The sequence below is a fragment of the Triplophysa rosa genome, linkage group LG18 (assembly GCF_024868665.1).
Source record: "Triplophysa rosa linkage group LG18, Trosa_1v2, whole genome shotgun sequence".
In the NCBI taxonomy this organism is placed as follows: domain Eukaryota; kingdom Metazoa; phylum Chordata; class Actinopteri; order Cypriniformes; family Nemacheilidae; genus Triplophysa; species Triplophysa rosa.
Window position 1 is genome coordinate 5,947,315 of NC_079907.1, and position 121,896 is coordinate 6,069,210.

At 37.6% G+C, this 121,896-nt stretch overlaps 3 protein-coding genes and 2 long non-coding RNA genes across 8 annotated transcripts; 2 read left to right on the forward strand and 3 right to left on the reverse strand.

Annotated features, from left to right (window-relative positions):
* The first annotated feature begins 19,733 nt into the window (after positions 1-19,733).
* LOC130569613 (uncharacterized) lies at positions 19,734-21,970 on the forward strand. Its single transcript, XR_008964859.1, has 3 exons — positions 19,734-19,835; positions 20,148-20,227; positions 21,860-21,970. It is a non-coding gene; the product is annotated as an uncharacterized LOC130569613 (long non-coding RNA).
* Positions 21,971-29,492: 7,522 nt separating this feature from the next.
* Positions 29,493-32,751, reverse strand: socs3b (suppressor of cytokine signaling 3b). Its single transcript, XM_057359340.1, is given in 2 exon segments — positions 29,493-31,713; positions 32,521-32,751. A coding segment is annotated over 1 exon segment (675 nt). The 5' UTR covers positions 31,540-31,713; positions 32,521-32,751; the 3' UTR covers positions 29,493-30,864.
* Positions 32,752-33,744: 993 nt separating this feature from the next.
* Positions 33,745-57,180, forward strand: LOC130569120 (CDP-diacylglycerol--glycerol-3-phosphate 3-phosphatidyltransferase, mitochondrial). The gene is made up of 11 exons (XM_057358527.1): positions 33,745-33,899; positions 35,298-35,499; positions 36,046-36,123; positions 36,981-37,077; positions 40,167-40,356; positions 40,620-40,798; positions 48,207-48,622; positions 49,447-49,522; positions 53,124-53,272; positions 54,093-54,257; positions 56,004-57,180. The coding sequence occupies exons 1-10, from the start codon at positions 33,784-33,786 to the stop codon at positions 54,210-54,212; spliced, it is 1,623 nt and encodes a 540-aa protein (XP_057214510.1). The 5' UTR covers positions 33,745-33,783; the 3' UTR covers positions 54,213-54,257; positions 56,004-57,180.
* Positions 57,181-58,945: 1,765 nt separating this feature from the next.
* Positions 58,946-62,400, reverse strand: LOC130569121 (uncharacterized). The gene is made up of 4 exons (XR_008964790.1): positions 61,050-62,400; positions 60,858-60,929; positions 60,403-60,557; positions 58,946-60,065 (listed from the first exon to the last, which is right to left on the reverse strand). It is a non-coding gene; the product is annotated as an uncharacterized LOC130569121 (long non-coding RNA).
* A 10,010-nt stretch (positions 62,401-72,410) lies between these two features.
* On the reverse strand, positions 72,411-121,473 carry cyth1b (cytohesin 1b). Of its 4 annotated transcripts, none has more exons than XM_057358426.1 (13): positions 121,352-121,473; positions 86,438-86,520; positions 81,426-81,490; positions 80,080-80,146; positions 79,556-79,674; positions 77,774-77,854; positions 77,565-77,677; positions 77,252-77,400; positions 77,040-77,152; positions 74,515-74,593; positions 74,323-74,394; positions 73,868-74,022; positions 72,411-73,530 (listed from the first exon to the last, which is right to left on the reverse strand). In XM_057358426.1, the coding sequence occupies exons 1-13, from the start codon at positions 121,368-121,370 to the stop codon at positions 73,452-73,454; spliced, it is 1,194 nt and encodes a 397-aa protein (XP_057214409.1). In that variant the 5' UTR covers positions 121,371-121,473; the 3' UTR covers positions 72,411-73,451. The 4 variants fall into 4 exon arrangements, with proteins under 4 accessions (XP_057214409.1, XP_057214407.1, XP_057214408.1 ...); XM_057358424.1 differs by lacking the exon at positions 121,352-121,473 and adding an exon at positions 113,146-113,646 and having other exon boundaries at positions 74,515-74,591; positions 77,041-77,152; XM_057358425.1 differs by lacking the exon at positions 121,352-121,473 and adding an exon at positions 98,550-98,776.
* Positions 121,474-121,896: the final 423 nt, after the last annotated feature.

Genomic DNA, 121,896 nt, shown 5'->3' on the forward strand with positions numbered 1-121,896 from the left:
TCTGCCGATTGTATTTTGGCTTCAAAAGAAACAAATCTTGATAGACAAAACGTGTAAACATCATAAACCTTTGTAAATCTCAGAGCTTATTTTTTGCGATCTTCCAAAAGGTTATGGGAAAAATGCATAGGCTTTCGGTCGAGGGAACCAGCACTTACTTCCGGGTTAGCCTGCAAAAATACGACATCACTGAGCCTCTCCATTCAGAGAGTCTAAATTGAATTTATTGCAATGCCTGCCTATGTGTGAATAAAAAATTAAGAATTAAATTTAAAAAATGTGTTTTTATTCTAAATTTAATACCAGATAAGCTCTGTATGTCTATAAATCTGAGCATACAGGTATATATAGCATGTTGGCATTATTAAAGGGATAGTTCACCCCAAAATGAATATTCTGTCATTATTTACTCACCCGTAGAACACAAAAGAAGATACCGAACACTGCCGGCACCCATTCACTTCTATTGTATGGACACAACAAAGCCATTGCAAGTGAATGGGTGCCAGTTAACAACTTAAACAAAATATCATCTTTGGTGTTCTGCGGAAAAAAGTCATACAGGTTTGAAATGACACGAGATTGAGTAAATGATGACAGAATTTTCATTTTGGGGTGAACTATCACGTTAAGCTTAAGGACTCTCATATTTTGCACGCCTTTATATACAGTACACATGTCTGCCAGTAAATCCTATTAACATACTCAGTTATTATGAACTGTGCATTTATAAATTTTTTTATCTGTCCTTCCTGGTAGGTGTGGAAACCTACAACAGGTATTCCAGTAAAAGCTGGAAGGATCACATGTCACAAAGTTGCTTTGTGAGTTTGCATTGAGTGTCTCATGTGTACAGGTGACTGTAATTCAGAATAATGTTATTTATTATTATTAGTTATATTGTTAACTATTATTACCATCAAAAGGGAAATGCTGCGCATTTTTAATTTTCTGGAATGGCTGTGTGTGTGTGTGTGTGTGTGTGTGTGTGTGTGTGTGTGTGCGCGTGTGTGTGTGTGTGTGCGTGTGTGTGCGTGTGCGTGTGCGTGCGCGTGCGCGTGCGCGTGCGTGTGCGATATGTTTGTTTGTGTGCACCGGCAGAAGGAGAGAGAGATAGTGAAAGTGAGTTTGTCATATCATCCGGTGTTACACCATCCACGATAAGAAAGTCTGGCGTTGCAGATGGACATCAGCTCTCTATTTCATCCTAAATTGTTGTCTCATCTGCATATTCCAGCGATGCAGGGATGCAGTTTATCTTGACGTGGTCCCAAATGCATCCTGTTTGTGAGAGAAGGATGCGTGCAGGAAGGATGGCAAACCTGCAGCGAAACACAATAGAACCAACATTTGAGACAAATCGCCTGTCAACCCGTATTTGCGCTCAGCTGAGAAGATGCAGCCGCTGCTCGTATGTGTGTGTGTGTGTGTGTGTGTGTGTGTATGCACACGCTGGCCCATATGTCTTAGAAATATGCCGTTCGGTTCTCAGCTGGGCCGTTTTTCTGACATTAAATTGGATTAGCTGTGAATGGAGGCAGAGACAGAGAAATATTGACTCCTTCTCGGAAAGGAGAGAGAGAGGGCAACGCCTTTCCAATAACCATAAACCCTGGGGCTGAAAATAGACCATACAAATGTGTACATCGCAAATGAGCTGCCGTTGTTTGCAGACGGAGGGTGGTGTTCTTCCACGCGCTCTTTCAAGGGTGCAATCCATCTCTCTTAAGTCAACACACTCTTGGTAATGAGCTCAATCAAAAGAGAATGCGGTAAATGAGGTGTTACTCTGATGGTTTGCCACCAGAGCGCAGTTTGCAGAATGCACATCTAATAAAATGTACTCCCCTGTTCGAATCGCTGTGTGTTAAGTGTGGCCTGAAGTCTGTATCGAGAAGTCATTAAGAAATTTTGAAGAAAGTCATAAACGCGTTTCCTAATTAGTAGGAAGGCGTTGCATAATGATGCATGTGCTCGAGAGGTCAGGTCTTCCTGTTAAACTCTTTAACAAGTCAAATGATGTGTTAAATGAGCACTGTTAGGTGTTCTGTACTTTGTAATGAAACAGCTGAAGTGTGTCAGTGCCATACTGCTAGCGTCACCAAATTAAAGCATAAAAATGCTAGTTTTCACAGCTTGACCTAACATTCAGTCCTTCGAAACGGATAGTCAAACTCAAGTCATCGGTTGAGTCAATTTTGCCACGCTGGTCGAATAAACATGTCCGGACAAACAGGGCAATGTTTTAAAAGCGCCACAGTGTTGACAGTTTTTAAAGCAATAAACCTTTGTATTGTTTTCTCGTAGTTATTAAGGTAGGACAGTTTTTTTAAATAAAAAATGACACACTTCAGCGTTAAAATCAGCTCTGATTTATTTGATATGTTAAAGGTGCTGTGTGTATTTTTTTATGAGGACCTATTGACAGAAATGCAATATAATATACATAACTATGTTTTCAGAGGTGTATAAAGACTTTACATAATGAAACGTTATGTTTTTATTACCTTAGAATGAGCTATTTCTATCTACATACACAACGGGTCCTCTTACATGGAATTCGCCATGTTGTTTCTACAGTAGCCCTGAACGGACAAACTGCTCTAGCGCATTTCGCAAATACGTCATCTCCTTCAGCAAAGAAGCGAAAACGTGATGACATCTTAGTTCTGTGTCAGCCACCATAGTGCTTTGAAAAGGAGGGGTGAGCGGTGGAGTGAGACATTGGTTGCAATTTCCAACCTCACCACTAGATGCTGCTAAATTTCAAACACTGGACCTTTAAAGATTTGGTGTTCCTATTTAGAATTGAAATCAAATTCTAATCTAATTTTTGTTTAGGTTAGATTTCTGCATTCTTAAATGTTTTCACATATGAAACTAGAACACCAGCATAAGTCTCGAAACGTGTTTATACTGCATATGTGTGTTTTCACTCCTGGTAACACTTAAAGATTTTTCTAGTGAACCACCCAGGGTCAACTTTCCAAAGACACCGAACATCCAACAGAGGCATCCTGATGCTTTTAGGACTTTTGTCATTAGTTCCTGAAGAGGAAGTCAAATCTCAAGGATTGTGGCAGTGCCAGCCTTTGTTTTTCTCTGGCTTTTACGGTTAAGACATTCTGTCGAGAAACTGGGACTGTGGCCCGCCTACAGTCATGTGACTTCTTGGTTAATGAATGTTTGTTGCACATGAGCACAATTTGATGCAACAGACTGGAGAATATGGCGTAAAGCTTCTCTAAATAACCATTAGTGATTGTGTATTTTGGGTTTCAAAACAAAACGCTTACAGTTTTGATCTGTGTGAAAAATGTTTTTTAATGGTAACGTTCAAAGACATGCTCTTTATAAAAAAGTAAATAAAGTTTGTAATCTACACTACAAAAAAACCATTACTTTAAGTTTATTTTTCCAATATTTTGCCTTGTTTTCCAGTAGAAATAGACACATCTGCATGAGAAACATAATCCATAACTGTTGGTGTAATGGGTGTAAAAATGGTACATCAGGTAAGAAAACTGACGTTGATTTTGCAGTTTGTTTAGACATTGTTATTCTTAAATGATACAACAAACACCAACCTTAAAAATATTGTTAGTAGTGTAAGCATTGTCATATTTTATTTTATTGAAGTCTTTAAGCAAATAAATGTGCTACTATTAACATGAGCTTGCAATATTATTTATGCTATTTCTGTGTTTTCGTTACATTCATATTTTCTCAAGGTTGTGCTGCAAAGTTAATTTTACTTCCCCAGAAATTCTCGGAAATTCAAGTTTGCCAATACAATGCTTGGCGTCTTTGAAACTCCCCGGAGTCTGGCACTGCTAAAACGGGCTTTATGGATTACTGGATTGTCAATGTTTACGTGATCTTGTTAATAGTCAAAAATCAAACTGACTTGGCATATTAGTGATTACCTTAAACGCTAATAAAATACAATGTGCTAAGTAAGCCACATATGTTATCTTAATGCATGTTTGTTTTTGGTTCTTAAACAGAGTTCAAATGTCTTTGACCAGTTCAGAGGGTTATTAGGCCGAACGTAATACAGTTCATCTACCATAATACGTGAATAAACATCCACTTCCTCTTTGTCAGAATTTCAGCAGTATTCTGTTTTTCTATACGTTTCATAATCGTCAGACTGTTTCTTCGGAATTGGGAAGTGAATAAAGCGCATTTCTGTGCACGAGCCCTTGTATCCGCCTGTGCAAATTCTTTTCACGATGCCTTTCATTCTACAAAACCTCAGTCTTGCATAATCCAAACAAGTTAAATGAAAAGCAGGTGAGCACAACATAGGTGAGTTAGCTGATCTGGTATAAGAGGTACCACAAAAGTGTGTGTTTTTTCAGAAAGCATTTTATGAATATTAAAGTTGACAGCCAGTCTCCTTATGTTTTGTCTTTGTTAAAATGATAGTTTCAGCAAATATAAATTTTAATATCACGTGTGTGCTTATGTGTTGTAGTTACGTGAAAATTGTATCATAGTTTCAACTATTACATCTTTATCATCAACCTCCTCGCAAAAGCATATTGTCTCTTGGTTATCGTTGCACACCTGAAACGTGTCAAAGCTTTCAACTCTATACAATGTGAAATCTCATCATGCAGATCTAGAGTTACCCCGCTGTTACTCCCATTTTTGTACTGTACGCTCCTTTATACCGGCATTCTCACCTTTCTCTCCTCATCTGTTCTTTGCCAAGAAATCCATCTTCAAATGTCCCTCTTTGACCTTATTCCTATTGACCTCCCCTATTTCTTTCTCCCTCCCCCCTTTTCTCGCTCTCCCCCTGTCTGGAAAGTCACATGGTTTCCCTGAAGTGGAGCACCATAAAGCGTGGAGCGCAGGGGGCTTACTGCCCTCATTTATTTTCATGCTCTGCTTGAGGAGTCTGTTCATTGGCAGAGACGGTGTCATGTGACTTTTCGTTTCTGCCTGAGGTAAATTTGTCAGGTGCATTTTTGTAGCACTAAGCCTTTGCATGAATGTAAATGAATTCTGTATCTTGGAGCAATGTTTTGCATTATATGGCCCCTACAGCTGTTATCTAAAGTATGTTGCAAGTAACTTAACAAGTGGATGAAAATTCATGTCTGCAGATTTGCAGCTTTTTTAATCTTTACATGGAAAAGTCTAAAAGTTCAATATGAACTTCTATGAACATCTTTTAAAACCTGTTCTTACAATTCATCAACAATTGTTATTTCTTTCTGTTTTCTCACGCATGCTTAGGATTAAGCTGATTTTTTTTTCAATTTTGCATTTTTGCAAAGCAGCTTTAAATACATATAGATAGTAGAAACAGAAGTACAGAAAAGCTGTGAAATTCCTGGTAAATAACTACACAGTAATACTTTTTTTACTATATTTGAATAGTCCACTTTAGATATTTTACAAATTGAAAATAAGGGGGAGTCCAGGGAGTGAATTTCAAGGGGGGGACTGAGTTCCACCTAAAAATGTAAAGGATTTCCATCTTTTATCCATGAAATATCCCCAAGTATGCACTATAAATTGCAATGAAAAGTCTTACTGTCAGTATACAGTAATAGCAGCTACAGCGAACCGCCCTTTGTCCATATAACAACAGATAGTCTGTATTCTGGGAATCAAAAGATACCCTTACAAAGGCAAATAAATTAAAAAAATATATATATATTACAAGAATTCTGTCTTTCCAAAAGGCTGTAATTTGGCCACAGAATTTCAGAGACCCGTTTTTTCTATTGTTAAGACTGTAATGGCCATCATTATGTTAACAAAGCCATTGAATAGCGTGAACCACTCCTGCTAATCGGTTCTCAGAAATATAGTAGGACTATTAGCTTCCCATGAGGTTACAATAAAAAATCTGCCGTATAATTATTCTTTTTACTTTCAACCTTGGAAACCCAAGTAACAAGTAAAAGTGAATTAAATTAACTGGAAAAATAAAGCATGATGTTATAAAGCATGTAAACACACTAGCAGGCTTGTGTTGCCTTCAGTATATCTTGTTGATAAGTATTGACAGGCCATAGGCTGTGGTTTATTGATGGGGTATCATTTCACAAACATGGAAGTCTTGGTTTTGGCTTATCCCTGTTTACGAATTTTCCGGCCAGTCGCTCCTCAGATGGAACTACATTGTGACTAGCAAACCAATGTGCTTAAGTAGCTTTTTTCCATCACACACTCACTTTTTCTTTCCCTCCCTCTTCTTTCTCTCTCTGCCTCGGTCTGGGTTCTGAGAGCGGTATTCCACTTTTATTCCAGGAATTCTAAAATATTCCGCATTGGGTAATGATGTTATTCCTTGATTCCTGCATTGCATTGTTAAATGATCCATTACAGAGTTCATCACATCATTTAAAAAGTCTAGTGCTATCAATCATTATATATTATAGACACTCTAGAGTTGTTTGGAAAGTTGTTATAAGTCACAGATGATAGTCTGGATACTCTGCTCTCAAATTCCTCTATAGCCTGTTTTGTTTTGTTTTATTCCCATAGTAAATGAGCTCTTAAAGAATCATAAGACAGGTAAATTTGTCGTAATGCTGTTCTGTATATTGTATCTGTGTCTGACATATGATGGATTAGGCTGTGTGATGAGTCTATGATAAGAAAAGAATGTTAAAACGTGTCAGACAACTTTCAGAATTATATGCAACAGCTCTGGCTGGGAAGTTGATGGCTGCGGGCCACACTTTAACTGCTTTACTGATTACCTGTTTAGTCACACCATTCCAATAGTAAGTTGCATAACAAAGTTGAATCATTTACTGTTTCTAAAGATCTTTAGGGACGTTGCATACTATAGTGTAAGGATGTGAGCTCCTTTACTGAAAGTGCAATTATATGTTCATACCTTATGACAGATAATTAAAAATCTAATTTACTAAATTATTTGAAGAAAAGTAATTTTTATTTACTTTGTTAAATTACATTTTAAGTTGATAATTACAAATAATGTTTGTAGCACAACTAGCGCTACAACACCACGGGGAATGCATGTACTGATTTAAAACCGTATAGCTTAAATGCACCGTAAATCAATAATGTGATTATTCAAAAAGTCTGCTAAAAGCTCACGTGAAAACCTCACAAATGCTTGCAAAAGTCATCAGTATGCCCATTAGAAACCTAAGACAAACTATTTATTTTAAGGCAAGCGCACAATAACCTTTGACCTCTTGTCACAACATGCACAAATATATAGATGCGGAAAAAATAAAGAGACCATTCCAAATTTTCATTTCAAATAAGCATTTCTAGATATATTGTGGCCATGGCCAGTGTTTTTTGTATTTTTGTTGTATGTACAAAAACTGAGGTCATCACATAAAAATGATGAACTTGTTTTCTTTGCAGTATTTGAGGTATAAAAATACAGAGCATTTTTTCTGTTATTTTGACCTGTAGCTCCAGTTTTCATTGTCTGCAAATAAATGCATATAGAAACAATATTTATATTTGACATTTGGTAAAAAATATTGTCATTTTACCTAAAAAATTATCATTTTACCTAAACACACCTATAAATAGGCTAGTTAATTTTAAAATCAGAAAAACTGTCTCTGAAATGGTCTCTTAATAGAGGATATAGAGTATTATGTAAGGGATAATCCACAGCTAGCCGTGCGTTAAAGGATTTTAATGCACGACGTGGAGGCCAAGTTGCCTCTTCGAAGTGCATTAAAATCCTTTAAAGCACGGCTAGCTGTGGATTATCCCGCTTATACCATGGTCATTTGCCAAGTTAAATCTTTTATTGATGTTTACAGTGAAATTTTAGAACAAACAGGTGAAAATTACAGTGATTTTGTCAGTTAAATTTCAAATGTAATCAAACTTACTGGAGCTACCTGTGCGTTAAAGGGTTTTAATGCACACCTTCCAGCCAATCAGAATCGAGTATTAAAAAAAAACATGGTATAAAAGTAAATATAGAGTAGTTTATAACTAATTTAGGATTCTTTAAACCATATTTGATATTGGTAGAACGCCACTTCTATATACCACTGCTGTGTGCCGCAATGTGCAGCAACTGCTAAATTTAACTATTTTCTCATTTTTCCATTTCTCTCTGCTTTAAGTCTCCCCAACCGGAAACTGCCCAGGGTTCTTCCAGTGAAACGCGGAAGTCACGCATTCGTAGAGCCCATTGTGATATAAAATTGTATCACAGTTCAGGGATATAAAGTTTTGCAAATGCCGCTCCATTGGTGGTTAGTAAAATATGAATGCTGCTGTCTTCACATGCTGTCTTATCATATGCATGCCATCAAAATGATGTTTTTAGGTGAGACCTGCTATGATGGCATTTTTGCCTTCAGGCTTAAGTTTAAAGATAACCACACATTCAGTTTCTTCAGAATCCCTAACATTCTGAGATAACTGAACGTTACGGAAAACACGTCGGCTGACTTGTAAGGTACGTTATGCAGCATTCAGACCATTCTTGTCCAGAAGATTCCGCAGAACACGCCATCAATAGCTCACAGTTTCAGAATCCAGTGGGATAACACATCATTCACGTTGTGACAAGAGAAACATTCAAACTGGCAAACAACATCAGATGTTCTTTTACAAGAATTGAAGGACGTTTGAAAGGATGTCTTGTTGTGGACGAGTGCGATTTGAAGTTGCAGAGCCAGTCAGGCAGACGCAGACGCTCAGAGGAGGAATGTGGCTGAAAAGCCTCTAGTTCCTGGAATGCCCCTGGCTTTATCAGGCTATAATGGAATTACCTCAGATCGGGCCCACAAAGAGGGGTTACTGGAACTGCTGAGGGCCCTTTTGTTTTGACAGCGCGGATATGATATTCATGCTTGCGGTGGTTGGACACGTGTGTGTGTGGTGCATGATGTTGTTTTCGTGTGTTCTGCACGTCGATATTGAAAGCATTTCTTTTTTGCTTTAGGCATTTGTCGTGGATGTCTTTCGTGAATTTGACTGAAGTGGTAAGATGGGACGTGCCAGCTACATATATTAACACAAATTAATATTGGCAGTTTTTTCCTCTCAAATGTAAATGCTAAAATAGACAGATTTTTCCCTTCCCGCTCTGTCCTGTTTTCATTGTAACCGTTTAATTTTACAAAAACATCTGCACATCATCAAAAAAAAAAAAAGAGTGTTCCTTAAAGAAACAATAGAACAATTCTCTCATTCAGTAAGTTACTCAAACTCGTGCCATCCCTGATGAATTACTTTTTTATTTTTTAGTTCACCCAAAAATAAACATTCTGTCATCATTTATTTACCCTCGTGTCATTTAAAACCTAAATATGACTCTTTCTGAGGTGAAACACAAAAGAGAAGAGAAATGTCGTAGTGGTGTACAGTGGATGTCAATGACACACTGACCAATGTTGTTTGGTTACCAACGTCCCTCAAAATATATTTTTTGTGTTCTACGGAAGAAAGGAATACATGCAGGTTTGAAATGACATGAGAGTGAATAAATGATGAAAAAAGTACAATTTTTAGGGTGAAGTATCCCTTTAAGAAAGGACACAGCAATTTACAGAAAGATATATAAAGAGCTTTGAGATGTTTTTTGTTTTGTTTATATGCTCAAACTCATTTCCTAGAAATGTCACACGGGCCCAGTAAATGACCCGTACTATATGTTTGCCAGTTCTTTCATATAAGTCCTCATAAATGGCAGAAGGGAGAACACATAGTTGTTGAGTAATTAATCGCTGTAATTCACAAATGTTTTTGACTTTTATGGCCGATGCTGTCAGAGAGAGTGAAATTCTGGCTGTTGGAAAATCTACAGAGAAATGTTCCCTGCCACAGCCGTCCACAAAGATGTTACAAATGATGGAACAGTTTGCCAAAACTGTGCAGTGCAGGGAAGTCATGAGTCATGATTCTTGGTGAGCTGTTTGGCGTGAGCCGAAGTGAAGGCTTTCCCCAAACATCTGAGATCTCCACGCACCTCGGTCAATGTGAGAGCAGTAATGTTGCTGTGGCGATTTTATTTGTATTGATTGCCGCTAATTCAAACTGTGAGCATCACTTAAGTCCAAGGACTAGCAGAATAAACACTGACTATCAAAGATGCGTCATCGTCGACCCAGAGGGAAGTGGGAAATCTTGACATTGCTCACAGATGAGCTTGAGCCCAGATTCCAGTCTTAGTCATTGGATGAGAAAAAAGTGGCTCATATGCGTTAAAGCGTTCCAGGTGCTGCTCGGGGTCCAGCATGCTGAGTGTTTTGTTTACTTCTGTTTGGAAACAAAAGTAAAGACGTTTCAATATGAATTGAACAGTGCGTCCGTTTAATATAAAGACATAAAGATTTAATAAAAGCAGACATAATTGTCCCACACAACAGGTTTTCCTTGTTCCGTGTTGTGCCTTTGTTTATCAGATTATAGGTTATAACTGCTTAGTTCAACTGAAACCAAAATTGGGAAATATTAGTAACAGCTTTCTTAATCATACTTCCATTCTCATTAATTATGAGAGATACAGTATAGAAGTGTGAATGTTTAAGAGAAGTCTGTTTAGTAGGTTCCTCTTTGCGATGATGAATCAATGATGGGTATCAGACTAACTAGAACATGTCTTGTTTGTGGTCAGAGGAAGGAGCTCTTACTAATGGGATGTATGCGTCACTTCTGTCATCAATGGAAAATTCCTCAATGAGTTAAAATCGTTTGAACATCTCACTACATCAGCTGTGTATTGCAGTCCACACATGCAGCTCTTCGATGTGATTTCATGAAGTAGGACATGTTCCTGGATCAACATCATTATTAGTCCAGGAGCAACATTACTATAAACAACTCAGATTGTAGTTTAGGGATAATGTAAGATTTAAAGGGATAGTCCACCCAAAAATGAAAATTCTGTCATCATTTACTCACCCTCAGATTGTTCCAAACCTGTAAAAATGTATTTGTTCTGTTGAACACAACGTAAGATATTTGGAAGAATGTCACTAATCAAACAGATCTCATCCCCCATTTACTGCCATAGTAGGGAACATAAATACTATGGGAGTCAATGGGGGATGAGACCTGTTTGTTTACTGTCAAATCTTCCTTTGTTTTTAGCAGAACAAAGAAATTTATACAGGTTTGGAACAATCTGAGAATGAGTAAATGATGACAGAATTTTCATTTTTGAATGAACTATCCCTTTAAGACTGAATTAGGGACTTAACCTATTATTTGCTTTTAGGGGTTAGTTATGGTTTGGGTCGGGTTTAGGGTTTTACTTTTTATGACAGAGATGTTATTCCTATCTTAAAAATAGCACAATAAATAGACGTTGGTAAAATCACAGCAACCTATCGCCACCTATTAAACAACAGTTTCAATTTTTTTAATAGTTCAATAGTTTAATTTGGGCCTTTAAATGGAAAAATTAAATGTTGTACCTTTTTGGGTACATTTTTTGTATTCTAAGGACCTTTTTGTACACTTAACTGTCATGGTTCTGCCACAAGACCAAGAAAGACATGACATGATGAGGCAGAACCATGACGGAACCCCAGAGAGAAGCATTTTGGCCCACTTGGCCTTCCACATGCTCTCTCCAGGTCTCATCTTTGTCCCCTTGAGGAGCGTCAGGTTGCCGCTCCTTAAAGAGGGGCTTCTGTCATGGTTCTGCCACAAAACCAAAAAAGACATGACTAGAAGAGGCAGAACCATGACAGAACCTCATGTTTCATGTGAAGGGAGGTAATTTTGGCCCTTATGGCTTGCCATACTCCCTCCGGTCTCATCTCTGTTATCGCCCTCTGGTCTCCTCATTATTGCTCGTTATTGTTTCATGCCCGTCAGCTGTTCCCTCTTGATTTGTTCCCTTATTTAATGCCCTTGTGTTTTCTGTCTTGTGTTGGTTCATTTTGCCTTGTCTGTCCATCGTCACCCTCCCGGTCTGTATTGCTGTGTTGTCCAGTTTAGTTAGTTGTAGTTTGTGTCTAGTATTGTATTTAGTCTTGTCTAGTTTAGTGTAGTTAGTCTATGTTCCTGTTACCTCTTGTTTATTCCCTTGCTGTTTTGTTGTGTTACCCCCACGTGGGTTTTTGTTTCATGTTTTGTTTGTTAACTCCTTACCTGCTGTCTGCACTTGGGTCCTCAGTCCATGTTTCCCCCAGCATTCATGACACTTAACTGTACCTTTAAATGTACTCAATGGGTCCTAAGGGTACAAACGTACAACATTTTATGTTTTGTATTCCTTAAGAGGTACAAAAAGGAACCCGTAAAGGGACAGTTCACCCAAGATGAAACATTCTGTCATCATTTACTTACCCTTGAGTTGTTCCAAATCTGTATAAATGTTTTCTGATGAACACAGAGAAAGATATTTGGAAGAATGCTTGTAACCAAACAGTTCTTGGCTACCATTGACTACTATAGTAGGAAAAATTACAATGATAGTCAAAAGTGCCCCAGAGCTGTTTGCTTTCCTACATTCTTCAAAATATCTTCTTTGTGTTCAACAGAACAAAGAAATGTATATGGATTTGGAACAACTTGAGCGTGAGTAATTGAAGACAGAATTTTCATTTTTTTGGTGAACTGCCCCTTTAAGAGTACCACCTCAGCAACAATAATGTACTTTTTTTTCTGACAGTGTATAAAAAGTTTTATGATGTAATGCTCTGTAGAAGAACCTTGAAATATCTATATGTTTAGAAAACCCACCAGTGTTGGGTGTAACTAGTTACTAAGTAATTAGTTACTGTAATTTAATTACTTTTCCCTTGAAAAAGTAAAGTAAGGGATTAGTCTTAATTTTTTCTGTAATTTAATTACAGTTACTTCTGATGTAATTAAACTAAATACTTAGTATAATATATGTGTGTGTGCAAGGAATGGACATCAAAATTCAAAGTCTAACGTTAAAATCCGTGCTTTAATGTATAATTCTCAAATTTGTAATACTTTGGTCAGTTAATAAGAGTACTTTATGTAGTTTTATATTATTATTTGAATGAATGAAAAGAGCTGTTTCATGTCTTTCTTTGAATCACTTAACAAATCAAGGTTGATATAGAAAGTAATTAGTAATAAGTAATTAAATACTTGTTGGAGAGAGTAATTTGTAAAGTAATCTAATTACACTATTGAATATTTAATTAGTAACTAGTAATTAATTACTTTTTCAGAGTAACTTGCCCAACACTGAAACCCACTGTATGTTAAAATGTCTAAACCACTGAAAACCTTTTATTTTTAAGAAAGTATGAACATTCATTTCTGTTTTGAAATAGATTGACACAAAACAATACAAACAGGGAAGGTTACCTGTATATGCAGTAGAAATATCACATACTGTAATATTCAATGTGCTTCATTATTTCTTTCAACTACATGAGCGATATTTATTCGAAATTTCGACAGCGCAGAGGAAGTGTGTATTGGTTAGTCACTGATGGTTGCCTCAGTTAGACAAATAACAGTAGCTGATTATTCTATCTTCAAAGCATCTGTTCTTTATTACTGCGCATCGGTCCACGTCAGATTCAGTTACTGTTATCTACTGCCGAGACTGAAAAAAAAGTGCCTGTTTTTTGTCCCAAATGGTTTCCTGGATGCAGCACTGCGTGCGATAAAATACAAAGCATATTTTACCAGCTGAACCAACCCCCCAACCCCCCCGAGTAAACATGCAGTCTTATTCCGGACAACAGCGAGGTGATTTCGTGGACAGCCGTGACCACAGACCCCATTTCAAAAGATTGCTGATGAAGTAACCATTACACATGACTGTTGGTCAGTAATAGAAATGACCACAGGGACCATACAAGTCTTTTCATGGGGTGAGAGGAATCTGAGGTCACTGGAGAGGAGATTGTGCAAATTAATAATCTAGAAAGGAAATAAATGCAAAGACAGTTGGCATTTTGTTCAGTAGATCATTTGTGATGTAGTTAAAAAAACATTTTGGCATAATCAGTTCAGTATTTCATATTGAAGTTAATACAGTGAGGTATGGAAATATTTGTATTTTCATTATTTTGGCAGATGCTCGATCAGAAGGAAAATGCAAACTTTAATATAATTTGTAAAAAAAATGTTATTACCTCACATCACAACGTTTTATTCATCTTTACCTGACAAAGACGATATATGTTTTTTGGGAACAAATGAAGAGTTTATTTCCAAAAAGAGAAATAGAAAGACTTTTTTTATTATGTTATCATGTTTTTATTGTGTTTTATTGTGTTAGTTAGCTGTATTGTTTTATTTATTATGGCTTAAATCACAACAAACCAACTGCAGTTTGATTGATATTAATTGAAATGCACAATATAAAAAAAATATATTTATAGTTATCGCTTTTTGGAAATAAACTCTTCAAATATACTGTAGCAGTGTGCCAGTCCTATTATGTTGAAGTCATACATTTTTTTTACAAATGTTGTAAAAGTGCAAAATCTTAAATATTTCATATTTGCTGTATTTTTTATATTTCAAAAATCACCCAGAAAATATTTTTTGAGGAACATTTTTTTACATTTTCAAAAACATGTTTGATATGTTAAGGAAAAAATATCTAGATTATATCAGTATAGCACCGACACACATCTTTAAACTGAACCTTGTTCAGACCAGTTTACACATGCACACACACAGTCATAGACTCGACACACATGTTTCACAAATCATTAACTCAGCTGAAATTCCTTAGTAGGAGATGTTTGATGGATTAAAGAGTAGGTCAGGATGAATGCTGGTGATGGAAATGAGTGTCGTGAGAGGACACATCTGTTCCTGAGAGTGACTCACATCTTCAGCGCTCGCTGCAAGCAGTCTCGAAGCCTTTTAAAGTGGACTGTGTGAGCTGTTTCTACCCTGGCATTCAAATGTTCCAAAACACTTGAGAACAAAACAGAAGACAATAAGTTCACAGCAGATTTTGTGTTTAGATGTGTTTTCTGTGTGTGCGAGTTATTTTAACACATCAGCTTTTAAAGTTTTATCATTACATCTCTAGGTCTTCATGGGTGGTCTGGTAAAACGTCACACATTTACTGTAAAGTGTCTGAGGTTTCTTTCTTTCTAGTGGATTTTGATAGGATCTTCACAAACCAATGTCTTTTAATGAAACATCAGTACAGTTCAAAACTCAGACCTCTGGACCACATGTGTGAGAATGAGTCAGAGTAAACCTTCACGTTTGCCATTGTTAACATCAACACTTTGAAGTCCCTCCCATTCCTCTTCTCCTCTCTTTACCTCATTCTGTTTCAGTTAATCATTTAATCCCTCCTTTCCTGCTCTCATTGAGTTCCCAGCTCACCTCTTAAAATGAGTCAAAGAATAAAAAGAGGCCAACCATTGAAAAAATGACGCACCTTGCAAGAATCTATCTTGACGTATTGCTGCTTAATGTAAAAAGATCCTGATTCTTGATCAGTGAGATTGAGCTGCCTGCTGGTGTTTTCAATTTTATTGCAGTGAACATTTTAATGCCATGGGAGAATGCAAATGAAAAATATTAAATGCCTGTGCCAACTATAAATAATCCATTTGTAAGTGTAAGTGTAAGTGTAAACATCATGGCTCTGTGGAGATACGAAAACATTGCTCTGTTTGTTTTAGCATCCCGACTAACCCCCTTTGTAATAATATTGGCTCAACCAATGGTATGTGGCGGGAATATCTTGTTTTCGGACAAATGGCAGACGGGATTGGGGGTGGAGTGTTCGAAGGCATTATTATTGCATTTTCCAAAATTAAACAGGCTCTTATCAGACACATCTGAAGACATTAATACAGCCATGTGTTTACAGTTTTTTGACATCTCTATTAACTAACAACTTAATGAGGAATTTCGAGTTTTGCTCTCTATAGCTGATACGTTGCTTAGCGCTCACAAATGTAGAAGTGTTGCAACATACATCACAACATGCTGCAATGCGGTAATTTTCCAGCAGCACGCTTTCAGGGAACATTGTGCCATTCGTGATTTTGAAAGAAACTGTTAAGTAAACAAAGTCATTTGGTTGCTCATATTTTACCGTGCGTTAAGAAATCTCAGCCTACGTGAAATATAACTCATTCGTCCCTGTTGCCCCAGCCCTGCCGTTGCCATGGCAACATCCATGTTGTTTTGGAGCGTTTGCATCCTTTCCTGGATAAATGGACTCACTGCTGTAAGATCCATGTTTTTCTTTGAAGAAGAAGAATTGTGCAGCTGTTATTGGCTGCCCTCGCCAAAGACATGCCAGTTTCTTTCCTCACCGTTGGAGATTTTCAAACCGTCTGGTCTGCACTATCGCTCGTTGTGGAATTTGGCACCGTGTAATGTTTATGCTGAGAGCACTTTATTGAACACACAGGTTCAATCTCTCCGAACTAAGTTTGAGAAAAGCAATTGCTAGCGTTCTATGATGGTGCCATACTGTTGGAGACTAACTAACTAAACGTAGTTACATTTCTTAAAAATGAAAGCTTTTGGCATGTCAGATTATTTTCCTTCATATGGTTCCAAACTCATGTGGTTTCCTTCTTTTGTGAAATCCAACGAAGAATGTTTGTGACCAAAAGCCTCATTTATCTTCACGTTCATTGTATTGGAAGGAGCAGCGCCTCTAACATTATTCTTTAGAAGTTTCTCCTATTGTATTACATACAGGTCGCACAGGTTTGGAACAATATAGGAGGAAATGAATATGACAGAAATATTACTTTGGGTGATCTTTTACTTCTTTCTACATTTTGTGTTAATAGCTGTTTAAAAGATTATCCAGTAACAAGCTATGTATCGTCATTTCTCTAAAAGGTACACTTTCACACTTTGTCTTTCGTATGAAGCTTTGAGAAGTCTGTTGAATCATATTTATCACAATCATTTTGCAAAATAATAATAATATTTAAAGGGATGGTTCACCCAAAAAAGAAAATTCTGCCATCATTTACTCATCCTCTTGTCATTTCAAACCATTATGACTTCCTTCCTTCCGCACAACACAAAAGAAGATATTGTGAAGAAAGTTGGTAATAACATGGCCCCCATTCACTTCTATTTTAAGGACACAAAACCAACGCAAGTGAATGGGGGCCAGTTAACAACATTATTCAAAATATCTTCTTTTGTGTTCTGCGGAAGAAAGAAAGTCATTTAGGTTTGATATGACATGAGGGTGAGTAAATGATGACAGAATTTTATTTTTGGGTGAAATATCACTTTAATTCACTCTCATGTCGTTCCAAACCTGCATGACTGTCTTTTTTTCTCCAGATCGAAGATATTTGAAGATATTTGAGAAAAGTTGGTGAACAAACAACATTGGCCCCACTTTCCTCAAAAAACGTTTATTTAATGTGTTCCACATCACGTTAGTAGCAAACCTTATTTTTAAAACTTTTAGTCCTGATTAACTTTGAAGTTATAGTTTTAAAGCATCTCCTACAATGGTTCCTAAACAGTGTAATGGAAGTTGACCTATAAGGACTCTTAAAGGAATTGTGGTGTTGTGACTGTGAGCGATGACAGGCCTAACTTTACCCAGCCAACAGTAATACGTAAAGTTACTGTCCTGTATATTGTGTGCTCTCTCCATTAAATTCTCTAGAGAATCTTTGTCAAATTCTATTGTCACTAAAAGGAGAAAAGAGTATTCTAGTAAGTATGCCATGGGTGTCCCTGAGGGCAGAATTTCACCGTATTTCTGGTAATTCAGACCAGTCAGATGTGTGTCATGCCAACAAACACACACACAAAAGCACACACAGAGAAATGCAGGATTGTGGGATTCTGTTTGACATGAGACGTAACCATGAAGACACACACAATGCTTTGGAAAACGGCCGCAATTTACCAGACCGAGTGAACACAATGAATCAGATCTCAGCTGATCTGATCTCATGCTGACCTCCTATCCCACAGGGAAAAATCAAAAACAGTTGTGGTCATATCAGCCCTCCAACATGTGGGAAAATGAGCAGATGAGGAATACCAGGTAAAGTTAGAGATCAGTGTTTCCAGGAACACATGGCACGAGTTGTGTTTTGATCTTGTTTATTGTGGATACTGGGGGTTAGGGTGAAGGAGTGAGGATGCAAAATATTGAGAGAATTAAAGCAAAAAAGTTGACTTTTTTATCACTAAATGGATTTGTGTTTTGTAAGATTTCCTTAACTTTCCTGGAGTAACACTTTACAACAAGGTTCGATTTGTTAGCATTAGTCAACATAAACTAACAATAAAAAATGCCTGCACAACATGAATTTGCTTATTCATCATGTTTAAAATAAACTATTGTATCAGTATGAAAGTACATTGAACTAACATGTAAAAACAATGAACAGCTGTATTTGTATTAGTTAACATTAAAAAAGATTTATAAATGCTGTAAACGTGTTGCTTGTTGTTAGTTCATGTTATTCATAATGTATTATCCAATGTATGTAACAGTCATCGGGCAAACTCACTTTATTAGCTGAGCAAATGTTGTCATGTCATACTGGTTAAACAATCAGAGATAGAGCTGTTTACAAATTGTTGGACAACCAACTTACCTAATGTTGTTTGTGCATATCTAGTAAAGTAAAGGCATTTTAATATTAGAAAAAAATTACAATTTATTCTTAAAAGTTAAAGGTCCAGTGTATGAAATTTAGCAACACCTAGTGGTGAGGTTGCGAATTGCAACCAACGGCTCCAAAACTGCTGCAAAATTCATGCATAGGTAACCCTTCAGTTTGACATGTTAAGGCTAATTCACACTGATCCGACAAATGCCAACAAACACTGTTATTATATTAAAGTAAACAAGTTTGTTGCCAGACCAGTGTGAATTAGTATTTAATGTTCTAAGATCTGTATTAATAAATAATAAACAAATAAACCTGCAGACTTTTAGGCAATAAGGAAACGATATATGATCGCCTAAAAATTAGAATCCTTTCATCATATACACCTCTCATGTCATTCCAAACCCGTATGACTTTCTTTCCTTTCCAGAACACAAAAGAAGATCATGAAAAGAACATTGTTAACCAAACAACATTGGCCCCATTGACTTGCATTGTATGGACACAAACAACTGTGACATTTCTGAAAATATATATTTTTTGTGTTGTACAGAAGAAAGAGTCATAAGGTTTTGAACGACATGTAGGTAAAAAAATAATGACAGAATTTTATTTGTGGGTGAACTATCCCTTTCCCAGGAGGCATTTCTTGCTTCCCCTCTTAATATCCTGTGATATCCCCCCAAAACTGCTAGGCTTTGTTCGTATGAGCATGTTTACTTCTACATGGAGAATAAGGTCTTGGCTGCTTTCTATTTTTGTGGCTACGGTATTCGGGAATAAATTCAGGAAGGAAGATACATTGTATAACGGCTGTTCCGTTTGCGTCAGAGCTGTAGACACTAGCAATCGCTTTTCCAGCGGCCGTTCAAAGAGTACAAAGAGAAGAGGAACAAGTATTGGCAAACAGCAAAAACTGGTGATTTCAATTACATGAAAAGTTTCACCGAAGAACAGATTTCTTTAAGACATGTCTTCACAAATACATTCATGATTCAGTGGTATTGAAATATACACTGTCATGTCCACGTTCATTTCTGGTAAAATAAGTCATTCATCTTTGTGTGCAATAACATGTTGGGCATGCCCTATAATTATAAAGATGCGTCAGAAACATGACGTGACTAAGCATTAATACAACTTGGCAGTTGCTCTGCTTTACCTCTTATATATTATTGAATATTTAAAGTCATGTCTTGTAGCTCTTTAAAACTCTGAGGAGGAGTATCGTGAAGTATGAACTTCAGAACTAACAACAAGTGACTTTTCCATTAAACCCTGCTATTTTTCCAGAGAAATCAATCAGACTGCGAACAGAAGTAACTCATAAATAATAAAATGTGCTTTTCTGTGGAATAGCGGAAATATTTAAATAGGCAATCTGCTCTTTCAGCATTCAGAATGAAAAGTGTGTGTGTGAAACCAATAATGCAGAATGCACACGTTTATGTTGAGCTCATAAACCTTTATACACCATAAAAACAATCCTCATGCTTTTACCCAAATCTAAATGACACCAGTTACCATAAAAATGTTTTTAGTTTTTAATCATATTTTTTTAGGGTGTGTGTTAACATGCTATTGCTTGAACATGCATGTCATAAGAGAGCTTTATGTTTTTACTGTTACAGTAGCAATCTGCCAATGGAACGTATTGATTTGACTCGATCGAGCGAAGCACCATCTACACAACGACTCGGATCTGCCTACAGTAAGTACATCCGACCATTAACGGTTTAGGGGATCTTAACCTGACATCCTCAACCCCTTGTTGTTTATGCACGTAGAAACAAAACAGAAGTAAAAACATCCTTTAAAATTGCTGTGTGTTTTGACTAGTTTATGTGGGTACATTTGATATGGTTAACAATGAAATTTTTATTAAATTATAAATATCTTTTTGTACAAATAGGGTCAACGTGAAAAATGTCAGATTCAGATTCAGAAAGTGACAAAAAGATAGTTGGGGTAAACAGTATGCCAGAATGCAGATATCATAAAGTTGTGACTTTATCGACCTCTGTACTTCTGTACATTAGTTCTGTAGTAGCGGTCTCAGATTAAATATTGTTGAATATAAAATAGACATTCTAATATACAGTATACTTTTATATACAAATATAAAATAGTTATGATTTTTTTTACAAAGCATGATGAAAGTATGCTAAAGGTAAAATGAGTCACATGAGCTCCTATGACTCCACTTAAGTTTAGTCAATTCCTTTATTCAACATTAGAAGCATGTTGAAGCATGTATTAGTTCTGGTCATTTTGTAACAGAATTGAATTTCTGTCACTGATGTACACCGGTGAAAATAAGTGACAGAAAAACGTGTTGATGTTACTAATGGAGTCTGTCAAATGTTTGATGTCACGCATTTCTCCATCATTTAGCATGAGAAAACAAAAAATTGTATATGCTATGCATACATACCATATGTGAGTTATAACTTTCATTACAGACAGATGTTAAGTGCATGAACTGCATTGTGAGGTGAACACTGGCCGTCTGCACGCTAGCAAGCGCTTTACTCATATTTGCACGAATGATGAGTCAAATCTGTTAAAACCCACCTTAACATCATAAGATACGATGTTGAATGAAAGCCACAGGAGTGTGGGTTTACTTTGATTTTTTTGCTAAGCTCTGTATAATATAATGTTAGTTCAGTAACGTCATTTCTGCAAAAATTCCAGGTTTGTTTATCCCTTAAAGGTACAGTTCACCCAAAAATAAAAATTCTGTCATAATTTACTCACCCTCGAGTTGTTCCAAATCTGTATAAATCTCTTTGCTCTGATGAACACAGAGAAAGATATTTGGAAGAATGCTTGTAACCAAACCGTTCTCGGCTACCATTGACTACTATAGTAGGAATAAATAAAATGGTAGTCAAAAGTGCACCAGAAATGTTTGCCTTCCTACATTCTTCAAAAGATCTTCTTTTGTCATCAAAATAAAGAAATGTTTAAAGCAATTTTTCCTACCATGGTAGTTAATGCATGGTAGTACAAGCATTCTTCCAAATATCTTTCTCTCTATTTAACAAAACAAATACATTTATACAGATTTGGAACAACCCGTGGGTGAGTAAATGAAGACAGAATTTTCATTTTTGAGTGAACTGTCCCTTTTAAGCAGGATTATGTTTATTAGGCAAGTATGAAAATGTGCACATTTCTAATGTAGTGCGTCTGACAAATCATACAATTGATAACTTTATGTATGACCTAAATTAGTCATTATCTTGGAAAGAAGTCATATAGAAATATGAATTTTAGCAGACTAACTGAAATAACATTATCAGCTCAAGCAAACCGTAATGTGGTTTCATATTTTCAGGAAATATGAGGATTCGAAGCAGGGCTGAAACCAAGTTTTCTCTTGAAAACGGTAAATGTGGGCTGTGGTCACTGTTATAGGAATGTCTTTGGTAAAAGAGAAGAGAAACACCGTATCGGATATCAGTTGGAATCGAAAGAACTATGCCGCCCTTGGAAAGCCAACGCGTGTGTTCCAGTAAACTGTCAAACCATCGCTGCAGGTCACGAGGTGAAATGGTAGAGAAAACACAGGATGGCAAAAAGCCAAGCTATCGGACTGACCCCGATGAAACTTTATTTCTTGTAAATCTCTCTCTTAAACCGTTCTCTATCTATTTCCCCTCTCTTTTCAACTCTCACACAAGCTAAAGTAATGCACGCGTCTGTTGAGAGATTCTCATTGCATTGGTGCGATTACTTCCAGTCAAAATACGCCTACACGTAACCTGCTCTCTGCACGAAAACATACCGATTCAGGCGATTGCGTGTGTGCTCGTGTGCATGAGGAGAGGTTTATTTACATTTGAGGAACATATACCAAACCTACAGGTGTTACCTTCGCTTTGTCCAAAAGAGCAGACAGGAAACCTCTTTCATTTCTTTGGTTTCCTGTCCTCAGATCTTTCGAGCGCTCTGCAGTCTCTCCTTTTCTTTGTTTTTTGCTGTCTATGTCATTTTGGTTGCTTGGCATTGTTTGAACTTTAATGCTTGGTCTGTTACTGTTCATGTTTACAATTCAAAACTAAAAAGCTACAGTTCATCATCATCATCATCACAGTGCTCTGAATTTCAGTTTCAATGATACATCCTTTCAGACGTATTAGACTCCACTAGAGTTATACAAGTTGTACTGTCACTTTAAAAAAGTGTTAGCCAGTGAGTTCCAGATGCGCTGGTTTCAGTGTCACCTGAAACCACCAGTACTAGTGACATGGAAGAATGAATTATTTTGGATTTCAAATGTTTGAGGTTTGAGTGACAAAAATAGCAGTCGATAAGGTTAAAATCTACAAATGTTACTTATGAAACTACTTAGGAATCATTCATGTGTTAAGTGGGCTGTTTGTGCCTCTGTGTACATTCATGAAAGATACAATTACTTTGGGTCAGTTTGATCTCCAATCAGGAAGCCTACATTGCCCAAAACAACAGAACATGTTTAATACTCAGATCACAGCTGGCTGCTGTATGTTTTTCAGCGGCCTGGATGGAGAATTTGTTTTAACAAACTTTTCTCTACAGGCATTTTAACTAAAATTCTTCCGTGAAAAGTGTTGTTTTGAACAAAACCAACCGACTATGATAAAACTACAACACGCAACATTGCATGTTGCAAAATTTAAAAAAAATCTGAAACAATTTGCACAAAAGAAAGACTAGTATTCTTATGAAGCATTCAATGAACCAAAGCAACAATATCAATAAGATATAAGTTTATTGCACAATATTCTAATTTATGCAAATAAGTTGTTTAAATCTGTATTACAATGCTTTATGGTGTAGACTTCCACTGCTAAGGTCTTTTCCACAATTCCAGTTTCCATGGTAACATTTAGTTCTCTGATTGGTGGATCTCTCTTTTTTACAGCTGTAGGATTTTGGCAATTAATCAGGATTTTTACAAATCAAATCACGCTCACTTGTGGCTTTTACAAAAGCACACTTCATCATTTTCAACAACCTCAGAGCTCATGGAAGGTCTTGAAACGTTTTAACATTATCACTAAAAATCAATCCTCTATTGAAAAAATAAATGGGATTCTGGAGCCCTATTGTTATGCTGCAAGCATAACCTGCATACCTGCTGCTTAAAAAGGCCTGCCATCTACCATAAATGGATGTTTGTTTGAAATTAACTTTTGATTTTCTATTTTTACAAACTATGCAACTAAAGTAATTTTATGTTCAATCAAACATCCACTCAATGCACCATAATGCAGTATTGTGCAATTTTTATGTGCACGGTTCACACGCAAGGTTAAAAGGGACCCTGACCCAAACAAAGCCAAATCTGAGGGGACGAAATAGGAAAGGGTGCAGGGAGAAAGACAGCAGTCAGGAGGGGGAAATGAGTTCTTACAGTAAAAGAACGTGTGAGTTTGTGCATGAGCTCCCGCTCTGCACCTCCCCTTCCTGTCTAAATGTGTCCTCTCTCTCTCTCTCTCTCTCTCTCTCTCTCTCTCTCTCTCTCTATCTCGCTTGCATTGAAGAGCAGTAAAGAATCAACTCAATTAAAGAGCCTCTTTCCTGGAAACTGGGCTCTGATGGCACTGAAGGTATGAAGGGAATGGGAACCATGTGTGTTAGATGGGGAGGGGAATAGTTGGATTTTGTTTCTTTGCAACTCTGTGTGCACGCGTGTGTGAGGGAACGAGACGAGAGCAGATGGAAATGAGGAGAGGGACGCGGCAGGCAGGAAGAAGAGTGCAGTCTTTGTGGTGACAAAAACACAAGCTCTCGGCCCAGTGGCATTCATGACTAGCTTGAAAATCAGGGTAGAGGAAAACTCACTTCTTTCTTACGATCGCTGCACAGTGACCTCTCTCTCTCTCTCTCTCTCTCTCTCTCTCTCTCTCTCTCTCTCTCTCTCTCTCTCTTCCTCTCCTCTCTCTCTCTCTCTCTTCTCTTCTCTCCTCTCTCTCTCTCTTCTCTCTCTCTCATCCCCTCTCTCTCTCTCTCTCTCTCTCTCTCTCTCTCTCTCTCTCTCTCTCTCTCTCTCTCTCTCTCTCTCTCTCAGGCATACTCAAGTAATTTCTCAAGCCATTAGCTGTTTGACCAGAAAGTCTCTGTTGTAAATCTGTCCCACGAGGCCTTTTTCATCCCTGCCTTCATTCTATGACCTCCCACAGGACCCTTCTCCAACAGGGAAAAATAGGTCCAATCAAAAGCCCTCTCAGTCAAGCAAGCCGCCCAACCGAGTTTACAGGTCCAACCAGCAACCTTTGTACAAAATGGACGGTTACCTAATCAAAACCTCAAGCCATCTTTCTGAGAAAGCAGTGCACTAAAAGCAGAAGAGAAAAAAACTTCAATGAAGGTCTTGATTTAATACTGAAATTATATCTTTTTAGTTATTTTAAGAAATATTTTCTTGGTCATACTAAAATGTATTTAGCAGTGTGATGATACTGTATTAAAATAAATATTTTATAGTAGGCTATAAACAAGACTTTCTGCACTTTAAGAATTGTCAAGTTTTTGGTGCACTTTAATTTGCACTTTAAGCCAAATTAGACAAAAATGTCTACAAAAAAAGTAAACATAAACATTTCCTCTGTTTTGCCAAAAAGGAAGCCCCGCCCTTAACCCTGTCTATTAGCTGAACAAATGCTGTTATGTCTGGCACCGTCAAGTTGCTTAAATTGCAACTGCGTTCTATGGTACGGAAATGACATAAGATCAATTGACCTGACAAACTAGTGTAAATCACATATGATATTAAGACATGTTTTAAAGGGTTCATCAAATATGCAATGCATGCAATTTCTGCTTTTTTAGTGAGGTGAATAAGTGCAAATACACCAATATTAAAGATACTTTCTAAATACACAGTACACTGAACGTTGTAATACCATACTGTGTGTCATTTAGTAAATTTATCTTGTTTTAAGTTTCAAGTTTTATTTGTCAAGTGCACACATGTCTATATGTACATTAACATGCTTGGTGTACGCCTCAGGCATTCTGCAGCAGTACCATATAATAAAATATATAAAGAATAAAAAAATAGTTGTTTTAAGGATGTTAAATATTTTTACTTGAACGTTTTACAAGACAAAGAGTTGATTTATAGAATAACAGAGCAGAATCAGCTATTTGGTTGCTGTGGTACTTTTATAGCCTACACTTTCTGTGAAATATGCAAATAACAAAACTTGACATTTGGAAAACTCGCACAGCGAATTTTAATAGTGCAAGGGTGTGTGAGCGTATGCTGTCTAGTGCACATGCCAAGATCGCCTGTTGCCAGTAGACCGGGACCTGCAGTTTTCCATGCTGATGATGTCATTGAAGTGCAAACCATAGGGCAACAAAAGTACTTCGGAAACACACAAAGATTTGACATCATTTGTTAAAGCGGAGGAAATAACAGGAGAAAGAAGGATAGATAGAAAAAAAAAGACGTAACTTTTACCAGAAGCACACTTTGTCTTTTAATGACAGGCAGCCCAATGTGTTTGTTTGCAGCTCATTTCTTACACAATGTTTTGATTCTGCTATAGACAGACATGATTACAGACTTTACAAAGATGTTGACAAAAGTGTGTTTCGCGTAAAGGACTATCCTCCTCTATCTTCGACACATGTAGCTATGTCTGTGTGCGCATACGCAGACGCACATTTGCAGAATCTTCCCTGGGCCCCTGCAGAGGCCAGGATGTATAAAAAATGGCCTCGCATTCTTTTCCTGTTAAGTCAACCACAATATGGAACTGACACACGAGAGAACTGGATGACTTCCCAGCACACACAACCCCTCCGGAGTCCCGTTACTTTCAGTCATTTAGTGAGACATACACAAGCACGAATGCACATGCATTCACTTATTATGTCCACGAGAATTACGAATAAATTATCTGTTGATCGTAATATTCTGTGTACTTATCGGGGTATCAAGATAGCCTGGCTTACGGTAAATGTACAAAATTCAGGGAAGTCGAAACATAAGCATATTTAGACACATGGAGAGCAAACTCAGGGGGCATCTTATGTATTCCTTCCCCAGCATTACAGTAAGCGAATCAGAAAAAAAAGATGTGGAGAGGTCACAGAGGTGATTTACTGTAAAGCCGGTATTGATAGCAGTTAAACATAAACATCCTGTGCATGAAGAAATGCAGCGGCTGTTATTCTGCATGCATGCTTTCTCATAGGTACAGGATAGCTGATTATAATGTTTGGCCATGTGATTTTTTATCGGAAAAAAACTAAATAAACACTGTTGTTTTGGGTGGAAGGTTGTCAGGAACTTTCTGAGCCCAGGGGCTTTGTGTTTGATGGGCGTTGCCCTGACCAAATGGGGCATGGACTCACTGACTGGAGCTTTGTTTTGAAAACACGAGGGAGGGAGGAAGGACCGAACGAGTGTGAAGAAAAGGCGGAGACTTCCCAAATACCGTAAAAAGAACATAGCGGGAGATACCACTTGGAGTGGAGTTATGAGAAGTGATTGTTCGACGGTCGCCTGTGGGCATGTTAACTGTTTAATGAAACTTTCTCGTAATCTAGGCAATCCACGGAGTAAATCTCTTTCTTTCTTGTACCTTGCACTGGCCCTTCTGCAGAAACACATGTGCTGACTCTCCCGTATGAATGTGAATGGAATTTACCCATAATTCTCAAGCACAACTAGAGTAAAAGAGACTTTGATAAGCTTATCTTCAGGAAATGGACACGTGTGTCAACATGAAATGCTGATAACAGCCGTTACACTTGATAAATAATCTCGGAGTACTTTTGCACTTATAGATTTGCATTCGTCTTGAACTCAGAACGGATAGGCTTTTCATGCAAAACAGTATGTGAATTGAAAAATGTAGATGAAATGTTTGATTAGTGAATAAGGACTACTAAATTTTAATGTTTGATATCTATTTGCTTTTATTTATTAGATGCATGTATTTTCATAGTTTATTTAGCTGTTATTTTTACAGTTAGTCAAAATGTTATTTCAAAATCGGCAGAAATGACCACACCTCTGCAGTCCAACAAGTATTTTAACTACACTCTTAAAAATAAAGGTGCTTAAAAGGTTCTTCACAGCGATGCCATGGAAGAACCATTTATGGTTCCATAAAGAACCATTCCATCAAATGTTCTTTTAGGAACCATCTCTTTCTTACCTTTTAATAATCTGAAGAACCTTTTTCACCACAAAGAACCTTTTGTGCAACAGAGAGGTACTTTAGATGTTAAAGGTTCTTTATAGAACCGTTTAGACAAAAAAGGTTCTTCTCTGGCATCGTGAAGCACCTTTATTTTTAAGAGTGCATATAATGACAAGCATAATAATTATTTAATTAAAGGGCTGAACTGTATCATGAAGAAAACAGCAGAGTATTTTTAAGTGGTGTTGGAGCTTTTGTCTTGCTAAGATTTAAAAGTCTGCACTGTCAGAAATCATACGGCCAGGCCCTATTGGGTTTGCTCAGGAAGTTTATCAAGGCTTATTGATTTGTTTTTCACTTAGGCATTTAATGGTTTGTGAGTTACTACTTTTACAATGTGTTAATTACCGTCTAATATGAGAACAGTGAACTGATAAAAGCCTTTACTTAAATGGAGAGTAGAGAAAATTAATTATAGGGGTTAATTCATTAATTAAGTGGAATAGCGCAGGTCGCCTGAAGTGCATAAACTGCAAAAATCTCACTTTATTCTCACTACATACACTTGAACTTTTCTGCTGCAAGAAATTAAAACGTGAAGACAATGTCTTAAACGTTTACTCGAACTGACTCTGTTTCAATCCCAGCACTATGGGGCTCACCGGATCGGGCTATCAGAAACTTTGTTGGGCAGTTCTTCAGTGTCTGCAATCCCAGATGAAAAATGCACTACATGTACTTATTTTCACATACTATTAATATACAAAAAAGTTTTAGTACTTCTTATGCTCAAATTAATATCTAAGCGTTCTCAATCATGCTATTGTGAGACACCATGACTAGAAGTACAAAAAATGATATTTTTAGTGTATTAAGTACAAAATTAATGTGTGACAGTAGAGAGCACTTTAAGTACTTTATAGAAGTGTACTTAAATAAAGTGTACTAAAGTGCACTTTTTACCTGGGATGTGTGTGCTAGTGTTAAATATGTGCGTGTTACTACATATATCGTTTTTGAAAAATAAGATTATGTCAATTTAAAGCATAAATCAAAACAAATGAAAAGCTGGTTGTATTTTGTGGGCCCTAAGGAAAACTTTTAGAGCATCTGCATCACACACGGCCATGTTCCAAACTTGTGTAGAGTTCTTTTGTTAACATAGAAGGTCTATAACTCTCTAGAATCTGTGTAACACAAAAGTACATCTTAGTACTTTTGTACACAGTACAAAAGTACATAGATGGGTACTTTCATTGCATCTCTTCTTGCTAGCCCCTAAAATATAAAATGAGATGTCTTTTGTGTTCTACAGATTACTGAAAAATTACAGGCATTTGAAACTGCACTAGGATGAGTGAATAAAGAGTGAATTTTCATTTTGAGTGATCTATCCCTTTATCTTAAAACTGACTTTGTGAAATACATATTAGTGATCAGAATTGGTTGTTTTATGTTTACTTCCCGCTCATAAAACTGAAATGATTTACCTGTAAGGAATGAGGGATAACCACGAGTAATAGATACAGAATACACTGTGAAAAGAGATGTAGAGAGCGAGGCAGATGGTTTAATGTTGATCAACAGAGAATGCACTCAGACACATCCTGTACACACACACACCTCAAGGTAAGCCTCAGGCCTGTTTTTATGAAAACAAGAGCAGTTGTGGTATTTGCATCGGCGTATATGCGCGTGTGTAGGCAGAAATGCTTTCTACAGCAAATGCCACATTGAAATCTTGCTTATTTCAATCCTGAGGCCTGAGAGAACCTTTGCCTTCTGACATCACATTTTCTCAAGAACGCGAGGCACTCGGTGGAATGCATTTTGTAAAAATAGTGCTCTTTAATATAAATTATGGAAATAGTTTATAAATATAAATATGTGCAAAGTTTCTTGCTGCATTTTCTATTTTAATGCCTTTGTTTTTCTGATCTTCAAGCTTGCACTGGCGGTCATCAGACCAGATCTTAAGACGAGACATCTTTATAAAAGACAGAGTAAAACACATGCTGTCCCGTTGGTGGCCACACATGTAAACATCTTGATTTGACAAAATATGAAAAAAGACAATCTACAAGTTGAACCATAAGCCCTTCCATAGACTCATAATACATTCAGTGAATAGCAGATTTTAGTCCTGCTAGCCAAACAAACACTGTGTCATTGTTATTGAACAAGAATGGCGAAGCCTGACTGTTTTTTTATGCGCACAAAGCACGAATGCCTCTCCGTGTGATCGGAGAAGCATAGTTCTTCATGCCAGACGCCACAGTAAATCAGCTGAAGGTTTGTCATACTGTGCTTGTATTTGTTTCACAGTATGTGAAAGTCAATTCATGTATATGTTTACATTTCATCGTAATTTAGCCATGTTCACTTTTCCTAGCACAAAATGAAACTACTGTTTGCATTGGTTCCCGTCAAAAACAAAGTAACAACAGTCCACTGAGCCGTCCTCAGGGGCCGTCTTCTCCAGAGGGGGCTGAGAGAGGTCAGAGGCCAAAAGCGTCCAAGAAACAAGCCTCTCGTCTGGTTTATCTGTTCTTTAGTCCTCTTCTTGATGCTGCACAGTCCACAGAGCAGACGCAGCAGTGTCAGCTGTGAGCGGTAAGTAGCCACCCCGTTTGCGCCCCCACGCCCACTTATGAGGCAATTACACTTGGCAAGAAGCAGTGGAAATGTGTGCGTCATCGCAAACAACCGGCTCTTGCTCAAACACGGAGGGCTGGAGCTTTCCTTCCAGGAGAAAGTCAAAAACGTCAAGCTGGATAAAACAGATGGCGAGAGCATCTCCCGATCGATGGGCGAGGAGCTGGATCGTAGCCACAGCAGCACACTTAACTCCTGTACTGATCAACTATCACTTGTGTTTATCTTCAGCAGTTTGTCTTTGAGACTGGCCACTAGAAAATTGAGGCTCATCCTGTCAATAGCAGCTGAGATGTCAGATCCTGGCAGCAGCCCAAATGACCAGGAGTACGTATCTCACGCTGTCCTTCAAATGGCAGCCACCTGCCAAAGTTCACAATCCAGAGGTCGAAGGCACAGCTGGCCTGCAATACTGACAGACACAGAGGTCTGGAGCGAAAAATCTCCAATCACGCAATTCCACTGAACTGTGAGCATTTATTGGCACACACATCTTCTGCCCGTGTGGCTCTTTCCATCTAAAACACATCTGGAGCTCTAGCTAGATAGGGGCATCGTACTCCTGAAGGAACTCTTGGAGTGTCTGAGGCAGCTGGTCCCGTTTGGTGGACACGTCTATATGGCCGTTTAAAGTCTTGCGACACAGGTGCTGCAAACTGGACATGCTGGAGGCCAGTGGACGCAATAGTTCCAGAGGGATCTTCTCTCCACCAGAGTAAATGAAGTACGCACTCCCATCCGCTGACCTGCCACCGTCCGCATCGCTGCTCCCCTTAGCATGGACCATGGATGAGGTCCCCGTCCCTTTTGAAGATGGCATGTAATGATGGATGAGTTTCAGGACGCAATCGAAACGCGGCACCGCCTGCTCGCTCCGCGGGTCGGTCTGCAGGAAGAAAGAGCGGGAATCGCACTGGATGCGCAGGTTTTTGGTGCCGGTGGCCGTTTTGACACTGAGAGTGAAGAAGTGGTGGTTGTCTGAGCTATCGCGCACCAGGAAGGTACCCGGGGGCTCTCAGCTCAGAAGCGAGCTGGCCTCCTTCCCGCTCACCGTGCTCCAGTAGAAGCCACTCTCTTGAAGTTTGCGCACGGCCGCGAGCACCATCTGATACTGCGCCTCTGAACTGAAGGTCTTGTACCGGTGGGGGGGCAGGCACATGCCGCCTTCAAAGGGGCTGCTGCTCATGACGCTGTCAAACCTGCTGTGCGTTACCATGGCGCTCTGCCCACCCCCTGTACCGCCCGGCAAGCACTGGTGCTTAGGGTCCAGGGCCGAAGGGCCGTCCCAGCCGGGGTGCTCATACACCGGAGAGCACCAACACAACGCCCAGAGTTCTGACGCCTCTTCCACATTCAGAACAAGTGATGTCTCGGTGGGTATGCGAGGTAGCTAAAAGAAGGAGAAACGAAAATGTCAGCATGTATCGAACAACAGATTCGGGTGCCTGCAGACTACCGACATCCGCTACATCAGGCCTCATTCATAGTATTAACAACTGGTCACATGTGTTGAATATCAGCCCAACCCCTCCGAAACATCACATGCACCTTTTCACAAAAATAAAACCTAAGTATATTCTAAAAGCCCTATTGGTAAAGCATTGCGTTACGTCATGGGTTTGAATCACAGGGAATACATGATAAAGGTACATTGAATGCACAGTAAACTGCCTTGGATAAAATCGTCTGCCAAATGCATAAATGTAACCGTTTCAATGATGCAATTTTCCTGTTTTGAGATGAATTAACTAGATGGCAATCGAAGCCGTATTTTTAGTTCAAGTAAACCCGATATTCACTCGGTCTATTAGAAAGCGGGTTATGAATGAGGTCCTCCAGTTCGTTGTGAATAACCCAATTCCTCATTCATGACACACGGGCTCTGGCTCCTGTTACACTGTAAATACCCCTTCACTCTTTCTTACTGGAATAGATCAACTTATTCAGGTTACATCGAGGCCGTTTTAGTTCGACTGGTACACAAATGTAAGTGTAAAACCCAAGCGGACTTTAAACAATAGAAGAGTAGAACACGAAATAGCAGTTTAGTTTAGTTTGACGTGGATACAATGTAGCGCCGCATTTAACGCGACTATAATGTTTAAGTCGATATACAAGTGAAACGGTCCACAGACACACAAATGAGGTTTTTAGAAATTTAGATGAGGAAAAAAACAAGCAAAACCTTTGTATTTACCTTCACAGGGTTATCCGACTCAATCTTGGAGTTTTCCTAAAACATAGCTCCCTTTGTGAGTCCCATGCAAATGTTTATACAAAATGTGCCTTCTTTAAAAGGGATAAAGATCAGTTTCATGTCAGTTGTTTAACAGTTGATCGGTGATCAGCTGTATTAAAGTCTATCAGAGGTAGTGAAGGTATCCTACTCCTTGTTGCATGGAGTTGAAGTACCGAGTACCGACTAATATTTCTTTAAGGCTCCTCCCATCGGTGTTCCAGTAAAGCAACCACACACACACACACAGACACGCAAGTGGCGGATTGCCAATAAATAATCAGCGTGACCCTTTTTTACGGGATTTCTCCCCCCTCCCTTCCCTGTTCACACAAGGTGAAAAAATTGCATTGCCCTTGCGGATAGAAATGCGGTCGGTGTGTTATGACTGACCACACATGTTGCATATTATGCTGTTTTATTCACACTCAATTTGATTTATTCATTTGATTGATTGGTTTTGCAGAGCCGGAGTATAATGTAATTTACGGTCATCCTCACGGGTGCATGACGGAACATTCAGTTTTCAGGAAAAGGGGTTTTGCAGAACATTTTGCACTCATTTAACTCAAGTTAAACGGTATACACATTCAAATAAAACACACAGTCTAGTACAATACAGTACAGTACAGTGCAGTACAATATAGGCTACTATATATAATAAACTGTATAAAAAATTGAATATATAGACTCATGTTGGTACTCTATTTACTGGATTTGTTCCACACGCCATCTATAGGAAAAGGGCAGTAAACAACATTAACTCCTGTGGACATCATTGGGGTATTTTTTTTACTAATCATCGTCTGTCAGCTTTGGATAGTTTTAAAGTGAGAGAATGTATTGTACACATTCATAAGTGTAATGGCAATGTTTAAATACAGTATAAGTACTTAAAATAGTAATTAACTATTACTGTACAAATGACATTGTGACGTTGCATAAATAAAGAGGATAAGTTCAGTGAGTTCAAAATGGCAAAATTAGCAAAAAGGGCGGTATTGATGAAGAAATTATAAAAATAAAATAACAAGAAAATATGAGAGGAATCCATTAAAATTGTACACAAATTTACCATTTACAGTATAGTTCTAACACAAAAGTATTGAAGCGTGAATAATGGTGTATTGCAATCTCTATACACCGAAACGCCTACAGTAGTGTTGAGGGTAAGGAGAGGGAGTGTTTAGATAAAGTTTCTATATTCAAAATTCCCGTGAAAACATGGCGGCGCCCATCACATGGAAAAGACTTGTGTTGTCCGTGTACACTCCTGCATTTTCCTGGGTTTTTACGAGGATTTCAGACCGTTTCTTCAGGACTCATGATCGGAGGAGAGGGTTAGTAATGGCGATGTTCCGCACAGTTTCGTCCCATAAATACAACCGATAGAAATTCAGTAATGTTAAAGTCATGAGACTTTCACTAGCATTAGCTTGTGGTTGTGTGAAGGGGAAACGTTGCATTAATGTGTGAAATTGCAGTTATGAAACCATTAACAAATACTTACGTGCTGTAAATGTTAGGTAAACGATCGCCAGTTCACTTCCCCTAGATGTTCAAAGGCTTGTTTTCGATAGACACCTTCATCATTTATTTATTTATTTATGAGTGACATCTGTCAAATAAACCGAGACAAACAAGAAAATCAGACAGACCATGTCAGGACATGCTTTCTTAATAGAACCTGGGTTATACATCTGAGGTGTGTCACCTAAGCAATATTCTATAATACACTATATTCTCCATTTAGTCAGTGATAATGGAAATTTCAATCACCAAATGACTTTTAAATGTTTTGTTTTATAGATCTAAAGAGTACGTGCACATAGGGCAGGAGAGAAACAACACGTGACAGAATGATACAGAAAGTCTCCTATTATTGTCAAAAATGTTTAATTCATCATTTTATTGTGGAAATTTACTTTGCTTTTTATCTAATTGTCAAGAGTAATTTTAAGACATGCATTGAACTACTTTGCAACGCGGCCATGACTTTGATAATTTCCATCTGTACAGTTTATGCAATTGTGGTTGGCGCTTTGTCATTCTTTTCATACAAAGCCCATATGTTAGTGTAGTTTTGACATCTGTTGATCTGTTTGAGATATGGCAGTAACTTACTTGTATAGCGATTGGCCTCAACATTGTTTTACACTCGGTCATAGAGGCGCCTTATTTATTCTGTTTTATCTGGATTAATGTGAGATCTACTGTAGTGTGTGTGTGGTGAGACTGGATTGGATGAAGAAAAACACTGACTGGGTTGTAGAGAACTCGCCATGACCTTGGGGTTTGGCAGTAGATCTGAGTAAAGTGTTGCAGGGTTTCAGACTTCATGCTGTGTCATACAGACTATATTACTGCCTTTGTGTCTTGTACTGTTGCCTTTGGAGCTGGACATTACACCAGTTAGTGTAAAACCCAAGACAGTTGACTTGGTGGACATGTAGGGACTAATGAGATCTGCTTTGTTAGCTCTTAGTATTCCTTGTTATTTTACTTACTGTTTGCATGAGGTGACAAACTAATGCAGAGAAAGATGAGAATAATAGGAGATCTCAAAGAATGCATTGGCTTTTTTGAGCCAAGCGGAAAGGAAAAAGCAATAATCGTTATCACAGTTCAACCACCAGATGTTAATTCACAAACATGGAAACAAAATAACACAAAAAGCTCTGCCAGTTTCAGTTTTGGATACATATTAAAGGGTTTTCTCTCTTCCTGTCATCTTGTAGGTCTGCTGTGCTACTCTTGGCCCCTCTGCTGGCAGAGGCTGACCCGGCCCCCCTGGCCTCCTCCAGACCGCCTGGCTTCACTGGGGTCGAGGGCCTTTACTCTCGGTTCCACTGGATGGCTGATCACGTACCCGCGTTTAGGGTCCCTGGCGGCCACATCCGCATCCTCCACTCACCTGATGAGTTTTATCAGACTATGAAGGTACACATGCATGTATTCATGTTTTATTGACATAGCAGGTAGCACATTGCAACACTCGTGTGTGTGAGTTGATGTTTGCAAAACCAACATTGCAACTTGTTATAGAATTCATTTACAGTATGGACTATATAGTATTCACACAGCATGTGATTTTTTTTATACAAAGCATCAAACGTGCCTAATCCACAATCAGATTTATATTGTATTACAATGTTGAGTATTTTGTTTTACATAATATGCAGATGTTATTGCTGTGATGTTAGAATTAAACTTGGTTTACGTCCATAAAGTTCCAATGTAATGAGATATAGTGCCAAGTACATTATAATACCATAAGTCATATACCTTTACTATAATGCATAATTACTCATTGCCTCCTTTGAGTCTAAAGGAGTCTGAAGCTTCCAATGTTAAGTAGTCCTGATGTTAATACTATATAATTGCCTGTTATTGGTTTGCCTTGTGTTTTTATTGTTTTAATGCCACTTATAATAAGATGTAACTTAATATCTCTCATTAAGTTTGTCGTTCTCTTTGTTTGCCCAGGCTCGGATCAGAACAGCCAAGAGTCGTGTGGTCATGGCTTCCCTCTACCTTGGCACAGGGCCTCTAGAACAAGATCTCGTATGTTGCCTACATTTGTACATTTTTACTGTAACTGAGAACACAAAAAAACAACCTATGAAGAAAAACTGACTGTGGTCATAGTGAGATTTTTACACGGGGAGGATGGCTGGATGTTTAGCATGTCTCAACTGTTTCGATGTAAAGGAGAACTTCACACATTAGATGAACAAAAAGGTCATCATTTCTTTAAAGGGGCTTAAGAACTGAAGTATGAAGACCAGTCATAAGTCATATCTTCCAGAAGCTCCTGTTTCTAGAAGAATGAATAAATCAGATTTGTTAGTAGTGCTTGCTGAAGATGGTTTAAAAAACTGTCTATCTAGGTCATATCTAGAGTCATATCTAGGGACCCAGAATATCATAGAAACCACATAATGGTGCCTGAGCAACCACCCACAACACCATTTCATTAGTTTTGGCATGGATAAGCACGATTCTAAGCATTTTCTGCTGAAAGTGTAAAAAAAAACCATTTGTTAAGTGTGTTGTGTACAGTAACATAAGCTCAGTAGTCAAGTCTACAGAAAGTTGACATTTCCTTGTTCTCGTCAACATGCTAAACCAGCCGGACAAGACATGAGCTTTCCAAGCCGTCTAAAAATAAAAAGGAAAGAGAAGTAAAAGGAAAAAGGAAGCAACGCTGATTTAAAAGAATGTGTTTACACTTTCACACACGTCATTTAAACCTGTCAGTCTGTCTTATCTGCGCATCTGCTTATAATGGTATTTGACCTTATGTCAGGACTCAGGTGTACTGTAATATCTACAAATTACACCTGACATACATAGTATAGATGATAGCCTGTTGGTGTAACATTAGTCCGTTTCCAATAACCGTCTAATTTCCTGTGTAGGTTGATTGCATGGAAGAGGCATTAGAGCGTTCGCAAGGAAAAGATGCACCTGAACTCAACGTGGATTTTCTGCTGGATTATACTAGAGGTTCAAGAGGTCTGTCTCTCTCTCTCTCTCTCTCTCTCTCTCTCTCTCTCTCTNTAGTGCCAAGTACATTATAATACCATAAGTCATATACCTTTACTATAATGCATAATTACTCATTGCCTCCTTTGAGTCTAAAGGAGTCTGAAGCTTCCAATGTTAAGTAGTCCTGATGTTAATAATATATAATTGCCTGTTATTGGTTTGCCTTGTGTTTTTATTGTTTTAATGCCACTTATAATAAGATGTAACTTAATATCTCTCATTAAGTTTGTCGTTCTCTTTGTTTGCCCAGGCTCGGATCAGAACAGCCAAGAGTCGTGTGGTCATGGCTTCCCTCTACCTTGGCACAGGGCCTCTAGAACAAGATCTCGTATGTTGCCTACATTTGTACATTTTTACTGTAACTGAGAACACAAAAAAACAACCTATGAAGAAAAACTGACTGTGGTCATAGTGAGATTTTTACACGGGGAGGATGGCTGGATGTTTAGCATGTCTCAACTGTTTCGATGTAAAGGAGAACTTCACACATTAGATGAACAAAAAGGTCATCATTTCTTTAAAGGGGCTTAAGAACTGAAGTATGAAGACCAGTCATAAGTCATATCTTCCAGAAGCTCCTGTTTCTAGAAGAATGAATAAATCAGATTTGTTAGTAGTGCTTGCTGAAGATGGTTTAAAAAACTGTCTATCTAGGTCATATCTAGAGTCATATCTAGGGACCCAGAATATCATAGAAACCACATAATGGTGCCTGAGCAACCACCCACAACACCATTTCATTAGTTTTGGCATGGATAAGCACGATTCTAAGCATTTTCTGCTGAAAGTGTAAAAAAAAACATTTGTTAAGTGTGTTGTGTACAGTAACATAAGCTCAGTAGTCAAGTCTACAGAAAGTTGACATTTCCTTGTTCTCGTCAACATGCTAAACCAGCCGGACAAGACATGAGCTTTCCAAGCCGTCTAAAAATAAAAAGGAAAGAGAAGTAAAAGGAAAAAGGAAGCAACGCTGATTTAAAAGAATGTGTTTACACTTTCACACACGTCATTTAAACCTGTCAGTCTGTCTTATCTGCGCATCTGCTTATAATGGTATTTGACCTTATGTCAGGACTCAGGTGTACTGTAATATCTACAAATTACACCTGACATACATAGTATAGATGATAGCCTGTTGGTGTAACATTAGTCCGTTTCCAATAACCGTCTAATTTCCTGTGTAGGTTGATTGCATGGAAGAGGCATTAGAGCGTTCGCAAGGAAAAGATGCACCTGAACTCAACGTGGATTTTCTGCTGGATTATACTAGAGGTTCAAGAGGTCTGTCTCTCTCTCTCTCTCTCTCTCTCTCTCTCTCTCTCTCTCTCAATCAGGCTACGTCCACTGATAAATCCAGACAAGGTGGATACCTAGATGGCCACCACCCTAAAGGGATAATCCACCCAAAAATGAAAATTCTGTCATGAATTACCCCTCCCCCAGTTTGTACAAACCTGTATAATTTTATTTGTTCTGTTGAACACAAAGATATTTGGAAAAATTTTAGCAAATGACATTTCTGGGACATCATTGACTACCATAGTAGGAAAAATTTGGTGCCCTAGAATTGTTTGCTTTGCTAAATTCTTCAGAATATTTAATTTTGTGTTCAACAGAACAAAAAAATTATACAATAAAATTTTTACCTACTATGGTAGTCAATGATGTCCCAGAAATGTCAGTTACTAACATTTTTCCAAAAATCTATCTTTGTGGTCAACAGCACAAAGAAATTTATACAGGTTTGGAACAACTCAACGGTGAGTTAATGATGACAGAATTTTCATTTTTGGGTGGAGTATCCCTTTAAAGGGTTGTTTTAAAAAAATCACACAAAGTAGGCCAATCTAAACTATGTCGATATGTGGTTTTAAATCTGATAATAATGAGGAGATCTTATTATTTTTTAACACTCTCTGTTTGTTACCTGGCATCACTGCGTGACTGACGCAAAATACCGTAACTGACACTGAACTTCATCTGAGGTTAAGATCGAATGCAACATTGATTATTCTGCATTTAATAAAGCTTAGAAAACGTCATCATTTTGATGACATTTTAGTGACACTATTGGAAGGATGGAATGCCTCTGGGAAAATCCCAGCTAGTTCTGTTACCCTCTTTGAACAGTGACTAACATGCTTAAGTCTAGTCTTTAAAGGAACAGTTCACCCAAAAATAAAAATTCTGTTCTTCATTTACTCACCCTCAAGTTGTTCCGAATCGGTATACATTTCTTTGTTCTGATGAACACAGAGGTAGATATTTGGAAGAATGCTTGTAACCAAACATTTCTTGGCCACCATTGACTACCATAGTAGGAAAATTGTCTTTGTAAATGTATTTTTTCTGTTGAACACAAAAGAAGATATTTTGAAGAATGATGGAAAGCAAATAATTCTGGGGCACTTTTGACTACCATTGCAATTTGTCTTATTTGTATTGTAGTCAATGGTGGCCAAGAACTGTTTGGTTACAAGCTTTCTTCCGAATATCTTTCTTATTGTTCATTAGAACAAAGACATTTATACAGATTTGGAACAACTGGAGGATGAATAAATGATGACAGAATTTTTATTTTTGGTGAACTGTCCCTTTAATATTTAATATGACAACACGAACAGCCTTGTGTAAAATTACCAGTTTTGGTAATTGTAGAATAGCATGCAGACTTCCCTGTTTTTTTCTTTTACATTAATAATTTCTTAACAGGAATTATTAGTCATTCCATTGACTGACTTAACCATGCGATAGGACTCACCCAATGTCGTAAGAGTTCATAATCTAATATCTTATGGTAACACAGGCATCATATTCCAGCACAGACGTCCTTTATTTGATTAATTCAGTTCCTGCTTGTTCTTATGAAAGAGACTCTGAACTTTTATTAGTGAAATAATTTACTACAGTAGATCTTTTATTAGCTGTACTGTAGACCTGTGATGTCGATTGTTTGATGACAATCATAAAGCTTCTTATTCTGGCAAAGAACAGCCCACTTAAATAGCAAGACACCGACAGTTCAGTCATTTACGTATTTTTTATTGCACATGCAGGTAAACACAATTCCCGCACAGTGTTGTTGCCGCTACTCCAGCGGTTCCCAGAGCAGATGAGAGTGTCCCTTTATCACACACCCGACCTGCGGGGTCTTCTGCGCCTTCTGGTGCCTGAACGCTTCAACGAGACCATCGGGGTGCAGCACATCAAGGCTTATCTTTTCGACAACAGTCTCATCATCAGCGGGTGTGTAGGCACTTTCACTTTCAGGCAGTTTCATGTGCAAAATGCCGTGACAAAAATGATGGTGCAGATAAAGCACACGTACACAAATGTGATGCATTGTGACCAGCTAACAAAAATATGCTTGCAATGTAAATGCAAACATTTCCAATGATCAGCATGTTTCGTAGCAAAATTTCCAAAAGCTTTTCCGTGTTTTATTGTCTCATGCAAACATGGAAATGTATGTGTTGGCCCACTCTTGAGTGTGATATCATCTCATACAGGGCCAATTTGAGCGATTCGTACTTTACCAACCGTCAAGACCGTTATGTGCTTCTGGAGGACTGTGGAGAGGTGGCGGATTTCTTTGCTGAGCTTGTGGGAGCTGTGGGTGACGTTTCTCTGCAGCTTCGACCTGACAACAGCGTGGACACGATGGAGGGGATGGTGCATCCCTATAAAGGCGAGTTATAAGGATAGTAACCTTGAATGAAAGCTACATTCTTAAAAGGGATAGTTCACCCCAAAAATGAAAATTCTGCCATCGTTTACTCACCTTGTCATTTTAAACCTGCTTGACTTTAAGTCTTCTCCAGAACACAAAAGAAGATAATTTGAAGAATGTTCGTAAGCAAACCACGGCATACCCATTGACTGGTTTTGTGTCCATACAATAGAAGGGAATGGGTACTGCCGTTGTTCGGTTAACAACATTCTTCAAAATATCTTCTTTTGTGGTTTGCAGGAGATAGAAAGTCATACAGGTTTGAAATGAAAAAAGGGTGAGTAAATGATGACAGGGTTTTAATTTTGGGGTGAACTATCCCTTTAACCCCTTATACAATGCATTCAAGCACCATTTGGATGGTATTCATTAGGGTTTCGATCGTTGTAGTTTTTTATTTACATGGGCGGGTCTGTTGTTTGAATGTAGGTCAGGAAGGTCTGGATGAATTGTGAAACTCATAAAAAATGATGTCATTTAATTATAATGGTATGTGTATAACTGAAGGCTGTAATAAATTTGGGTGAGGATCATTCTTAAGGCTGCTACTGCAATGGCCGTACTGAGGTGTTTCTAGAAATGAAATAGACTCTCCTTGTTGATTTAATTGTGTTTTATGTCGAACGGGAAGAAAGCAATACTATTATTGTACTTATTATTGTAATACTATTCTACTTAAAGGTGGCAAAAAATTAAATACAATTACAAGGTGTGCTGGGTGGTACAAAGTGAAAATGAGCTGAAGTCACGTATTTAGGTCAAACCAACAAGACGGTTTAAAGATGTTTTAGGAAGATTTGTAAGGTGACCTTGACTGTTATGAAAGGCGCCTATAAAAGAAATGAAATCAAACTAAAAAGTGTGTGAAAGGAGGAAAAAACAGTTACTTCATGACATTTATTTTTATGGATACATTTCTCAATGAACGTCAGTGTTACACAAAGAAAAGCATACTGAGGAGAACTAGAACAAAAACAGGAATACAATCTATATAAAACACAAACTAAGGGAAAAGTATAGAAGTATAGTCCTCTCAAAATAAAGATTTATATCACGAGTCCGACTCTCTAACCATTAGGCCACGACTGCCCACATCGTTGATGCATACTCAGTTCCCCCGGTCCCGTATGGCATAACATTACAACACATTACCATTAAATCAACGCAACCATAGGCACCAACCCGTTGGCTAAGGCTGTTCTAGCCCCGCTGGCACTGTTAATGCATGCTCAGTGCCCCCGGTCCAATATGGCATAACATTACAACACATGAAGAATTATGATGGTAAGTTTAACACTCATTTCCTTGTAATACTGGCATTGTGGTGACATATTTTTATTCCGTATTTCTGAAGGTTAGAGACCTAATGCATAAAACTTTAAATAGATTTAATGCAAGTAGAAAATCTCCCATACCGATGGTTACAATATCTTTTTGATTATGCATATAATAATCCTTATATAATTTTCATATGCGTATAAAAGATGTTTTAATGCAAGTTATTAAAGTTCATCTTACGACATAAAAATCTCATGCTTAATACTTTATAAATTGATTAACTTTATACGTGTTAAATACGTTATATATTTTATTTGAAATGTGGCATATTAAAGTGACAGTTCACCCAAAAATAAACATTCTGTCTTTATTTACTCACCCTCAAGTTGTTCCAAATCTGTATACAATTCTTTGTTCTGATAAACGCAGTGATATTTGGAAGAATGCTTGTAACCAAACAGTTCTTGGCCGCCATTGACTACCATAGTAGGAAAAATGACAATGGTAGTCAGAAGTGCCACAGAACTGTTTGCTTTCCTACATGCTTAAAAATATCTTCTTTTGTGTTCAACAGAACAAAGAAATGTATAAAGCAATTTTTCCTACAATGGTAGTCAATGGTGGCCAAGAACTGTTTGGTTACAAGCATTCTTCCAAATATCTTTCTCTCTGTTCATCAGAACAAAAAAGTTTATACAGATTTAGAACAACTCAAGGGTGAGTAAATGAAGATATTTTTGGGTGAACTGTTAATTAATTAATGAAATGAAGTTTTAAATTGTGAATAGTTTAAAGTAGTAAAAAATTTTTACACAAAGAGTGTGCATACATTATCTGAATTTGCAGGAACTAGATTACATTATCTACATGTTTTGCACGTACGTAGCATTTTCACATGTTATTTTGAAACCGAACTGCGGCTGCGACCGGTGTAACTTACAGTCTAGTTGGTCCCCAGGCTCAGCGGAGACCTCGGAGCGAGTGAATGAGTGATTGCGCTCATTCAGGCCGTATCCGTAACCCAAGCGCCACGGCTGTGAAGCGAGCGCTGTCCGATGACGTAATCGTGGTGGAGCGAAGCCACAGTTTGTCACAGATCCCAGTAATGCAATGATGTCACCTTGCTGGTGGTAAGTGATCTGCGCAGAGAGGGAGGAAAGCAGAGATGCAGGAGGATGATAAGTTCGGGAAGGAGCTATTTGGACCTTGCTACAGTTTGTCAAGACAATAAGGTCAACGGGAAATGATGGACTGATGGCCAAAAACAAGAATAGTTAACTATGACGGTAAAAGGAGGAACATTTCAGACCGTAGAAAAAAACTAAGGCCGAAAGCATGGGAACTCGAGTCAAGGTGACATTTCTTTACGCAGTCTATGAATAAGTAGTTAGAGATGTTGGGAGTGAAGAGGTCATGATGGTTGACTAGTCAACTAGACAATTAGGGGCAGTTTCCCGGACAGGGATTAGACTAGTCCTAGACTAAAATAAATGCTAGAGCTGTCCAAACCGAAAACAACTTGCCATATCTCAAAATACATCATTGCTTTTGTGTTGTCTCAAAATGCAAACAAGTAATGTTTGTAGTGAGGCATGTTTGGTAAAAGTACTTACATTCCCTGATTAAACTAAGGCCTAGTCCTGATTTAAGATTATCCCCATCTCTTTTTGTTTTTTAAATAATCATTTTTTCATGCTTAAAGGTCAAGTGTATGTAATTTAGGGCATCTAGCGGTGAGGTTGCGAATTGTAACCAACAGCTCACTCCACCCCGCCCACATTCCTTTCCAAGCACTACTGTTGCTGACACAGAACTAAGATGTCTTCACGTTTTCGCTTCTTTGCTGAAGGAGATAATGTTTGTACGAAACGCGCTCAGTAGAGCAGTTTGTCCGTTTAGGGCTACTGTAGAAACAACATGGCGAATTCCATGCAAGGGGTCCAGCGGTGTATGTAGATAGAAATAGCTCATTATAAGGTAATAAAAGCGTAATGCTTCATTATGTAAGGTCTTTAGACATCTCTGATGACATAGTTATGTGTATTATATTGCATTTCTGTCAATAGGTCCTCCAAAAAATTACACGTTGGACCTTTTAACCAGCTTGTTTTAAAGGCTACGTTCACACTGCCACCAAAATCCGATTTTGTTTGCTCATATGTGACCCAGATGTGTTTACTTCATACCAGTGTGAACAGGACAAATCACATGGAATCCAATCTTTTTAAATCTGATCTGAGCCACTTGCATATGTAGTCCTAAAGTGGATGCAGGTCTGATGTTTTGCAATGCGACCTCAGTCTGAACGGTTTTATCGGAATTCATGAGACTTCTGCATCGTTGTAGATCGACATGCGTCACAATTCTGCACTGATTTAAAGCTTCACGTACCATTCTGTTGACGGAAGTGCACCGTCAGTTCGGTTGCCAAACATTAAAGCTACAGTTTGTAAAAACCGCAGCTAGAGGGCGCATGATCAAAACAACAACAATGCCGTAGCTTGATGACGCTGTGAAGGAGCGTGGAATGATGGGATCTGTTGTTTCAACTCCACCGCTGATGGTCATCAATCAGACAGGAACAAGAAATCATGTTAGCGGATGAGGTACAGTTTTATAAATGTTGCAAATAATTGTGGTCCATAAATAAGTGACTGCTTGAAACAAGTTAGTGGCTTGCTAGACGCTAGACACTACTTCTGCATTTGTCCACGACACTGTTGTCATGCGGATTCTACATCAGTAAAGGCGGTAACAAAGGGGAACGCTGATATGACGCCATTGACAGGCGACTGCACAGTCCAACGTCACTGTTTAGAATGGCGATTTTCTCACGATTTACAAGTAGTTGGAAACATTTGAGATATTGTAAGTGCTCAGCAGAACAAAATATATAACACTAGCCTAGTGGTTTTGGGATATTTTGGATTAGCAAAATTGTTACAAACCGCACCTTTAACCATCAGATTATAAACATAAGCCCTTGGACTGTCTACACCGCACGCAAGCCGCACCATGCAACAAAAGACTATAGAATCCCATTATAATATGGAATTTTGCCACTGGATGACAAACCTCTTATGGTTTCTATTGTCTTTTCTCGCTTTGCATCCACCACTCGCGTGCGTGTTGACATGATTTAAAAGCATTAGCTATAGGTGTGTTCTAATCCATTCTCGATGTGCAGACCGGCAATTCCGTTTATAACCATGACGAGTTCACACTGGAATCTGATATTGGCCACCTTCAAAAAAATTTGTGTGAACAGCCGAACAAAAAATGAGCATTAAGGCTGGCAGTGTGAACGTAGTCTGTGAACTCACACCCAAACATTTACTTGTACACCCTTACAGTATGTCATTTCAAACCTATTTGACTTTCTTTCTTTTGTGAAATGCTGAAGATACTTTAAGAAAGCCTCATCTTCCAGTCTCAAGAATTACCATTGAGAAGTTCATCCGCTGAGTCTGCAGTAATGTCCTGCCTCTGTATCTCCAGTAATCGGATCCCACGGTCTGTCGGGAAGAGCCGCTGAACCTTGTGGCCCTGTTAACTGGATGCGTTTGGACCTCTGAGGCCCAGAGGCTCGGGGTGGCTGGCTCCGCGTCCATGGGGAAAGCCCCTGCATCCCGCTTCAAAGAGCAGTTTGTTTGTTCATCGCTGACCACACATATTTGTGGCGACGTTTGCTCTTCCTATATTTTGCATTTCATAAACGATGTTCAGAGCGGCCTCATCCATCCCGACAATCTCGCTGTTAACCAAATAAGCAGCGAGATCATAGAACAGCAGGTTTCTGCCATACATTACCAACATGCAGCTTTTTGCCCTGAAGCTAATTCATTATTTACAGATTATCTCTCTTGCTATGACTCACCGTGGCACATTATGTCTAGCAGAGGCGCCAGGGTTTGACAGAGCGCCTTTCCAGACGGTCAGCAGTTATTGACCTGTGTCTCTGAGGTTTTGATCATGCATTTGCAGGATTTCGCACGAGCGAATACTTGATAGAATGGATCGGATTGGAGAGGACCGGATGACGTGTCATTTTGCGCCAGCAAGGAGTGTAATCGTTGGCATAAGTGTGAATGCGCACGGCCTGTTAGGATCCTGACGGTTTCTCAGAATCGCTCTGCTGGCAGATATTTAGGCTTTTGATTGATGCAGATGTTTGTAAGGCTCTGTTCCAAATCTAGTGAGCTGCCTTACTGTCTGCTGTCTGAATAGACGGCATTTGAAGGGAAGGGCATTGTAATGAATATCCAGGATATGTTCGCAGTGATTTTACTGGCAATATAAAATTGAGGGACATTGTAAAAATGTGTGCTATGAACTTTTCAGTTGCACTTTAATTTACTGTATGTGCACTTACAATACTTACAAAGTGCACTGGAGTTGGTAAGGATGATTTATTGATTCATTGTGAATCACTTCAAACTATTTTAATGAACCAATTCACTCTAATAATTCACAGATTTGTGACAAGTTTATGCATATTGTGTTTATGCATTCAGTAATAGATTACAAGATAAATGATAACACTTTACAATAAGGTTGTATTTGTTAACATTAATTAATGCATTGGCTAACATGAACTAACAATGAGCAATACATCTGTCATCATTTACTCACCCTCAAGTTGTTCCAAATCTGTATACATTTCTTTGTTCTGATGAACACAGAGAAAGAAATTTGGAAGAATGCTTGTAACCAAACAGTTCTTGGACACCATTGACTACCATAGTAGGAAAAATGACAATGGTCATACAAAGTGCCCCAGAACTGTTTGCTTTCCTACATTCTACAAAACATCTTCTTTTGTGTTCAACAAGACAAAGAAATCTTTCCTACTATGGTAGTCAATGGTGGCCAAGAACTGTTTGGTTATGAGCATTCTTCCGAATATCTTTTTCCGATCTTTCTCATCAGATCACAGAAATGTATACAGATTTGGAACAACTTGAGGGTGAGTAAATGAAGACAGAATTTTTGGGTGAACTGTTCCTTTAATCTTAGTTAATGTTAAAGGTGCAGTTTGTAACAATTTTGTGGTAAAATTTCCAAAAACCACTAGGCTAGTGTTATATATTTTGTTCAGCTGAGTACTTACAATATCTCAAGTGTTTCCAACTACTTGTAAATCGTGAGAAAATCGCCATTCTAAACAGTGACACAGGACTGTGCAGTCGCCTGTCAATGGCGTCATATCAGCGTTCCCCTTTGTTACCGCCTTCACTGATGTAGAATCCGCATGACAACAGTGTCGTGGACAAATACAGAAGTAGTGTCTAGCGTCTAGCAAGCCACTAGCTTGTTTCAAGCAGTCACTTATTTATGGACCACAATTATTCGCAACATTTATAAAACTGTACCTCATCCGCTAACATGATTTCTCGTTCCCGTCTGATTGATGACCATCAGCGGTGGCGTTGAAACAACAGATCCCATCATTCCACGCTCCTTCACAGCGTCATCAAACTACGGCATTGTTGTTGTTTTGATCGTTTTTACAAACTGCACCTTTAATTTCAGCATTTACTAGTATATTTTAAAATGAAACGTTGAAACTGTTAACATTAGTTGATGCACCATGAACTTTCATTGACTAATATTAACAAAGATTAATAAATGCTGAAAAACGATATTGTTCAGTGTTAGTTTATGTCAACTAATGCATTTGCTAAAGGTATCAAATACAACCTTATTACCAAATAAATTGTATACTTTGAATTGTTAATTTAAAATAAATAGTAATTTCAATAAATTACTTCAAATAATCTAATTTAAATTTTCTTTGTTTAACTAGTGAAAACCAGTGCTAAAATCGCTGAGCTTGTCGCAGTGCATTATGGGATTGTCTTTTCCTGTAAAGATAGATGATGCTGCCTAAGAATTTGGCTGAAGGGAGTTATTTTAGTAGGCTGCGTAATCCCATCAGGAATGTAATTAGTTTCGGGAGTGCACATGCAATGCCTTAAAATGCTGCCTATGTAGGCAACTCGCTATATTTTGGAACAGAGCCCAAATATATCCAATGCTTGATAACAATAGTTGCACATTGTTCTCAAATGGTCTTTTGGTCCAACAGGTAATCGAGCCGATTTCTCAGCATCAGCACAGAGACGGATCATGGAAGTGGTCAACGCTGCCCGTGTCCGGCAGAACATGCTAGAGTCAGAATGCTCGGAAAATGCGGACTGTGGTGAGACTGTGCCAAATGACACCTGGATCTTTCCTCTCTTGCAAATGAAGCCTCTGGGGATTTACCTGGATGAGCAGGTAACAAAACGACTGCTTACAGAGGCAGGCGGAGACTCTGCAGTCTACCTGACGTCAGGTTACTTCAACCTGACAAAGACCTACATGCGTCTGGTGCTGGGTGCTGCCACAGACTACAGGATCCTTATGGCCTCGCCAGAAGTTAATGGGTTCTTTGGGGCCAGAGGAGTGGCAGGTGCAATTCCCGAGGCCTACATTCACATTGCTAGACAGTTCTACAATAAGGTGTGCATTTCTTTGCAATTTGGCACTTCTTTAGAGGGCTGGGCCATATGACTGTAAAGTGGAGTCGGGGCAAGTTGTCACAAACGTTATATACTGTTTAACTATAAAACTTTAAACTATAAGGTTTTGGGTAAAAGGACCATTACACAAATCTGTGGCTATGTAGGTAGATGATGACTAAAAATAACCCTACTCTGTGAAATATCCAGTAAAAAAACAAGTGTGACAACTAGCCTCGGTCTGTTTTAGCTTAAGTATTTCTATTGCGTGATACATCTGTACAGATATGTGACACATCTCAAAAATCTGCTTGATGGGAACTTTGTCACGGGTTTGTGCAAATTATCGCGTGTGTGCATTATTGGCTGTTTTGCAATAGCTCTTTCAAGTATCTTTAGAATGAGTTACTGTTCCAAGTCTTATGGGAGATCTGGTGTTATATAATGTCAAGCAGCTGTTTTGGCTCTGATGCCAAATTCATTATTCATTTGTAAAAAAGAACCTTTGTTATTAATAAACATTTAATAATAAAATCAGATTTCAATTGAATCTTTAAGTTTTCCACAGTATCGGATAGTAAGCATTATTACAGTGCAAGGTTATAAATATGTAAAATATGTAAAAATCAATTATAAGATAAATGATTAAAATCACAATATAAGATATATACCATATAGCACAATATAGATTTTTTGTTCCAAATATTAGTGGCCTTTTCCATATTAACTTGTTTTTTATTGAGGTTTGCAAGCATTCAGTCTACCACCTTTGCCTGCGGTCTTGTTGGTTTAATGGTGCAACACTCAGCAGTCTCTCCATTTCAGGTGTGTCAGCTTGGTCAGCAGAGCCGCGTCCGCTTGCACGAATACCATCGTGCCGACTGGACCTTTCACGCTAAAGGTAGTTGTTTACATTCTCTTATTTTTTTCGTAAAGTGGCAGGTTCCCAATCCATTCCCAAAACTTGGGTGTAACAGGAAAGCTCATAATTTAATGCACGAAGCAGGTTTCCCAGCACCTCTGATTGAATAGCTTCTGAGTTCTTCCTGGACAGCGTCAGGACACAGAGACTGCCAGACATGCGTGATGTTTTCTCTGTAAACCAGAGGTGGGCTTTGGCAAATGTTTTTGGCTGTTGTTGAACGTCAGGCTATTTCAGCTGTACTCATTGAAACCATTAACATAAATATTCAAGTTGAGAGATATTCCTGGCAGAGAATGCATTTATCAGTAAATGTAATAGGGAATTTTTTACAGATCATTTAAATCAATCTTAGGCGAGAGTTTGCATTGGCCTGCCGTTTTGATGTTGGTAGAGAAATAAGGCTCTATTGAATATTTTTGTGTGTCGACTTTATATATATATTTGATATATTCTGTATATGGCAACCTCATGGGTTCGATATCCAGGAAATGCATGAGTTGATAAATATGCAGCAACGGGGAAAAAAATAAGAGACCATTTCTAACTAGCAACTACTAACAATATTTCTACCAAATTTCAAGTAAATATATTGTTTGCATTTATTTGCAGAAAATGAACAGAAATATGCTCTGTATTTCTTAGAGCTCAAATACTGCAAAGAAAACAAGTTCATATTCACTTTTAAGCAATGCAACAGTAATATTTACAGTATATGTGTTTAGAATTTTTTTTTTTTTAATTCATAACCTTGATTTTATCACAGTTTTCATGTGTCTTGTCATTCTGTCTTTCACATTGCTGATGGATGACTTTGTCACTCCTGAGAAATTTAACAGACACTGAATTGGAATGGCCACAATACATCTCAACATGCTGATTAAATGAAAATTTGGAATGGTCTCTTATTTTTTTCCTGCAGCTGTGCATTTTAAACTGCACTATTGCATAAATAATGTCATACCTTAGGAACTGAATGGGTTAACTGCACAAACCAAGAGATAGATTCTGATTCATCGACGGTCTTATTAAAAATGCATTCATTGACTGTAAATTAGATTTGATTGTTCATACAGCATTAACAGCGTGTCCTCGTATAGCTTTCTGTTATGAAACCTGGAAGGACAGAATGAAATAACGGCAACGCAGCGAAAGAACTTCAGGAAGCTTGACACACCTGCGTCAATGGAATTCAATTTGACGCTCGTGTTGAGAAGTTCAGTTTATTAGATAAGGGCTTGTCATGCCGTCATTTCTTGTAACAGCTGAGCAGAAGTGGGAGCAGACAGGGTGCAGAGGTCCCCCGAAGCTGAGCTACGAGAAGAATCAATGACCATTAGCTGGAGTTCTGACACTGGCATTCGCCCTACAGGAGGCCTACGGACCTTTGGCGAGAGAGAGAGAGAGAGAGAGAGAGAGAGAACGCAACAGTGCACTCAGTTAAACCTCTTTTACACTGACGAGGTGCTGCTTCTGAAGACTGATTTGATGTCCACATTTCTACACTGTCAGACAAATGGTCAAAAAGCTGTCAATGGGATGATACCCTTCAAAAGGGTCCAAATATGTACCATCTAGGTGTAAATGTTTGGTACCCAAATGTATTGAGGTACTAATATTTGCACTCTTATGCCAGACTGGACTTTGAGCAAAATTCGTTCGGACAGTGCTACGAAAGTGGGCTGGAGCGATTCCTCAGTCTTTTACATTTCTGTACCAAGAGGTCACGCTGTGACGTTTTGATCTTCTATTGGTCTCACGCACTCAGTTGACACGAATTCGTAGGTCAGAGTTCACCAAACCTGAAATACGAAATATCTTCGGACGGGCTTCCGTTTCCAGTCTGACGCATTCGTATGCGTATGAATGGAAGTCAATGGAACGAAAAGTCAAGTGTGACCGTGGCTTTAAGGTGCAAAGGTGTATGTTTTGAAAGGGTACCGCGCCAGTGACATCCTGGGTGCATTTTTTGGATCTATTTTTCTGACAGTTCTGTTTCTGACAATTTTATCCAAAGTGAGTTACTGTGCATTCAAGTTATACATTTTTTCAGCATGTGGGCAATTCCGTGGAAATTTAATTAACATGAAAAAAAATCTAGATTTTACCAGAATTTTCTTCATAATAATAAGTCAGATGTCAATATTAGGTGGTTTAAATACCCATGTGAAGTCTCTTGTTTTTAAAGCATAGTTTTGCTTTGATGTGAAAGGTCACATCCATAACGGTCCATATTTCTCATAAATTGGCACATGGAAATTAAAATAATCACTTTTTTGTGGTCTATGAAGAGCCATCCCTTCTCCATTTGTTGGATATTATTGCTTCTGGTTTGTATATTTTAATTTTCAGAAATAGTACAATGTAGTCTTTTTGTCACATCCATATCACATGAATTTTTCTCTCTTTCAAAATAGAAAACCTGTGCTTAGACTGATATTTTTTTCTATTGTCTGGAGTCAGGGGTTCAGTAAAATCATCAGGGGTTCAGTAAAATCATTAGGGGTTCAGTAAAATATAAACAGATGATTCAATATATTGAACATATGATTCAATATAAATACATTCTCTGAGAATTTGTGTTTCAAGTTTTGACCGAAAATGTCCCATCCATAATGCTGGAATTGCCCATGTGTGCGAATCAAACCCATGACTTTTACGCTTCTAATTGGTGATTGTTTTGAAGATCGGTGGACAGTCTAATGACTCATGACAAACAAGAAACCCTTAAACAACTATGACTAAACATAAAAACTGTCATTGATTGTTTAGGTAACATCATACAGTATTAAGAATCAGGGGCGTAAACTTTTGCCCTGGGCTATTTTTAGAAACTCTGTTATTATTCTTTATTGTGAACTTTATGTTAACATTTCTTTAGTGAAATAACTTGCTCAGGGCAGGACTAAATTAAAAATTTCAAAAATCCTCTTATTTTTCCAAAAGTTTCAGCTTTTTCCAGATTCTGCAAGGGGTGTGTAAACTTTTGAGCACAACTGTACACTATAAGTTAATGATGGTTTTGCGTGCACGAGGAAGTCCCCAGGAATTATGTTTTGGAGTATTCCTGGCAGTTGTGTTACCTGATTCAAAACTTCAGTCAACAAGATCACTACCTCAGGCCTGGGTGGCTTCTCTTGTCAGTTATTAAAAGTGGTTGCATGTTTATTAATAGAACATGAGTTCGGTTATTGTAAAAAATAAGTTGTTGTTTTATGAGTATGGTGAACCAGTGATGCGGAACTGCTTTAAAACTATTTAGGGTGTTGCTTGTAAGTGACACTTTTAACAGACGCTACACCTTTTTAAACTCGTATAACAATGTCACCTGAGCTGAAACAGCGGAATTGGAACGCAGCAGTTTGCTGACGCCTTTGGTTACATCATGACATCACAGGATTCAAAAATGAGTGATAAGAAAATAAAGGTTTTCCTTGAAATGATGTCCTTTTCTTTGCTGGCGTATAGTATTATTTTGAATACTAGAAGTCATTTGAAGCCAGTTTCCAGTATTATGTAGTGTTTCTGTGATAATCATCCTGATCAAATATTTAAAATGTTCTCATTTCTTATTTCCTAGGGTTGTGGTATTATATCGGAAGAAGAGACCGCCCGTGTCTCACTCTTATTGGCTCCCCAAATTTCGGGTATCGCTCTGTGCACAGAGATCTGGAGGCTCAGATTGCCATAGTAACGGAGAATGAGGAACTTCAGGTCCAGCTGCAACAGGTTTGACATCATCTGTGGTTCCAGTTAATGACGAATTATGATTTCGAAATAATTTGGTTTTTGTATTTTGATTCGGTCTCTTGATTCCTGGTCAGTTGGAGCATTCAGTGGTTAAAATAAAATATTTCATTGGATGATAAAACCCCATCTGCTCTATATTGGGGTCCTGATCACCCTGTCGGGGTTCATCTTTAAATAATGAATGCAGACTGTACATTATTACTGTACATGAATACTTAACAATTTAATAAATGCACATGAAATATTGATTTATTTAATTAGGTGAGAAGAAAAAGACTGCAGTCATTTGGGACGCGTGAATTGGTGTAGAAAATTAGGCGTCTAGAAAACTAGTTAATTATACTATTTAGCAGTCATGGTACGAACATATTTTCCGCATGATGTCACAACGGACCAAACAAAGTCAAGTATTTCACTAATAGGCGTGTAATAATATGTGATATTCAAAAGGGACTCTTTGTCCTTTTCATACCTTCAATTGAATTACATGTAAAGATTAAATTGAAGCCATTTATCTTTACCGCTTGTTCTGGGAACTTTTATATAGGTCACAATAAAGTCTGAATAACTGAGAATGTGATTCATTTTTATAGTTTTATACTGCGAGATTCCGATAATCCACCCTTATCAGGTGGTGAAAGATCAGATCAGGTAATATTAGAACTACAGAAACCTTTACAGAACTAACAGAATGTGAGGTGACGTAACATACATCTACAGTACATCACATAGACAGATATGTATTTTAACATGTTTCAAAACTCTGCACACGTGAAATCTTGTTTTCTGTTTTCTTTAGGAACAGGAGATGTTGTATCAAAGATCTACAGAAGTTTCAAGGTCAACGTTTAATCAGCCTGACCGATATGTTAAGTTATGGGTTAAACTGGTTACTCCACTTATCAAAAACTTCTTCTGAGAGACTGGAGGACGGGGTTGACACATCTCTCACTATCTGAGGAAGGTTGGTTGCTGCAATACCTCTAAAACTACTTGTAATCCTTTGCTGTAGAAAACCAGACATTCTACAGTTAAGGTTAAGTGAAAGCTTACACGGATGACATTTTTTGTTTTCTAGCCCTCATGTTGTTCTAAACATGCCATTTCTTATTTTGTTGAAAGTCGATGGTGACCAGAGTCAACAAAGCATCATAAAAAATGATCCTCAAATTCAACTAAAAATTCCTTTGAACTTCATAATAAACGAAATTGAATGAAATGTGGGTGAGAAAATGATTAGACTTTTTATATTTGGGTTATTATTTCCTTGGTAATGGGGTTGATGCTATTATGTCCGTTTTAGTTCTGTGAAGCATAAATGAGCTTTTTACATGAAGCGCTTTCAGGGTCGAAGCCTGAAACAAAAAAATCAGCATTCAGCATTTTATTCCAATTCTGAACGGATGACTTGGCGCTCTTGCGCTTAGTATAGTCAGACTTTCCCCGAAGATGGCTATGCAAACCTCAGTCCATCAGACAGCGGGTTCTTAAGAATTCACATTGTCACTCCAGTGGTTCCTGCATCCCAAATCCTCATCACACAACCCAATGTGGAGTTAGCATGGCCAGACCACAGCATAATCCTAACCACTGAGATGTTCGGCACAGACTGCTCAGAAGATTACAGCTGCACTGCCTGTGACCTCCACAAACCCTTCAGAACTAACATCTGGAGTCTGTAACGCACGTTTTTCTCTTTGCTTCTACGATTCGTCCACTTTACTTCATGTGATTGCTAACATGCTCTGTATCTCTCATGCTAAATGTCTGGATTTGTATATTTCTTATTTATTTATTTATACAGTATTATTGTTTGAAGAGGTTATTTGCAAAAACAGAAAAATCATGTTTTTATTGTGCATTCCAATGAATATCAATTAAACTTGAGTTAAATAAAGCTAACTGACACAATAAAACACAACAAAAACATAACTTAATAAAATCATGATTAAAAAAAAAACGGATTTATTTGTTTTTGGAAATAAACTCATCATTTTTTTATTTTTCCCTTTACGCTTTTAGATCAAACTGGGAAAATGTGTAAATATGCAAAACAAACAAACAAATAAGTAAAACTTATATAAAAGGTATTTGCCATAAATGTCACCTGGCAAGAAAAAAGTAACGTTTTTGTTGTGTTTGCATCACTCGTCGTGTGATTTTAGTTTCTTCCTATATTATCTTTTTGGAATCTGAGAAATCCCCATTTCCGATCGTTTCAATCGAGGTAATTAGGATTTGGGAAAATTATCAATGTAAAAAGAAACCTACATAACACGAGTTGCTAACTAAAAGAAATGCTTTCTACCACAACAGCAAATTATGGCAATCCAACATTGTAAACAAACAGTTCAACTTTCAATGAAAGATCATTTTACTTTCTTCTGTAAGTGCTCGGTCTGCCCCCTTGTGATTATTCAAGTACACTACAATGGGAACCATTGAATTCTTATTATATTTTGCCTCAATGTTTGGCAGAGAAAAATGAATTGTACCATATTTGCAAGCTCCACTTATATCCTCTACAGACAATGTGGAAAAAAGTATTTTTCATCAAATATAAATATATAAAGTATACTGTAGAAAGGTTTTTGATTTTGATGATGTATGTTTAAAATCTGACTAAATATAAATTTAATACAAATTAGGATTTACCGCCTATTATCTGTATGCTGAAAGGCATCCATTCATCTTTTTTGTGTGTTCGCAGATTAATGGTCCAGATGAAGGCGAGCCCACGCTTGTGTATTTTACAGTATACACAGCCGTTTGTAAATATTCACAGTTTACTGGCAGTCTACGAGGATGGATTGAAAAGCATGCCTGGCCTTGCAGCTATCAGCTCATTGAGTCTATTAGCGACCATTTGACTTTTCAACTTCTTTGTCACTCATGTCAAGCAACATACATGAGCTGCTCAGTAGAATATTTACTGCAGGGTCATGTGACTGACATGTATTTACAAACAGTATGGCAGATATGAACCCTTGGTTTGATGTGCAGTGCATCTAATGTAAGTGATCATAACATTTATTGTACCTGTTTTACTTAATTTAACATTTTGGTGTCTTGTCACTGGACTAATCTTTAATCTGTTCTACAAAACCCCAACCCGTAATAGTTTTTTTTAACCTTGTTATCTTTTGTTGGGAATATCAGACGTTACTTCATATGAAAGACACAGTAAGTGAGAATAAAGTTCATCTCAGGGGGCTCTGAAGTGCACATGAACACACATTTCAGCAAGTTCACCTTTAGTTACCTCATTCTTATTTAAAATATTAATATTTTCTGAGATTTCATTTTTTCCCTGGTTATGGACAGACCATCTGCCTTGACTCTCCATTCCTTATAAAGCTTGTCTTTATAACTGCACATTTGCTCCCCTGGAGGATTTTGTTTTATATTAAAATGAGCAATCAGATTTCATGAATTATTACTGGAACTTGGATTTTAAAAGATTCAGATCCTGACCAGACTTTTCCCTTAAAACAAAATGCCTGCAATGTACTAGAGAACCTCTGAATTCAGTTGTAGCATTTTCATGACTGTGTTACGTTGCCCTTAGCTGGAATATGTCTTATTTCAACATCACTTCCAGAGCTTGTTTGAAAAAGTTGAGGTGCTGTGTTGGTTTTAAATGAATGACAAATGATAAGAAAGAAAGCCTTAAAGGTATAAAACAGATGTGTTAAAAACAACACATTTTGTGATCAGTTAATGACAACACTTTCATGTGGTACAAACAATGTGTTAAAATGAATGCATCCATTTTAAGAGTGTATGTGTTATTACGCACAAGTCTCCTACCAAACTGAAAAAATACTCTGTACTTTGTTTATTTTGCCAATGTAATGTACAAATGTTTTTAAGAATAAAAAGTCTAACATGTGGCTGAGTAAATTTATGTCACATGGGAATGTGTGGATGTACTGTATGTTGTTTAAACGAATTCACTTGTTTTTGGTCAAGTTAGAACGAACCATATCTGACATGACAAAGTTGCACTTATGTGTTAAATTAAAATCAACACATAGCGTGTTAAAATCTAATCAACACATAACATGTTAAAATATAATCAATACTACAATCAACACATAACATAGTTAAAATATAATTTCTATACACATAATGCTGCTTAAAATATAATCAATCTACATCAATGATATGTTTTTTTAAATTAAAATTACAACATACATAAATCGATGTTAAAATATAATCAATCAACATATCAACACATAATGTGTTAAAATATTAATTCAATCTACACAATGTTTTTTTATTAAAATCAACACATAATGTGTTAAAATATAAATGCAACACATCATGTGTTATAAAATATAATCAATCTACACAATGTTTTTTTAATTAAAATCAACACAAAATGTGTTAAAATATAATCAACACATAGAAATCCCACAGTAGTGTTAATACAACAAGGTATATATCAATTAAAGTTTTTAAAAAATGTAATATCCACATTAAGGCTAGCTCCCAGACTAAAAGGAATTTTGAGCTGTCTTAACTGAAAATATCTTGCCCTGACATATCTTAAAATATGTAAGTGCCATTGTTTTGTCTCAAGATGCAAATCGGTTATGTTGTTTCTAAGGCATTTTCATAAAAGCGACTTCGGCTAAGTCTTGTCTATGAACCGGGCCTGTGTGTTGATTTTGTGTTGATTGATTATATTTTAACACATTTTGTGTTGATTATATTTTAACACATTATGGCCCGGTTTCACAGACAAGGCTTAAGACTAGTCCCAGACTAAAATGAATGTGTGACCTGTCTTAACTGAATATAACTTGCCCAGGAATATCTTAAACTATATCAGTGCCATTGTTTTGTCTCAAGATGCACACCAGTAACGTATTCTTCCAAGGCATTTTCATAAAAGTGACATAAATAGCTTAATTCAACTAAGGCATAGTCCTGGCTTAAGCTAAGCCGTGTCTGTGAAACCGGGCCATAATGTGTTAAAATATAATCATAATCAACACAATGTTTTTTTATTAAAATCAACACAAAATGTGTTAAAATATAATCAACACAAAATGTGTTAAAATATAATCTACACAATGTTTTATTACAATCAACACAAAATGTGTTAAATTAAAACCAACACAAAATGTGTTAAATTAAAACCAACACAAAATGTGTTAAATTGTCATGTCATTCCAAACCTGTATGACTTTCTTTTCAGAACACAACAGAAGATATTTTGAAGAACATTGGTAGCCAAACAACAAAGCCATGCATTTGATATTCAGGGAGTGATGTGATATAGAAGAAGAATGCACTGTTAATTGCTTTGTTGAATGTCTTTTAAAAGCATAAATATACGTTTAAGCAGTGACTCAACATTTTTAAGAGGACTTTTAAAAAGCATCCCATGAACTAGAAAATGAACATAAAACTCCAATTAGTGACTCATGTCACATGGCATTTAAAACTGCACGGATGAGCTTCTGATTCTGCAGCAAACTCCCAAGAAATATACTTGGAAACCACACCCAGATTCAACATCCCAGGCAATATTACACAAGAAACCACAAATTAACGAAACATTGAGGGATAAAATGAAAAACAGAATTTAGTTTGCCTGTTATGAGTAGGAAATATCACAACATTTAATATTTAGCAGCTCAATAAGCTTAAGATATCAACTTTATTTTAAGCACAAGATTACACAGCAATGGAGAAATAAACTTAACAGGCAAAAACCTTTTCTTTACTCCATACTTTTGCACAAAGTATATTTTGACATTAAAAAATAAAAACAAACTATATGTTTAAATATGTACAGCATTGATACATTAGTAATTGAGAGACTTAAATTATCAGTGCATATAAGAAAAAAGTGTGTGTGTTTTGTTTTGTTTGGGGGGGGCTTACATATACATTAATTTAAGAAATACATTTAAAGGTGGCAAAATACAAAACCTAAGAAAAATAAACGTTTAAATCAGTAGTTCGATTCTGTAACAGCGTTTACATTGTTTCATAAATATGAAGCATACTAAAGATATTTTTTCAATTTTCACAGTCTTTCAAGGCCACCTATGAGATAAGTGAAGAGCGGTACAGAACTACTCTTAAATAACTGTTTAAGCCAAATAAACAGAACCAAAATTAAACTATAATTTTCAATTCATGGATCAGAAAAACACTCATTACAGCGGTGTTAATTATCACACGGGAGTGGGACAAAATGACAAACTTTGGCAAATTTAAAAACAAAAAAATAAATGTACAAACACGATGCCGTCAGACAGTCTCTAACAAACCAGGGACCAAGCCTTCCCAGAAATTTACATAGCAGTGTAAAAATAGGTGCACATGAAGCATTTGTATATGTATCAAAGCACAAAGAGAAACAGTCGTGTCTGCAGCAAGCTTATAAAAGGTTAATGAGATGCCACATTCACTCAGACCTGCTGATTTGTGATGATGTGCACGAGTATTCTTTCCATGTGCAGTTCTTGAAAGCATTAAACGTATAATTGTAACGCAACTTCGCAGAATACTTGCTCTGATAAACTTCAAAACTCAAGGTCATTCCTGAGAAAAACGGTCCGATCCAACGTTATGGCTTTCGCGTTTCATTTGCCCTTTTCCTTCTTCAGGTCCATGTACAAAGATCCTGTTCATGGCCTTGAATATCCATGTTCAAATACAGTATAAGAGGTCCTACTGTCTCTTCAAAGATGAGGCTTTCTTTTTCCGGGCAGCAAGCATTTCATAGAAAGGATCTCTGCTTATGGCAGCCCTGAAAAACACAGAAAAAGTACACGTGTTATAGCTCAAAAAATGCAGCATGTTTAGATCATTAAAAAACATTTAGCTGAATCTAGGGCTCCAATTATTATGATAATCAATATATCTGTTAATTACTGAATGTAATTATTGCGTGTCTGATGATGAAACGATTAATCAGATATTCTACAAACAAAGCGAAATATGTTCTATACATTCGTTGCAAAGAGTATTAGGTCACAAAGTGTTGAGGTCACAAAATAACGTGAAAAGCATCTAGAAAGTACAACATTAAACAAATCCTCAGATTTTTGGAATCTTTAGAAATGTCTGGCTGTGTAAGAACCTACTTGATGCTGTTCATCCACTCCTCCTTCTCCTCTGTGGTCGGGGCTGAGATGCGGTAGAAGGTGTGATTTCCCTCCACAACCCGTCCGTCTGCTTCGGTTTTACACGCTTTTATGACCTGATCCTTGTTGTCAGGGATGAAGAGTTCAAAGCAATTCTGGGCAAAGAGAAAATGAAGAGGTTTATACGGAGTCAAATCACTCCAAGTACTGTTATGACGTCAAGCTTTCATGGTTAAAGACATTTTTGAAAAAACAGCAGGAATGTCATCGCAACTATAAACTCCCAGAAGGGATTTTTTCATGGAAACTATCAGGTACATTTCCAGAAAAGCACCACCACTACAAATAATAAAACGCAGTCATTCATGTCAATCTCACTACTTCATCACTGGATCACTGGCCTTGTAAGAAATTCATGAGAGCATAAGATGAAGATGAGAGGAAAGAGATCTTACTGGCTTCTTGGAGTCCTCCACTTCCCTAATACTGAGATTTTCCAGAGGAATGATCCCTCTTGGCTCTTTATCCTTTTAACAGAGCAAATCAAACACGTTACGGTGGTAAACACAAAAGATGGCTTATATTTGACATAGTGCCGGCATGAAATCCATTCATCCATTTAACATCACCAAAACAGGTTAACATACCGTGGTGTACTCAAAGTAATAGAGACAGTTGTCCGTCAAAATGAACCATCTCCTCTTCCACGTTTTCACACGTCCCCCTGTGGGTCAGATACAAGCATACTGATGATGTCATTGTTTAGAAAGCGTATTGGTAACTCTGATGAATTTGGAGAGCAGAGACACGTTTGCAAGATGAAGACTGATGCAGAGCAGCAGACAGACACATGTACGCTCACATTAGCAGATGGATGGCACAAAATTCGTCTCACCTAAACACACCCCATTAGCATACATGTTAAGAAACCCACTGAATCAGATGTTAGTGAGTACATTAGTAAGAAAATAAAGTGTTTCTGTAGCTCAGCTGGTAGAGAATGGCACTAGCAACGACAATGTCATAGAGAAGGCACATAATGATAAACTGTATGGCTTTGATGTGCTTTAAAGTGATCGTTCACCCAGAAATGAAAATGTCAAACTTGTGAGCACAAAAGATGATATTTTGAAGAATGTTGTTAACTGACACCCATTGACTTGCATTGGTTTTGTGTTCATACAATAGAGGAGAATGGGGAGCGATATTGTTCAGCTACCAACATTCTTCAAAATATCTTCTTTTGTGTTCTGCAGAAGGTTTGAAATGAGGGTAAATAAATTATGACCGAATTTCATTTTAGGGTGAACTATCCCTTTAAGTCGTTTCGTAAGTTTCCAAATGATTCTTTTTCGTCGTCTTCGTGGTAAGAGCAAAAGTAACAAGAGAACAAAAACATTTTGTAAAAAATTAGTGTTCTTCACCGATAAATAAATATCTATGTCAATCTTTTATTGCCTAGAAAACAAAATGCAAGTTATCAAATAGCTTTAAAAAAAAAAACTCATCTCACAAACAATTTTGCTTACATTAAGGTTTCCACTCTTCCAGTTTTCTTGCTTATTTGTTTTATTAAGTTCTATCAAAATGTACAAATCAATAAGCGAGCACATTTGCGTCCATAGCATGTGAAGACTGGAGAGCTGCATTACTTCAACTGATCACACGGGTGCAGCAGAGACCAATGAAACATCCCAAGTTTAACTAACACCGTCGACTCCATGGCAACGCAGAAAGCGGACCGTAAGTGTCTCACAAACATCACAAGCCCATTGTGAGCGCAGCACAACAACGCAGCAAATGTCAAACCAGTTCAAATGAACAAACAATGACTCAGACGTAAAACCATTTTCATTTTTATGAAATGAAATATCTGTTAAATGAAACAAAGAAAAGGTGCAAATGAAGAAAGCACAAAGCAACTGGAAGCATACAGCAGCTTAATAGACTAGCTAAAGAAAACCAGTGTACATACCTCCTGAAGAAACACAAACGTCAAACCAAACAAACAAACGTGGAAGAAAGAAAACAAAAGGAAATTAAATATCAAAACAAAGGCTGTGGTAAAATACTTGTGTGTCTGTGTGAGTGCATGAGGCTGGTCTAAAGCTTTAAAGATCTGTGATGTGAGCAGCATGTGGATACATAAGAAGGTTTGTGTCAGCCATTTTACATTAGCTTTGGGATATGAGACTATTGGGTTTCACACTGCATGACAGCAGCGATAAATGGGTAGTTGGCGAATAAATCGTACATGTGTCCTATGGTGTGACAGCAAAATAAAATAAAAAAAACAGTTTATTTGTAATATTACATTGTTGTATATAATTCATATTTATATTTATCATATAAAACAGCTTAAGAGAGATTTATTTTCATTGTTTTTTTCTACATTTTGCCGTCACACCATAGAACAAATTTGCATATTAGTCTGTCAACTACCCATATACAGTTAGGCTCTATTGACAACATCTATGAAATGCTTGTAATTACCACAAAATGATGACTTTACGTCTTAAAAATGAAAGTCTGTACAGTAATGCACTTACAATATATCAGGACTGTCAAACGATTAATCGCATTCAAAATAAACGTTTGCGTTTACATAATATATGTCTGTGTACTGTGCATATTCATTTGCATTTACAAACATACACATGCATACATAGATTGAAGAAAAATGTAAAAATGAATAAACATTTATATATATTTTTAATTATTGGTCAATATAAATAAATACATGTAAATATTTCCTAAATATGTATACGTGTATGTGTTTATAAATACTGTACACAATTAATATAACATATAGCCTATATATAGACATACAGTATATTATGTAAACACAAACTTTTATTCTGGATGTGATTAATCGCGATTAATCGCTTGACAGCCCTACAATAAGTATTTATAGGGCATGCAAAAAAAAATGCTAGTTATGTCAGCAAAAAATGGTAATGGCATGTTTTCCATAATAGAAGAAAGCAGATGACGTGAAACTATCCCAGAGCATAGTACGATTTTTTTTCCAGTGTGCTCTTAAGTTTCTTTACAGTGGTTTATACTCATTAATAAAACCTTTAAATTCAACACTTATTATAATAATATCAGAGCCACATTTAGGGCTCAATGCCTTTTCAATATCCACTTCGACATCAGATACGTGAACTACTCCGCCAGTTTATAAGGCAGCCACCCTTCGGGTCCGGGGTTGAACAGAAGACGTTGTGTCGTGAGGTTTTCCGTACGTCTTCGGTATCTTGAAGGGCTCATTTTTTTTTTGTACATCTTGGCGGGTTCTTCATCCATCTTAATGGGTATTGTTTGTATACGATCAGGCGTGTACATCGTGTAATATTGGGGCGTATATTAATCCTTGAGACGTTGTTGCTTAGTCGCTCAGTCCGTGATATTCTCGTGTCGTGGAACGTTGGTTTGTGCAATTCATGATGATGTTTGTGCGTACCGTACTCTATGTGTTCTCTATCCATTTGATGCTCCAGTTATACTGTTTTGACCTTTGACTCTGCGGGTTTCGGCAATCTCCATCATCTTGCCTGTCATGCCTATGATTCGCTGTGTGCTTGTCCTTCACCGGTTTGGGTTGTGCCGGCTTTGTGTTCAACAGTGATGTATTGGAAGGGTACTAACACGTTCTGTCCAGACATGAAGAGCGATGAACAGCAAACACAAGCAAATGTTCAAGAATGTGCAAAAAGTGCATGAAACCATTCTTGTTTTGACATCCAGACTCTCATCACTTACATTTTGGACTGTCCAAAAAACTGCATACGAATCAGTAATTCATCAATACATATGTGGTATCAGACTACATACCTGTGGTAAAACCCATATTGCATTGACAGTACGCTGGGCGAAGGGCTTCCATCATATCGGTGAATCTTTCTGAGCTTCGCCGCGTACCGAAAGACTCCAAGAAACTGTCTGGATGTTGCATAGGACAGTTAGATCAGGTATTGACTTCATCGATCTGGTGTTGTATCAATTAATTCTGATGAAATCTATATACCCTCTATTTCACTGAGAAGGATGCACCAGAGGATTGAGGTTCTGTAAATTCGTGAAGCTCCTACAAAGGGATGAATGACCTGAAGTATTGAAGTCTGTCCTGGATAAAGCACATGTGAATTTCATTTGGTGTCAGGCTCAAAAAATGTGGTATAGTTTTGGTGCATTAAAGATAGAGCGACATAAGTCACCAACAAGTAGATGGGTAGTGTAAGTACGTGCATTTGTACAAACTACGGGTCGTTGTGGCCGACGTGAAAGTAGCTGGTTATCGAAATGCACTTTGTTAACGGCTTATAACTGCCGCTCGATTTGCCAATCTAGAATCAAGGACCAGAACTGACCGTTTTCTAATGTAAATTTAACCACTGCAAGGTAATACTGCTGCTCTTGTTCTGTGGTCTAAGAATAGCATGTATAAAAGATTTAAATGAAATTTGTGCAGATTTGGCTGCTGTCAATACCAGAAAATTGTGCAAAACAAGAAAACAATCGAGTGAAATCGATACGGTACTGCAAATACACCATAGCAAGCAATAACACCGACAGTACTGTACGTGTCACTGAATAACACGTCTACCATTGCGAAAACTTGTACAGTTCACGGCGTGAACTGGGAATTACGGCTGTGATCCTCATCCCAGACGTCTCAGATGGGCATTAAATCTCATGGGGGGATTAGCACCGGGATTACGGATCGTGTGTAACTGGCCTTTTCTTCAGTGAGAAAATGGGGCATGTCAATATCATCAATGATCTGTGAATGCATTAACCCACTTTGGGGGTCCGTCCATTAAGCTCTGCACTCCTACGCTCTTTCATCCAGTCTGGCTGTGCCGTAGCAACACTTCAGTGTGTGTGTGTGTGAGCTCAGGATTCCCTATTGATTTTCCTCAGGTGACACGGAGGATAATGTGCTTGCATTTATGTGGGTGTGCATTTGGAGTGTAGCGGTATTGACTGGTGTAAGGAATTACACATGAAAACATACAAGAGAGTCTTAAAGTCTTAAAATTTGGTTATTTTAAGAAAAACTGATANCATCCCTTCTCCATTTGTTGGATATTATTGCTTCTGGTTTGTATATTTTAATTTTCAGAAATAGTACAATGTAGTCTTTTTGTCACATCCATATCACATGAATTTTTCTCTCTTTCAAAATAGAAAACCTGTGCTTAGACTGATATTTTTTTCTATTGTCTGGAGTCAGGGGTTCAGTAAAATCATCAGGGGTTCAGTAAAATCATTAGGGGTTCAGTAAAATATAAACAGATGATTCAATATATTGAACATATGATTCAATATAAATACATTCTCTGAGAATTTGTGTTTCAAGTTTTGACCGAAAATGTCCCATCCATAATGCTGGAATTGCCCATGTGTGCGAATCAAACCCATGACTTTTACGCTTCTAATTGGTGATTGTTTTGAAGATCGGTGGACAGTCTAATGACTCATGACAAACAAGAAACCCTTAAACAACTATGACTAAACATAAAAACTGTCATTGATTGTTTAGGTAACATCATACAGTATTAAGAATCAGGGGCGTAAACTTTTGCCCTGGGCTATTTTTAGAAACTCTGTTATTATTCTTTAGTGTGAACTTTATGTTAACATTTCTTTAGTGAAATAACTTGCTCAGGGCAGGACTAAATAAAAAATTTCAAAAATCCTCTTATTTTTCCAAAAGTTTCAGCTTTTTCCAGATTCTGCAAGGGGTGTGTAAACTTTTGAGCACAACTGTACACCTATAAGTTAATGATGGTTTTGCGTGCACGAGGAAGTCCCCAGGAATTATGTTTTGGAGTATTCCTGGCAGTTGTGTTACCTGATTCAAAACTTCAGTCAACAAGATCACTACCTCAGGCCTGGGTGGCTTCTCTTGTCAGTTATTAAAAGTGGTTGCATGTTTATTAATAGAACATGAGTTAGGTTATTGTAAAAAATAAGTTGTTGTTTTATGAGTATGGTGAACCAGTGATGCGGAACTGCTTTAAAACTATTTAGGGTGTTGCTTGTAAGTGACACTTTTAACAGACGCTACACCTTTTTAAACTCGTATAACAATGTCACCTGAGCTGAAACAGCGGAATTGGAACGCAGCAGTTTGCTGACGCCTTTGGTTACATCATGACATCACAGGATACAAAAATGAGTGATAAGAAAATAAAGGTTTTCCTTGAAATGATGTCCTTTTCTTTGCTGGCATATAGTATTATTTTGAATACTAGAAGTCATTTGAAGCCAGTTTCCAGTATTATGTAGTGTTTCTGTGATAATCATCCTGATCAAATATTTAAAATGTTCTCATTTCTTATTTCCTAGGGTTGTGGTATTATGTCGGAAGAAGAGACCGCCCGTGTCTCACTCTTATTGGCTCCCCAAATTTCGGGTATCGCTCTGTGCACAGAGATCTGGAGGCTCAGATTGCCATAGTAACGGAGAATGAGGAACTTCAGGTCCAGCTGCAACAGGTTTGACATCATCTGTGGTTCCAGTTAATGACGAATTATGATTTCGAAATAATTTGGTTTTTGTATTTTGATTCGGTCTCTTGATTCCTGGTCAGTTGGAGCATTCAGTGGTTAAAATAAAATATTTCATTGGATGATAAAACCCCATCTGCTCTATATTGGGGTCCTGATCACCCTGTCGGGGTTCATCTTTAAATAATGAATGCAGACTGTACATTATTACTGTACATGAATACTTAACAATTTAATAAATGCACATGAAATATTGATTTATTTAATTAGGTGAGAAGAAAAAGACTGCAGTCATTTGGGACGCGTGAATTGGTGTAGAAAATTAGGCGTCTAGAAAACTAGTTAATTATACTATTTAGCAGTCATGGTACGAACATATTTTCCGCATGATGTCACAACGGACCAAACAAAGTCAAGTATTTCACTAATAGGCGTGTAATAATATGTGATATTCAAAAGGGACTCTTTGTCCTTTTCATACCTTCAATTGAATTACATGTAAAGATTAAATTGAAGCCATTTATCTTTACCGCTTGTTCTGGGAACTTTTATATAGGTCACAATAAAGTCTGAATAACTGAGAATGTGATTCATTTTTATAGTTTTATACTGCGAGATTCCGATAATCCACCCTTATCAGGTGGTGAAAGATCAGATCAGGTAATATTAGAACTACAGAAACCTTTACAGAACTAACAGAATGTGAGGTGACGTAACATACATCTACAGTACATCACATAGACAGATATGTATTTTAACATGTTTCAAAACTCTGCACACGTGAAATCTTGTTTTCTGTTTTCTTTAGGAACAGGAGATGTTGTATCAAAGATCTACAGAAGTTTCAAGGTCAACGTTTAATCAGCCTGACCGATATGTTAAGTTATGGGTTAAACTGGTTACTCCACTTATCAAAAACTTCTTCTGAGAGACTGGAGGACGGGGTTGACACATCTCTCACTATCTGAGGAAGGTTGGTTGCTGCAATACCTCTAAAACTACTTGTAATCCTTTGCTGTAGAAAACCAGACATTCTACAGTTAAGGTTAAGTGAAAGCTTACACGGATGACATTTTTTGTTTTCTAGCCCTCATGTTGTTCTAAACATGCCATTTCTTATTTTGTTGAAAGTCGATGGTGACCAGAGTCAACAAAGCATCATAAAAAATGATCCTCAAATTCAACTAAAAATTCCTTTGAACTTCATAATAAACGAAATTGAATGAAATGTGGGTGAGAAAATGATTAGACTTTTTATATTTGGGTTATTATTTCCTTGGTAATGGGGTTGATGCTATTATGTCCGTTTTAGTTCTGTGAAGCATAAATGAGCTTTTTACATGAAGCGCTTTCAGGGTCGAAGCCTGAAACAAAAAAATCAGCATTCAGCATTTTATTCCAATTCTGAACGGATGACTTGGCGCTCTTGCGCTTAGTATAGTCAGACTTTCCCCGAAGATGGCTATGCAAACCTCAGTCCATCAGACAGCGGGTTCTTAAGAATTCACATTGTCACTCCAGTGGTTCCTGCATCCCAAATCCTCATCACACAACCCAATGTGGAGTTAGCATGGCCAGACCACAGCATAATCCTAACCACTGAGATGTTCGGCACAGACTGCTCAGCAGATTACAGCCGCACTGCCTGTGACCTCCACAAACCCTTCAGAACTAACATCTGGAGTCTGTAACGCACGTTTTTCTCTTTGCTTCTACGATTCGTCCACTTTACTTCATGTGATTGCTAACATGCTCTGTATCTCTCATGCTAAATGTCTGGATTTGTATATTTCTTATTTATTTATTTATACAGTATTATTGTTTGAAGAGGTTATTTGCAAAAACAGAAAAAATCATGTTTTTATTGTGCATTCCAATGAATATCAATTAAACTTGAGTTAAATAAAGCTAACTGACACAATAAAACACAACAAAAACATAACTTAATAAAATCATGATTTAAAAAAAACGGATTTATTTGTTTTTGGAAATAAACTCATCATTTTTTTATTTTTCCCTTTACGCTTTTAGATCAAACTGGGCAATTGTGTAAATATGCAAAACAAACAAACAAATAAGTAAAACTTATATAAAAGGCATTTGCCATAAATGTCACCTGGCAAGAAAAAAGTAACGTTTTTGTTGTGTTTGCATCACTCATCGTGTGATTTTAGTTTCTTCCTATATTATCTTTTTGGAATCTGAGAAATCCCCATTTCCGATCGTTTCAATCGAGGTAATTAGGATTTGGGAAAATTATCAATGTAAAAAGAAACCTACATAACACGAGTTGCTAACTAAAAGAAATGCTTTCTACCACAACAGCAAATTATGGCAATCCAACATTGTAAACAAACAGTTCAACTTTCAATGAAAGATAATTTTACTTTCTTCTGTAAGTGCTCGGTCTGCCCCCTTGTGATTATTCAAGTACACTACAATGGGAACCATTGAATTCTTATTATATTTTGCCTCAATGTTTGGCAGAGAAAAATGAATTGTACCATATTTGCAAGCTCCACTTATATCCTCTACAGACAATGTGGAAAAAAGTATTTTTCATCAAATATAAATATATAAAGTATACTGTAGAAAGGTTTTTGATTTTGATGATGTATGTTTAAAATCTGACTAAATATAAATTTAATACAAATTAGGATTTACCGCCTATTATCTGTATGCTGAAAGGCATCCATTCATCTTTTTTGTGTGTTCGCAGATTAATGGTCCAGATGAAGGCGAGCCCACGCTTGTGTATTTTACAGTATACACAGCCGTTTGTAAATATTCACAGTTTACTGGCAGTCTACGAGGATGGATTGAAAAGCATGCCTGGCCTTGCAGCTATCAGCTCATTGAGTCTATTAGCGACCATTTGACTTTTCAACTTCTTTGTCACTCATGTCAAGCAACATACATGAGCTGCTCAGTAGAATATTTACTGCAGGGTCATGTGACTGACATGTATTTACAAACAGTATGGCAGATATGAACCCTTGGTTTGATGTGCAGTGCATCTAATGTAAGTGATCATAACATTTATTGTACCTGTTTTACTTAATTTAACATTTTGTTTGGTGTCTTGTCACTGGACTAATCTTTAATCTGTTCTACAAAACCCCAACCCGTAATAGTTTTTTTTAACCTTGTTATCTTTTGTTGGGAATATCAGACGTTACTTCATATGAAAGACACAGTAAGTGAGAATAAAGTTCATCTCAGGGGGCTCTGAAGTGCACATGAACACACATTTCAGCAAGTTCACCTTTAGTTACCTCATTCTTATTTAAAATATTAATATTTTCTGAGATTTCATTTTTTCCCTGGTTATGGACAGACCATCTGCCTTGACTCTCCATTCCTTATAAAGCTTGTCTTTATAACTGCACATTTGCTCCCCTGGAGGATTTTGTTTTATATTAAAATGAGCAATCAGATTTCATGAATTATTACTGGAACTTGGATTTTAAAAGATTCAGATCCTGACCAGACTTTTCCCTTAAAACAAAATGCCTGCAATGTACTAGAGAACCTCTGAATTCAGTTGTAGCATTTTCATGACTGTGTTACGTTGCCCTTAGCTGGAATATGTCTTATTTCAACATCACTTCCAGAGCTTGTTTGAAAAAGTTGAGGTGCTGTGTTGGTTTTAAATAAGAATGACAAATGATAAGAAAGAAAGCCTTAAAGGTATAAAACAGATGTGTTAAAAACAACACATTTTGTGATCAGTTAATGACAACACTTTCATGTGGTACAAACAATGTGTTAAAATGAATGCATCCATTTTAAGAGTGTATGTGTTATTACGCACAAGTCTCCTACCAAACTGAAAAAATACTCTGTACTTTAAGGTTTATTTTGCCAATGTAATGTACAAATGTTTTTAAGAATAAAAAGTCTAACATGTGGCTGAGTAAATTTATGTCACATGGGAATGTGTGGATGTACTGTATGTTGTTTAAACGAATTCACTTGTTTTTGGTCAAGTTAGAACAAACCATATCTGACATGACAAAGTTGCACTTATGTGTTAAATTAAAATCAACACATAGCGTGTTAAAATCTAATCAACACATAACATGTTAAAATATAATCAACACAATCAACACATAACATGTTAAAATATAATCAACACATAATGTGTTAAAATATAATCAATCTACACAATGTTTTTTTATTAAAATCAACACATAATGTGTTAAAATATAATCAACACATCATGTGTTAAAATATAATCAATCTACACAATGTTTTTTTATTAAAATCAACACAAAATGTGTTAAAATATAATCAACACATAGCCCCGGTTTCACAGACAAGGCTTAAGGCTAGTCCCAGACTAAAAGGAATTTTGAGCTGTCTTAACTGAAAATATCTTGCCCTGACATATCTTAAAATATGTAAGTGCCATTGTTTTGTCTCAAGATGCAAATCGGTTATGTTGTTTCTAAGGCATTTTCATAAAAGCGACTTCGGCTAAGTCTTGTCTATGAACCGGGCCTGTGTGTTGATTTTGTGTTGATTGATTATATTTTAACACATTTTGTGTTGATTATATTTTAACACATTATGGCCCGGTTTCACAGACAAGGCTTAAGACTAGTCCCAGACTAAAATGAATGTGTGACCTGTCTTAACTGAATATAACTTGCCCAGGAATATCTTAAACTATATCAGTGCCATTGTTTTGTCTCAAGATGCACACCAGTAACGTATTCTTCCAAGGCATTTTCATAAAAGTGACATAAATAGCTTAATTCAACTAAGGCATAGTCCTGGCTTAAGCTAAGCCGTGTCTGTGAAACCGGGCCATAATGTGTTAAAATATAATCATAATCAACACAATGTTTTTTTATTAAAATCAACACAAAATGTGTTAAAATATAATCAACACAAAATGTGTTAAAATATAATCTACACAATGTTTTATTACAATCAACACAAAATGTGTTAAATTAAAACCAACACAAAATGTGTTAAATTAAAACCAACACAAAATGTGTTAAATTGTCATGTCATTCCAAACCTGTATGACTTTCTTTTCAGAACACAACAGAAGATATTTTGAAGAACATTGGTAGCCAAACAACAAAGCCATGCATTTGATATTCAGGGAGTGATGTGATATAGAAGAAGAATGCACTGTTAATTGCTTTGTTGAATGTCTTTTAAAAGCATAAATATACGTTTAAGCAGTGACTTTTTTAAGAGGACTTTTAAAAAGCATCCCATGAACTAGAAAATGAACATAAAACTCCAATTAGTGACTCATGTCACATGGCATTTAAAACTGCACGGATGAGCTTCTGATTCTGCAGCAAACTCCCAAGAAATATACTTGGAAACCACACCCAGATTCAACATCCCAGGCAATATTACACAAGAAACCACAAATTAACGAAACATTGAGGGATAAAATGAAAAACAGAATTTAGTTTGCCTGTTATGAGTAGGAAATATCACAACATTTAATATTTAGCAGCTCAATAAGCTTAAGATATCAACTTTATTTTAAGCACAAGATTACACAGCAATGGAGAAATAAACTTAACAGGCAAAAACCTTTTCTTTACTCCATACTTTTGCACAAAGTATATTTTGACATTAAAAAATAAAAACAAACTATATGTTTAAATATGTACAGCATTGATACATTAGTAATTGAGAGACTTAAATTATCAGTGCATATAAGAAAAAAGTGTGTGTGTTTTGTTTTGTTTGGGGGGGGCTTACATATACATTAATTTAAGAAATACATTTAAAGGTGGCAAAATACAAAACCTAAGAAAAATAAACGTTTAAATCAGTAGTTCGATTCTGTAACAGCGTTTACATTGTTTCATAAATATGAAGCATACTAAAGATATTTTTTCAATTTTCACAGTCTTTCAAGGCCACCTATGAGATAAGTGAAGAGCGGTACAGCACTACTCTTAAATAACTGTTTAAGCCAAATAAACAGCACCAAAATTAAACTATAATTTTCAATTCATGGATCAGAAAAACACTCATTACAGCGGTGTTAATTATCACACGGGAGTGGGACAAAATGACAAACTTTGGCAAATTTAAAAACAAAAAAATAAATGTACAAACACGATGCCGTCAGACAGTCTCTAACAAACCAGGGACCAAGCCTTCCCAGAAATTTACATAGCAGTGTAAAAATAGGTGCACATGAAGCATTTGTATATGTATCAAAGCACAAAGAGAAACAGTCGTGTCTGCAGCAAGCTTATAAAAGGTTAATGAGATGCCACATTCACTCAGACCTGCTGATTTGTGATGATGTGCACGAGTATTCTTTCCATGTGCAGTTCTTGAAAGCATTAAACGTATAATTGTAACGCAACTTCGCAGAATACTTGCTCTGATAAACTTCAAAACTCAAGGTCATTCCTGAGAAAAACGGTCCGATCCAACGTTATGGCTTTCGCGTTTCATTTGCCCTTTTCCTTCTTCAGGTCCATGTACAAAGATCCTGTTCATGGCCTTGAATATCCATGTTCAAATACAGTATAAGAGGTCCTACTGTCTCTTCAAAGATGAGGCTTTCTTTTTCCGGGCAGCAAGCATTTCATAGAAAGGATCTCTGCTTATGGCAGCCCTGAAAAACACAGAAAAAGTACACGTGTTATAGCTCAAAAAATGCAGCATGTTTAGATCATTAAAAAACATTTAGCTGAATCTAGGGCTCCAATTATTATGATAATCAATATATCTGTTAATTACTGAATGTAATTATTGCGTGTCTGATGATGAAACGATTAATCAGATCTTCTTCAAACAATGCGAAATATGTTCTATACATTCGTTGCAAAGAGTATTAGGTCACAAAGTGTTGAGGTCACAAAATAACGTGAAAAGCATCTAGAAAGTACAACATTAAACAAATCCTCAGATTTTTGGAATCTTTAGAAATGTCTGGCTGTGTAAGAACCTACTTGATGCTGTTCATCCACTCCTCCTTCTCCTCTGTGGTCGGGGCTGAGATGCGGTAGAAGGTGTGATTTCCCTCCACAACCCGTCCGTCTGCTTCGGTTTTACACGCTTTTATGACCTGATCCTTGTTGTCAGGGATGAAGAGTTCAAAGCAATTCTGGGCAAAGAGAAAATGAAGAGGTTTATACGGAGTCAAATCACTCCAAGTACTGTTATGACGTCAAGCTTTCATGGTTAAAGACATTTTTGAAAAAACAGCAGGAATGTCATCGCAACTATAAACTCCCAGAAGGGATTTTTTCATGGAAACTATCAGGTACATTTCCAGAAAAGCACCACCACTACAAATAATAAAACGCAGTCATTCATGTCAATCTCACTACTTCATCACTGGATCACTGGCCTTGTAAGAAATTCATGAGAGCATAAGATGAAGATGAGAGGAAAGAGATCTTACTGGCTTCTTGGAGTCCTCCACTTCCCTAATACTGAGATTTTCCAGAGGAATGATCCCTCTTGGCTCTTTATCCTTTTAACAGAGCAAATCAAACACGTTACGGTGGTAAACACAAAAGATGGCTTATATTTGACATAGTGCCGGCATGAAATCCATTCATCCATTTAACATCACCAAAACAGGTTAACATACCGTGGTGTACTCAAAGTAATAGAGACAGTTGTCCGTCAAAATGAACCATCTCCTCTTCCACGTTTTCACACGTCCCCCTGTGGGTCAGATACAAGCATACTGATGATGTCATTGTTTAGAAAGCGTATTGGTAACTCTGATGAATTTGGAGAGCAGAGACACGTTTGCAAGATGAAGACTGATGCAGAGCAGCAGACAGACACATGTACGCTCACATTAGCAGATGGATGGCACAAAATTCGTCTCACCTAAACACACCCCATTAGCATACATGTTAAGAAACCCACTGAATCAGATGTTAGTGAGTACATTAGTAAGAAAATAAAGTGTTTCTGTAGCTCAGCTGGTAGAGAATGGCACTAGCAACGACAATGTCATAGAGAAGGCACATAATGATAAACTGTATGGCTTTGATGTGCTTTAAAGTGATCGTTCACCCAGAAATGAAAATGTCAAACTTGTGAGCACAAAAGATGATATTTTGAAGAATGTTGTTAACTGACACCCATTGACTTGCATTGGTTTTGTGTTCATACAATAGAGGAGAATGGGGAGCGATATTGTTCAGCTACCAACATTCTTCAAAATATCTTCTTTTGTGTTCTGCAGAAGGTTTGAAATGAGGGTGAATAAATTATGACCGAATTTCATTTTAGGGTGAACTATCCCTTTAAGTCGTTTCGTAAGTTTCCAAATGATTCTTTTTCGTCGTCTTCGTGGTAAGAGCAAAAGTAACAAGAGAACAAAAACATTTTGTAAAAAATTAGTGTTCTTCACCGATAAATAAATATCTATGTCAATCTTTTATTGCCTAGAAAACAAAATGCAAGTTATCAAATAGCTTTAAAAAAAAAAACTCATCTCACAAACAATTTTGCTTACATTAAGGTTTCCACTCTTCCAGTTTTCTTGCTTATTTGTTTTATTAAGTTCTATCAAAATGTACAAATCAATAAGCGAGCACATTTGCGTCCATAGCATGTGAAGACTGGAGAGCTGCATTACTTCAACTGATCACACGGGTGCAGCAGAGACCAATGAAACATCCCAAGTTTAACTAACACCGTCGACTCCATGGCAACGCAGAAAGCGGACCGTAAGTGTCTCACAAACATCACAAGCCCATTGTGAGCGCAGCACAACAACGCAGCAAATGTCAAACCAGTTCAAATGAACAAACAATGACTCAGACGTAAAACCATTTTCATTTTTATGAAATGAAATATCTGTTAAATGAAACAAAGAAAAGGTGCAAATGAAGAAAGCACAAAGCAACTGGAAGCATACAGCAGCTTAATAGACTAGCTAAAGAAAACCAGTGTACATACCTCCTGAAGAAACACAAACGTCAAACCAAACAAACAAACGTGGAAGAAAGAAAACAAAAGGAAATTAAATATCAAAACAAAGGCTGTGGTAAAATACTTGTGTGTCTGTGTGAGTGCATGAGGCTGGTCTAAAGCTTTAAAGATCTGTGATGTGAGCAGCATGTGGATACATAAGAAGGTTTGTGTCAGCCATTTTACATTAGCTTTGGGATATGAGACTATTGGGTTTCACACTGCATGACAGCAGCGATAAATGGGTAGTTGGCGAATAAATCGTACATGTGTCCTATGGTGTGACAGCAAAATAAAATAAAAAAAACAGTTTATTTGTAATATTACATTGTTGTATATAATTCATATTTATATTTATCATATAAAACAGCTTAAGAGAGATTTATTTTCATTGTTTTTTTCTACATTTTGCCGTCACACCATAGAACAAATTTGCATATTAGTCTGTCAACTACCCATATACAGTTAGGCTCTATTGACAACATCTATGAAATGCTTGTAATTACCACAAAATGATGACTTTACGTCTTAAAAATGAAAGTCTGTACAGTAATGCACTTACAATATATCAGGACTGTCAAACGATTAATCGCATTCAAAATAAACGTTTGCGTTTACATAATATATGTCTGTGTACTGTGCATATTCATTTGCATTTACAAACATACACATGCATACATAGATTGAAGAAAAATGTAAAAATGAATAAACATTTATATATATTTTTAATTATTGGTCAATATAAATAAATACATGTAAATATTTCCTAAATATGTATACGTGTATGTGTTTATAAATACTGTACACAATTAATATAACATATAGCCTATATATAGACATACAGTATATTATGTAAACACAAACTTTTATTCTGGATGTGATTAATCGCGATTAATCGCTTGACAGCCCTACAATAAGTATTTATAGGGCATGCAAAAAAAAATGCTAGTTATGTCAGCAAAAAATGGTAATGGCATGTTTTCCATAATAGAAGAAAGCAGATGACGTGAAACTATCCCAGAGCATAGTACGATTTTTTTTCCAGTGTGCTCTTAAGTTTCTTTACAGTGGTTTATACTCATTAATAAAACCTTTAAATTCAACACTTATTATAATAATATCAGAGCCACATTTAGGGCTCAATGCCTTTTCAATATCCACCAATCAGATACGTGAACTCACTCACCCAGTTTAAGCAGCCAACCCTCGCGGTCCGGGTTGAAGAACGTGTGCGTGAGGTCATTTCCGTCGTCTTCGGGTATCTTGAAGGGCTCATTTTTAATGCTTTCATACAAATTCTGCGGGGTAAATGAACATTTCATCATCTAATGCAACATGTGTTTTGATACATTCAAGTGTCCCAGTGTATCTGTTTTTGATCCGTTTTAGATACTGACCCTGAGCAGGTCTTCCGGCAGATCTCCCCCATCATTGATGCCCCTGTTCATGCCTATGAATCTCTCCGCTGATGGCTTGTCCTTCACGTTTGGGTTGTGCAGGCTTGTGTTCAACATGATGATTGCGAAGGAAAGTACGTAACACGTATCTGTCCAGAAATGAGAGCGATGAACCAACAGCAACAAATGTTCAAAGAATGTGCATAAAAGTGCATGAATACCACTTCTTGTACACCAACTCTCACAATTACATTTTGGACTGTACCAAGAATCATAAAAGTTCACTGCAATACAAGTTATTCAACATACATACCTGTGGACTGAAAGACGCCAGGATTGCATTGACAGTAACGCTGGGCGAAGGCTTCCATCATACGATCGATCTTCTGAGCTTCGCCCGGTAACCGAAAACTCCAAAGAAACTGTCTGGATGTTGCATACGGACAATTAAACAGTATTAGATCAGTCTGGTGTTGTATCACATTAAATTCTGATGAAATCTATGAAACCACATCTATTCACCTGAGGGCCTGCACCAGGTTGAGGTCTGTAAATTCGTGAAGCTCCACAAAGGCATGAAGAACCTGAATATTGAAGTCGTCCCTGGAATAAAGACAACATTGAATTCATTTGTGTCAGCTCAAAAAATGTGGTATAATGTGCATTAAAATAAAGCAATAAGTCCCAACAAGCAGTGGGTTAAAGTGCATTTGATAACAACTACGGGTGTTGTGGCACGACGTGAAGTAGCTGTTATAAAATGCACTTGTAACGGCTTATAACTCCGCTCGACCAATCAGAATCAAGGACCAGAACTGACCGTTTTCTAATGTAAATTTAACCACTGCAAGGTAATACTGCTGCTCTTGTTCTGTGGTCTAAGAATAGCATGTATAAAAGATTTAAATGAAATTTGTGCAGATTTGGCTGCTGTCAATACCAGAAAATTGTGCAAAACAAGAAAACAATCGAGTGAAATCGATACGGTACTGCAAATACACCATAGCAAGCAATAACACCGACAGTACTGTACGTGTCACTGAATAACACGTCTACCATTGCGAAAACTTGTACAGTTCACGGCGTGAACTGGGAATTACGGCTGTGATCCTCATCCCAGACGTCTCAGATGGGCATTAAATCTCATGGGGGGATTAGCACCGGGTTTACGGATCGTGTGTAACTGGCCTTTTCTTCAGTGAGAAAATGGGGCATGTCAATATCATCAATGATCTGTGAATGCATTAACCCACTTTGGGGGTCCGTCCATTAAGCTCTGCACTCCTACGCTCTTTCATCCAGTCTGGCTGTGCCGGAGCAACACTTCAGTGTGTGTGTGTGTGAGCTCAGGATTCCCTATTGATTTTCCTCAGGTGACACGGAGGATAATGTGCTTGCATTTATGTGGGTGTGCATTTGGAGTGTAGCGGTATTGACTGGTGTAAGGAATTACACATGAAAACATACAAGAGAGTCTTAAAGTCTTAAAATTTGGTTATTTTAAGAAAAACTGATATGAAACGTATATGTCTGATTGAAATGAAACAAAACACAGCACGCCCAAAATTCTTTTAAGCCCAAATATTTGTATCTGTGAAACTCAAAATGAGACTTTTTTTTTAAAGAACTGTCATGCATGTTTCCATCCACAACAATGCATTCAAATGTATGCAAGGCTTCAAGACTTCAGAAAAATATAACCCACAAGTATTACTGACTTCTTTTATGTTGTTTTGTCCTTTCTGGAGCTTAACAGATGCAGTCACTATGAAAACTGCTATATGGAAAAGAAGTGTATGAAGAAAAAAATAAAATCACTTTTCATTTTTTACAGGAAAAAAGGATACAGTTTAGAAAAACAAAGTATGCAAGTAAATCATGACACAACTTTTACTTTTGGGTGAACTATTCCTTTAATATTGCTGCAATGGTGCAGGGAGGAAAATATATCCACCATACTGCATACATATACCTTCCGTTGCCTCGATAGGTCCCCGATGGCCTGGCACGGACATTGAATTTCAGTCCATCAATAAATGTGTAAGCCGACCCTTAATGCTAAACCCAAAGCTTTCATACGGACACAAGTCATCCTCATACAGTAATGGCTTTCGGCGAACACAAGCTTATCATCGATGATGTCATCCTCCCTTGAGCTCTGATTCTAGATATAGCAAAATCCCAAATATGTTTAACTTCCACTTCAACTACCATCTAATCTTACTGGTTAGCGGTTAATAATAGATTCACGGGCGCTGGTTTTGGGTCACATAAAATCAAAGCATCCCTATTCCTGTCATTTACCTTTCACCCAGATAATCTCCGATGGCTGTCTTGTTGAGGCCCTCACCCTTGTAAAGAAATTGGGCAATATCTTCACAAGTGTTCTTCAGCAATTCGTTTTCTATGAGGAACCGAATCCCCTGCGAGAGAAAAAAGTAAAGATACAGCAAATAAAAAAAACTTTATGTACAGCATTACCAGATCCTGCTTTCACCGTATTTCTGCCTATATTTTCACATGCATTTTGTTCAAGTAGAGTCCTTAAAAGCCTAGATTCTCTGCTCTACTCTCTTCCCGCTATCTGAACTTTAACCCGTGTGTCTGGATCTGTAATTTTAATTTGTCGTGGTTGCGTGATGCTTAACAATACTTGAATGCTTATAATACTGTGTGCACCCACACAAGATCAAAGGTGTAAAAATGCAAAATGAGAACCCATTTTCTGTAATAGGAGTCACTTCAATACAACCACAGCGGAAAATAGCTCAAAGAGAGAAAATGTCAGAAATGGTTTTATGGACCCTACAAAATAAAAGCTCGCTTACCTTTTTGGGATCCATATTAAATTTCTTGCGGCCCATGGCCATCTGCTTACTCCGCTGCATATTTACTCTGTGAACAAGATGAGGGATTCATTTCATTTCTTTATTCGTTTGATAGTCGCTTCGAATAAATCACACATTCCACATTTGTGGGCAGTATGTTGAACCCGTCAGTGTTGCAAGCATCATACGCAGAAGATGACAAGCATTTCTGCGATCTCAGAATACAACTGAAGCAAGAAAAGGAGGCTGACATCACATACGGTTTGCACAACTTAAATTCCTGTCAGAGCTTCTGTGATGACATCATTACGCATGTCATCAGCTAAATGTGCTCGAGGACGGTGATGTGACATGTCATGTTAAAGGCCACAGCCAGTAAAGAGTCACCCACCGGTGTGCGTTCCACAGAAGCTGTATGACATCATTACCCAATGTGGAGGAATAGATGGGGGGAGGAACAGTGATGACAAAAGAATTTCATAAAAGGGAAGTAATGACATAGAACGAAAATGGCTTTTTTAGATTCAAATGGCCCTCAGAGCGGCCATCCTGTGAAGTGTTCTGCGGGCCCAGTGGACTCATGTAAAATGGATGAACCTCATAGGTTGATTCAGTTTGATGTATATGCTGAAAGTAATTCTGTTTGGTCTGAGAATACGGGTCACTGCAGTCAGTATCAGACTGAATTAAAAGACAGCGTTTCATTTATTCATAATGGTTTTGAATCACTTTATGCAAGTAACAGTTCAAGACGAGACCTGACCCACATGGACGGTTAAGACATTCCCCAAAATTCTTCACACGTCTCAATTTACCCAAATTACACCCCCTTTTACCAAAACAGCTGTACATAATTCACCAGTCTCCCATCCCGCAGGGGGCACTGTCATTAATATTTAAACGGGATGGGAAAGACTGAGTACTGTGTGTGTGTGTAATTCCTCTGTCTGTGCTTAGAAGTAATGGAGAACATGCTTTTGTGTATCGTGTGCGAGCACAGCAGCAAACCAATACAACAGATGAAGTTGGACATCATACTTTTAACACGAAACTGTATTCACTAATCTAACTTTGGTGAGTATAATACATTTAAAAGAATATTCCGTACAAAACTAGATTTCATACACTGGAATCGAGTGCAATGTGAAAGACGGGCTTGAGGGAGGCAGACTGGGATGCGAGTTCGTCTGAATAGCAGTAGTTTGTGTGGTCTAGGTGACATCAGAGGAAAATATATTTTGTTTCCAGAATTTCGAAGGCACGCTTTATAAATTTGGAATAATATACAGTGATAAATCATTCACAGTACAACCATAGCAATGTTGTTATAATAATAATCATCATACCTTTCTTGAGTGGAGCCAAGACTATCGATTTCATTTGTGACCTTCGCTATCTCATCCTTGAGCCGCTGAAAAACATAAAAAGGACAAAAACAAAAGAGTTCATCACAAGGAGAGCTGAAGGTGGAGCTGCCCTCTGCAGAGCACCTTGAAGTCAGTGATGGAAAGCCCTGAATCTAACACAATCAACACACAGAGCATCATAAATATCTAATATGATTATCAAGAGGATGAAACATTCAATCACGGCCCAGCGTGGCACCTGCATCAAATATCAAGATGAAGTGGAATTTGGGAAGGGGAGGAGGGGGAGGGAAGAGGAGCGGATATGAAAGATGAGGAAGAAAAAAGAAGAGAGAAGCTGAGAGAGTGAAAGAGAGGGAGAGACGGGCATTATGCGCGTGTCGTGACGAAATTAAAATTCACTGTGATTTTAAAGGCACTTGTGGAGAAATCTCAGTAAAGATGGGTGGCATTAAATGAACTACAACAAGGAAAAATAAATCTGGAAAAGAAACAACTGAATTGTAAATCACACAGAAGCTGTGGCACAACAGAAAATACATTAGTCTAAACTTTTCAGGATGTTAATATGTTGGTCTAATATAGTTATCTTTATACTGTAGCAGTGTGTGCATTTTTGTGTGAGGTTTATTATGCATAATGCATTTGCACAATGCATGAACAAGGTTATTATAGTTGACTAAAATATTAAAACATTACTGTTAATTCAAATCAAATCAAATCCCAGCCTAAGAATAAAACGAACGTAAATAAATGGAAATGAGAAATGGCTTACATAAGTTTGAGGCAGTAAAATTAATGACCGAAAATAAATAAAAACTCAAACTCAAAAAATGTTAATTTTCTTTCTTTTTAAATGTAATTTTTATAGCAATACAAAAATTTTTTTGAAAGGCAATAACAAAGTGAGACCAAAATTAAGAACAAAAAATACACATGTGAAATCTAACTCAAAATTTTAACTACAAAAAAAACTATTATCAAAACTATAATGACTTTGTGCATATATAAAAAGGTTGTTTGTTCCATTTAGGGAAATCTTAAGTTGTGACCTCTCTGTGAGGCTATACAGCCATACTGGAAGCATGTATAGTCATTGTGTGTCATAACAACACTGCCTGCAATCCATCTTTCTGAAGCAGCTCGGGCACAGATCAATACGACTCATATTGCCAATCCTCCAAAGCACGCGCACGAACACAATGCATGCTGCATTATCAATACGTCCCTCTTATTATGTCACCTGAAAAGGTCAAACAAGTTCCCCTTTAACACCTGACCTTCCTCCGCTATACATTTTCCCTGTGTGTCAATGACCGCACAGATTCACCCTAGGATCGCAGAATAGTCATAAAGGCTTGACCCGGACAAGTGCTCTCGGAGCTCCAGAAAGCAGTGGGTTAAAAAGATCAATGAGCTATAGTGAGGCTAATCCCAGAGGTCTGAGAATCTGGAGATGGAGAAACCCGTGATATTTTAAAAAGTACACCACAACAAAGTGCTTTATATCGTCAATCTTATAAAAGCAGAACATGTGCAAGTGCTTGAAAGCTTTTCACAAGCATTTTGGCCCATCGTGGTGACATTAAACTGTGGTTTGTTTTTACATGTCAGTCAGAAAGCCAAAATGGGCAGGTCTTGCCAATAAATAAGGTACAACGCTTACCAGACTCCTAGGTGATGGTCAAAGGTCTTTCTTTCTGAAACCAGATACAAACTGAAGCGAAAAAGAAACAAGGGCACCATAAATAAAGAGACACGGACTAGATCTCTTTGATATTTCAATAATTTCTCCTAGACATCAATAAGATTAAATGGAGAGCAAATAGAAATGTCTTCTGCGTCTCAGATATTCTCCCGAAAAATTATTTTCTGTAAGTCATACAGGTTTGAAATGACACGAGGGCGAGTAAATTATGACAGGAATTGTATTTTTGGGTGAACTATGCCCTTTAAGTTGATACGTCAAGGAAACACAAATGAGAAGTCCATCACTCCGTTAAATCTCCTGGGCTATGAAAGAGCAACCTCAGAGCAAAAAACCAGATAGAAACTTTCTCCGAAAGGCTGCGAGTGACAAACATCTGCTACAACAAAGATGGAACAAAGCAGTCATGATAATGATGACGTTCAAATAGAGCGTTGCTAGGTGATACCCGCCATATAAAGGTAACATGTAAACAAGCACAAGTTGTCAGCCCACACCTTTCCATTTGTTCTGTCCTTATGCAACGCATTATAACGTCCGTCTCCTGGCAACACATAGAATTTCCAAGCTGGAAAGAAAAGTTTACGGAGGTTGTCAATCATTCTAATAACTATAACTATAAATAGCACTTTGTTTCCATTAGACAAACATTACATGCCCAACTGACCAATCGCGCCATCAGTATTAAGAAAGGGACATGCATCCATGTGCTTAATAAATCAATCTAATATCAACTGTAGGTTTTATGAAATCATTGGGACGCATCTTGTATTTCTCAGAACTCCATGGCTGCAAATAGTGAACATTTGCCCAGATCTTTTCATGTTATCAGATGAGTGACCTCATATGGATGGACGGGATGGTGCTATCATACACTCAGCATCCATCAACTACACCGAATCCCAATTGGAATGACAGCGGTGCCTTCGATAACAAGAGAAGCCTTCAGGGCCCGCTGCACGTAGGGGTGAACACGACAGACATAGAAAACTGATCCAAACGCCCGGACGCTGCTGGTTCAGAGAGCGCAAACAAAAGCCATTTAGTTCAGACAGCCAAGTGTCGATTTTCAAACTAACCAGTTTTTGTAGCAGAATTTGAAGCATGTTGGGAAGTGGCAGATGATTACTTATACACGAGGACTAAAGTTCTGTCTAGTCTCTTTCACTTGAAAGGAATAACATTAGCGCATAGCTGACCTGGTTCGGCTAAGACTGCGATTAGCATGTGGGGGTGTGAGGAAAAGTGGGATGAGCAACTGGGGCGTTTTTTTTGTAGTCAAGTTTAAAAGTTCGGGAAGCAAGAACTAAACATGAATTTACATTTTTACACAAAGGTACAACTTTTTTTAAATGTATTGGCAAATGCACAAATTAACATGACCCAACATTAATAAACGCTGTGGAAGTATTATTCATTGCCAGCTACAAGTCCAATGTGTCATTTTTCGGAGGATCTACTAACAGAAATGCAATATAATATACACAACTATGTCTTCAGAGGTGTATAAAGACATTACATAATGTAGTGTTATGTTTTCTTCCTGCCCTTAATAGGCAGCATCACATTGTGCGAGGGTCTTTCAGAGACATGGTGGTCTCCTTAAAGAAGCTAATCTGATCCTCTGATCATGACCCCACCACCCATCACAACCTACATCCATGTGTAGGAGGGGCAGAGGTCTTATAATGCTTCCGTGTTATTTTTAACCCATGGTTGGGTCAAATATAATGAATTTTTGGGTTAATTTTAACCCAACGGTTGCGTTTGAATCTTTTTTTGACCCAACCATGGGTTGATAATAACCCAGCATTTTTTAGAGTGCGGATGCTGAGCACAGAAAAATAAAGATTAATAAAAATTAATTAAACCTCCTGTAAAGTGAAATATGATAAAAGGAACTGAATGCATTCAAATCATTTTGAGATGAATCCCAGTTTAAAATTATGTGCAGACTACAGGGAAATAAGAGGAATACTCCTGGGGTATATTTGGCCTAGAAAGGTTGTTCTACATTAGGATGGCTGCCATGATCACATGGCCAGCTAAATAATACTAAATGTGCGTTGGTATGCATCCTATAAGTGCTGTCAATTACAGAATAAATGAATCAAGGGTGACAAATACACCTGCATGGTATTTTGACAATGGCATAGCCAAAAATTCAGATTCAGACTGCAATTAAATTTAGCCAGCAAAACTTAAACAACCAAACCACATTGTGCACATTTAAACATTATGTTGTCAATTTAAAACCGTTAAGAGCCATAAATAACCTCATGAACGCATCACAAATGACTTTTTAAACTTTTTAAAACACAAATAAATGGCTTAATGGCTTTATGCCAGCAAAATTTCACATGCTGTTCAAGGACAGAAAATGGCAATAGATTGAGACAGGACTGGCAGTTAGTGCCACAGAGTAATGCCAATAAACTTCATTTGGAGTTTTACTAGATTCGGTAGATCTAGATTTACTAGATTAGTCATTTGAGCGATGGAGGGCACTGTGTTTGGCAAAAAGGGGCTTTAAAGGCGGGGTGTCCAATTTCTCTTAGCCGTTGTTGATTTTCAAATCACCAAAACAAACACACACCTACCCCCATCTTTCGCTTTCGTCAGCGCTCGGCTAATGTCCGTCCTGTGCACTGTGCACCTTACTGCTGAATGGCTACAAGGTTGTTTTGGTACTCAGTTGTCTAAAGCGTAATTCGGAAATCGGTTACCCCGTCTTTAATGGTTGACATTCCAATTGCGTAATATAATTAGCATAAGTGAATTTGCTGGACCTGTTTCAAAAGATCGCACATCCCTCATGAACCAGTGGTTACGGTGTCCGTCCAGGGTTGGGACAGCCCATCAATCCTGTACACAATCAATCCTTTACGCAAAAACTATACAGCCAAGGTCACACAACCGGTCGCAAAGAAACCACCAAACCCTGTCCAGTCCCATTCCCAACAGATTCTGTTCATCACAGCTGCCGTGCATAGATAAGCATCATATTGATTTGGTGAAATTAATTAGTTTAATAAGACATCTGGAAGACAATAAAGAGCCAGTCTACCAGATCCACCCAAACATGAGCAACGCCCAAAGCATTGGGTTACAAAAATGACAACGCAACACAAACAGCAGTTTTCACAGGGTCACATATAGTTTTATATAAACCATCACACTACACAAAAAAAGTGACAAAAAAATGACACAGAAGTCTAGTCTTATTGATTGTGGATTTGTGTTTAATTATTGTGTACACATGCAATGTCATCTGAAGTGTTACCTGTATGTCTTCCAGAAGCTCCTGTTTGCGTCTCCTGATGTTCTCCAGCTCTTGCTTCTCCTCTGGCGTCAGGTCGTCCGGGACTTTGTTTGGAAACAAACAAAAGCAAACAATGAGTATATATACGTAAACAAACGTGAATGTAAACAAATAAAAAATATGCAAACAGTCAAGTTGTAGTGTCTTGACCAAACACTTTTGTTTAGCAAAAACATTTCTAAGCGGGTACATGAGGGAACAAATCCTTTTTAAAAGAAACAACATCAGAAAAAACTGAAGTTGAAAGCAAGGAATGGAACAAACATTAGACAGCAATCAAAAGGTAGAGGAGACGGTAAGACTGGAAGTAAATTGTCCAAGGCAATGAACTGCCTTTGAGAGCCAAACTGACTCGGCAATCAATAGTCAGAAAAACACATCAGAGTTGTTTATGCGGCCCTCTGATCGAGAGATTCGGGAGGCGTTTAAAGGGGTCATATGACGCGAATACATGTTTTTCTGTGTCTTTGGTGTGTTATAAGTTGCCCATCCATGTATTAGACACGTAAAATTGCAAAAATTAAAGTGTCGGGAAAAAAAATGCATTCTATCTAAAAGCGAATGCTCACCCAGACCTGCCTGAAACGCCTCGTGTAACCACACCCCCACAAATCTACGTCAGTTCGTGGTATGATTTAACTAAGACCGCCCAAATGTAAACGCAAGTAAGGTGGGCGTACCTGTCAGTACAATTGCTTTGGAAGCTGATGTTCCAAATATGGTAAGAGGCGTTACATTTCTGTCACACGCTTGCAGTATTCGACCAATCACTACGCGCTGGTTAACTGGCCAATCATAGCACGATGAGCGATGAGCGTTGTAAAAAATCTGCGCGCTTCAGAGAGGCGGGGCAAAGAGGAGATACAAACATGCACGGTATGTGGAAAATACAGCGTTTTTTTAACCTTAAATCGTGTATACACAGATGCATTACATCTAAAACAAATGATCATATTCATTTAAGCCGTGTCATATGACCCCTTTAAGTTCAAAGAGTAAAGTTGTTTATTTCATAAAATGCTTCATCTTAGTTTGTCTCTCTCAGCCATTTCCAAGAATTTAAAGTGCCAGGCGATAGGATGACGTCACCCAAACTATCGCATGGTGGTGTCTAGTTGTGGTGTCAACTAAATGTACATATCGTCGCTGTCGGGCGGAATCCTCGTATCTCCAAAACCATTATTTTTCAGGAAGTTAAAAAAACTGCATATTTTTGAGTTATTAAACATTGTATCGTTAAAGTTGGTATTATACCATATATTGCTATCATATACTGTTGTGTACCAACATCAACACAACATTTCCCCAAAACCATGTTTAATCGGAGATACAAGGTTTATAACTTGGGAGCAGAGAGATACGAGATTACGCTGTCATTGATAAGAACGGTATGGACACAGACGTCGCTGCTGCCAGCAGTGTTCATCAAAGTCTGCGGTCGCGTTGAGCCTTTTGACAAGAGACGAGGCTTTAAGAGCTAATGAAAGATAACGACTGTGGTTACATACATCTTCCTAAACTCTATTTTAAAGGTTTAAGAACTATAAGTGATGTAATACAAAAAACGATGAGCTGACTAGGCTGTCTAATATGCGGAAATTAGCCGAATCTGCTCGCAAACTTACTTCGTGGCTCACGGGCTTCCTTCTGCACCGAAGCATTACAGCTATCGATTTTTAACAAAACAGGCCTACTCAAATGTATCTAACCTAACTATTTTCACTCGTTATTGTCTAAAAAAACTTTAAATCAGGAGACATAATGCCGAGAGGCTCCAGCGGAGTGAAGAAGAGGTGGAGTTACGAGACTTCTCAGACAGTTGAAGTGTCCAATGGAGTTAAGAGATTTGCTCTCAAGCTATTTTCAACACTTTAGATTGGTTAATAATTTGTAAAAATAACAGACCCACATGGGGACTGACCAATAACATCGATTTGTGAAAAAATATGAAATTGACCAAATATGGACATAGGAGGTTTCCGCCCGACAGCGACGATATGCAACAAATATCTCAATTAAATAAGCAAATTACTCTTTTTTTGGAAGGTCTCACTCTCAGTTAGAAAATAATTTTACTTTACAACATGTTATTTTCATGACATGAATTAATTAACAAGTCTCAGATTATTCCCAACCATCAGCAAAACAAGTTTCACAGAAGCACCCGTCCACCTCAACAGTTCTGAAGTGCTCTGTAAAAATCTGACGCAGGAGTTTGCTGATCACAAATAATTTATAAGGACCTTGCATCCATAAACCCAAAGACTCCAATTCAGCTTTAGTGTTTTGTTCAAGAACGCTGAGGTCTGTTCAATACCGGGCTCAGTTCCAATAACCCCAGTATATTTCTTGCTCGGCTGGCAGTAAAAGAGTTTGCTTTCAATCTTTGTGCACTGGATTATAAATATGGGTATAGTATTATTTATAAATAAGATATAAAGCATATAATCAATCTATTATGTGTTTTAGAAGGCATTCATTTTGTGCGTTACACAGAAAAGCCACAGGTTATTAGTGAAGAATGACAAAATATTCATTTTCAGTAATAAATTAATTACTTTAAATATATTTAAATGTATTAATCTTCACTAATAAATAAGGCACTTAAAGTCCATCCTGCTGTCTTTGTTAGTCATATGATCAGTTCTCATCTCAGAATAAAAACAGAGACACTAAGCCATATGATATGATGACCCTCACCTCTCATGTGACCTCAAATTCTTTCCCGGTGGCCGGCGTTACAGCCTGACCTTGCACACACCCCCACAGACCCCCCAACTAGTGACCTGTGATGATCTGAAAAACTAATTGAATCCTGGTTCCATTCACACAGAAAGGTGAGGTCGCCACGGGCATCTCCTGCTGTAACCATAGCAACGGATCACAAACCATCAAAGCTCCGGACATCAAGGCACCATTAGCTGATGAAAACATCACCACTTTGATCAAAACACGTCCTCCCTCTAATCCACTTGCATGCTCATTTAGTAACGTTTTTGTTTAGTCACCATCTGCAAGCTCATTGGTTGGCTGAATTTTGTAGATTTACCCACACAATCTTGTATATCTGGGCCTACTGTGATATACAGTAGGTTTTGTGCTGTCCAGCTAAATTCATCATCACATCAAAAGCATAACCACGTTTCGAATCAAGTACTCGTCACCATGGAAACGCACTGCATGTACTTCAGGAGAAATTCTCCAGCTGGGACGTTTGACAGACAAGCTGTGAGCAAAAATCCCATCCAAAAAGCCAACGCTTCCCCCATTTTACATGAAACTGGTACAGTATTCTCCAGCAGAAATCTATTAGTCTCACCTCATGTAACGCAGGAATCTACACACAGTACACGTGTTCACAGAGAACATGTCACACGAGAGCAAAAGGTCGATCAGGTGGGGAGGAGTGAGCGTGGGATAAATGGAGCTCTAATACGCAGGGTAATTTCAAAGAGAGCGATATGAGATGATACAATCATAAACTTTCAAAAATCTATCACGTAGACTGCAACAGTAGCATGCAGCATATAACAGCAACATAGTAATAATTTACATTTAAGAAGAGCAATTTAATCTATAATGTATTTGGTCATCCTTAAAAAGAATATAAATATACATCTACGGAGATGTTTTTTCTAGTGGTGCAACGGATCACAAAACTCACGGTTCGGATCATTTTTCGGATCAGCTAATGTAAATGCTCATCATAGTTTTATCATTATATATTATAATAATAAATTACAATAACTTGTTTTTGCAATCAATAAAATGCTCAAAAATATATAACCTTATATAAGAGGTTTAAGAATTGTATTTTAAAAAATAAATAAATAAAATAAAGGTGTGAAAGTAGGCCTACCCGGAAGATAACAGATTAATTAACATCATGATTTAAAAAATGACCGCATGTATAGCAACGAAATATGATATAAACGTGCATTTCGAGTAAACAGCTGACAACTGGATCTCTAGAGATCAGATTGTAAATGTGACAGGTGTTATGAGGTGGCGACCATGAAGTATCTCGACCGACTTTCTCTGGTCTTCTTAAATGCATTACTCAATCGTGAGTGGGTGGCGCATCAAAATTGTGAAGTGGTGCTTGGTTGGACGCGTGGATCGCGTCATTTGCGCTTTGACTCAACACAACTTTGCTGCTTGTGCAGCAGTTTAAATTAAGATGTATGTGAGAATGCGCTTTAATATTGTACTCATCCAGATACTGGAGAGAGAGAGAGCGCTAAAACTGGAGACAGAGTGAGAGCGCATCTTTTACTCTATGATGAATAAACTTACAGTTCATCCGCGGGTCACATGTGTTCCGAACCGTAGAGCACGATCCGTACGGATCCGTCCGTTTCACCACTAGTTTTTTCTAAAGTATATCATTTAAAGGGGCACCAGACAAATATTCAAGTTTAACTAGTGTGTTATTTGACTACTCCAAGTATTCTGGTCAGTCATACAGAAGGTCCACTGTTGACTCGAGAATTATGCGTCTCTCTAGCCAGAATTTCAGAATTTCTTGAATGACTTCTGGTATGACGAACCGAACACACATCATTTGAGCAGAGGACAGTCAACACTAAAGTTTATGACCGACCAGCAGCAATACTGCTTAAAGCAACAGCGTCACAGACCGTCTTGGTAAAATCTTAAAATGCTTTGTTTTCTAGATAAAGTTAGAAGTCACAGCCAGCGTTTTAGCAGCAGGGACAAACCCTGAAGCAAATGAAAGGTTAAACAGTCATGAGGGTCTCAATAACTGTCCTGTTTGGCTGTTCCAGAGACTAAAGAGCCATCCATGAAGCAGGGACAAAAGCATGTTTATTGACAATGTTAACCATAGAGACTCAAAGTAGTCGGGGGCCACTGACTAAAATTAGTGATTCGTTTCATATGTCATGTGGTAGACAACAAATTGGACAAATGTACCCCCAGAAACATGGTAACAAAACTAAAACTCAGACTGTGTTAACTTTCTTGCTTTGATTAACATGGTTGCCATTCAGACAAAAATGAGCCAAATGTGTTTCATGTGACAAATTATTGGCTGCCAAAAGTGTGAAACCATTGTTTAGAAATGAATATTGCAAGTTCTTTGGTTTGTTAACAGTAAATTATAAATGTATATAAAATAATTATTGTTACGTATTTGTGTTAATGTAGGGCTGGGACGATATATCGTGTAATGTTTATGCTCAGTTTCTCAATGAATTCCGGTTAAATGCTGCCACATCCGAAAGCCAGAGGGCGCTCTCGCGCAGAAACTCTGAATATGGGACACAGAAGAAGAACGATTTACACACACACACACACACACACACACATAAGGTGCATCCCAAATCGTGCACTTATGCACTAGTCTACGGCATTTTGTAGTATACACTCACCTAAAGGATTATTAGGAACACCATACTAATACGGTGTTTGACCCCCTTTCGCCTTCAGAACTGCCTTAATTCTACGTGGCATTGATTCAACAAGGTGCTGAAGCATTCTTTAGAAATGTTGGCCCATATTGATAGGATAGCATCTTGCAGTTGATGGAGATTTGTGGGATGCACATCCAGGGCACGAAGCTCCCGTTCCACCACATCCCAAAGATGTTCTATCGGGTTGAGATCTGGTGACTGTGGGGGCCATTCTAGTACAGTGAACTCATTGTCATGTTCAAGAAACCAATTTGAAATGATTCGAGCTTTGTGACATGGTGCATTATCCTGCTGGAAGTAGCCATTAGAGGATGGGTACATGGTGGTCATAAAGGGATGGACATGGTCAGAAACAATGCTCAGGTAGGCCGTGGCATTTAAACGATGCCCAATTGGCACTAAGGGGCCTAAAGTGTGCCAAGAAAACATCCCCCACACCATTACACCACCACCACCAGCCTGCACAGTGGTAACAAGGCATGATGGATCCATGTTCTCATTCTGTTTACGCCAAATTCTGACTCTACCATTTGAATGTCTCAACAGAAATCGAGACTCATCAGACCAGGCAACATTTTTCCAGTCTTCAACTGTCCAATTTTGGTGAGCTCGTGCAAATTGTAGCCTCTTTTTCCTATTTGTAGTGGAGATGAGTGGTACCCGGTGGGGTCTTCTGCTGTTGTAGCCCATCTGCCTCAAGGTTGTGCGTGTTGTGGCTTCACAAATGCTTTGCTGCATACCTCGGTTGTAACGAGTGGTTATTTCAGTCAAAGTTGCTCTTCTATCAGCTTGAATCAGTCGGCCCATTCTCCTCTGACCTCTAGCATCAACAAGGCATTTTCGCCCACAGGACTGCCGCATACTGGATGTTTTTCCCTTTTCACACCATTCTTTGTAAACCCTAGAAATGGTTGTGCGTGAAAATCCCAGTAACTGAGCAGATTGTGAAATACTCAGACCGGCCCGTCTGGCACCAACAACCATGCCACGCTCAAAATTGCTTAAATCACCTTTCTTTCCCATTCTGACATTCAGTTTGAAGTTCAGGAGATTGTCTTGACCAGGACCACACCCCTAAATGCATTGAAGCAACTGCCATGTGATTGGTTGATTAGATAATTGCATTAATGAGAAATTGAACAGGTGTTCCTAATAATCCTTTAGGTGAGTGTATATAGTGTGAGAGGTTCGCTCACATTGAAAATTCTCAAAAAAAAGTGTACTTTAAGTATGCTGATGATGCACTTTTTCAACCGAAAATATGAAGTGTGAAACTATGGACGCTTCACACACTCGACGGTCGCAGTTTCGCTTAAATAGCTGAAGGGAGTTGTGGATATCGGACAATGCTCAAGAAAAACTCTCCTGTGCAGTGACAACGCTTCAATCTGATGATGACTTAAGTATTGCTAGGCAAAACAGATGAAAACTACATTAAATGTACAAATTTGCGCTCGTCTGGGAAACCGATATACTTCCGGTTAGCATAAAACAGTTTAGTATTCCATTTGGGACGATACTACTCTTCTGAAATTCATACACTAGATGGTTGAGTGCATAGTGTATAGTATGTCATTTGGGACAGCTCTTTTTCCAGGAAATGCCAAGGGTCATTTTCTATCGCTGTTCTTCAAACCTTTTCAGGTATTTTCATGATAATAAAGTATATTTATAATGATGATGTTTGACGAGTGTTGCTTTTTCAAATGCACGTTATAAACGAGAACGAGCACTACTTCCTACTGATCAAAGAGCCGTAGTTCACGGAAGAGCTGTGCATAAAACACAGAATCGATCTAGACAGGTATAATTGGTGTAAATCGCGATATATAGCATCACAGCCCCATGTTAATGTTTGTATATTAAACAATGCGTATCGTTTTCTGTTGCCACTTGACCAATGCTAACTCAAATTTGTAACAGCATCCACCACTTTAACAGAAATAGTTGAGATTGAGGTCTGCAGGCCAGCGCTGACCTCGTAGAAGGCCTGACTTTGAATATATCTAAATGCTCATTCATGCATACACGACGATACAAACTGTACAACCGTGAGGTCTGTTGCATCTGCATGTTCAGACAGTTATTAGCCAAATCCCCCTTCGTGCGTTTCTAACACACACAGCTTTTGCTAAAACTACATTAACATCTCATTAACACATTCCTAATGAATCATTAGAGGACAAAATCTTAACTACTCATGTGTAAAGAGGAAACAAACTATAATTACAAAAATAATTTTAAACAAAGAGATCAAGGCTAGCAGAAGGTTGGTATACAGGGGATACAAATTCACACCATATTTTGGTTTCACAACTAACTATCTGAAAATAAATTAAACGCATCTTCTTTGTGGTTCTGTGAAACACAGCAGCTTACATGTCTGGCTTCAGTTATCAAACACTACACAACTTTACAATCTATAATCCTATGAAATTATACCTTATCTATTTATGGCTTTTGTATCCTGATTGGTGTGTTATAATGTGTATGGTAATACAATTTAATGGCCGAGATTTATTTTGAATAAGATCCCTGTCCTGTCAGCATGTTGCTAATGATATAGCAGGTTGTTTCTTTGCATATTTTTTTACCAATAGTGTTGTTTACATGGCAGGGATAAAAGCAAAACACTGTTTGATTTATCCAAACTAAAGGAGATCAAGAAACGCTAACTCTTATTATATAGTACTCTTATTTTGGTGCACAGAGGGGAAAAAAATCTCATATATATATCGTAGCTGTCCTGCAAAACCCAGTGACAAACATAAAGGGTGACTAATAATAATGATTTATGGCACAAAAAAAATGGAGAAGCAAGGTTTCAGAAGGACAGCTGTGATATGACCCCGTCAATGCATTTGGACCTTAGTTTTACAACTTATTAAGACAGTATTAAATAAGACCAAATAAAAATTTAAAAAGCATGAGTATACCTTCTATAATTCAAGATATTCATCCCTGTATAGCGCAATACAAGTTTAATACGAGCACCAAATGGTACCAAAATTAATTACGAGCTCTTAAATTCTTCAAGATCAAGTAAAAACTGTTTCAGGAAGCTAACGCAAACTTTGTTATACTCTTTAAAATGCACGACATCGACACAGCTTAAAGACAGAATGCCATGCCTAGCATACTCTCCCAGCTGACCAGGTCAATTCAGTACACTCACTAAATACCAGACACGTCACTCCTGCAAAGACATACGGCGGGGGCAGTGGAATGTGCTGTCATTAATCACGCCACCGCCTGTGCGCTGTCTGTACGACATGAGCATTTGATCATCCGTATGGGCAGAAGAAAGCATTCATTTAGAATGCTGACGTTACAAATAAACTCTGAACGCACATTTCATATTCATCTGCACTAATCAGACGCATCTTTAGTAGAGCGACCAATCCCAGAATGCATAGCTGCAAATTTAGCTAAAGAAATTGATCCAAGCTGCGAGAGAAAATTATACTTTAATCCGAATACTTTATTTAGGACTAATAAGTATGCAGAGAAAAAGAATAACAAAATTAAGACATTTTTCGAATGCTGTGCATTTTGTGCTACCTAGAAAATCGCATTTTCTGATTAGCAACACTCAAAAATCAATGCCGAGTCACAAAAAGCAATATTTGGCAAAGTTGTTACTCGTTCCAGTCGAGTAAGGATCCAGGAGCAAGACAGCTAGTATTTTTGAAAATGTAGCCAAAACACGATATGATGTGTATACAAACAAATAAACAAACAAAAACATAGAAGATCTTAGTTTAACCGAATTATCGGTTGATACGCAAACACTCCCCACTGGTTCCTTTCGCCACATTGTCTCTGCAACAGACTGATAAGAAAACAGCGGCAGAACAGTAGCTACAGATCAGAATAACAGTGTAATCGAGTCATTCCAGAAACACGCACGAAGCCTTCAACTAAATAGACAAAATGTGCTTCAACTGGCACGAGTTTTCTGATGTCACACTAACTCTCTAGAATGACTAAACAAACTAGTCGGGGGGGGGGGTCTCCCACAGGCCTGTAATAGCAACTGTCACTGTGCATACAATTTATAATATGTACATACAACCAAACACTTGCATATTTAAAACAAAAGGCTGAATTATAAATACCAAATAAATACTAAAATGTCATATTAATGCAATTAATGCATCTACATTACCTGTGTAAATAATCCACTACCGGCGAATAGCAGGACAGCACGTTCTATGCCTCCACAATTTTCAAGTGCTTTTGATCCATTTATCCGGATAAAGAAATGTTAATGCCCTACTGTAGCACATAACTACCAGCAAAACTCTTAAGACCTTTTGGTTATCTCTTACACTCCATCTGTAGAATGGTATAATGATGCTATGGAAAGATGAGACAATCAGTTTTCCAAGACGCCATTAGGATGATGGGAATGTTTGTCAGTTTGAGTACAGGACAGGAGTCCAACCTACAAATAGCTACGGTATCTAGACTATTCTGCTCTCCTCACAAACTCTGCTGTGTGTTGAAACAACCCCCTCCTCTATTCCTCATGCTCTCTCTCTCTTTATCTCTCCCTCATCTTGTCTCCTCCCAGGGCACACGTATCGATTTCTGCTCGCTCAAGAGCTCCACCTTGTGGCTGTACAGAATTTTGCCCCTTGTTGTAATTTAGTGACTGCACATCAGGTATATTAATGGCCAACACCAATACAGAAATGTGGACTACAGGGTGGCAGATATAATACAGAAATAAAATAAATATTAGATAATGCTTTAATACAGGCAAGATTTGCACGTAAAGAAACCGAACAATCGGATTAAAAACCAGAAGAACAGCAAAAGAGAACACAGAAGCAATTGTTTCCCTTTCTAATGTGCTTTTGTCTCATTCTGATTCAATCCTCAAAGAGCTTGAGAACAAACATACCTCTCCCAAATAGGTATGTTTACAGTCTGGTGGGTTTTTGTTGTAGTTCTATCCAGTCCGGTTGTCCCTCCAGACTCAAAAAGTGGCTCACAAATACAGATGCAAACAGAGCAATAATAGTCTTGGCCTGTTTTCTATTGTATTCATCTTTCATCTGCCAACCTGTTTTGTGACTCAAAAAAATTAAATCCAGCCAAATGTGAGCATTGAACAGAAAACACAGCTAATCTAGACATGGCCTGAATTCCACGCCAGTCAATCACAGCAGAAACTTGGCTTATGGTTAGAAATCAAACAGCGGCTCCTCATGTGAACTAAAGAACCTGATTTGGGCTTTCACCAAGTAAAGCCGCCGCTGACCTGGATATCCAGGGTAAGGGAAGAGGATTGGTCTCAACCACCCATTTCCCATGTCATTAGTCACATGAAGAATGGATCTTGGGTGTTAATAAAACATTACAAAAATATGGCATGACGTGAGCATTTTGAAATCTAAATCCCCATTATTCACCCAAAAACCTCTTCTGAACTTCTGCTCTACTTTTTCCCTTAAAACAAACAAACAGAACAATGGTCACGTCAAAGACAACTTTAAGTGCCTGAAGAGATCAACTTTCCTTTACAGAGCTAATATACTCCTAAGGAAATTTACTTAATTAATATTGCATATAGGAATTTATAGTCTGTTATATTTGACCTGTGCTTCTCTCTCCTTTATCCTAAATGTGTGCTCTCACTGAGCGTGTGTGTGTGTGTGCGTGTGTGTGCGTACTTGTCTGTGTACGTACGTGTGTGTGTGTGTGTTGTGTGTGTGTGCGTGCGCATCCTTGTGTGTGTGTGTGTCTCTATGTCTATGTGTGTTAGTACGTGTGCATATTGTGTGTGTGGAGTGTTTTGTATGTGGGTATGTCTGTCTTCTGTGTTTTCAACCTTTTCTTGTTTCTGCAGGTACAACTTTAATTATTTTGCTTATAGTCAATATGTCTCATGTACAGCTGCTTTGTAACAATGAAAATTGTAAAAGCGCTATATAAATAAAGTTGAGTTGAGTTGAAAAAGGAAGATATTTACATATTTCAAAGGAAAAAATGAATTCACACACAAATTAGTCTGCACAAAAGTTTACATTCGTTTGCTCGCATCATCAAAACCGTGCAATTTGGACTTTGACATATTACACTGCGACTTTTTTCTAGATTATGTAGCATTTGCGCGATTGTGTTTGAAATTGAATGTAAATGAATTAAATTTGACGAAAACGCTGAAAGAGCATGAAAAAACACTTCACACAAACACTTTTAATGTACAGTAGCTTTACCTCTCTATCGTACCCCTTCATTTCCTTACGGCAACAAAATTGGGAAAAAGCTGCATGCTATTCAGATCACCACCCAAAGGGGGATTTCAGTTCATCCCCTCACGAGAGAGGTCAGCTTAATTTACACCGCAGCTGTTGTACTTCTAGTTTAACGGGTTTGGCACAACAAACGTTTGTCATTAATGACGCTCGGTTTTAGTAACGTTACCTTTTTTTAATTCATTCGCGTCGAGCGCTTTATCATGAAAGCATGGACGGACCTGTTGCATCGAATACGATCCTACACGCTTCCGTTAACGTGCAACAAACCAATCGATGGTAAATGAATGACAGTAATAACATGTAAACACCTGCCACAGCTCGATTTTTAGAGATGTGACGTTTTCGTAAAAACTTTTGAGACTCACTCACCGATGCCATCTTCTGATTTCAGCACCATGATCACAACGCTGATCCTTCGAGTCGGGCCGATTAAATATTCTGGTGGTTTAAGAAACCTCTATTTGTAACCTTTAGTCTCTTAAATCTCTCGGTTACGAGTTGTATCGAAACTCAAAACTTTAACAAAAGGTGTTTGAACGTATTCGCATTAGCAAAAGAGACCGGACGTCACCACGAAAACCTCATGCTCAGCAAACGGGGCGTGGCCTGATGATGACGAGCAGCCAGTCAGCGTATTACGCTGTGTTTTTTAGAGTGTGCGTGCCACGACACACACGCACGCACGCACACGGTGTAATCATTTTATTTTTGTAAACGTATCATTTTCAATAACATGGTATGTCCTCAAGTCAGTGTGAAAGGTTAAATTATATTAGTGACGTCATTTCAGACATTTTGCCCTCACAGAATATTACAGTTTTTTTCCAATTCATTTTTTCCCCAGATCAACTTAGTGTACTGTAAGGGCTGGCAGAGTAATGTCTCACAAATCATGCAATTCACCGTCAACATAAGTTGGGTGCATATCAAGGAACTGACGTTATGGTCGAGTAGGCCTATAACAACCCACTTATGTGGCTTGTTTGATCCTTCTGGTAGCAGTTAATTCATGTGGCTGGTAGACCAGATTAATGTGGGATAAAACATTGGAACAGAGAACTGCAAAAAGCCCATAATGATCATTACAACTAACCGTAAAACACTTCCCTGTTTCAATACAACATTCATATTGGTACTCGATGTGTTTCTAAACCAACAGAATTCCAAAGAAATTACATTTTATGATTTAAGATGAAAAATGACTCCTACAGCCTGAGGATGTTCAATTAAGCCTTCCAGCTATTCTTACAAGTAGACTCTTGTTTTCTGATGTTGTCCTCAGTAGGATAGTGCTTAGATCTAAACCATGACCAATGGATGATTATCCTCAGGACGGGTTAACAGTGCACTACGTGAACAAGTTCTTTGTTCGGCCGTTTACTGACCTATTAAGATTGCTATGGAACAAAGGTGAAAATGACTTGAACCAGTCAGAAAGTGCCAGCAGAAATGTATCCAAGCTGTGTGAATTTAATTTGCGTATCAGATGTGCTGGCAGCACCTGGGGTTGTGAAACTTTTTATATTTTTACCGTGCCATGGGAAACAGCGCAAACATCTATTTCGGTATCTATAAAGAAACCTGATACAACAACAGCCTTAGATGAGAAAACAAAACATCATGCGTATGTTTGTGTGCGTGTTACCTCAGTAAAGAGAGTGTGGACACCAAAACACCAGATGTTCCCAGATGACTGCACAGCCTGGTATTTACCAGTAAAATAAACCCTGTGTGAAGCCTGAGAAATGTCTTATTACAGACTGGAAACTGCACTTACACATTAAACAGTAAAGTAATCTTTGCCAAAGAATCTTACAATAAACCTCTGGCAATAAAATATGTTATTGTGTGCTTTATGAGAAAGGCTGCTCTATACTCTTTCTTTGTCAACATGACAAAACAGACAGCCATCATCATTGTTCCATGTTTCCTGTAGTGATATCTGATGATAGTCCGACTTCTCTTAAAAAAACAAGATAGTTTAAATCTCTAAAATGTTTTTGGTACCACAGAAAATGCTGGTGTGCTTTTCCTCATCTTTCACCCCAGCAAGCTGGCTATGGACTATACAGATGTCTGATATTGTAGACCCTCTCATGGTGAAATGTCCTTGAATGATTTATGAGATTTTAAAAAATCCACCTGAGATTTTCTGTATATTTCTTGCTAATCAAGATATATTCACAAGCAAGCACTAGAGGAAAATTCTTGCCAACCTGCCAATTACACTCTCTTGTGTTTGCTTTCCCCTACTCAACATGAAAAAAAAAGTTAGATTTGCTAGACTGAACCGTTTGACATTTTGAGATGCTTGGCGATGTCTTGTAAAGTTTCTGCTGTTGTCATGGCAACGAGTGCTTAAATATATAATTTTGGGCAAAACTAATTTGGCTGTGTGGGTAGATTCGATAACAACACTATACCATGATCTTGCTCGAAAACATTCACAGAGGTCATAAAATCCTTTGAATAAAACAGTATTATAACAGAAACCAAATACCCACAGGCGTATTGAATAGAAATAAAAAAAGTGTTTACTGAATATAACTCTTTGTTTCCATGGCACCAACCAAATGTTATTTCAAAAAGAAACCCCCGGATTTTTGATCTTCCTAAACTTCCGTTTATTAGGCAATTTGCACCAGTGTTCATAATTATGTGTTTGTTCTCTCTCTCTCTAACTAACAAACTCGATTTTTTATGTCATACTGCAGTATCTCAAAAAGCTTAGTCGCCTTTACTGTTTTGACGACACTAATGTATTATTTATTTAATACATAATAATGTGTTTTACATATATTTTTGCATTTTAATACATACTGTAATAATGTATTCAAAAGATAAATTTAATTTTAATTTGTTAAGTAATTGCTATAGCATAACATACTCATGTTTTTCAATGTTTTAGTGTTTAAATTTTTATATTATTACTCACACTGCCATTGCCAGTAATGTAGACAAGATCTTCACAAGATCTAGCTCTTATAGTGGCTCCCTATAACTGACTTTCCAAAGGAAATAAAAGTAGTCGGAATGTTAATGCACCGTTTCCCTGCAGCAGCTTAGACTGTCACCTTGATATGCACCTTGAGAAACTGTGAGAGTGTTAAGAACATACTCAAAGACAAATCACTTCTTCTACTTCTGCTAAGTTTATTCAACAAACACATTATGTACTTTGGGCTGTACACTGATATACAAAAGACTTGACTTTGACAAGGCATACTGTATGCAGGGCCATGTGGGTCATTAAAAACACATGGGTTCATGTTGAATGAAAGAGAACTTTCCTGTAAAATAAAGAATGAGAAATTTGTTTTCTAAATACAAGTTGCTCAAAACTCTTGATTCCTAAGGTTTAGTCAATACTGTAGAGAATGAAAAACAGACCTTGATCTACAGTACAGCCCATGCTGTCAGTAATGGCGTATTCAATCCACCAGGTGGCGCTATATAATTATGCATTTCATATTGAAAGAGCACATTTCTAATGCAAGCTATCTCCACAAGAAAGTTTTAGCGCATCATTTAAATGTAAATTAATACGGCGGCAGGACAAAAAGTGCAGTTGTGTGTGTAAATTTTGAGCATTAGATTAGATGGGAAAACCTGGAAACTGCAATTGTATTATAAAATAATGACCATATTACTGAATCCAGGAGTTTTATAAAGTTTATAGAGTTTTATAGAGATCTATCAGAGATTCTCTCTCTCTCTCTCTCTCTCTCTCTCTCTCTCTCTCTCTCTCTCATTCTCTCTCTCTCTCTCTCTCTCTCTCTCTCTCTCTCTCTCTCTCTCTCTCTCTCTCTCTCTCTCTCTCTCTCTCTCTCTCTCTCTCTCTCTCTCTCTCTCTCTCTCTCTCTCTCTCTCTGAGTTTAATGGTTTTCCCATTTTAACAAATTCTTGATAAAAATCTAATGTATGATATGAAATTAAGGCAATGCATTTGCAGCCATTCAGCCAATGAAGCAATATTCCCCCTGTCTGCTATTGGCCAAACAAACAGATCACATCATATTTGGAGCTGGTCATCACATCAAGCTGGTCAAGACGTCAATTAAACAGAGAAATGTTTTAATACCACCACAGCACAGATACTGTGTGCGTTTACACATTTTGGGGAAATAAACCTACATTACAAAAGAATACCTTTGATGTTTAATCTCTGTACACCAGCAATATAAATGGGGAATGTAGTGTTTGACATGAAAGTGTGTGTTATCTGAACTTTTATGTAGAATCCATTCCACATGCTCTGAAACTTGCAAAACCGAGAAATTAAAAGACATCAGACTAAGTGGGATGCTGCGCTTCAGCAGACATAAACACACAGACAAAACTCTTTCGGTTCAGTATGCTGATTTTGTATTCTGATTGTGAATGTGCAAACCAGAGCGAGCCAGTCCTAGCACACAGTGTCTTCTGTTTAAGGATAAGCAGATGTGAGAGCCCGAATTCATTTAAATACCATTTCCACCTTGTGCCCTGTCAGCATGACTCTAGTTAAGTGACTAGGGAATGATTATGGGAATTTTAATATAAATATAATATACAGTATAAGGGATCAGCCGGTCATAATCGCACAATTGCCTCAGACATGATCATCAGAGCTGATGCAAATGACCAAATAATATAATAAATGATGTTGAAATGATTGCACGCGAAAAGAAAAACACAACAAAGCACACATGAAGACTGAATGGACCACGGTCACTATTAAAAAAATATCTGACCGCCTGAATGCTGACCTATCAGAGTCGTGTAATAATTACAGCCATTTCCTTTTAACATTATGTGAGTAAAGACACAGCGTCTGAATCCATTAAGCTGTGTCCTTTCTCAACTGGTTGCCTGTGAATTACAAAGCACCGGGGTCGATCAAACAACTTAAGCAGTTATCTTTAAAAGGCTGTATTTGAATGCCAACTGAGAAGCCATCAGAGTATCTCAACAAAACGGCACACGATACCAGACATTTGAGTTCACATTGCTGTTGCCGAAAGCACCAAGATGCCAGATATTTATTAAACTCAAGATCTGGCCCTGTAACGCAGGTGCTAACAAACCATTACAAATACTAGCGTAGAAACAAAGGTCGCTCCATTTTCAGCGTAGCGGTAAAATCCTGCTTGCAAGCCTCTGAGTGCCTACTACTAAAGACATTGCAGTGGTTTTTAAAGTATACATCCAAAACTAAACATCAAGACGATACAATCCAAATTCAACAGTTTTAAGTCAATTGCGTGTTTTCTGTAGCCTACTATGCAATGTAAATACAAAAACCTTACACAGAACTCTCCTCAAATATTGCTTTGTCCAAATAGTTTGTCTACAAAAGTGAACATATTATGAAGGTAAGTCAACATTTCTAAAGATAACTTTAGTGTAACCTTACATGTAAACAGAGCAACTATGTATTTCAATGATGAATTTATTATAGTTGTGTTGTTGTTGGATTGAACTCTAGGTCTGCATTTCATGACCAGGTGGAGCCGGACCAAAATAAACAGTCATCACTCTGTCTCTGTCTCTCTTTCTCTATCACTCGCTTTTCCCTTGATATTTTGGTCGCCTCTGTTTAAGAACACACACTGCAATGCAAAAAGATACTCGTTACCACACCACATCACACCTGTTCCAAAGCTAAGAGAAATAAAGAACAGATGAGCTGGTTTAGAAGTCAAGGTAAAGATAACAAAAAAGTTGAACTATGTGGCTGCATAGAAACAGTAGCTAGAAACTTTTTGACACTAGTGTGAAAAATGTAACTATTTTTCTATTTCGTGTTATCGAAGTTGTATGGTCAGCTTTTTTCCAATAAAAAGAATAATGTTGACGTGGCTTAAAGCTACATACATATATAAAGAAATATAATATAATACAAATATAAATTCAGTCTTGTTTCACAATTTTTTTTAAAAGGTCCAGATTCTAATTTTTTGGAGGATATATTGACAGAAATGCAATATAATATACATAACTATGTCTTAAGAGGTGCATAAAGACCTTACATAATGAAGCGTTATGTTTTTATTACCTTAGAATTAGCTATTTCTATCGACATACACCGCGGGTCCTCTTACATGGAATTCTCCATGTTATTTCTACAGTAGCCCTTAACATGACAAACTGCTCTACAAAGCATGATTTGTAAATATGTTATCTCCTTACGCAAAGAAACAAAATGTGACGACATCTTAGTCCTGTAAGAGCTGCCGTAATGTTTCGAAAGAGAGGGGTGGAGTGAGCCGTTGGTTGCAATTGGCAATCTCACCACCAGATGCCGCTAAAATCTCCACAGTGCTCATTTAAGTTTAGTTTAAAGGATCATCATTTTTGCACTTTTATTCTGATTTAGTCCAAAAACTTAAAAATAGCAGATCGATTCCCGTCTCTGAGGGTCCTTTGCCGATCTCCACCCAACACGTTCCTGTCAGCTCTCTTTCTATCCTGTCATAATAAAGGCATAAAAGCCCATAAATATAATGATAAAAAAAACTTCAAAATAGCTTTCATCTAAGATGTCTGTGTATGACATCATCTCTGAGAATCGTCCAGTGACGACTGTGGTCTGAGCGTTCCATTTCATCACAAGGGCTGTTCTGTTTTAGCACAGAATTAAAAGTCAGACCGAACAGCTGCACGATTAAATAAGAAACCTGTTGAAATAGCCCTCTCCAAAGTGAACAGCTGAAATATCCTAATGTTCCGCGTGTCGTGGAGAAACATAAAGGCAAAAACTATTTCCGTGGATAGAGTTTATGAAAGAGAACAACAATATGACTGAGCAAATGGTGCTGAACAAACAGATGTGTGATGATGATGCCTAGAGCGAGAAAAACAAATACATATGTTGCATTTATCCCCTGATGTCTTTTTAGGCTTCTCTTTTTTAACTGCAATGCTCAAAATTTCTGCTTGTTATGATTCATCATTTTTTATGTGAAAACATAAAAAAAAGAACTAAATCATTATCGTTCACATGCAGTGCAGGAACACTGAACTGACCAATGAATGCCCATAGACACGGAATTATCTAAAGGGTCTTCAAATGGGGGTCTATTGGTGTTACTTGGAATGGGTCACTGCTCTGTCTCTCTCAAAGAGTCTGATGACCCCTGGGCTATCTAAAAACATTAAGGCATTTCACATTCTGTTATGACAGCAACTTAACGGATCCATTCATATACAGACCGACCTATGTGGAAAGGTTAAATGAACACTAACCTGCAATGCCCATCGGTAAAGAAGTACTGAGATTTTGAATTAAAAAGGAATCAGCACTGGCAACAAATCCTTCTTCATTTCACTTGGGAATCTGATGTGACAGCAGTGCCGTTAGGAGCAATATAGCTGAGAACATCTCCCACATGTAATACAGAAGTAATTCTGCATACTTAAAGCGACAACGAGCAACTTCTGCTCACTATTGCCCCACGTGGTTGATAAGCGGATTTGTCTGTTTACAGTGTCGTAAAAACTTCGCAAAGATTTCCCGCTGGCAGCTCAATACGCGTGAGTTTGTTTACAAAGCCGATGGACCCGGCGGACCCAGATACGCTATGAAAACAGCGCATAGCATGTATATGTATATATATATATATATATATAATGACAACATTAGCCTACTCAACGACTGAACTGTTCAACATTTACGCGGTTTACTGGTCTGAACTAAAGAATCTGCTACTTTTTACAACAACACGTTTAGTGTGTTTTTTAGTCTTCATTTACAAGCACTACACACATTCATGACGAGACATGACAACATGCTAGCTATCGACACCGGCAACCATATATTATCTCAGCTAGTGTGAACCGGTGGTGCGCCAATGACACAGACTAATAACAAATACGTTCAAAAGTACAGCACAGTAACCAAAAATGGTCAAATAACTCTTACAAATCCAGGAGCCGGACCGCTAGGTCTCCATCCGTTTTGCAACCCGTTGCCTCTTGCTGCTCGCGCCACCGAGTGTAAGCCCGTCCGATATTGATTCGTGACCGGCCTCATGTCCGATCACTCTCTCGCTTTCTTTTCTTTGCTTCCTCCGACAAAACCTTCTTTGGTTTTTTGGCTGGCTCTGCCATGGTGATGTTTTCGATAGTTTCGTCTTACTGTTAGCTCTGCTGTTGGCTAACTTCTCCCAGGCTACGAGTAAAACGTGACGTATGCCGTAAAGCAGGGGATAGGCGGGGCTTGTACCGGCCAGAACACCAACGTTACAAGTGCAATTTCAGCCGATAGGAGGCTGCTTAGGTAGCAACGGCAGTAAAATTCGTCCAGTTAAAAGTTGACCTACCACTAAAATAATTTTAGAGACATTATTTTAAGGTCAAACAGTTGTCCGTTGTCGCTTTAATGTCAAAGTTGAACCTGCTCCATACATGCGTAGAGAGAGAGCCGAATCACTTGCTACTTTTTTTCAGACCTAATATGAGACACACTGAGGTTGAGATGTTGACAGCTTGTTCCAATAAAGGCCATATCTGAAGCACAGTGGAGCAAAGTGCCAGACAGATGCGGGAACCCCAGCGGGTCCCTTAGTCGACTGTTCCACATTTTAGAGCACATGTACTGGTTTTGGTTCATAAGAGACCTGCCTTAAAGGTACAGTCACCCAAAACTGAAACGCAAATGTGCAATTAACGTATGATACGACTCATATTTGAAACCATACGATTACTGTATGTGAGGAACGAACTGAATTTTTAATGCTGTAATGTAAATGATTAAATGATGACAACATTTGAACGTTTTAATGAACTGTTCCTTTAAGACCCAAAGAGGAGCCAGAGTTCAGTATATGAGATGAAATGGCTGTCTTGATGTTTTCATCCAAAACTGCTCATCCCTTATGGAGATCAGAAATGATATGATGACAGAATGAGGGACGGATTTTGAGAACAATAAAGGACAGAAGATATTAACTTGTCAAGCAGATGTAATAAAGGAGAGAGCGCTGGAACAACAGATTTAAGGGCTCCTTGCTTACTTTGGAAAGGCAGAGCTCAATAAGAATCTCTGGAGAACTGGTAAGAATATCAGAATAAAAAAACAAAAAGAAGAAATGCAAATAAGTTTTGTTTTGCTTCTCATCACAGAAGGTGACTCCCTCAGAAAAACTGGTGGGCCACCGCCGTGGCGTCATTGGAGATCCAGGAGTGGGCAGCACGGTTCATTTGCCGCCAACATGATATGGACTCGCGAAATGAGTCACTTTACCCATACAGTTCACATTTCTGTCCACTGTTTACCATCACTATTCTTTATGTCTTTTCTTTAGCCTGTTAGATTGTAATCATCAAATGTTATTTTAAAAAATAATCTTTTTCTGGTCTTTTCCCTTGATTTACTTGTTTGTGGCAAACATATTTAATAGCACCAGCAAGGTGTTTTATTAAACTTCAAAGTTTTTTAATACAACCAGGTATTGTGTGTTTGATTCACATTGTGCACCTGCAGCGCTCATATTGTGGAAAAACTAAGACTTTAAGAACAGAAAATATGTGGACACGCACAATGCATTCGAACAAACTGTAATCCAACGATTATTTTACAGAATTATTCAGCTTAATTTTAAAGCTGTCTCAGTAAATGCATAAAAATTTAAAAAAGCACTGTCAATAGAAAATAATTCTTGTTTTATGTCATCAATTGTCTCATTTCACTGTTTCGTCAAATTTTAGACGAAACCTCCGAGACGAGATTTAAACCTAAAAGCAACGTATTTGTGTTTAGCAGGAAGTTTTGCAATAAGTCCTCCAGACAGACAAAAAAAGAAGACATGCTTTACAAACCTTAGAGCAAAATGAAACAAAGAGACTTGAAATGATAATGACATGATGTAAGGACACCTCCAACAACAGCCCACACATCTGGTGTCTTGATACCTGAATAATAACTCGCGCCAACTTTGCGTGTGCTGTGTGTGCGCTTATAAAAGAGTCTGTTCAGGATACATTAGGCAAAACAGACAGGTCAAATTTAGTTCAAATGCAGCAGCTTATGGTTTATTCAGAGAGCTAAAAGATAGTAGATATGAAAATGGCTAGAATTTTCATAAGAGCCTGAGTCACATTGCTTTGTTACAGTAGACACGAAACATACGTTACACAAGTATGGGAATTCAAACGCTTCGAGGTGTGTAAACGAGATTTCACACAGATGTGACATGTCTCAGAAGCCTTACCAAATGTGTTTCTTTCATTAGACACTCACTGAACGGACATGAGTCAGTACTGTATGTACGTTCAATTCATTGCATTGACCAAGAATTCAATTTGTGTGCTTGCATAGCAGAAAATTCCTTTTTTTTCATTAGCCGCACACAGTCTTAGGAATGTGGAGGTGATGTTATGAAAAACTCCAGTGTTCATCTAGAGAAAGGTTGAATTGCTTACTGACTCACATATTAGAATTTCTAATCACTGACACTCTGAAAAAAAAATAGTGCTGTACAGCACAAAAAGTGGTTCTTTGATCGTAATCATAGGGGAACCACTTTTAGTGATATATATAGAACCATATTTTGGTGCTTTGGGATGCTTTCGGTTCTTTGGGATTAGGGCTGTCACGATTATGAAATTTGGCTGACGATTAATTGTCTAATAAATCATTCATCAGCAATTATGATGATTAATTGTCTGTTTTAGAGCTTTGACTTTTAATTCTCATACATTTTTTATTCAGCTTTGAAATGACCATATTGTTCTGAATATAAAGACCATGTTCTTTTTCTTGGAAATACATAGGAAAAAATTGGGTCATCTCATCATACTTAAGGTTTAGGCTTTTACTTGTCAATAATACAACCGCCAAATACTTGTAAATAAAGTAAATTGATCAGGAGTGAATTGAAGCCACCATTAAAATGCTATCAGAAAAGCTTCTAGTGTGTTTTTTCTCTCACTTGCAAGACTACAATAAAAGTTTACTTCTATGTTAATGAGATTTTGGTAGAGTGGTTTTCACACTGAAATTATATAAAATTGTACTGCAGGTTATTTTTATGGTATATGATTTAGTTATTTTTAAAGTGATTGTGTTGTGGTGGTACATTTTACAAGTATTACCATGCTTTAGTTACAATATATACAATAAAATATGCAATATGAAGATGCAGTACAGCTCTCCCTACTGTCTTCTATAGAGATGTGCAATAATTGCGATGATCTGAAACCATCGCGATGAGGTCAAACAATCGCGATGAGATGATTATTTAATATCTGTACTGTGTGTATATACAGTATGTGTGTGTGCGCACGTGAAGGTCTGTGATAGAGCATCGCTCTCAATCCATTCTCTTATACACTCATTACTACACTCAGAATGAAAGGCACAAGTTCCCTTTCCACCCTATCATTCGCATATTCACACCTCTTGACCCATTTCATTTCGTTTCATTATTCTCTCTCACCTGTATTCTCTCAGACTTAGTGACCTTTAAAAGAAGTTTGCCTTTTGCAGTGTGATCTCTCTCTCATATACAGACAGATAAATCCTTAAATCCAACAACACTACAGTATATACTGCAAATTGAGCTTTCGTTAGCCGGGACTCAGAAGGTTGCTGGTTTGATACCCACAAAATCAGCCAAATACCACCAGCTCAGATTCTTCCAGAGGGGTTGTTTTTAGTTAATAGTACCATTTGAAATATCTCTATAACAAATGAAACAAACAATTTAAATAAATAAATAAACAATAGCGTGGCAATAAAACACATTGACCCCTACAGGCCACTCAACAGTATGTTTTGTTAACATCAATAATCAAGTCAATCTAACAGGTAGACCTCTATATGACAAAGAAAAGGCTTGAATTTATTAAAATATAAACATGGATGCTTTTCGGCGAACATACTGTAATAAAGGGTGGTTCTGAGGACTTTGTGAACACATTTGCATCCAAATAGAAAAATACAGAGATGACACAGTTTTACCATGACATGCACTTTTAAGATGCTTAACAGAGACCAGCTTTGCCTGCATATTTGGCTCTATAATGAAGACACTTGAAAAAAAAGTCCTATGTCACAGGGCTGAAAAATGCAAATGAACGAAAATGCCAAGGGATGCATTGGATTTCCTGTTGATGATGTTTAACAAAATGTGACCTAGTAATGATCCTTGACAAATGACTTCCTAAAAAAGAGTCACATTGTGCTTACACTAAGAAAAAAAGTCACCGTTTCAGTTCAAACAACTTCCCAAATTGGTATTTGGCATGAAATATGTTTCCATCCAAAGCTAATTACAAATCACTTATGATAGCAAGCGTTTTACTTAATGGAAATGACACATATATAAATATAAAATATTCAGCTGCAACAACAAAATCATATGATTGGAACTCAAACATTTCTCCAAAATATGTTCTACAACATTATTATAGCTCTTTACTAAACAATTGGCTTCATTTGAGAATTTAAATGTCCACTGTATGAAATTTAGCGGCATCTAGTGGTCATGTTACGGATTGCAACCAACGGCTCACTCCACCCCTACCTCCCTTTCGAAGCACTACGGTGGCTGTTTGACACAGGACTAAGATGTCATCACGTTTTCGCTTCTTTGTCAAAGGAGAGTTTGTCCATTTAGGGCTAGAAACATTGCGAATTTCATGCAAGGGGACCCGCGTGTATGTAGATAGAAATAGCTCATTCTAAGATAATGTAAACGTAACGCTTTATTATGTAAGGTCTTTAAAGATCTCTGAAGACATAGTTATGTACAGTATATTATATTGCATTTCTGTCAATAGATCCTCCAAAAAATTACACACTGGACCTTTAAAGAGAAAGTATAACAAAACATAAGCGGTACATCTTTAAAGCTCTCCTTTGGGTAACAACAAGCTGTTGGTATTTTTAAGTGTGCACTTTCTGAAGAAAGAATCAGTTACTCAAAGGAGTCACTCCTCCATTTTGTTTACCCAACTCACATTTTCCTGTGTCTCAAAATTTGTCTCCCTCATTCTCACCTATTGATTGCAACTAACACTTATTTCACACTAAGCAGCATTGAGCTACAAACATGCATAAACTTACAGAGGGAGGTGCTACATTAAACACATAAACACCCTCATTAGCAATTATAGACTAAATATATTAGATAAAGATAGCGCAGGTGGATGAAACAGCTGCATCACAAGACACCAGGCAGGAGCATCGCTAGGGCTGACAGGGCTGTGGCTGTGAAATATTTCCAAAACAGCCCAAACTGTTTCTGCGCAAAACTGAGACATGAAATTAATTTGACTTTAATTATTCATTTATGGGTTGATTAAAGACATACTGTACATACTGCATAACAGCCATACCATTTATCGCAAATCATCACAAATGAGTCAGAATCACTGGCAGATCGTGGCATATGAAAGATAAACAATGACGGCAGCGTTACCCCCACACGCCGCCCCACAGTTCACTTTTCTATCACTCATCCGCTACAATCTCTGGGGATTGTGCCCGCTCTGTGTTCCACCCACCCGCTCCTCTCACTGAAAATTAATAGCGGCCTAGTGGGCAATGGTTCCCTGGCTTGCTGTATTTCATCCCCTGTTGCCGTCTGTCTGTCTATGAAAAAGTGTCACCTGCTACAAGCCAAAAATGGCGACAGAGGTCATGTTAGGCGCCATACAGCAAAGGTCAAGGTAAAATAAAATAAAATTTCTGTCATCGTTTGCTCACCCTCGAGTTGTTCCAAATCTGTATAAACTTCTTTGTTCCGATGAACACAGGGAAAGATATTTGGAAGAATGCTTGTAACCAAACAGAACTTGGCCACCATTAACTACCATAATAGGAAAAATGACAGTGGTAGTCGAAAGTGCCCCAGAACTGTTTGCTTTCCTAAATTCTTCCAAATATCTTCTTTTGTGTTCAACAGAACAAATATGTTTATACAGCAATTTTTTGTATTTGGTTACAAGCATTCTTCCAAATATCTTTCTCTGTATTCATCAGAACAAAAAAATTTATACAGATTTGGAACAACTCAAGGGAGAGTAATGACAACAGAATTTTCATTTTTGGGTGAACCAAATAATAAAATAATAATAAATAATACAAAAAACATGCAGCCGACAAAAATATATTTAGCTTTAACAGTATAATCCTACAGTAGTATCAACCTAACCAATGAGTTGTAAAGTAAAATTGTGATCAATTTATGAATATATTTAGTATATTATGATTTAATAAATGATTAAATATATATTAATATTCATGATTTAATTTAACTGTAGCCTTTTTTAAATCTTTGATTCAAAATGTCTATATCTTAGATTCTGAATTTATCTGCATCTTTTAGTTTTTTTATTCTACATTTTAATTAATTTATTTGATTTTATCCCTCTTTCTACCAAACTTTAATCAAAGCATTTATAACCAAACTAAAATAGAAAAAAACGAACTCTAGTTTGCTTTCGTCACACGTGTGCCACTAACACGCAAAGCCTCATATGTCACTTCTGTTTAGCAATGCCCTGGCTAATAGTTATGCAAGATACGTGACAAAAAAAATTCATCGGGCAACAGGTGGAGGCTTCAAGGCAAGAGATAAAAAAATCACCAGAATTCTGAGGTATCACAACCACAATACGCTGATTTTACTACCCACAACATTTCTGACAGTTATACCAATATACCAATAACTTTGCATCACCACAACAAGTGATTTCTCTCAAACACAACATAGCATGACCACTATCAACAGCTTCTCTCCGTCAAACACTTCCATGATTCGAGGACACTGTTTATCACCAAGGCAACAACACTAGACAGATATAACATTCAATTACACGGAAAATTGGTTATAAATGCATAAACTACACCAGATAACCTGGGCATATCTCTGAAATATCTCTGCAAACAAAACAACAAACAGAAGATTTGACACTTGACATCGATGTGTTTCACAAACGCACGTACACAGACGTCAGCACACATTGACAGACTCACCTGCTGGTGCAGCGGGCAAGACCGTGGGACACATGAATGCCTGGAAGCTGGAAGCACACAGTTCACTCACCGTCCCCATCGCTTACCGATAGAACAACGGGTACAAAACCTGTCCCCGTTTCACTTTGAGTGTATGAGAAGTCACTGAGCGAACACAGAGAAAACACAAAAAGCTGCTTCCCCTTTTGTCCGAAAGGAGAACTTGTTGAAAAGCTTGTGACGATACCTATGTAATACTTGTTTGGATCATTAATTCGCTTTTTCTTTACGTTCCTGTCCGAGAGGAAACAGATTCCAAAGATCTCAGACTGTAGCAGATCCACCAGCGCTCCTCGCTGATCTCTCCACTCCGATGTGCGCTGGACTCGCAAGCTCACTCACTCTCGACTGACTTCCACTATTTTCTCCTCTCTCTCCCTCCCTCTCAACCTGTCATTTTACTGTATACCGTGCTTCTCCTTCACTCGCGTCTCTCTGACACACTTCTATTCTAAGTCATCGCCGTGGATCTGAAATAGCTTTGGTGGAGCATGTTATACAAAGATATAAGTACAGTCTCATTAACACCTCCCAGAACACCTCCCCACTCACTCCCACAAACAGCACGAAGGGCAGTTTAGTCAGAGCTCAGCAATCCTAGGCATCTATGCCATATGTGGTTTTGAAGGACATGCATATGTTTCCTCACAAACAATCACGAGATCACACACCCCAGACTATAAATGTACCACTGTAGATTGTGTCATTTTTTGGAGGATCTATTGACAGAAATGCAATATAATATACATAACCATGTCTTCAGAGGTGTATCAAGGCCTTACAGAATGAAGCGTTGTTTTTATTACCTTAGAATGACATACACCGCTGGTCCCTTTGCATGGAATTCACCATGTTGTTTCTAGAGTAGCCCTAAACGGACAAACAGCTTTACTTAGCGCGAAGAAGTGAAAACATGGCGACATCTTAGCTCTGTGTCATCTGCCATAGCGCTTCGAAAGGGAGGAGAGGAGTGAGCCGTTGGTCGCAATTCGCAACCTCACAGCTAGATACCGCTAAATTTCATACACTGGACCTTTAAAACCCTTTGAAATCCACATGCATGCTTTTGCACATTTCGCATTTGAAGGGAAAGCTAACCACAAAAATAAACAGAATGTCATCATTTATTCAACCTTTATATGATTCTTTCATCTGTGGAAAACAAAAGAAGATATTTTGATGCATGCAAGTGGTCCATGCAATGGAAGTCCATTCAAAATATCTTCTTTTGTGTTCTGCAGAAGAAAGTAAGTCATACAGGTTATGAAATGACGTGAGGCTGAGTAAATAATTAAATTATTTTTATTTTTGTTTGAACTATCCCTTTAAAATCAAAACTGTGTTTTTGTGTCACCACACATGTGGCCTTCTCTACAGTATTTACTGAGGGAAGAACACCGTGGGATGCTATAAAAGACCGCATTTTACATATTACAGTTATGCATGTCTTGCTCCTCAACGACGCATGTTTTTTTATTTTTTGCGCAATACTGCTAATTCAGGACTGCTGATATTGCTGCTATGTTTGTGTCATGAAACAGGAAGAGAACATTACCCTCAAATAACAGTCTCAGGCTGTCATCATAAACACAGGTTTTATCAGACTGCTACCCATGATGCTTTGATGGATGTCAATGACCACCTCCAAAGACTCGTGTTTAATCTCGTGTTTTAAAAGAAATCACTGCTTTGGCTTTCTGTTAATCAAAAGTGTTACCATATGATGTGACACAAACCATTCGGGAACATCCCCAAAACAAGGTCTCAGAGGGGAGATCCTGTTGGAAAGTCCACCCAGTACTTCCTAGATCATTTTCAAAGGTTCCTCATTTTATCTACTGAGCTGGAGCACACCCTTCTCTTCTTCCATTACACCCATGGATTTATCACTCTAACTGTTTTTTACCCTGCTCAATATTTAACAAGAAAGTATCAGACTTCTACATTTACAAAGAGTATGTGGCAGACACTTTATCCAAAGCAGCTTTTTTTTGTGAAAAACAAATGAAAATATGTTGCGTCTCTGTGGTTTTGTCTCTACACAATGGAAGTCAATGGGACCAAATGTTGTTTGGGTACCAACATTCTTCAAAATATCTTCTTTTTTGTTCTCCAGAAGAAAAAAATCATACATTTTTTAAATGACATGAGGGTGAGTAAGTGGTGGACGAATTTATATTTTTTGGGTGTACTGTCCCTTTAAGTAACATTTAAACCCAACAACATTTCATTCATGGTAAGAATAAATGTAACAATGAAATTTACATGATTCATTTGACATTCTGCAGTTAGCTGTTATTCAAAGCAATTTACAGTGCCCTTATTGCAGTGACAAGGACTCATTATGCAATTATGAATATTATGCAAATACTCAAATTCAAATATTCATCTATTTAAATATGGTGCATTGTGAACCCTTCTAAATGACACACTGAAAAACCTTTCTTGGTGAGCTAAGTCCCCCAAAAAACAAGACCTAGTGACGTATGACTACATTTCTGTGCTGAGCTTTTCTAACAAGAAACGACAGTGCTACCTGATTTTTCACACGCACACCCTCAAAACTGACCTGGAGAAAACCGATGGCAGTTATAGACCATACCAGCATAAATATTCAACGCTATTAATAGGATACAGTCACGATTCACATTTCAACAGGAGAAAAATCAGACCTACCCAATGTCTGCTGCCTGTCAATGATTTCTGAGTCTATGAGTCTCTTGTGTAGTTCTGAAAAATGCATGGACAGCAAAGGAACAGTAGGAGGTCATGCAGAGTCAGGACTCTGGACAGAATCTATCTGTCTGCACAACTCAAGAGTCAGCAGACTTCATTTGGCACTTTTGTTTTAAAAGACAGATGAAACTGTTAAACTGAAAGGCTGAATTCTGTTGAAAAACTATAATGTCAGATGTTTGGGTTTCCCCTCAATTCCAATAACACTTCTTTATAATTCTGCAGCAAACACCTAATTTCTGACCACATGCTGCCATTAAACATTCCCAAGATGAGTGTACTTGTTTCTAGAGACTACAGGTGGTGTTTCAGAAAATAAATACAGAATTCAATTAATGGATAAAAACATGAGATGGTCACTTATACAAATACAGTACAGTGCTAACCAAAAAGTACATTTTGAGCTGTTTGTAACAATCTAGAAGACAATTGACACTTTTACACACAGAGCAATATTTAGTCACTTTGCATAAGATCATTTATCTGTTCCTATAGGGTATATGTTTTACATTAGTAAACAAATTGATTAGTTATGAATAAAATAACGGAAATACAGTTTTTCAACACTCAAAAAAATGCTGGGTTAGTTTCAACCCAGCTGTAGTTTTGTGTCAAAAAGGGACGAACCCAACCTAGGATTTGTAAAAAAAAAAATTTCCTTATGTTGGGTTATTTTAACTCATGGTTGGGTCAAATATAAACCATTTTTTGATTGTCCCTTTTTGACCCCCATGATCCATTTTGAAAATAACCCAGCATTTTTTAGTGTAGGATTAATGAGAGAGTGATGGGTAACGTTTAGATAGATAAAAATAACAAAATGATATCAAAATCAAAAGGATGCATGGGGAAGGGGGTGTTGAATGAAAAGGAAAGAATATAAGCTTACACACAAAAAAATCACAACACAAAATAAAATGCAGAAAGGTTTATGAAAGGGAATACCGGGGCTAGTTGTCGTTCTTTGTATTCCACTGAACATCCCTATTCATTTTAAATTACATATCTGTACAGGCACATAGCGTGAAGTGTTGGCTACAAATATCTATGAAACATTTCCGTCATTGCTCAGGGGAAAGCAGTTCATCACATGAACCTTTTGTGACAACATGCCCCTATGGCATGCCAATGTGACAAGGGTGGTCCATTTTCCATTGTTTTCTTTCCCAAAATGGCACATTATGACGAATGCTACAGTAAATTTGCAATGATGTTGCGTGTAAAGGATTCTGAGAGTGTCAAAGCTAATGAAAACATTTAGTTTGGAGATTTAGTTTGGGTACGTTTTATTTTCTTGGTAAAAAACAGCATCATCTTTTCTCTCAGCAGATGATAATAGACACATAAATGATTCAACCAGAGTGCAATGACATTCTTAAATCCACACTGTCAAACTGTCTGGATGCATAAACATCTGTTGTGTACAAAGGATCTTGTTTTTGTAATGCCTCGTGAGAATCAATCTCAAACCCACAAAATATAAGGTGGGCAGGCAAAAACCAGCAGGGCCTTTGGTTCAATGGCTTGAATCCCAGATGCACAGCCTACGAACCATAAGCCCAAGCAAGCCTCTCTCTCTCTTACACTGGCTCTCGGTTTGAGAGCTGTGCGCTCACGGTGCTGTGACGATCTCCTCTTGAACATGAGAGGTCCTTAGTGACCTACAAACCCCTACCAAACCCAGAACGTCATGACATGAGAGTGGTCACTATGCCAACCAGGAACAAATACAACGGACTGAGGCATAACACCTTTCTGTCTTACCAATTTTCCTCAGTCTATCCATTAGTTCCCCCATTCATGTACTGTATTCAACAAATAAAGCGTTCTGGGACTTTCTTAGGAAACTATGTTGTTTCTGTCATCGTGACTGACTTATACTGATATAGTTTACAGGATGCTGAGTTTTCAATTGATAGTGATTTTACATCACAGGTTGATCACTTTTAGTGTGCAATGCAAATTAACTTTTATTTAAAAAAACTAATTCTGAATGTTTAAAAATGTAATCGCACCTAATAATTTAAAATAAAATCTCCTGCTTTTGTGTCTTACCGCTTTATGTTGTTTTGTACACTGTTTAATACTAACCTCAGGGCAAGATTTGTGATTATTTCTACAAGCTCTATTTTGTGGAAGCAGATGCCATCTAGTGTACATTTTGTGTTACTGCACAAAATGTTTTGATGACTACAAAAATACCAAACTGGACATACTTCTGTACTAAATCTACATTAGTAAATCTAGGTACATTTGTACTGCAGGTTTTCTTTTCATCTTCTTTTATAAATGATTCAACATATTAAGTTTTATTAATTTGCCTTTTCATCAGCAGCTCACATACAAACCTAAATGCACCGACAGCAAGCTTTGACAGTGAGAAATAGATTCAAAACAAACCCTCCCTTTAGCCTCTCACTATCTCTTACTGGAAGTACAGATTGAGTGGGAGGAGTTAACTCCATTGAGTGACAGCTGAAAGAGGTAAAGTGAGGACAGACTCAAAGGTTTCCTGTGTAGCTTTGCTCCTTCCTGGATGTGACACTATGCCACGTCTGCAGCTGTAACTGTGGTATTGAGAGACATATCCCAGTCCCACATACCGTACCTGTCCATTAAAAGGGATACTCCACCCAAAAAATGAAAATTCTGTCATCATTTACTCACTCTCATGTTGTTCCAAACCTGTATAAATTTCTTTGTTCTGTTGAACACAAAGAAAGATATTTGGAAGAATGTTAGCAACTGACATATCTGGGACATCATTGACTACCATAGAAGAAAAAATATGTTTTATTTTTTGTTCTTTTGAACACAAAGTAAGATATTTTGAAGAATGTAGGACAATAAGTTCTGGGGCACCTTTTACTAAAATTTAAAATTTTCCTACTGTGGTAGTCAATGGTGCCCCAAAAATATAAGTTGCAAACATTCTTCCAAACATATTTCCTTGTGTTCAAGGAACAGAACAAAAAATGCATACAGTTTTGAACAACTTGGGCGGGGGAGTAATTCATGACAGAATTTTCATTTTTAAGTGGAGTAGCCTATCCCGTGGCTTTGAAGAATGCATACTGATAAAATTTAAACCCCAAAATGTGCTACAATTTGTATTAGATAAAAGTGCCGTCCAAGTGCATAATGCATAATGTTTGCATAATCGTTTGTTTTAGATGTAATGCAATGTGTATACATGATTTAAGGTTCAAAAACGCTGTATTTTCCACATACCGTGCATGTTTGTATCTCCTCTTTGCCCCGCCTCTCTGAAACGTGCAGATTTTTTACAAAGCTCATCGCTCTGAAAAGCGAGGTGTGCTATGATTGGCCAGTTAACCAGTGCGCAGTGATTGGTCGAACAATGCAAGCGTGTGACAGAAATGTAACGCCTCTTACCATATTTGGAACATCAGGTTCCAAAGCAATTGTACTGACAGGTACGCCCACCTTACTTGCGTATAAATTTGGGTGGTCTTAGTCAAATCATACCACGAACTGACGTGGATTTGTGGGGGTGTGGTTACACAAGGCGTTTCAGGCAGGTCTGGGTGAGCATTTGCTTTTTTAGATAGAATGCATCTTTTGTTCCGACACCTTAATTTTTGCAATTTTAAGTGTCTAATTTATGCATCGGCAACTTATAACATATGACAAAGAAAAACACGTATTCGCGCCATATGACCCCTTTAAAACGGGTGGGGTGCCTTTAAGTTCCTGCTGCTCATGAATTCCATTCATCTTCCGGTCAGCTATCCGTTCACAACCTGAGTTTAACCTCTGGGAATAAAGTTTGGGAACACCAGTTTGGAATAAGTGTTTTTCACTGCTTTTAAGCAGATGCCACTTTACCTACAGTAGTTGACGTTAAATGTTCACCCATGTACAGAAACAGACGCCCACATGCTCTATTTGTGGTGTGTCTGTAGTTTTTACACAGGATATCCTGTAACATCATTTCTGCTACACTGACTTTCTACAAAAAAAAAGCAAAAATATGTCACCATATAGAAGCAAAAACTGCAATACATCATATAGCCTTTAAAGCACTTTGGGTTTAAACAGAGGTGTAAAGAGTACCTGAAAACCATACTTAACTAAAAGTACAGATACCTTGCAGCGAAAATGACTCCATTACAAGTTACAAGTCACAAATTCCAAATGACTTCAGTAAAAGTGTTCGAGTATCTGATTTTAACAGTACTTGAGTATTTTACTCATACTGAATGTAGGCTCAAAGCAGCACTAGTCCTCAACACTTAAGAGACACGTCAGTGAAAAACAAGAAACAGTCGATTCGTGAGGAGAGCAATCGCATTTATTTTCTTAAATCATAATATGACTGAACACCTCAAAATTGCAACAAATCATGGTCGACACCCTAACCTATGTCTATTAAGCTCAAGTGCTTATGAGTAAACCAAACTCCTTCAAAAAGGTCTCATCAATATAGCGGATAAATAAAATAATGTTAAGTATAATTAAAAAGTCAAAGCCTTTTTGAACTGGACATGCTGGTTTTGGCCTCATCACCAGCTGCAGTCATGTCCTCATTTCATAAACCGCCAGCGATTGACAACTACCTGATACTGCACTTGTATTCACATAAAAAGCCATGTTGACCAGTTTTAGTAAGTTAGGGTAAAATCCACAATATTATAGTACCTTCAATGCCCTGTAAATGGCAATATTAATTCTTCTGTAGCAAAAATTATCTGCTGCAAAAAAAGATAGGTCCCATGCAAAATGTAATGTGTAATTGCATTAATCATTACAAATGTAGTGGAGTAAAGAGTACATACTTGTTCAAAAATGTAGTTAAGTAGAGAGTAAAAGTTGCTAATATCTTTATTACTCAGTACAACTACAAAGTAGCCAAAAAGATACTTAAGTACAGTGTCTAATTACATTTACTCCAATACTTTACACCACTGGTTTAAAATATCCTAAATATATGAAACACCTCAAGACTATGACAAAGTCTTCTTGAGAAGTGAAGTGGATGAGATCTGTTTTGTAAACATTTAGACTTCAGTGAAATCTAATTTGGAAAGAAATCTAAAACAACTTCTCATTTTACCTCTCAAGAACAAAACACATGCAACTACAGCAAACTACACAGTACCAACCTTGACAAACAAACAAACAAACATATGTAACCAAGTGCATATTTGTAACAACCTTCCGATCAAAAGACATCATGCACGTCACTGTTATTATGAAATCACGTTTTGCTTCACCAAATTGCGACCCGTGTTCAATTGTTGCATTTAGAGCTCAACCAAAAGACGCACTGTACCTCTTTTTCACCGTTATGTACGTACACGTGCACGCGTTCTCAATTCTGTGACGGCCTTCACAAAATGTTACACTTTCCTGAGTCGTATAATTTCCTAAAAAATGTAAATATGTCCCGAAAGGATTAAAAACTTACCATAATCGTCCGCCTCCATCCTGCAGTTGCTTCACTCTAGTGTTCCTCCACCGCTCAACATCACAATTTTTTTAATCTCCGGGTTACTTTGTTGGGTTACTGGGCGTTGAACTCTGCACGCGCACATTGGCTGTGGGAATGAAAATCTATTGAGCGCTCCGACCAGGCTCATCTTTATAATCGCAAACTACAAAAGAACTAACTGTACTTTGTGTAAACTAACTAAAAATGCTCGGTTGTTTTAACCCATGATTAGCTTAAATAAAAAAATCTTTAAAGTATTCTTACCTTTAAATGAATCTACAATAATTAATTCTGTCCAGCAGGAGTCCCCCAAACCTCTTCTAAAAGAAATTCGCAGCAAATTAGGAGTTCAAACGAATCAAATGATTCAACGTGTCATTTTTGGCCACTTCTCCCTGCAAAAATAACCACGCATGCATTTGGACTCGATACTATATTTGTGCTGTATTCACCCACCATAAATACAAGAATGTTAGCTGTTCACCTCCTACATATTTTGTTTTATTGTTATTCATGGCCGT

Coding starts and splice junctions, on each gene's coding strand:
- LOC130569120 (XM_057358527.1), top strand. CDS start 33,784: ATGGCGGCGCCCATCACATGGAAAAGACTTGTGTTGTCCGTGTACACT. Junction 40,357..40,619: donor AACAGTCTCATCATCAGCGG/GTGTGTAGGCAC, acceptor CATCTCATACAG/GGCCAATTTGAGCGATTCGT. Junction 49,523..53,123: donor CTGGACCTTTCACGCTAAAG/GTAGTTGTTTAC, acceptor CTTATTTCCTAG/GGTTGTGGTATTATATCGGA.
- cyth1b (XM_057358424.1), bottom strand. CDS start 113,224: ATGGGGACGGTGAGTGAACTGTGTGCTTCCAGCTTCCAGGCATTCATG. Junction 77,153..77,251: donor TGCCGGAAGACCTGCTCAGG/GTCAGTATCTAA, acceptor TTTACCCCGCAG/AATTTGTATGAAAGCATTAA. Junction 74,592..77,040: donor GGGTTGGCTGCTTAAACTGG/GTGAGTGAGTTC, acceptor TCTGACCCACAG/GGGGACGTGTGAAAACGTGG.